The following is a 144,179-nucleotide window of genomic DNA, read 5'->3' as shown; positions in this document are numbered from 1 at the left end:
GGTCGAAGGATTTTTTTCTAAGTGTTCGATCTTTGTATTAATAATTATAACCATAGATATTATAAAAAACTAGTGGAGTAATTTCATAAAAGATAATTGAATATCATGGCAGTAGAACAATGTGACATACAATAAAAGTTAATTACCTACAAGCAACATATATATACTATCAAAGTTCAAAGCCTTCCTGCGTAGTTTATCCGGAATCGTTATTTATTAATACACGTTTGATATCAATCTTATGTCGTAGTTAAAACGGTTTTAATTTGCAATGTCATAAATTATATTTATAACTTTTTAACTGGACAGTGTAAAGACAATTCACAAAATCTGCTAGTTCGTTTCTTAACACGGTTGGAAGAGCGTCAAGCACGGTATGACGAGGTCGCTGGTTCGAGTCCAGACGGATCGAAGGCATTTTTCTTTGTATTACTAATTATAACTAACTAGCTGGTGCCCGCGACTTTATCTGCGTAGAATAACGCCACTAACAAATTGACTGCATGTTTGCAGTTAATACGTGAAGTAGATAACGAGTGAAGTGAAGTCGGTTCCAACTTCACGCAGTCCAGGTCGCCGGAAAACTACTTCACGCAATAATTGCAAGAAGTCGAAACTGACTTCATGCAGTTAATGCGTGAAGTCGTTATCAAATGCGTGAAGTCGTTATCAAATGCGTGAAATCGTTATCAAGTTGACGTCTCGACTCAGTCTGTTAGCAGCCTAAGTATTTCGAGCCTACTGTACCGTAGTAATTTTCATAGTTTTAATGGTTCTCCATAAAAACTTTCATCCCCTATTTCACCCTATTTAAGATTTATTTTTGTGATAAAAATTGGCTTATGTTCTTTTTCTAGGTCCCATCTGTCTTAACACCAAAATTCATCAAAATTGGTTCTGCAGTATATATTTCATTGGTAACAGTTACTTTCGCATTTATAATATTTTTTGTTTTTTTTTTTAATAATATCAAATAACAGGACCGACAACTCGTGCGCCTGGTGGTAAGCGACACGCGTGACCATAATAGTTGCAGTCCCACTCAGACCTTTAAATCGCAAAGATATGATGGATTCTGCCGCTGCGCCTGTCATCCTTAGACATAAGTTCAAAAATTACATAGGTAAGGGTACTGGTGAAATTACAGGCACATGGGACTTGCTAACTTATATCTTAGCGTGACGGGCGCAGTGGCAATGCCCATTTAAAGATCTTTGCGATTTAAAGCTCTGAATGACACTGTAACTGTTATGGATAGGCGTGTCGCTTACCATCAGGCGCACGACTTGTTCATCCCGCCACTTGGTATCTTTAAAAAAATGTCCTTGTAATTTCACCAGCCCCTTCACGCTTCAAAACCGGAACGCAGTAATGCTGACGTTACTGTTTGGCGGCAGAAATAGGTAAGGTGGCAGTACTACCCTGGACGAACTCTTTCACAAGGAGCTCTACTGATACTAATTATTATTGTTTTATTTATTATTATTTTTATTATTACGAATCATTGTTATATTAACTGCTATGTATAGTTTGGACTAGTGGAGTAATTTCACAAATATAATTGAAAGTCAAGGTAGTAAAACATTTTGATATTCATTAAACTGAATTATTACAATGTAAAGATAGTTATTTTTATAACACTACGTGATCAATCTCGATCTTATCGTGTTCTTGTTAATAATTCCATCCAAAATATACGAGTACATAAAATATCCAAAATATACACGTTTATCTATAGTTCTACATAGGCCAAACTTCATTAACTGTCTGCCATCATCATCATCCACAGCCCGACTTCACCCACTGCTGGGTATAGGCCTCCCGTAGTTTTTGCTGTCCACCACGATCCTGTGCTAATCTCACCCATCTACTGCCCGCAACTTTGACAATGACCATCTCGCTACAGGACATCGCACGTTTCTACATCCATTTCTTGGGCGCCATTCGGTTATCGCCTTACTCCACCTGTGTTCACCACGTCTCGCCCTGATCCATTTTAAACTCGTTGTCCGCTCTCCTATGTACTGGACCTTAGTTCGTCTACGGGTTTTGGAATTCGGAGCTTGATCTATAAGTATGATACCGAGTATGATTCGCTCCATGGCTCTTTGTGCGACTCTCATTCTGTACACAGCATTCTGTGTGAGCGTCCACGTCTCGGCACTGTAAGTCATAGTGGGCAAGACACATTGGTTAAATAAGCGGCCGTCACCTTGAGACATAAGTTGACAAGTCCCATGTGCCTGTAATTTCACCAGTGCCCTTACCCTTCAAAACCGGAACACAGTAATGAACATTACTGCTTGGCGGCAGAAATAGGTAAGGTGGCAGTATTTCCCTGGACGAACTCTTTCACAAGCTCTGCTGCAGCTAGAACGCCTACCGAATGTAGTCCATCCCAGTTGTATGCTTTTTGAGATTTCATTTTGCTGATGCTCTTTATACGGATAGAATATGGCAAACATACTGTTCAACTATCTCCAGCCTCTCATTTCTTACTACAACTTTCTACCAAAGAGCATAAATTTATAATTACGTTACAATTTCACTTGCACCTTTGTGTTGATAATTTCAAGGCCTATTAAAGTACATTGGAAATACATTAAAAATATGTCAAAACAAATATTAATTAATGTTGGTAAATTTTAATTAAGATCGCAAGTACTAGAGAAGAGTTTTGCGCAGAGTTATGGAAATTTTGTCGATGTTTACGAGCAAATTATTAAATAGATGTATGATGAATGTACCTACCCTCGTATGATACAGTACCGTTAAGAACAGTTCAGTTTATTAACCGACTTAAAAAAAAAGAGGAGGCTCGTAATTCGAGGCTTGTTTTGTATGTATGTTACTCGATAACTCCGCCCTTTGTGAACCGATTTTGATGATTCTTTTTTTGTTGGAAAGAAGGTACCTCAGTATTGATCTCATTTAAATTTGAAGAAAATATTCCACCTCTAAGTACGGCAAACTCAGGGATGAATCCAGTTTCGCGCAATCTCCGATAACCGATTGCAAGAAAACTACGCAATTAGATGTAATTCCACGAACTTTTGAGGTCGGTTTTTTATACTCTCTACTGAAATTAAATTGATTGACATTTTCCAAAGGCAAAATGATTGTCATGAAAAAAATTTTATAGTTAGGCACCCAATGATAGTGAAGTAGAGCGAAAATGACCTTCCCTAAATTCGATCTTCCTCCTTAACAATAACTTAACAATACAACGTTATTGAATAATGGACTGCTCTCTACGAGGGATCAGAAGGACCTTTGAACTGTTATATATAACGTAGTATTAAAATATTACCTGATTCATTTCAAATCCTGGCATGGGTTCAACTATGGGACACGCACCCAAATGGTAAGTATGCGAAAATGCACCCCCACATAACAATAACACACCAATAACAGAGAAATACATTTTTAAAAGTATTTTTGTTACACTCGTCTTGCCTGTATAACGGTTAAACGCCGACTGACGAGTTGACCGCTTCACGATCTTTATAAAAGCGTGTTTGAACTGTTGAACTTCAAAATCACGTAAGTGGATATTCTGAGAAGTATGTTGTTTTTAATAGTCATTATCACAAACTTTGTACCAACTTCAATAAATCAACAATTTTCCTAGTAAGTTTTATTTTGTTTCTTATTCGAAGATTGTTTGTGTGTCATTAACCTTTAACACGTTAAGCATTCTAGAGACATACGGTGTCCTTAATGATTTTGGTATTGCAACGTTCTATGGCCACACGGTGTCACTAAAGCGCAGCTGTGTATCCACCGTTTCTAAAAAAAACAGGATGCCCTATAATTGGCAAAAGTCGCTGTTTCGATTTCTAACAGACCGAAGAAATTTTTCTTCGTGTTCGACCTTTATATTACTAACTATATTTTATAAAAATTTAAAATAAATTTTACCGTTAGAGACACAGTGTGTCTTTAAGACTCGTGACGGGTTAAGGCGCTCCTTCACCGGAAACCTTCGCTTGCAATGTAGTAGTCCAAGATTGAATTTAGAGCATTACGCTACAATACTGCCTCATTGAGTAACGAACATTCGCCTGTAGTCAAATCAGCTACATTTAGTAGCACTAGAGCCCCTTGTGAAAGAGTTCGTCCAGGGAAGTGCTGCCACCTAACCTATTTCTACCGCCAAACAGTACCTACATAGGTAATGCTCCCATTACTGCTTTCCGACTGACTGCATTCCGCTTTTGAAGGATACGGATGTTGGTGAAATTGCAGGCACATAGAAGTTGTCATTACATGTCTCTGTCAGTGATAACACCTCTCAGGTATTTGAGATTTAAAGCTCCACAGACATGTCGCTTACCACCATATGTTTGTCCCGTCACAAAAGATTGTTTGTGTGATGCCAACTGTTGTGCTGCTGTATGTCATAACAAAATATGTTCATGCTTTTTTGTATAGGGTGACCCAATTAGCTGATTTATGAATAATACAGAATCGATTTAGTCTCAAACCTGCGGTATATTGAACGCTACTCGTAGAATGAGTCAGATAACTTATTTCAAGGAAATGTACACACTGTGTTTTGCCTCAGACGAGTCAATATGTGTAAATGTCGGATACCACTGATCACTCAAATACCCTTTGGAGTTGAAACCCTTGATCCCGGTGCCCTTCATCTGTACAAAATTTTATACAAAGAATTAATAAATTGAGTAAGCCAACGGTCGGGTGGGAATATAAAGGGGGAACGCTGCCAGCATCTTAGGCACCTTGCCGCGTGGACTCAATTTTATTCGTATAATTTTACCCTAGTTTTAGTATTTAAGTCTTTATTTTGCCCTACCTGCATATCGCACTGTTAATACAATAGTGTATTAACTCAAAAAGTGTATTTTCTCAGAAACGATGAGAAACGAATCATTCACTTCCCGTGAAAGACCATTAAAATTTATGTATGGGTTATAGTTTATTACAGACACTTAAACAACTTTCTACTTGCCGAATATAACTAAAAATAAAATGGAAAAGAATATTTAAAACTTTTTAATTAGCCTGAATTAGTTCACATAAAGTGTAACTCATTAGGTGTTAAGTAGATATCTTTTAATTATTTCCTACAATATTCTAAATGTGGTTTTATTGACGTGTAGAGAATGAAATTTTACGTTCAGTAATGATATAATATTGTATATCACATATTTTGAGTTACAACACGATTGTAATAGCAGTGCGATATTTTAACTTATTGTTGCTCATTCTATAATAAATATTTTAATAACAAATGTTAAATTCATATGTGTGATGAATAGCGGCAGCAGAGTTCCTTGTAATAAAATTCGTCCATGGTAGTACTGCCACCTTACCTATATCTGCCGTCAAGCAGTAATGTCAGCATTATTGTGTTCCGGTTTTGAAGGGTAAGGGTGCTGGTGAAATTACAGGCACATGGGACTTGTCAACTTATGTGTCAGGATGACGGGCGCAGTGGCAGTGCCCTTCAGATCTTTTGCGATTTAAAGCTCTGAATGGCACTGCAACTGTGTTATTTACAAAAGAACACTTTCCGATTTTTTTTCAGCTAACTTACATTAAAAAATTGTTAGATACATATTTATAGTTATGTTAGTTATATCAATATTATATCTATAAAACTTTTGAATAATACTAACAACTCTATTACCGTATCCCGATGCCATTCACAATCACACAGCAGTGATTCATGAACGGACAGTCCAGCCTATTGGAGATTATTTTTATGACACTGTTGTTGCTACCTCTCACCGCGCACCAATGTGAAGCAGTGAAGCATTACACATTTAAGTTTCAAAGATCGATCTGAAATTTTGTAATCAAACCTGGTTGTTAAGTAACTAATTTCAATCGTAACACAAAGACAGATTGTTGCTTTATCCTCCTAAGGTCCATCCAAATCATAATGTACATCAAAATATACATACTTAGTGAAGTGAATTAGACCAAGACAATATTAATGATCACGTAAACACTCAGTGTATATTATAATGATAATATCGCATTCAGATTCTATGTATATGACCATAGGGTTACCATATATACATTTTTCATACAAAATTGAGGACATACTTGCTTTAGCCTGAAGGGCTAAACGCCCAATGCACATTAAAATTTACTATACATAATTATATTTAGCACAAAATATTTTTTTTTTATATATTATTTACTAAACATTATTATTCTAAATATAATTATATTTAGTACAAAAATATCCAAAATATAAATATATTTTTTGCATTTGAATCAAACTTAGTACGTTCATTGAGCGTTTAGCGCTTTTCCTGTTATAGTTTTCTGGGTCCAGGCGGATAATATCATGTAAAACCCACTTGCATATTATCTGTATGTAAATAACAAGGTAAATGACAAGAGAAATCGTTTTATATATAAAGTATTTTCCTTAATAGAGCTTCAAACAAGAATAATTTTGTTGTATCATTATTATTAGTAGACGATCTTATCTTTACCTCACGGATGAAATAAATAATGTCCAATTTGAGAAACATAATTAATATTATTATTGAAAATGCAGCCACAGGGAATATGAAGTGTTACTAAAAGATATAGTAATACTTTGACGACGACGGTGGATTAAAATTATAATATCGTCTCCTTACTTTCTCAAACCAGCACAAAATTACTGAAATGCAAATAACAGATTGTTTTGTTGATTTTTTTTTATTTTGCAGATTTCTCATCACATTTCCTTTATATTCACACACTGGCTTTTACCAATTCTTAAAGTCATCCATCCAAATTAACACCATTGATAAGAAATTTAAAATAAATAGAAAGTTTTGCCATCTGATGAATAATCACTCTTTATAAGATACGAGTTTGAAAAAGTAACACATCGTTAAGTAACAAATTTTCAAAAAGATTAAGTTTCTGGTTTGACATTATTAGGTTCTGTTTAATTGAGCTACAAGTATGTAGAAAAGAGTAAATATACCAAGCTGCCTATTTACATATCTAATACATAGTGGTATTTGCATAAGCTCGCAAATTTGAACATGTCTAGTTTCCTTGTCATAAATTCGTACAATTTTGGTTGAATTATACTATTAATTTGAATATAATGTTCACTTTTTGTCTTTAAATAAAAATAAACTCGAAAATGGAATACGTTTTTTAATGGTATGCAAATTTCAACCTTTCGTTGTCCTGACGACAAACGCAAAGTTTTTGTAGGGAATAAAGCTTTTTCATGTTTTAATGATATTGATAACACAGAAACAAAATTTTTTTCACCTCACCAGCTCGGAAAGGCTTTCTTTTTCATTAAAAATATGCGCGCAAAAGCGTTTTTTGCACGCTAGCGTGGAAAAGGGTACTCTACTGCTAGAAAACTAAAAATATCTCTATTATTAAGGTTTTTACTATAGAAATTTTATATTTATTTGTGACTCATCACCCCTTTTTGGATGATATCATAACGGGATGAACAAGTGTTACCTATATGCCTGGTGGTTAGCGAGATCAGAGATCAGAGTTTTAAGTCGCGAATATCTAAGGGGCGCTGCACCGCGCGCCCTGAGACATAGAGTCCCATGCGCCTGTAATTTTGCCAGCAACCATACCCTTCAAAACCGGAACGTAGTAATGCCAACATTACTGCTTGGCGGCAGAAATAGGTAAGGTGGTAATACTTGCCTGGACGAACATTTCTGCAAGGAGCTCTACTGCTACCTAAAATTTGTACACACAAGGGGTGTTACTATACTTTATTGTTACACTCTGTATTGTGTTATTACGTAGATATTCAGAAAAACAATCTACCCTCTATTAGTGGTGTAGCTAGTTATGTGGTGGTTCTAAAGGAAGTAGAATCGATTACGACGCATTCAATGCCACAACCAACACTCGTGTATCAAAACAAATCTTCACGGAAGTCTCAGAACAGTGGTGTGGGAGAGAATCTTTGTGAAAAACAAATAAGTACTTTTATTTGTGATGTACTCCTCCGTGTAACGCTCGGATGATACATTATGTAGGCCACTGCATAGAATGCTGTTGTCACGCATTTTGTGTTTACGATTATCCCATCGTCACATATCATTACTCATAGGTACAATACAATGTGATAATAATATCTATTTACTTTGTCATTCATTCATTCATACCATTCATTCGTATTTATATCATCGTCAAATTCCTAAGCGAAAATGAGTCATTTGGGCATATTAAAAACAAATTGTGTGGATTTTTGTCTGTACTAACATGCCAGATTTGAGGGCAATCCACACACCGTTTTGGTGCTTCAGAATGCCAATAGTGCTATAATGGTACAATAATATATAATATAATAGTACAATAATAATAGTACTATATTACATCCTATTACGAATGCATTATGACGCTTTAGCTTCTTATCTTTTTACTGACGACGTACAATACTTTGTGATTGGTAATACCAGTGTCGAATTTCGATGTTTAACAGCTTGAAATGTTATTAATCTTAGAAGCTATTTATATTGTTTGAATACGTATTTAACAAACGATTATTTTTTTTATAATATCAAGCGACACGCCTGTCCATAACAGTTGCAGTACCACTTCAAAACCGAAACACAGTAATGCTGACATTACTGCTTGGCGGCAGAAACAGGTAAGATGGCAATACTCCCCAGGACGAAATATTTCACAAGGAGCACTACTGCTATCAAATTCATTCCCATTACTATTTTTATTCCATAGAATGCAAATTTATTTAAAACGTAGACATAAATAAAATCTTTTTTCACAAAAATATTATTTTCAAACTGAACCACCACATTACATAACACAACGGTGCGGTATGTTATATTCAGGTATTTTAATACAAATTTACTTTGGTGTACAAATTCTTTATCGGTTATGTTTTGAATGCAATGTACTAAAATTTTTAACCTAGCGTTTCTATTGCCACAGACATTGACCTTATTTGGTAGGTAGGCCACACAGAAAACATTTTTTTTTATCAACTTAAGATTTTAGTGATGTACGTAGTTTTAGTGTAACTTACAAAGTTATAGTAAAGCTAGCTTTTTTCGTTATGAAAATTTACCTGTTTGCTTTCCTACTGATATACGAGTGACATATTTTATTTCACAATATTTTAGGAGGTGACCCAAAGCCGTGAAAAAAGAAAAGAAAAGGCCCTGAACAAACTATGGAATAAAATTCTAGATAAATCCACCAGCAGGGCAAATACGTTGGCATTGCACGTACGTGCAGCCAATTGGCTCAAATCTCTACCATCCGGTGATATAATTCTCATTGTTGTATGACTCACTGTATTCGATAACATTAGCAATATTGGATATGTAGTATATGAGTAAATTTGTATACAGGCTGTTAACAAACTACTTTTAAAATTTCGTGTGACCCAATCAATAATACTGGAAATTCATACTTTCTTCCCATACAATGTAAACGTAATAGATAGTTATTATAATAAATAGGTTACACCGAGGTATTATAGAAGCTTTGCAAAGCTACAAGCTGTCTAATTTAATATTATACAATACAAATTATGTGAATGTATAGTAACTACCTTTCAATTATTGTCACGCCCTACTGGGCCCATAAATGTACTTAAAATGATTATAACATCTATTTCTACTCATGGATGGCAATAAAAGTATTGAGTATTGAGTACAAAACATAACCAACTGATGAGACAGTTTGTATTGAAAGATGAAAACTTTTATCTCGTACTTGGATATAGATTTCTTAGGGAACGTTGTTCTATAATTATGTTGTCAAATAATTCATTGAAATTTGAAGCGTCTTTTTTTTAACAACCTATATAAAATTATTCATTACTTTATTCTCGTTATTCTCGTGAATGGAAGTAATGTATTACTTATTTTCTTAGTCATTGACTGTCTGAACTCGTAATTCGAGACGACGCGGATTTAAGTGACTCATTTTATCGACACCACATATATATTTAGAAAAGATATTTCTTTGAATCACAATTTGTTTTCGACGTTTGTTTTCAATGTGTTGTTGACGTTCCTAAATGAAACAAGAAAATTTCAAAAGACTTCATTTTCGTACATTTCACGTCGGCTTCAACAGTATCATAAATCAAAAATCACATTTTTGTTATAGTCACGCGTGAAAAATCGTCCTCGCTTTTAGTTGAAAATTGAAAAAATGATTACACATAACTTTTGACAACTACCTAAAGTGTTTATTAAAAAAAAAAGCCGTAACATTTTTATTTCACACTTTTGCTATTTTTTTGGGTTATGCACATTGGTTATGCATATTATATCGCACTACTATTACAATAGTGTCGTAATTCTAAATTGTGGAAATTCTACACGATTTGAAAGAAAAACATACTGATATAAACCAATATGTATATTCTAATTTATAAATGGATAATTAAGTATTATGTATGAATAAAAATAATTATGTTATTCGCAATAAGTTCCATTCAGCATTCTTTTTAATTTTCATATCGTGTTTTTTCAAAGCACAATTTTCAGTTACGTCACTATTGCAATGGCAGTACGATATGTAGGCGATGAAGTCGGTGTGCTATGTGACCCAAATACGTACAATTTTTCAAACATTTGCAGTATAAAAACCTTAAGTAGTTAAGAAACTGTATAATAAAATGAAAACACGACTTACTTACTTAAAAGACTCGGAAAACAAAATTAATTAATCAATGAAGTGCATTGGAAATGAAACTATTTTTTTCGGATCTAAATACGTAGGTACCTATATTTGACAGTGACAGTACTAATATGTAACTTGAAAAAAAAAACCAATTTTTTTTACATTTTTGAAAAAAAAACGTGAAAAAAACAGCGCCTTGGTTTTTTTTTCTAAATTTGGTTTTTTTTTTTCAGAAAAAGTAAAATGGAATAATGAAATCAAATAAGACACTAACTGTTGTTTTAAGAATATATATATATATATAACATGTTTATAAAAATCAATTACCATGACCATTGTAATAAAAATGTAATCTTCATTTGTGGTGTTACTAGTGTTACTACTGTTACAGGTGTTACCCACACTTGTAATGTCATCAACATTTTCTGTGTCTTCGTTTCCTTCATTCAAATCCTACCGAATAATTTTATATAAGCAGCTTGCTAATAATTCTATGTAAATGTTGGCATATAAGGGATATGTGCTATATGGAAAAAAATATTGATATCGCTCTTAGATAAATAAGTAGTGTTTTTATCAGTAATCATCAAAGTAGCGATGCAACAGCAATCGATAGATTTAAAATAAAATGTAAAATGTTAGAATCCCCGCATTTTCCCCACATAGCGTCAATCCCGCAAAATGCCCAATCGAGTTGATATTCCCCGCAATTTGGGGAATTCGCCACAAATTGACAACAGTATGAGTGTTGCCCATTTATTTTGAGCAATTTATCTATGAAGAATAATATTAACAACAAAAGAGGAAATGTAGTAAAAAAATTCAATTGACTTTTAGAAAATAAACGTACTCCAGAAAAAGGAGGTTTCTTTTCATGTTTTTCTTCACCTCAGAAAATAACGGTTTTTTAACAATACTAACAGTATAGTCAGCCGTGGCCATAGAACCGGAAAAAGGGCTCTAAACGTTGGTTTCGTTAAAAAAAATAGATAAATCCAAACAAACGTCAATTTGTAACAATCGCAATAACCTAAGAACTTAAAAATACATTTCAGGGTGTTCAATTTGATACACTCATACCTGAGTAAGACACAATTATGTAAAAAACATAATCGCTGCAATTTAAATTATCTAAAAAGCGTAGTTAAAAAAAGAACAAAACGTTACCTTGAACCACGATGAATCATATCAAACAAAAGGTATAACTCGAAAACCTAATTCTGGTAGAACGTTTTCCCACTACTCCTACTTCCGATGATTGTCGATCTAGCATTGAAACGAGTATATTTACTAAATTCTACATGACCGGCAATAAGAGGATGTGAGACCGGAAATATAGGGACCAGCCCATATAAGATGTACCTGTTACCTACTTGGGTATTTCAGAGTGGGAACACGAAAAAAAAACACGAATAATATCAAAGGATTTTATAGTTCAATTACAATATAACAACACAAAAAAGGCACAACTGAATACAATTGTGCCCCTTAGTGTAAGGCCAGACTAGCGTAATTTTGTGAGTTGTGAGTCGCGTAGTTTGAGTTGCGTAGTTTGCGCTGCATTCGGTTTCATATAAAAGTAGAAGTAAGTTTGTTTCACACGACGCACGACGTAAAATGAGTTATTTGCCGACTCAGGGCACGTTCCCACTATGTCGTCACGTTTTATTATCGTTAGACGATTGTCGTGTCTAGCCTGTTCCCATATCACGACTATCTGTCGTGGACGATTTTTTATCGGTTTACGACTGTCGTGACTGGCTGTTCCTACTAGATCGTGACGACAATTTATCGTTTCACGACAGCCTCCTTGTCGTTTACACGACAGATTCGTTTGATACACTGCAGTCGCTTGTATATTCTTTTAGAAGCCGGTAGTGTGTGTTCGCTCGAAATGGATGACGACGAAATAGTTTATTACTTTTAAAAATGCGGAAGAAGAAGCAAACAAAGAAAAGAAAATATAACGTGACGCATAAAATAAAACGTGACGACAATAGGAGCTGCGACAATCTGTCGTCACGTTTTTATCGTGACTTTTTTTATGGTCAGACGACTGTCGTTCTAGCTGTTCCCACTGTGATGACAGTTTGTCGTTGTAACGATAAAAAATCGTGAACGACAGTTAATCGTGTACTGCTATATGTGAACAACTTCATTTAAATATACAAGCCACGACACTGTAAACTGCACGACTATCTGTCGTCACGACATAGTGGGAACGCGCCCTCACGGGCGTAATGACGACTGACTTTCGGTCGCATCGTGTGACGGTCTGGCGCGAGTGGAGGTAGGGGTGAGGGAAGAGAGTCATTTTGGTATAGGATGCGCATGAGTATACGACGTTTTTTGCGAAAATATTCGATACGGAGATTAAAATATAAATAATTGAACAACTGGCTTGATTGTTATTATTATTCTTTCCTCTGGACTGATGGCTTGTCTCATATTTGTATGTGACTTAGGTGTAATGCAAGGTTTTACTAGGCTTAATAATTCTTGAAAAACATTTATTACCATGTACTTACATAACAAATTGATCTGGATGTTCCAAAAAATTGTATGTAATATTTGAAACTGCCCACACTTTAATCGTTTCGTATTGAGTGGATGTAACGAGCTTCTTTTTCGTTTTTAGGTGTTACAGTCATCAATCAGTTAGACTGTTAGATGTGGAAAAATAGTTTCATTTCCTATGTGTAACAATTGCGAAAACCTAAGAACTCGATATAGTCACATTTAAATTAGTTATGCCTACTATACGCAGTTATAATAAGTATGTTTATATATTTTTCTACTAAGTTAAAAGAGAAAATTAAGGTATTATTAAAAACGACTGATTAAAATACAATAATAGTTTCTGTATAAAACATTTATTATATTATATATTATTTATGTATTTATAATATAAATGAATTACTCTTTTAAATAAAACTAGAAATATTCAAAATTTTAACGTAGGTATGCCATATACCACCCATTTAATATGACATTAATTACAGAGAGGCGTATTTTTTCATACGAAAGTAATATCTGTCAAATTATAAAAAAAAATTGTTATTGAATCTGCAACATAAGCTTCGTCTGGAAGACACAAATATAAATCAGCAGCAGGCTTCGTCAGACTATTCTTTGAAATTCTTAAATAAATTCTTTTTATCAGAAAAACCTAAAATATATTAAAATACGTTTATTTACGAATTTAGAATTTGCTGCTTGCGCCTTTCTTTCTTCCGAAGGCAGTATTATGTGTGTTATTACCAGCAAGTCAAGCTAAAAGTAAACAAACAAAACTGAACCAAAGCCAACATAATAGACCTAAAAGAAACATGACGTTCGCTTTTTTACACGCGCAGTAAACCAGCTTCGTAAGAAAGGCTCAATAAGCCATTTAGTGAGTCATGTAGGTACAGCTAGAAGCCGTATCTGAGCGCAGTAGGACAACCACACAAGAGAGCCGACTGAGTCATTTAAGTGAAACTAATTTGTGTTAAAAGATTGTTCGAGTTTTAAGTTGTTTTGTACATGCATATTATACAGGGTGTACCACGGCTATGTGACACGGAGGGGAAGTAGTTTAAATATTTTGGTCTCCTTAACACAACTAATGCATATGCATTTTGGTAATTTTCGTAATATTGGCACCTAAAGTTTATTTTTTTAACCGACTTCAAAAAAAGGAGGAGGTTGTACGTTCGGCTGTGTGTATGTTTTCAGATTTCTCCTTCAATTGTAGACCGCTTTTGAAATTTTTTTTGTTTGTAATGAGAGTGCACTCGTGGTGGTCCCATTGTCACCAAGTCAGAATCTGATGATCCATGGAAATCGAGAAAAATCCTCAAATTTTAAAGACATGTACCGATGACAAACCGATTTCTCCATGAATTATGGACCGATTTAGAAAATTCTTTTTTTGTTTGAATGGGTATACTCTCGAGGTGGTCCCCGGTGCCAACGATGCTGTTCCGGGTTCGTTTCAGCTATCACAAATTAAAAAAATATTTTGCTCAAGTAAACGTCTTTTTTTTGGCATAATGCCATACAGCCTATTCTTCATTTTCTTTTCTTCATTTTGGTTTCACGTTGTAAATTATTATGTTTCTGTAAATATGGCCGCCACAAAGAGGATAGGCAATTTGAGGCGGCGTGCTTGGATTGACTCGGGATTTCTTAAAACGGGCCGATACGGGTATTCTAGTTTGAGATTCGTATAATTTCGCGTTTTAATCTTCGATTAAGGCACAATAGCACTATCCTATTCCACTTTAAACTAGATTTCACAAAATAATTGAAAGTCAAAATAAAAACGACACTTTTCCCTCCAAAAGGTCCAGAGCGAATCCAAGTAAACGTCGACTTTTCAGTTGACTCTATACATATACTCTATACTCTATACCCCTCAAGGGTTTTAGTGTCTTAACTACATGTTACTTAAGTTGTAAATTAAATGAAGAATAAATAAAATAAATAAATAAAATGTAATCAACAAATCACCGTCACCATGACAACCAGAAAAAAAGTATAAAATGTACAAAGGAGTCCGTCACTAAGAAGTCCGAATCTGATCAGGGGATCCCATGGAAATCGGAAAAAGCCGATTAGCAAACGTTTGAGGTTGGTTTTTTACTATGAAAAGTTACAATTTAAAAAAAAAATGTCAATTACCGCTGATTTTGCTTAACAATAAAACTGAAACTAAATAAATTATAAAAACCGCTTACATAGGGAGTTTTAGATGTCGTTTCGTTGATTCCAGATAATGTTAATAAGTCAATTTCACTAAAAGTGATAGTCATGTTAGTTATGATAAGAGCAGTCCCATATAAATAATATTTGAGTATAAGTAAGTAAGTAAGTTTTGTTTATAGTGTTTATCCCTATCAAGCTCTTGGTGATGCGGAAAGGGCACCTAATAACCTGTGCGAACGAACCATCTAAGTAAGGTCCTAACCACAAATCAACCCGTTTGCACGGAATTCATCGGGTTCTCTGTAAGGCTAGTGCCTTAGGTGCGCTGCCCCGGGTGCACGTACAGCACCCTCCCTATTTTCCAGGTAGATACCGGAGCTCTAGGCACGCTCACTTCCCGTCGCGCTCCGCACGGCTAACGGTTGCCACCGCTGAACCGCCGACTCTAAGGGTCGTATTCTAGAACTCTACTCAATGCTCAAGTCAGGATTACACTGGAAACACAAGCACTGGAAATACGACCCTAATGGCAGGGACTTGAGTATGATTTCGAGTGCTTTAAACCATACTCAAATCCTGACTTGAGCATTGAATAGAGTTCTAGAATACGACCCTAAGTCGACTACCAAATCTCCTCATAGGTAGCGGAGCTGTAAGACACGCTCACTTCCTAACGCCGAATGAACGGCGTCTCTCCAGTTCCCAAATTCCTGCTCGGCCGGAGGTACCGGAAGATGTCTAGCTTACGATGAGGGCAGTAAAAAAACCTGTGTTATATGTCAATTATAAGGACTAATTCCTATTAAATAACATGTTATCTTCATGTAAAAGAACAAGGACTTACCTACATTTAAATTAAGGAAAATGAAACGTTTTACTGTCCATTTTCTTACTTCAAGATTGGATTCGAGCTCATAACAGTCGAAGAACAACGGAGCTTCTTGATGATTGTTTTTCTTCCTGTATTGGTACACATGAACCGGTTAGGTGAGCGGCGGCAATCTCCAGTATATTACTAATTTATGAAAATAAAACAATGTTTCCAGGAAGCAAACATATATCCTATTTACAATAATTAAACTACTTTATCTTTTATTTTTTTTCCATCCTCTAAGTTTTATTACGATACAAAATGGCGGGACGGCACTGCCACTGTGCCCGTCACCCTGAGACATAAGTAGACAAGTCCCATGTGCCTGTTATTTCACCATGGGGCCTACTATGTCTCTTAGAGCAATCCTATTTATGCCTGTAAGTTGGATTGCCTGTCAAATTCGTACTATGACCTTACAAAAACAATTAACTGTCCATACAGCTTATATTTCCCATTCGAAATCCGTTCACCTTTTCTTTCATAGAAAATCGTATTATGTCATCTGTAAAAAATAGCAATTCAAAAGAAGTTACTCCGTGATTAGTTTTTTTAGATTTTGTTACATTTTTAAGAAACTTCGTTTAAGTTTTATTATATTTCCAGTTTCATAATTATTCGTTATCTTTTTATGCTATATAGCCAATTGTCAATAAATAAATACTATTAACTATTGAGCGTTTTTTGAAAATTTTAGTTCGAGTTCCCAAACTTTAAAGTAGTGTTAATAAATTATTGGCATTAATGTTATTGCAATTTTGAAATAGAATTTTAATAATTTTATTGACCGAAAATCGTAAAATAACTGTTATATAATGCCAAATTTGACTTTAATGCAATTAATGAAAATGTACTAATACAAGATACGTTTCAATTACAAACTCACCTTATTAATTTCAATGATAATGACTAGACACGGCATGTAATTTTGTCGTACGACAAATTGTAATGTATGATTGAAAAATTGCCGATATTATAAAACAACGTAGTAATTATAATCAACAATAAAATTTATAAAAAAATGTAATTACTCTCATTTTGAACACAATCGGTTAATTGTGCTTGAACGGTCCCAGGATAGTACACCTGTCTATTTCTTTCATATGATTTAACATGTAGTTCCATCTTGCTCTTGTTAGATGTCAGCTAGCCAGCCAGAGACAATAATTAACGTTTAAAACGTAAAACTCAATATCCTGACATGACATTCCCGTTCAACTTTGGGTAGGTCATGATACGAATTTAAACAATTCAGTGTTACCACGTCAAGTGTATTGCATGGAACATGGCTGACTGCTTATAAGCTCATAGTAGGCCCCCAGCACCCTTACCCTCCAAAACCGGAACGCAATAATGCTCACATTGGTGGCACTACTTCCCTGGACGAACATTTTCACAAGGAGCTCCACTGCTACGAAATTGTACTTTCCGACCGTCACACATCTGTGGGACACCCTGTATATATGCATACATAATAGATGAGTAGGTCAGCGACTTTGAAAACATTTTTGAGAATTGGTGCAACAGTTACTTGACTGTATAATATTGCCAAGGGATCATTATTATTAACATCGAACAAACATAAATAAAAATTTCTTCGATCCGATTGGACTCAGACCCTGTTGCCTCAACGTGGCTACCGTGGCGAGTTTTATATGTCTGTTACACTCTGATGTATTAAACGCAATTAAATGTTAAAATTCAATAAAGTAAATATTCGCCAGTTGAATTGTATTAGTATAGAACATAGTCCAAAGTGGTCCCTACCGCCCCCCAGTGAGTGCTGAAGAGTCCTAGGGCGGTAGGGGCCTCGAAAACCATTGACGTTGATGCTGTCCAGTTTTGGAGGGAGATAGGGAGAGACAGGAATATCAGAAACCGAACTAAAATACGTCTAATTCGCACTCTTGTCTACTCCAGCTCTCTGTATACTGCACAGACATGGACACTGAAAGCCGCCGGCAGGAAAAGAATTGGCGCCTTTGAAATGTGGTGCTGGCCCGGAATGTTAAGGGTACCGTGGACAGCCCGCCGTACCATTGTCTCTGTACTTGAGGAACTCAAGATGAAGAATGCTCAGCGTCTGTCTTCAACTTGCATGCAGCGTGTGATACGCTGTTTTGGTCACGTGACACGTAAGATGCTCATAACCTGGAACTTTTGATGAGGAAGAGACCTAGGGGCAGGAGTCCCAAAAGGTGGTCGGATCAGATCTCCGATTTCCTTGTGATTTTTTGTGTTAAGTTTTTTGTGGTAGGCGTCGAAGCTTTTTTATCTTGCCTAAGTGGGCAGTGAGCCAATAATTTTGGAAACCTATGGTATAGAAGGACATTGTGTATGTGATACAACTGTGTTAAAAAACGATCGAGGAAAATGAGGAAGGGGATATCATTATCTGGGTAACGGTGAGGGAAAACCGGTAAAACATGGATAGGAAACTTGCTGTGTCAAAGATTCGGAACTATACGAAGTCAGGCAAAGTGCGTTGGCCTATAGGTAAAACTCGAGGACACTATTGGTATACAATCGGATCTGTAGTACTCGCATATTAAATAATGCATAGTTTTTCTCAATACCTCGAACACTTTTTTTTTTTTGTTAATCCGGGGGAATCTGCTTACAGATACCCCGGCCCCGCGGGGGCAGAGCCGGGGTTATGTGGGACTGGGCTGAACCCTGAAACGTCAACTTAATTTTTTGGTCATCTCTGTTTTTATTTTGCTTTTTTTATTTACAAAATTAATAATAATTTACGCTCCGGGGAGCGTAAATTATTATTTATTTGCTAATTTGAATTTTTATTTTATTAATTGTAAATGTGAGTTATTTTAAATTTTTACTTTTGACTAAATTATTATTATTTCAGTGAATTTTATATTATGTTATTACACCTCGATTTTGAAAATTTTAATGTACACTTCATATATATATTCGAATTTTCGAATCCGGCCGGATCGAAGGAATTTTTTCTGAGTGTTCAATCTTTGTATTAATAATTATAACAAGCTAGTGGAGTAATTTCACTAAAATAATTGAATTGAAGTGAATCAATTGAATAAAAATTTAAAATAAAGGATTTTAATTTATTTTTTTATAAATTAAAATCGAAAACAGAAAATGACCAAAAAATTATGTGGGCGTCGTGTTCATTGGAGGTATCATTCTATCGAGTGGATTTAAAAAAGTTGAATCGAGTCTTTGTAGCTGCAGGGCTCTTTATAAAAGAATTCGCCCAGGGAAGTACTGCCACTTTATCTATATTTAAACTGCCCCAGTGGCCGAACGGTTACCATGGTAGATTGCCACACAGAGGTCCCGGGTTCGATTCCCGGGCCGATAGAAATATTTGTATGGCCTACATTTATTTCTCTCATGAGTTTTGGTGTAATTTATGGTTGTCTATGTATGTGTCCATGGCACCCGCGATACAGTGTTTCCCTAGGGCTATGAGTGTGTGCGCGTGATTTATTATTTATATCTGCCGTCAAGCAGCAATGTGACCAATACTGCGTTTCGGTTTTAGAGGGTAAGGGTGCTAGTGACATTACAGCCACATGGTGTGTAAGCCATTCGACCACAGACGTCGTCATTGTAATATATTATTACATTTTATTAGAACTTTACTATAAAAAATACTCTGTTACTTACTCTGTTTACTTACTGTTACTGTTTTATATACACCAAATTCTTTTTCCCTTTAATCCGTGGTGATAATTTATGTAAATATATGTTTTTCTTTACATTTTTTTATTTATTTAAATATTTTGTTTATTTTATTAGTGTAAGTACAATACGTGTGTTAAATTCGTGTTCAGTGAGCATTCGTTGCGCCCTCAATTAATTATTATCTTTAATTGTATCACGTAACCCGGATGTTGACTGCAAGAGATTGTTATCTGGGGATAAGGCCACCCGTTGTATCTGTGTTTTGTTTATGTAGGCATGTTGTTTACTAAAACGAATATTTGTATTGTATTGTATTATTATTTTTTATCATGTTCACCCTACACGAAATGGCTTTGACCATCAACGTCGTTTTACAATGGACCGTTTGAGGGGCTTTGTCCTGTTGTCAATAGACTGAATTCCTTTATATATTTGGTACATGTAGACTGGACTACATTTTACGCTTGTGTTATATTATGAGTTCTAAATTTCTTTGAAGAACCTTCCATACGATGTTTTGTAGCCGAGTCCATTGATGTTGAATTTCTGCTCTAGAGAGTAAAGACGTAACGAGGCATTTCGCTCTGAGTCTCAGTGCATATTAATTTAAACCATTTATACAGAACATAATAATATAACAATATTGTGGGAACAACAACAGTGCGTGGAAGGAAGAGGCTCAGTATAATCCTTGTGGCTGTATGCCTCGCGGTACTGATTTTCAACCTGACCTTGTCGACACATCGTTTTTCAAAACATAAACCAATTCAACGATACCATCGCCACGATAAACATCTAATACTAATAATTATATAGGTTGAATTTATTAATAACATTTAACAGATTAATTAATTAATTTAGACCTTATTTCAATTGTAATATCATAAAATCAATTCAATTGTAAAATCTCTTATATTACCGTTCTTAAACTATGCAGATTCCTGCTATTTAGATGCTACTGAAGAACTGCTAAATAAGCTTGAACTGTTGCAAAATCTATGTATATTCATCTTTGGCCTTCGTAAATATGATCGAATCTCACACTATCGCAATCAGCTCAAATGGCTTCCCATTCGTCTCCGCAGGAATTTGCATGTCGTCTCTCTTCTTTACAACATTCTACATAATCCTTTGTCTCCCAGGTATCCGAAAGAGCGTTTCAGTTTTCTCAGGTCCCAGGATAAGCCTTGTCGCTCTCTCGTTAGATTCCAATTATCTTTTCTATTATTCAATTCCGGTTTTTATTCTCACTCTTTTACTGTTCATGCGATCAGACTTTGGAACGCACTTCCCATTACTGCACATGACAGTAAATCCTTAGTTACCTTTAAAATGAGAGTGAAGGAACACTATTTATCCTCTGTTCCATCCATTTTATAGATATTATAATATGAAATGTGTATTTATCTATGTATTTATGCAATCTGTAGTAATTTCATATTTTTGCTGTTTTTTTATTATTATTTTATTACATAATTTAATTATGTTTTGTTGTGCACGTAAATCCGTTATCTTACTATAACGGGTTTACGTGCCGAGTCCTGTATTTTGGTCTGCAGGAAGAAATTTCTTATAGAAATAAGCAGTACCTTTTATTTGTATTTTCCGTTTAACCAAATGTGATTTGTGTTTTCCTGTACAATAAATAATTAAATAAATAAATAAAATATAACATTGATAAGTCTTGCTGTCCGCGTGCTTCCATTAGCCCTTAAGGACATAATCGGCCACACAGTCCCAATGAGACTTAAGTAGAGTATGTGGAAGAGTTATGTGAAATTTTTAACATACATTTATGTTGAATTTAGTACATTTTATATTACAAAAATAAATCTACAATCAATCAAATCTAGGTCGATAGCAATTTAAATCGAGCTAAGATTGACAGGTTAACACTTTGTAATATTATTAATACTGGTAACATTGTGTTGTTTATCTTCTTCCTTTCCAAAAATTTTTCATTGCAGACATTGTTGCTATATTGCTTTCAAATGTTATATGAATGAAAAGGATCATTTTAAACTTTAAAATAACCAACATTATTTATTTTATTTCGCGCTAACCTCCTAAAACTGATTCGAAAATTATTTCATTGTACAGGCTCCTCCATGGAATCTAGCTCAGGACTATATAGGAGGCAAGCATTTTCCCCACTATAAGCAATAATTAATGTGGTATAATTCGTCAAAACTTAATGTTTTACAAGTAAAAAAAAAGGACCTGGAATACACATAATTGTACTAAAATAAACCATTTTTATTTCTCATTTACACAACTGTCTTTCCCGCCAAAACCTTAACAAGTAAAAACTATTTTTGAACAGCAGTGACATCCAGCGGTGTAATTTGGAACAACAACATTAAAAAGTCTGTGAAATGAGTGAATACATTTGCTTTTAATTACAACATACAACTACAGTATTTATATATCATTACATATTTTCAGTATATAATAATTGACTAATTAAATGACTATAATTGAATCATATGGCTAATCTAATTAATAGAATGTGATAAAGTTCCGGTAAGAACAACTCGCGGCCTCAAGCGGTATACGAGACAAACACAAAGTTAAAATCGGTAGTATGAGTAAAACAATTAAAATTATAATCTTACGCACAGCACATTATAATAAATTTAATATTTAAATAATTATAATAAAGTCTGTTGGCTATTTATAGGATGTGGTCTGGCTTTGGGAAGAACTTTTACCATAATATATCTCCGTCCGACATCCGTCCGAAACAATTACTACCAAATAAGCAATACTTGACCTAGTGAAAAGACGCGTGATGCGAATGAAGCTTCAAACTGGATACTTGTCTTTTAATTTTGTCGAATATTACTTATTTGACAGTAATTGTTTCGGACGGATGTCTGACAGAGATCGAGAGTAGACCCCTTTTTTTTTGTTTTTGACGGGGGGGAAATCTTTATGGATACAATATGGACATAATAATATGGATATAATCTTTATGTGGGGACTCTCCCTCCACACTGGAAGGCCTACCCCACTAAAACCCCCCGGGTTTCCCTCTCGCCGGTTGAGTCGGCGGCGCCGTGGGATCAGTGACCATTCACCACGACGAGAGTAGACCCTCTGGTGCGGGACACTTCTGTTCGTGAACTACCTTTCGAGCACTGTAGAGTGGGTAAGCATACTGTGCGCAGTGTTTTTCAATTTCATTTTGTAATGTTGTTTTTCTTAATTTTATTTTTTTTAATATCTAATTTTTTATTTTATTGTATTTTTGTTTTTAAATTCAATCAGCTTGACTTGTAGGCGTTTTGGTAGTGTTAAATACTGTAAGCAAGTGTTTTCAATAAATAAATTAAAAAATGAAAGTCATAAAAATGTTACGAAGTACATGAAACAAATTATGTATATTAGGTGAAATTTTATAACACTCTAATTTAAGAACAAAACCGTGACCACGAATATAAACAATCACAGGACGAGGCACCATACGGCGAACCGTCCGCATGTTATGTGCCTTACCCAAATCTATAGCAGGAAGCCGCCTCCTCGAGGAGGGGCAGTATGTTAACGCCTCTTTGGACGCTGTGGCTGCTGGCTACGATGGATGCTTTCTTCCGTTTGTAAATGGAACTATTTTTCGGATTATTTTTTACATATTATGTAACAATCGCGATAATCTCGATATAAAAATAGTTATCGACAATTTCGTTCGTAGAATCTTTAATCTCCTCTTCCGAAAAATTGTTATTTTGTATCCTTATTACAACACTCAAAATTCATATATTTAGGTTTTGCATGTTGATATTTGTTGTTCTTTGCTACCGAATTGCAATTATAACGAAGAAAATGAAACAAAAAATATATTCGCAACTTTATTTCAATCAGTACTTTGGAAATTCTATAGTAGTGATAGAGCGAGCTGGGAGGTCTAAGTTGGCTTGTTCTTTGCCCACACGCACTGCCACATGACGTATCTTGCTGCGACTGAAAAAAAAAACCAATTTTCTTTCTTAATCCTAAACAGTAAAATTTTTCGCCCGGGACAGGCTATGGCGTCTAATTGGCCATACTGCCAGACGTTAGATTTTAATTTTTGTTCACTAATTTCATTTTCAGACATTTTTTCGCAAGAAATTGTTAATAAATTGGCCATCAGCTCAAAAAGGTAACATATAATTAGGAAACTCATAGCATAAACTTAAACTAATAATCTTAGTACAGAGTTCTTAAAAAACCGACCTCAAAATTTGGTGGAATTACATCCATTTGCCAAGTTATATTGAAATCGGTTACAGAGTTCGTCCCCTAGTTTGCCACCCTTAAGGTAGAATATTTTCTTCAAATTTAAATGGGACCAATACTGAGGTATCCTCTTCCCAACAAATACTTTAAAATCTACCTTCTAATAATGATCTATGTAAACAGGCAAAAAAAAAACTCTTATAGCCAAGTGTCCAGTGTTCATAGTTGCGAGAATTAAAAATGCCTAGCTGTACCGCTTACTTAAAAAAATGTAAATGGCGATAACATTTAAACTAAAGGGTTTTGGTATTCTTTTGTTTTTTCGTCTTTTTTGTATTTTGGTCGCGAAAATGAGTGCCTGAGGAAGCGAAGGGAACTAAGATCAAAAATAGATTCATAATAGACGCAAAACAACTTTGCTGCCGCTCGAAACACACAACTTTTTACCTCACTGTAGCGAGGAAAATGGTAGAAGAAAGAAAAACAGTTGAACTATAAAACAACACTTTTTTTTTAATTAAAAGAAAAAGTTTATCTTCGGATGCGTACTGAATTTACACCTCATTAATATTTAGGTATTCTTGCTTGTACTTCTATTTTGTGTGATTAAGTGATTATTGAAATTATTTTAGTTCTCCGACGAATTAAAATAATTTAATAAACACGATTAGTTATCATTGTCAATTTAATGATCAACATTAACAAGAATAATAATAGATGTATATATATTTATATTACTTAAATAAGTAATGTACGACAAGTCGCCTATTTGATCATGTCATTTTTTTTTTCATCGAACGAAAAAGTTAGGTGCCCCACAGTCCATCGTCAAGTTCCAATTTTCTGTTCTTTTGCGAGCAGATTTCTTAAGAGAAAGAAAGCCTTTCCGAGCTAGTGAGGTGAAAAAGTAATTAACATTATATATAATAATATTATTGATGCAAAGACCGAACAAACACAAAGAAAAATTCTCTCGATCTGACTGGATTCAAATCGGTATCTGTATGCCTAACCGGGGCTACCGTATTCTTCCAGCCCCGTTATTTGTGTCAATAACGTTACCAAGCAACGATATCTATGATACTAAGGTAGTAAAAACATATTGATATAACCATTAAAATAACTAGTAATAACTAATACTATGTTCCTAACTCCAAAGTATTTCATTAACTTACCTGTTATGAAGAATAACAACATAAGTATCATCCGGAGTGACGAATGCCACGTTTTCAATGGTATGCCTTAAAATAGGTTTGTTCTCAGTGACTTTGATTCTCACGGAACCTCGAGGGACGAATTTAGAGAAATGTCCCAAGGCGTAAAACATTGGTTGTTTGATGAATTCTCTGTTTTCAGGGAAAACAATGATAGGGGAGTCAACAAAGTTGCTCGCCCAGTTAGGACCGCCTCTTTTGTCAAGACAGAGATTCCAGTCAAGCCAGCCTACTACGTCATAATTTAAGTCCTGCAAAATAACAAAATGAGTTACCAGATATACAGGGTGTCTATTACGCCTGCAAAAAAACCCATGGTGCCATGGTAATATTGCCAATGGTTTTTTTCAAATTAAAGATTTTATTCACATAACGGGGCATGTATGAAGATATTGATGGGAGTGGAGGAGGCGAAGGAGGTTTGTCCGTTTTGTTAAAACAACCTGCTTTTTAATGAGCTAAGTTTTTTATTTATTATATTTTCTCTTTCTTTTTTTTTATATATATTTTCTTACTAAAATTTATTTAAAAAGTATCGAGAAGTATGAAATAAGAAAACAATTTTTTTCAATTACTTGAATGGATGTGTTGAAAAAATTGAAAATGTATGACACCGCATGTATGCATCTGCACTTAATTATAAAAACTTGCCTACTTGTTCATCTAATTACTAAAAAAATACGTACCTATCTACATTAGTTATGGTTTTTTCAAAATTTCATCAAACAGGTCTACACTACAGCAATTTTTTTTAAACAAAATCTAAATAATACCTATTTACTCTCGCCTTGAAAAGGCCTAAGTTATAGCGTTCAGGGAATAAGTCTGCAATCAGGGAATTTTACTCCATGGCCGTTCGCCATACGTACTTACCGTGATTATATCCGAAATGTAATTATTCGCACGATTCCATAAACCCAACGCTACTTTCTCTGTATCCCACGGGTAACTGCCTGAAAAAATATAAAATAGTGAGACTTGATAAGTTTTTGGTAGTTTAGAGTCATATCGACTTCTTAGGTTTTCGCGATTGTTACACATGGTCACGATAACCTACCTAACAGGTAAGGACCTGTAAAGGGCCCGAAACGCCGGTTTGTTTGAAAAAAAAAACAAATATACGCGATTGAAATCCGGAAAAATAGTTTCATTTCCTAAGTTTAGAGTCAACTACAACTCCACTAACTCAAGGTCTTAGACTAAGTTTTGATATTCGATGACTGTAACAAATTGCCACGTTAGACAGAAAATGCTTAAATTAGAGTATTGAAACTAATTAGTCATTAAGCATTTATACAATTCACCTTGTATGTCGAGAAAAAATAAATAAATGAATAGTAGTTTATGTGACTATTATATAATGAAAGGCATTAAAATACGAGTGTGGGACAGGCGAGTTTCATAAAAACTTCACAGGAGTGTTTCAATGCTTAATTATGTACAGTTACATACACTACTTTATCTACACACATATTATAAGCTCTCTGTGATGTGTTCAGGAACCGCATGTTACGACTGGCGAAATGGCGGCAACTAAAAACTTTTCTCCCGCATGTCACACAACCGTTGTTTTTATTTTTAATTCATAGACAAACTAGAATCGGCCCCAACTATCATATCGGTCGATATCAAGTAACGTGTGAAATGGTCAAAATTGTTTGCTATTGACTTAGAGCATGTAGGACGGGAGGCGCTATTAGCGTTATTTCTCGAACGTAACTTTTTGCCACTTTTTGATCGGCGGGGGGGTAGTACTACAAGCAAACAGGTGCACTCAAATGCAATATTGAGGTGTGTCACTATGGTCTCACACAAACAAAAATCGACAACACTAGCTTATTTTTACAAATACACAGATGAAACACACATTCATGTCATGTCCATATACAGAACAGGCCTATAAAAATAAATCGATTCTCATAAATATACTAGAGACGGAAAGTTATCGACGTGACGATATCGATATGTATTACATACCGGTTAATCACGTGTATGAAAAACGTTTTTATAAAAAATATTTTTGCAATTTTGTGAGTAGTGTAACAGTGGTATTGTTTTACTAGTATTTGCCAGAGGAGATTGCCCAATGACTTACCAATAAATGGATGACAATAAATACAATCCAAAGTCTAATCCGAAAACCGCGAAAAAATGTCCGGAATTTTTCCGGCTTTTCGCTTTCACACAAAAAAACCGCTTAGATATCAGTCCTTCGGTTTGGGAGCTACGATGCCAGAGACAGGCATACAGAAATACACAGATAAAAGCTTCAAATCTATAACTACCCTCTTTTTGCATCAGTGGTTAATTTTTTTTATAGTTTAAAGGTTTAGGCAATTAACTTCAACTGTCACATGGTTAACCGGTAAAATACAATATTTAATAGTGAGTTTTATTTTATTTTTTCCATCCTCTAAGGTTTTATACGTTATATTACTGCTGACTCTTTAATCTTTAAAAATTTGACTTTAGGTTGTTATTCGTAGGACTGTTGTGATACGTGTTATTAAACATGTTATTAAACACATTATATAAATATCATATATAAATATATGATATTTATATAATGTGTTGATTTGCATTCTCACCATATTTACAGAGGTCATTCTATATCCGAAACAGAACCCAAATGAAAATGTTCTAAATTGTATTTTTTTTATTTAATTGCGGTAAACATTGATTCGCAATCGATCCTATTTGATCCAAAGGTGAATAACTTGCACAACACGTCTAATATAAAGAATTGCTGTCCCTTTCTCAAACGCATCAAGGGCACGCGCGTTTTATGCGCTCACACACAAGGATAAAGGCGGAAAAGCCGAGCTCGCCCCTATTCTAGTGATCTACCTAGTCTCTCACGAAATATCATTTGATTTGGTATGTAAACAAGAGTTACTGCAAAAAAGAACCGCTACAAGTTCACCAGAACCTGCATTACCATCAAGTGCAAGTGCGTGACTATTGTTATGGCATAATGTGAAACGTTTAGTTTATGCGGAGGAGATTACGAGTGTCTAAGAATTGCGCCCAAAAATCGTCTCTGCTTTCAAAGTTGTGAAGTCAAGTGTGCTACGTTGAAACGAAACTCACGTGCGAATCTCTCACTTGCGAGCTAGGTACTTCTAGCAATACTTTCATGTAATCTAAAGTTGGTAAGTACCAAATCTAAGTCACAAAAAAACTTTTTTCAGTCAACTTTTCTAATTAATGTATATAATTAGTAAATTATAACTAAAGGACATAATTTAAAAAATAGGTAAATACGCGATCGAGAAAGATTACGTACCGCTCGGTGAAGCTAGTGGCGTCACTACCCTCGCGCGGTGCATACAATTTAGGGACAATTTTGCAAAGCTTTACTAGATACAAATAGCCAGAATATTTTTTAAATATTATTAGATAATTTAACATTATTTCTATTATTAATTTCTTAAATATGGCGAGAATGCAAATCAACACACTGTATATTTAACACTATCTTAAATAAGTGGTTCGATGTTGTCTATTACTTGAAAATAATATCATATTTTTAGAAACGTTTTCAAAAAGTTCATTATAATTTTACAATAAGTCATAAATACTTCATTACGGTTTGTTTACATTTAGTTAATTACATAAACCTTTGTAGTATAGGTGTAATTTTCTAGCGTTCAAAAGTGATTTTTATAGTTTTATATCTCTCCGCGATAAGTTTTGAACTATACCAAATACCTTTGAATGTAAAAGAATACTTTGAATTATTTTGCTTGGTCTGATATTGTTACCTTCGCAAGCTTCCGAAGCAAGTACAAATTTTCCAGGATACTTCTCCGGGATTTGAGACAGCAGCCACGGCGGAGTGATTATGTCGCCGTAGTAATGCACCGCTACACCATCTAAATATTCCAGAGCTTTAGGGTGTCGATTCACCATCTGAAATTCATAAAATGCCACGACATTGTTTCTTCGCAATAACAGTGGTTTAAAAGGGTTTAAATATGCAATTGCCGATTTATCGTACTGGGGCCTTACCATGAACTCTTATTACAGTTAAGTATGGGTTCGTAACGACAAAAAAGCGGGATGGTGATATACACTTCATGTAGCGCTGTCTCACAAAGATTCATTTTAGGTCCTCAACTGAATCGTAAGAAGAGTTCATGGTAAGGCCCCTGGCCAGTTTGAATGAAAATGAAACCTGCATGGCGTTAAAAAACATGATATTCGATTGTTCGACTCTCAATTGTTTTTACATTCAGCCTTTAACGTGAACATAGATACAGCGAAAATCACAGTGATTTTCGAATACGAGTTCCCACGTAATGTTAATTCTGTGTTTGGAGAGGATACGGCTAACGAACGCACCGCGCGTTTGTTTGTTCAATTTTCGAAGTTTCATTTTGAAGAATGAACCACGAGGAAAACCAGTCACTAAGATAAACCATGAATTGAAGGTCATTATGGAAGCCGATCCATATCAAACCACCAAGGAACTAGCGGCATGGTTTAATGTTAGCCTACCCACAATATGACATAATATGGCATATTATGACATTGAACAATGACGGCGAAAATCGCAGCAAAACAGCTTCACCATTATTGCTCCATGATAACGCAACACCGCACACTGCTCCAGAAACAGTTTAACACTACAAGACCTGCAGTTAGAAACCATCCGTCATCCTACATACTCGCTCCAACCGACTACAATTTTTTCCGCGATTTGGACTATTTTTTTGCATGGAAATATATGTCTTCCTAGCAATACAAAATGCCTTCACACAGTTTGTGGAGTCCACGTCACCAGAGTTCCATTGATAAGGTATAAATGACCTTCCGATTAGATGGCTGAAATATAGACAACAAGGGTACATACTTTGATTAAAAGATAAAATATATTTATATTTTACGTATTTTACCTTACAAAAAAAAATTGTTTTAATTTTCCAATACGAAACGCCAATTTCATACTAATTTAACCCGTAATATAAGGACCGAGGTTTAAATAACTGTCACTTTTTGCTCATGAGTAAGGAATTTCTAATAGTTACGGTACGGTTTTATCGTACCATTTGGTATGATAAAGCCACATGGTCATACGCAACGCCGAGGCTAACCCGTGTAGATCGCCCGGGTACAATCAATATCCTGAATTCTCAGTAGGCACGCGATCAAAATGGAATAGTTAAGAATAGTGGATATTGTTTGCATACATTGATGGGCCATGGCCATTTTAATAACTATCCTATTTAAGCAAAAAAATCATCGAATTATTTCGTTCGTAGAATCTTATTAAGCTTCTCTCCTGAACTGTTGTAATTTTGCAGATGGGACCTTGTTACGCCAAGGGTGCGAAATGAAGTAAGTATATATGAGGACCACATTGTAGAATAAAGAAACTTTGTTCAAACCCATCGAATAATGTTAATCTTTACTTTTACAATATGTGCTTAAAATTTCTTTTCTGAATGTAAATGAAATCTGTTCATAATTTTGCATTTTAAAAGTGTGCTTTTAAGTAAGAACTCATTTAAATGTTGATTTCTACAAATGGTTCGAACATTGCTTTTACCAAAGGGGAAACTACACATTGATATACCGAACTGCCTTGTTCGATTGTAGTGGGTTCATCAAAGTATTTGAGTTCTTTAGTTTATCATTGTAATGTACATTGTTAACTGAATATATATATTATATAAAATAATGTATTCGAAACAAGCTTACCACATCGAACCAAATTGGGATAGTGTATCGCTGATCGTCGAGTCCTAGAATTTTCACGTTTTTAAATGTAGAATTACGTATTGTCGGTCCCAAGTTGTTTGATATCCAATCACCCTGTAATATGCAACATTTCCTTATTCCGATAGTTTTTTGTTTATAGTAGCTATTAAATATGTCCGCGCCGATGCTGAAAAATTTTATCCACGCCTCAGCCGCTGTTAAACTTGACAAGCGTGAAATCAACGTGGCGGAAATTTGTTTCATTTAATTAAGTACCAGATTCTTTGCTAATCATTCAATACAATATTTCCGTACAATTAAAATTAATTACGCACATACTAGCTAAAGTACAAGTTAAAGTGTAATAAACTTTACAAATAAATACAATGATTGATTTAAACAATGTTTTAGAGTTGTTTTAATACCTGAAAAATATATGCCACGCTGATTTCAGGACGATCACGAAACAGACGCCGCCGCTGGCGATTTTACGATCGGTGCACCTCTCCAATAGGTGTACTATTACAGATATCTCTGTACTTTTACCTATATTTATTTACAATCCTTACCATATGATTAGGACTCCAACCAAGGGAATTGAATCGAGCTAATGGAACTACTCCATTAATTGGTTCGTTTGTTGTCGTTATCGCCCAGACTTTCACTCCTTGAGCTTCGTATTCCTGCAGAAACCTGAAACAGATTTTGTTGAACTCTATAAAGCTTTCGACTTCGTTTTCTAGATTTTAAGAACTTTTTCTTGCGTAATTATATTGATTTGTTAACTTAGGTGACGGGCGTTCGAATGAATTTATTACACGGAGTGAAAAAATTAGTAAGATGCAATAGACAATTAAGAGTTCTACAGAGATAGAGAGATAGAGAAAGATGGCTCCGGTGGACAAAGGCATCAAGGATAACTACTTGAGCAGATTAAAAGAAAAGTGGATGCCACTTAACATCCAAAACAGAATGGCGTTTGACAAAATGAAAAATGAGATAATGACGACAACGAAGAGTGCTTCAAGGAGTCCTCCTTAGCCCAAAGTATTTCAATTCACTTACTTCATATGATAGTCAGCGTATGTCTGATAGTATTCAGTCTTTAAGCTGCTAAATCCAATCCATGCATTGTTGGTTTTCATCCATTTAGGAGGAGACCAGGTGGTAGCAACTATTTCTACCGGAGTACTTGAAGTTGCCATAATTTTTTTGATCATAGGTATCTGTTACAATAATTAGGATATATTTCTCATGATATTTTTTACTTCACATTAATAATTCGTCAAACAAAAGCAATTGAATTTTTAATAAAGGCGTAATTCATATGGTAAACAATCACACTAATGCCTGGTTAGAAACAAAAAAAAAACCTGTACTATAAGCAAAATTAATTTTGGAAGCAATATCCTGAACACGGAGACCAAACCTAATTTAAAAAGTTTGTACCGTTAGTTGGTCCTAGCAGGATTCGAACCTGGCAACTCGTCATCAAGCGTACTGAGTGCTAACCGTTGAAATATCGAAGTCGTAAAAATCATACAGGCAAAATTAAATCATACAGGTAAGGCTGAATGATATGGATTTTGACTCAGATAATGATAATTATACCTCATCATCTCGTCTCTCGTCTCGTCTACCGGTACGCGGTCGCCACTCGAGAACTCTTCGGCCTCATCGTTCATCTGTTCTGCGAGCAATGTGCCCTGCCCATTGCCACTTAAATTTTGCATTCTTAGGGCTATGTCGGTTACTCTGGTTCCTTGCGGATATCCTCATTACTGATTAGATCTCAGTAAAATTACTTATAATAAAAAAAGGATAATTTAAGCCCAAAGAACCAGAGTAACTGCTCTTCTCAGCTTTAGGTGGTTCATTCTTGTCCCTATACCAAAATTTTACCTCTTCATAACCTTTTTACTTCTCGTTTACCTTGTAATCAAAATCCTCAGGTGCAAGCGAGAAGTTGGCCAATTTCGTATCATTTTCGGGCAGCTCATTGTAAGCATAGGCATGAGTGGAGAAGTCACAACCTCCGATTGGAGTTCGGAGCATGTTATATTGGATTCCTGTGTCACCGTAGTAGGAACTGTAAGTAGTAATTATAATGTGATAGTGACATTTGTGATTTTAAAATTTAATGCGCCAGACAACAACACCTGGGCTCAAATTAAAGTACTATGAGTATCAGAGCAACGGAATTCGGTCTGGGGCACTATATTCAGATCAAAACTAATTTAGAAAAAATTGTTATCGCCCACAGTGCAAACCGTTTGGTTACAGAGGTTGTCAAAATGATTAGAATGTGGATTTAGTGTATTGGTCAATAGGCGTAGGGATGGACTAAATATTATTATTATTTCCTTAATGGCGGCCACTAGAATTGGGCCAGTGTCAGTTTCGAGGAATGCGGTCAGTTAACTATCGATCAACAGTTACGAAGAGGAAGGTAATATTGGTCAAAAACGCCAACGTTATGGCAGCAGCGAGGCATATGTTTTTGGAAGAGCCTTTTCGACGAACTACTGTTGTGGAGGGAATACCTGAGGTGAAAAAGAACAATCATGGACAAACAACAAAGTAGAGCGTAATATTATTAGAGCGGATAAAATCGCACAAAATGTTGATAAAAAGAAGAACTACATAAAGAGGAAGGGACTGTAGGGCGGGGAATACAGGGAGGAAGTCAACTTAGGACATTCAAAGAAAATGTGATCAAGGGAACCCTCACCCAAACCACATTCACACAAAGAGCTGTATGTGATACGAATTTTGTAAAGGAACACGTGAGAGCTGAAGTGACCTAATCTCAGTGTGCAGATCGTACAAGTGACTGCTTCTAACTTCCCGAACTTCAAAAACCAAGGTTTCACTGGGATACCATTTTGGACATCGACATAATGCGAGCCCTTCTCTTGGATAGTCCTAAGCCAAAGGGCCTGCACGTCCAGATCCAAACGATCCTTAGCTAAGGAAGTCTGGTCATGAGCATGACACCTGAAAAAGGAAAGACAACCTGTGCACAGGTTGTTTTAGAACCTTGGCTAAGTGATCTACTGTCTCGTTCCCTCGGATACCAACGTGACTGGATATCCAAGGCAACGCCACCTTGATATCTTTAACAAATAGTGCAGCACCTGTTTTATTTTTAAGATGACCGGAAATTTAACTTTGCTACGAAGTTCTCTCCAGGCTAATACTATAGCCTTGAGAGAAGACTTTTAATCTGAGAAAATAACACAATTATTAAGATTATAAGACTATAAGAGTTCATTTAATTCAGAGCATTCAAGATGGCCAACCCTCATCCGTGAAGACAGAAAAGAAGGGTGGCAACTTAAAACTAAGAATAACTTTAAACTTGGGATCCACACAGCCGCTCCAGCGCAACTTTGATCAGAAATGAATGTAGTAATGAATCAAGCTTCAATATTCGAACTGTCATAATTTTCTTATTTTTGAGGGACTTCCACAAGGGAGGAGATTAATTAATAGATTCAGGTTTTACTTTGCCTAAGTCCATGTTAATAAAAATGGAAGTAAATTAATTTGCTACTCCGCAAACTCAGTGAAGGTTAAATCGTGCAAAACAGCTGCGCTTGTGTTGAATATTTTTTCATGCAGTTAATTATCCCACCCTCCCTCCGCATAAAATTAATAACACAAGCGCAACTACAGTCACAAACCACCACCAAAAACATACCCGAACGAGCTCACACTTCGGCCGAGGGTCGAACAGTCAACATCCCCTTAGGATGCCTCGTGGAGAAACACGTGTCTGCGTTCGCGGAGTAACAAATTTATTTACTTCCATTTTTATTAAGGAGGAGATTCTCCATTCGACTGTACTTTTTTATGTATGGTACGGGATTACTCCGGCATTTATGAACCGATTTTGATGATTCTTTATTATGTTGGAAATAAGGTACTGAGGTATTGGTCTCATTTAAATTTGAAGAAGATATTTCAATTCTAAAGGTGGCAAAGTAGGGAATTAATCCGGTTTCGCGCACTTTACCTTAACCGATTTCAATAAATCTTGGCATATATGCCAAGATTGACAATTGACAACAAGATTGACATGTAGTTCCAATTAACCTTAGACTTTTTTCCATCCTCTAAGCAATTAACAGACCGATAAGCAAACTATTGAGGTCGGTTTTTTAATAAAAAAGTTATAATTTTTTACTTTTTTGTGTATGTTACTAGATTATTCCGGCTATTGTGAACCGCTTTTGATGATTCTTTTTTATTGGAAAGAGGGTATTAAATTATTAAATTTGAAGAAGATATACCACCTCTAAGGGTGGCAAAATAGGGGATGACTCCGGTTTCGCGCACTTTACGTTAACCAATTTCAATAAAGCTTGGCAAATAATTAAATATTTAGTAAATACACAAAGTAACGTAAATTATATAAACATTTTTATTATTTATTTTTATTTTTACATGTAATTCAACAAACTTTTCAGATCAGTTTTTTTTATAAAAAAGTTATCATCACACGGCATTGCTAAAATTAAATCGAATCAAATAAATAGTCATATAACAAAACCCCCTCTCCATTCCGGTTCGACTACATGCAATGTTCCCACCTCAATTTATTGAACGTGCAAACTGTTCAGGACTTCGATGAAAATATCTTTTATCTAAATACCAACAAATTTTGCAATATCTCGACCCCAATAATGGCGACGATAAATATATCTTACATCGTAGAGTATCTTACGACACCAATGTTGAGAATTATATTAAATTATACACGAAAAATCGCACACCGCAGTTATTAATTTCGTTATCTGTGATAGGCTTAAAACAAGATAAAATTGCTAAAATGGGCTGATATATTTGAGCAACCCCATTACATTCCAAAACCGCTGATCCTGGTCTTGAATTACCTTTGTATTCCTATAGTCCTAGAGGTCATCAATCAGAATCCCGATACATATTGAGGGATACACAATTACGCAATTGTGCCCTATGATTCGAATACAATATAGTCCAAGCTATCTCTGACATAAACTTTTCGCTCTACTTAGGAGTTATACGTCGGTAGTAAATGTAGTAACGTCGCCACAATCTTGGAAGAGGGCTTGCCTTTTATGAAGAGGGTCCTCAATTCCCACAGGGTGGTCGGCATTACTAAACCTTTTCTAATCAAGGAGTTCAGTTCTCTAATTACCTCTTACTTTAACAATGATCGTCTTATGGCACCAACTGTCTCCTTAAAGGAAAATGCCCAGCTGAGGGCGGCATTTTGATGTTCATTCTATTGTACTTTTACTGACCGATGTTCGGGAATTTAATGATGGTAGTCATTTTTTCCAAACTCAGTCTTGGGCGATAAACAAGATATGAGCATTTAAATATTTTTTGATTATCATATCACTTTTGACACTCTGTACCAAAAACACCAGCATACTACCTGTTACTTTCAGTTTATTTACGTAGAGGTTGTTCATAATTTCCTGATATTCAGATACAGCAAAAACTAGTTCGCAAAATATTTGATCATAATTATCGCAACCCTCAATTCACACATTCACCAACTGTATGGTTTGTTCATTCTTCTAAATAAAGCTGATACTTGTGTTTGACACATTAAAACTTATAATATAACCATAAATATTAACTCACTTGATGAGATAATCTTGCAAAGTGGTAGAGAGATTCTTCCAGTTTATTCCAGCTGCGTCGGTAACAGCTCCACCGAAGCCTTCGATTGTTTGGTATTTGGTGTCAGGGTCTACTACAAAATTGGTATGGCAGCACCCGTCTGAAATCATCATGAAATATTTTTATAGATAGTGTATTCATTATTCGTTTTTTTTTCGATATTCGTTATTTTAAATATGCCTGATGGCCATCCGGGTCAAGTAGTTGTAGATGTACATTGCTTGGTGAGTTGTTAATGAGTCGACAAGTCTACAAGTGAAGAATATATGTATTCCTTATTGATCCATAGACGTCATTCTAGCGTTTACTAGTGATAATTAGAATAGTCATTACTAAAGCTGTCACGTTCTATATAAACATTATTAATGTCATAATGTGGCTTAACTCTGGATATTCATGAAGTTAGATGATCTACTTGTACTGATTTATTTAATTACTGAATTACTTACTTGATAAAATTTCTTCTAATTTTGCTGTTCTTTTATGAAATCGTAATCCTCCCTTTAACAATATACTGTCGATTAACAATAATAAGTATACCAGGTATATCTGATAGCTACTTACCATCCGTTCTCAATATGTGAAATTACAGACACATGGGAGTTGTAACCTTATGTCTCAGGGTGACGGGCGCAGTGGCAGTGCCTCTCAGATCTTTGCGAACTCTGAGTGGCAATAAAACTGTTACGGACAGGCGTGTAGCCTACCTACAGGCACACGACTTGTTCGTCCCGTTACTTGATATTATAAAAAAAAGTTAGTTCTATTCTTATGTACCTTCTGTAGGTCATTCATAATTCTAATTTGTATTATATTTCAAATAAGATATACAAATTCTTTGACGACAATAAAGAAGCGCAAATGACTTTCAGAATTGCTTATTCAAAAACATTGTGTCACCTCTGAAGACGTATATGCTACATAGCTCCCCGAGACTGGTTTCTCCCTGATGATTTCATCACAGTAGGTATCGTTGCATACACAAACCGGTGATCGACCCTTGATTGCTCTTGCTGCACATGGTTTATCTGGTCAGATCACAAAAAAATATAAACTCTCACGATGTATGGTAACGGTACAATAAAATACAGCAGCTAGTCTCATATCTGGGAAAATAAAGTTTAATATTCTTTTCACTAATATCATTTAAAAATTCGTAGTAATTGTTAAATCAAAAAATTGTTTTCACGAAACCTGCTTCGTCTCATAGGTGAATTTCGCAATGTCACATGTGGTTAAACCGTGAATGCGAATTACAACACATATCCTTCAAAATGGTTTGAAATTATTTAGTTTAAGTACGCATAACTTATTTTACAGCTTTTATGAAAAAATGTAAATACTTTAAATTTTGTCGATGATATAGACAGACTGGAAAATGATACACATTCTGAAACCGACGATTGAGCGACTAGAATAAGGCAACTTTTTCTGCTAAAATAAGAATTCGGTTAATAGCGCACCCCACCAAGCTATTTAATGCGAAAACTAAAGCTTAATTGGTTTATTTCAGTATGATAACAAAAGGAATGAAGGCAAGTGTAAGTAAGACGAAAGGGATGATAATAGAGATAGATAAAAGTGGAAAAATGGGGACAAGATTGGCAGCGAACGGGTACAAAAAGTGAAATAATTTGTATAGCTCGCTGGGTAGTACATTGATAAGAGATTGTTAGTGTGAAGATGATATTGAACGGACTAAAATCGTATATGGTACTTATTAATTTAAGATAATGATTATGTTTTGCGGAAATCAAAATGTTTGGTAAAAGTTTTAAGCGAATCGACATATAAGAATTATTTAAATAAGAAGACTACCACCTTGGCAAGCATTCTCCGTGCCACCAGTTTGGGATCACGAAGTTTGGAGTCACGAAGTTCTACGTCTACCTCCGTATCATTGCGAGTTAAGCCCCATTGAGCTTATATGGAGTTTAGCTAAAAGAAAGAAGTGGCAAAGAAGAACATAAACTCAAACAATCTATCTGCACCTGACACAGAAAAGCTTATTAGTGAATGCTTTGCGAGCATAACGGCTGAAGACTGGAAAAAGATGACAGACCACGTTTTTCGCATAGAAAATAAATACAAAGAAAGGAACCACATAACAGAAAATGAGATGGAAAGAACCACAGACCATATAGAAGTATTATAATAAATGTGGGAGAAAGTGAAACGAGTATGTATCTGATGTCAAACATCGTCGCGCAAACAAGTCTGCAGTCAGGTGGATAAACCTACAAATTCAATGAAGTTTGACAAACCCCAGGTCCTTGCAAAAGGAGTCCGCTATCTCCCCAGGATGCTGCGAGAGTCGATTGAAATTAAAAAACGTCCTAATTTCAACAGGGAAGATGGTTTTTCCGTACCACCAGTTCGGGAAACAGTATTTCCTCTGATGAAAAATCTCAAACTGACATAAGACTGCAGTAATCACAATAGATCATTTAATGGTAGCAGTGATGAGGGGCCTCATAGGCCCCAAATGAAGCCACCCTAAGACTGCAGTACTAATTGATATGTTTTAATTTCCATTATTAATTAATAATAAATTTAACATAATAAAAATTCATATTGTTAACATAAAATAATTTGTAAAACATAATGTAGCATAAATTGGAATGTTCTTTGGAAAATTAAAAATAAGGTATTTAATTAACAACTTTTGTAACTATAGTGAAAACATAGGGTGGTTTGCATTAATATTAGACATAACTGTTTGATAAGTTTACCACCTCAGTCAACCGTGAAAAGGGCTAAAAACTTCGGTTTGTTTGAAAAACAAATATGCGCGAGTTGAATCCGGAAAAATAGTCTCGAAGTGGAACCCCTAATTTCTGAAGAATCGTTTCTGGCTGAATTTTTGGACAGTGACTTGGATTATGATTCTTAAACAAAATTAATGTTTCTTCACACATTTCTTTTAATTATATGCATAGATATATCTCAGGGTTATTTTCACACGCGTGGGTTTATAATTTTACTAGAGGTATTGTAATTGCACGGATATAAATGAATTGTCTCCATTTTATACAAAATCATGGGACATTGCAATTTCACTAAGCACATTCAGTGACATTGTAACTACCCTAATTAAATTATCAACTTAGCCAGGGTAATTGTAATGCATCGAGTACATAAACGTTAATAGAGGCCAAATACGGGCCATCCATCTCCGGCAACTCATCAGGTAAATGGGCCTTATATCACTTTTAAATATCAACTCTTGTTTGCGGTGAAATCACTAATTCGAAAAATTTAATAGTACAGCACCAACAACTGATGTGTGTACGTCTCCGTATATTCCAAAAATATTCTGTATTTATTATTATAAAGTGTTTATTATAAAGATAATATCTCTAACAATGGGGGCTGATCCATTCAGTGGTGTGGGAAAAACAGCAAAACATCTAATTACAAAACAAACGGAAACACATTTCATTGGTAATTAAATATTAAATACGTAATTTTGCAATTTTCGTCCACTAAAGCAAAGCTCATTGTTTCGAATGCGGGATGGCCAATCGGAGGACAGTTGTCACAGTAATGATTTGGCAGAATAGTTATCAAACAAATTAAATGACATTTCGTCTCTATTTCTGTTTACAAAGTCGATGTTATAATGTCACTAAGTATTACCTTTTCAATTCTTTCAACTTTAACGTTTTAAAAATAAACGGCCTTATGGTTTAGTAAAATTTGTTAAACCTCATTTATTCACAATGTCACTGAATACATCTAGGGAAATTATGGTTTACCTAAGATTGTCCCGTGACAGTATGAAAGGGAGACGATTGATAAAAGTCCGTGCAATTAAAAAATCACTAGTGAAATTACAATATCGAGGCTTTTACAATGTACTACTAGATTAATAGTATCAATTTATGAAAATATAAATTCCATCGATAAGTACCATCGATGATTCCGCTTGTATAGTTAATAATAATAATAATAATAACGCACACATTCAACATAGCCCCGCACTAGGGAAACCCTTTTTTTTTATTAAGGCTTTGGCTAAGCCATCAGCCTAAATATGAAGTTTAATTATGTTTCTGTAAATATGGCCGCCACAAAGAGGATAGGCAATTTGAGGCGGCGTGCTTGGATTGACTCGGGATTCCTCAAAACGGGCCGATACGGGTATTTTAGTTCGAGATTCGTATAATTTCGCGTTTTAATCTTTTATTAAAGCACAATAGCACTATCCTATTCCACTTTAAACTAGATTTCACAAAATAATTGAAAGTCAAAATAAAAACGACACTTTTACCTCCAAAAGGTCCAGAGCGAATCCTAGGGAAACCCTGTGTCGCGGGTGCCATGGACGCACCCATAGACAACCACAAATTACACCCAAACTCACGAGAGAAACAAATTTAGGCCATACAAATATTTCTCCCGACCCGGGAATCGAACCTGGGCCCTGTGCGTGACAGTGCGGCATGGTAACCGTTTGGCCAAGGAGGCAGTTCAGTTAGTTTCTGTCCGCGTTTTCATTTTGGCAAAAAAATGTTACGTACCACTGGAAGCATCCATGCATGTTCGTTCTAAATAATATACAATAAAAAACTGTTCAAGTATCAAGTGAGTTTTTTCGCAGTTCAAACAGAGTTTCAACACGCAAATATTTTGCATTTGCCGTTATGTCTCAGTCTCAACCTTCGTTTGCCAGACTCTATTTAATTAATAAATTTTCTGATAATTGTGCAAAATAGGGTGGTTCGCATTAAAATTAGACATAACTGGTTCACGACTTTATCATCTCAGTCAGCCGTGACCGAAAAAAACCGATCTCAAAAGTTCGTGGAAATACATCTATTTGCCAAGTTTTATAGAAATCGGTTACACCGGATTCATCCCCTAGTTTGCCAACCTTAGAGATGGAATATTTTCTTCAACTTTCAATGGGACCACTACTGAGATGCCCTCTTACCAACAAAAAGATAGTCATCAAAATCGGTTGACAAATATAATTAATATACATATATACACACAATAACCAATACAGTCGAATTGAGAACCTCCTTTTTTTAAGTCAGTAAAAATATAAATATATGCAATTTAGATCCGAAAAAATAGTTTCATTTCACATATATTGAAAAAGAAATAATTGACAACAAATAATTAAAATTTCATCTCGTCGTACTTAGTTTATTGCTGTGGGTGTTGGTGACATGTAGTGTAATTGTCCTACGATTAAACGTACCTGTGACATTTGGTATGGTAGTAAACAGGAAAACATAATCGTAGTCTTTGCTCTGTTGACTAATAATCCAATGACCATGGAACTAATACGCGCTTGTTTGATCCAGTTGTATCTTTAAGTGTTTAGTTTGAAATTGAAATTGCTATTTTTTGTAGTCTTATCTCTTATGACATAAAAATACAATTAGCAATCACAACGAGCTACGGTGCTAGATTTCGTTATTTTTAAAATGCGCTGATATTTTTTTACGTTACATTTATTATTTAACCAGAAATTTCATTAACATTAACTTGTTTCTATTTTCAACTTTAAATTAAAAACCGCTTTAACAAAAACATGCTTACCGGCACTTGTTAAACCAAGAAACATGACGGCTGATATACTAAAAACAACAAAAGATCTTGCATCGAACTTCATGATTGCAATTATCAAAATTTTAGCACAAAAATAACTTTGTTCTTTATTATTTAGACCATTATCTTTTCGCGAGGTATTGACCTCTTCAAAGATAGATTACGACTGGCTAACAAACTAAACTTCGGAATGTTATATGACTAAAGTACCTTATGGAGAGCCGTAGGGCTGACACCACATCAAAATAACGTCATATGACAAATTTATTGACTCATTCAACGTGTCATCATCGGTAGTCATTGTTATTTTGCTGCCAGACTCATGCAGTTATAAAAAAATACTATATGTATTGTTTAAGAAACTAGGTTGTTGGGATTTTCTAACCCAATATGATAGGCGTAGTTTTTCGTATAAATCGAGATACCGTCGGCCTAATTCTATTTATCATTTTGAAATGTCATTTTGAATGAATATGATCGTGCTGTCTGCGCTCTGTTCAATAATGATGTGCTTAATATTTTGTTACAATAACAATCATATTACTCTCAAACCTCGACGTGTCAATAGTTGCGATCAAGCTACCCATTGGAAAATAAATTGGCTACAGTGAATTTCTTGAGATTTTATAAAATAATATTAAATCCCTTAAGGTTAATAACAAAACATAATTATATGTTTACGTCTAAGCTTGTTTGTTATGTTAAAGTGTCTATGTTAAAGTCTTTTGTATTGTCTAAAAGGTCGTTTTTTTTCTTTGAAACTATTCAGTATCAACCCTAAGATTGGGTCAATTTGCTTATCGCCTTGCATCTATCTGTTCTTTGTTATGTAGAGTTGTTTGTAGCGGGAAGAATTCACGGTCCGGTTACATTAATGACTTTTTTGATCTGAAATTACTCACGAGACATCAAAAAGCAAAAAATCAAAAGTTTAAGTGAATTATTAAGCACTCTTCATGCAGATGCGATGCAGAGAATAAGACAGGTTACTATAAGGGGCCCTGAGGGACATCACGTAAAAGAAACCTCCTTGATACCATTACAAATTCGAATGAGTTTCTATTGCAATTTTAATTTTGTAGGTGGTATAATTTTGTGTTACAACTTATGTCTCCTTGGTTTGCGAAAACTAATTAATCTACTATCTGAAACAATGCCACAAAACGTACTATGTTATCATGAAGAACGATAAGTTATACACATACCGGCAAATTTAGCGGAACACAAACTAAATTTCCAAAATAAGGCAGTGTTTTTTAAAAGTGTGGTCGGTTAGGTGATTTACTTTTTTTTATTTTTTCGATTGTCTTTTTTCACTCATTTGTTTTAATTTGCAACTAATGCGTTCTTGTGAATTTCGTATACTTTAGTAGAAAAAAATTATATATTTATTCTGTTTCTGATTTGACACAAAATACAAAAATCCATTTTGTTTAATTAAAAACTTTACTAAAGCTGTACTGTCTATGTAAAAAGATTAGGATCTTAGGAAATTAGGATTCAAATTTCTACTTTACATCTAATTCTTACTTATTTATTTCTATATGTCTTATTTTCATTTATTTATTTACTGCGTTGGCTTGGTTGGAAGAGATCTCTTTTAGAGATAAGTCGTCCTTTGCTTACCTTTTGTACGTTCAATATTTCTTTTATATTTATTTTATGCTTTGAAAAAAATATGTATATTTAAAGGTAAAAAACCTATTTCATATTTTCACTTTTTTGTCCCGCTAAATGTGCCGGTGTGTGTTTACATTGTCGAAAAAAGATAATTGCTACCCCGTTCAAGATAAACTTCATTTCATTATTTTCTAAATTAAACAATATTAAGTAGGTAAGCACGATTGTCAATTATTATTTACGAAACAGATTCTGCGTTGTAAATTTTTCAAAAATAAATTTCAATTGTCAAATGCCTATCAATAGGAAAACAAAATAACAGGTAACAATTCAATTTTGTTTTATTTATATAAAAAACATACAAAAAGTTAAATTATTAAATCTTAACAAAGCATTAAATTTCAAAATACATTTTTACAATATCACTCTCATGATAAAACTTTCAGCATTTAAGAATGATGATGAATGATGAATGTCGTCTAAGAATCATTATACCAATAATAATACATTTTTTATTATTAATACATGTTCTATGGTTCTCTATAACATACCATTTTACACTTATAAGACACATTTTCTTTCATAGGTTCATGAGACAATATAACCGCATTATCTTGTGATGCAGATTTTACCATATCGTTCGTAAGTTGAGAACCTTCATTTCTAAGTTTAGGGCTAGATAGTTTATTAGGTTTTAAAGATTCTCTCAATTTGGTTATGAGGGGACTTTCAGTAGGTTTCGATAATGTGAACGCTGACTTCTTCAGTTCAGGTAACTTTTCTGATGACATTTCTTTAGCTCTTAAATTTTTAAAGTTAGGCAAACTTACAGTTTTGTCAGTTGAAGTTCTCGCACTTGATGCTTGCAATGTACTAGATCGTAATTGAGTGCTGTCTAGATCTGAAAGAATGTGTTTTGCTCGAGTATCAGGCTTTACTCTAGAAGGTTTCACTTCACTTGCAAAGCCTGATGTATCTCCGAAGTTAAATCTAGATTGTGATTTTACTTTTGACATTTTTGAGACAGATCCTTCATTTCCTTGAGTAGAAAGGCGTCTTAAGGATGAAATCGGGAGTGTTGACTTGGAATTAGATAATGTAGATGATGATACTGGACGGGAGTTAGTCAAACTTGCACTTTGACCAATTTTTGGTAATTTTATCAAAGCTCTTTCATTTTGGTCAAATCCTGCTGGTTCTTTAACAGCCGTGAGCTTACTTTTCCTCAATTTAACATTCGAATGCCGCTCTAAGGGCTTTGCGAATGGTGGCTTCACAGAAGTTACTATTAACTTGGGCACTTCTACAGATTTGGGTGTGAGGGAACTTGCTGCTTTGGACATCTTAAAGGGTTTTAAGTTGGCTTGCTGGTTGACGGGTTTCTCCTGTCCAGTTTGAGAAGGCTTGTGCACTCGAAAACCAGGTTTCCTTTGTGATTTTGTGAACTTAGTTGGTTGTGATGCTCTCAAATTACTTGATATAGTTGTTTCACTGAAAGGTGACTCTAATTTTAAAAGATTTGGAAGTCTTGGCATTGTCAGCGTTGGCAAGTTAGTTTGCTCTGTTATATGATCTTGAAACGTTTCCAGTCTATCTTTCAAGTCAGTGTGAATACCGTGTAATTTGTCTTTCATGTCTTCATGTGCATTTGATACCATTTCAAGTAAGTCAACTCTAGGTTTTGCTAACTTTTCACCAGCATTGTTTATTCTAGCCTCATTTAGAGTTGACGCCAAGCTTTGCTGTAGATTTCTGACAGTGTTTTCAGTGTGTGATCTTATATTATCACCCAATGTTTTAGTGGCTTTTAATGTCTCAAGTGGATTTATTCTTGGGATTTTCAGTGGATTTAACAGAGTCTCATCATTGCTTTTCAGTTCTCCTATGTTAGGTAGATTTCCCAGTGGGTTTCCTAATGTCACTGATGGTTTGAGATTTAGTAGGCTAGACCTAAACATTGGCTTTCTAGCATTTAGTGCTCCTAATTTAGAAGGTCCAAAAGTAAGAGTTGCACCAAACAAACTGCCATCTTTACCTAAAGAAGATTGTAGCTTAACAGGCCTGATATCTAACATTTTTGGAACCGCCAATTTAGTTTTAAATGAATTTAAATTGAGGCTCGGTATTTTGGATGCTGTCGGAGTTGACTGAGACAGTGGGCTGAGTTGAAATATATCTAAGTTTAGATTCTCGAAAGGATTTTGCAACCCACTCATAGTTGACTTTGAATTAATAGTACTAGCATCTGCAGACATGATGGGATTGTCGTCTGTACAATCAGTATTTGGATCAAATTCAGAGGATGACAGCTCTTCGTCGTTGGCGGCTTCTTTATTACCTTTAAAAAGATTTGAAATACTAGATGTAATGTCATCCAAGGATGGTACAGGTGGCAGTTGTGAATTTCCATTTAAAAGGTCTCCTAAACTGGGAAGAACTGGTGGATTTAGCATGGAATTGTCAAACAAGGACGATGGTTCTAGAACCTGTTGCGTAAGTGTTGGAAGGATGCTAGCTCGGTGTTCACTGGCCTCTACTGCCATTTCTTGTGGCTTAGTTTCTCTGGCCAACTTTTCTATAGCCTCATCTGACGTAGCACTTTTAAAAGAATCTACATGAGCTTGGCAAGTGGATTCTTTATTTAAATTTTCGTCGACACCTTGATTAAAATCTGTATTCGCTACATCGTCATTAGCATTTGTTTGGATATGCTCAAATGGTGCTTTCGATACAATACCTGTTTCAAAGATTTCGGTGTGGTGAGTTGAATCTAAAGTTTCTGAATCAGAAATATGTGCGTCTTCATTAGAATTTTCACCAAGTGTTTCATTCTCATCATGTAATTGTGTTGGATTTTTGGGGTTTAGTATCCTGTCTGCTTTACATTCAAAGTTATTTGACACACGAACATCTTGATCAGTATAACTTTGATGCAACAATGAGTTTGGCACATCTTGCAAATCTTTGGTACTTATTCCATTGTCAGTACCGCGCGCTGATTTTTCGATTATTTTGGTAGGCCCTCTCTCCGCGTCAGAAATTCCATCCACTGCTGAGCGTTCTTTATTTTCTATTGTATTTTGACCGTCTTGTTTTGCAAGTCTTGATAAACTAATAATCTCGCCATTGGGTTTTTGTAGGTTATGTAGCCTCAAAACAATACTTTCCTTCAAATCTGATAACTTGTTCCTTTTTGGTAATGCTTCTTGCTTTAATGTTTCTGCATTACGATTTTCATCCATGAACTGGTTTTCTTTACCAGGTATATTTTTTGCTGGACAGCTACAATTTTCTGTACCACCGAAATCTGCTGGGGCTTCTTTTTCTACTTCTTTTTCTAAAATTATTGACTCAGGATCTATTATATGATCATCAGTGATAATTTCTTTATCTCCTTTTACAATTCCACTAAAACCAGGACCTTCAGATAAAAGCGATTCGTCAATATCCTGTCCAGCAACATCGAAGTCTTCGTTGACTTCTTCTCCGTCAGGAATACTTGCTTCGATTATGTTAATTTCGCTATTTGATGGTTCGTTTTCAATGTTAAAAATTATTTGATCAGTGCCAGGAGCTCCGTTTTCGTCAATTATTAACTCAAAACTATCATTAGAAGAGTCAAACTCTTGCTCTCCACCTTCAGGAACTTTACTAAGCTGTTGTGTAGGTGTTTGCTCAATATTCTGATTTGATTCTGCGTCATGTTCTTCGTTACTAGTTGTAAGTACTTCAGAATTATCACTAAATTGTTGACCAATACCTGGAAAGAAATTTCCATTCGAGTTTTGAACCAAACTATCTTGTTGTTCTAGTGAATTTTCATGGGTAGTGATAACTTGATTATTTTCTGGTGCATTCGATGAACTATCTTGTTGTAGTGAGCTTTCATTGGCAGTGATTAATTGATTATTTTCTGATGCACTTGGTAAAGCGTCTAGTATTTCAGTTTTAGCTTTTTTTCCTCTAGGAATTAACTGATCGTTGCTCTGTGTAGAGGTTTGTTCTACATCGCAATCTTTATTCACTGCAGAGCTAATCAATTTGTCATTGAATCTAGCTGCAGGTTTAAAAACAGGTATCTCAATCTTCACTTTGGTTGTTTTTGGTGACATCAATTCTACGTCTTTTAACTTCAATAAGTTCTTCAAAACAAATGGGGCTCTTCTTGTTGCACTTAAGTCAAGAGGTAACAAAGAAGGTAATCCAAGTCTAGGAACCTTACTGCCCTTCGTAACTTCTACGAACTGCTCATCTACGTTACTGGGTGATGTCTGGCTGTCATTCGTAATACTTATTTGTTTCCTAGATTTATTCACGCTCCACTTTGGTACTGTAAGATCTAGTGGTTTCAGTGACTTTGAGCCACTGAACTTTTTTAGAGTGGGGCTCAGTTTAAATTCAGGGATTTTCTGAAACGCTGGTGCTATACTCAACCTTTTTGGACTGTTATCAGTACTATGTAATTTTATGTTACTTTCACGCAGTTTGAATAAATTCTTCAAAGACCCACTTTCGATTGATTTAGGTTTAGGGAACAATTTTAAGATGGAAGGATCAGTTTTCAGTGTAAAGTCTTTCAAGGCTCTATTCATTGCTACATTTTCCTTTACATTACTGGCACCTTCTTCCATATCTTCTATTTTCCTATGCATGAGCTTAGGGTCGATTTTAAAAACACCCCGTAAAGGTTCTTTTCTTACCTTACCTAAACAAGATCGGCTAAGAGGATAAGCGAAGCGAACTTCTTGAGTATTTGAAGCTTCGGGTAACGCGTCATTATCTCTGTCAGAAGAATTAACAACTATAACCACATTTTTAGCAGCTTCAGATGTTGTATCGCCGTGGGCTGGGTCATTATTGATAGCATTCCTCGCGGCATCTCTTGCCAAGGCATCATTATACTCTTCATCTGTTGCTTCTCGCAGCGTTTCTAATACGGATGAAGCTAGGTCGACTTCTGGGTGTAGCAGTGGTTTTGTATCTTCTTTTGTGTCGACAGGCCTGAAAGTGTTTTAATTGTACAATAAAAAAATCTTTATGATTTAAAGTGTCATTGAACATACAAGTAATTAAAATTTAATTTAATTTTTATTTAAGAAAAGGCTGGTGCAAAAGCACATACGTATAAATGTAGAGTACAGCCGCTAAATGAAATATAATTATCTGAGTTTCTGCCAGCAGCTATAGTAGGGAAGTACAAATTTATTAGAACGCCATGCCATGATTAGATGAGGATGCCATAATGAATTAATGCTGCAAGTGTTACTAGTATATGTATTAATATATAATAGGTACAATATTTCGTTTAATATATCGTATAAACATTATTAACTTTTTCTAATAATAAATTTGTCTTAAAACATGTTCGAAAACGCAAACAAATTCACTCCAGGCAATCGCTGGTCGCTACCGCAGCACAATCGCTACGCTCACTCAGCTCGTGCTGCTTTTTCATATGCTATCCTAACCTACTAAAGGAGGTGCACATTACAAGTACATTTAATGCAAGTTTTACTTTCTAGTATTTAAGCTTTTATTGTACCGTACCATTTTAATTTGAATATAAATTTTTATTTACAAAGCTACTTAACTAGGAATTCTTCGGAAGGGCGTAGAAAAATTATCTCAATTAACAATACATTAAATGATTGTTATGTAAAACATTGTTGAAATGTTTATTGCATATTAAAAACATCTAATTTAATATCTAATATATATCTAATCTTAAATCTGAACAAGGGGCAGTTTCAGTTCTATAAATAAAATTAATTTTAAATTTAGGCTCTCGCTCGTCGCACCTGAGTTTGACCCTTGGATTATATTTATAATACATTATACTCAACGAATGTTATATCTGAAATATTTATATAAAACGTACATTATTTCATTGGAACTTATATAGATTGAAAGTTGTGATATCTATCATTTACTATATCCAATAACACTTTGTATTTTTTGATTTTACAGGTTTACACGATGTACAGATGAAATTAAGGTAACGCTTTTTATAGCATATTGCCAATATTTTTACACGTGCAGCCTGTGGGGTCAGCTACACACGGCGGACATACGGTGCACTGCGCATCTAATGCGTTCAGAATGCTGTTCCGACTTCCACCTTTCTGTAGTGCGTCAGCAATGTTTGCTGAGAAATATGTAGACGATGTCTACGCTATCATGCGAACGCGTAGCGCATCGCTACGCTTACACGGACGGCATCCTGAGCACAAGACATTAGCGGAAAGATGGGAGTCCTCAATACTGGGGCGGTAGTGCGGAGCCAGATATCCTGTAATTGGTTGGGTACGTTGTGCTCCCATACACATATAAACATAGGAATAATTCTGTTTTGTTTTGATTATTATTTTAAACCTAACACTAGCTTAAGTACTTTTCTTTACTAACAAATATTATGGACGAATAAATGAACCTGAAATAAATGGTTATTATTATTATATCACACAAGAATAATATTCTCAAATGATAACCACAAATATGTTGAGCTTAATGCGCAGGCCACCGCGAACGAAGCTAAGCTAACTTAGTTTAGCTCTAAGCTAAGCTAAAGTTCTCCGCTCCAGTCAGAATATTGTTCATACTTCGGTTCACACCGCGAACAAAAGAAACCGAGCTAACTAAACTAAACCAACGATCCCGCTATCTACGTAAAATATGTCGCCCTTCTGCCGTCCTTCACCCCCGCACTAGTCACCATCGACTATGTATTTTTTAGCTTAACTTTGCATGAAACTACGTGAGCTTAATCTATATTAAGTTAGTTTAGCTGGCATTGTTAGTTGCATGCAACTAAGTGGACTAAGCTAAATCAGCTAGCTTCGTTCGCGATTCGGCCAGGGCTTTATTTGGACCAAAAATATGTCATTTGTTATTATACCGAATGTATCGTACCCGGTAACCTATCACAAACTCGATTTTTTTTTCCGAAATAACGTTTGTTCGAATTTTCATTACACCGAAAACCGAATTATAACGAAACCGTTGTTCTTTCAGGATATGTTGGATGTTTATCGTAAAGACACGATTAGGTTAAGTTAGGTTTAAAAGAAAAAACATTTTCCTCTCAAAATTACTTTCGAGGTTATGAAAATTCGAGCAAACGTTACTTCTGGAAAATGTCATTTCGGACTACTGATATGTAATCATCGTACCCGTGCGGCTTTATTACACTTATGGTGAAAATTTGACTTACAACTTTAATTCCTAACTTAAGTACGTTTGTAGCATCTCGCTAACGATAAAAAAAAACTTTTGTAGAACGTGTTAAGTCACTGCATTGCATAGGCTAGGGGGTATTGGCAAGAGTTTACTCTTTCATTAAAGGATATCTCGCTCGATACTTCCAATGAACACTAGGCCAGTTTAATTTTTTGGTCATCTCCATTTTTGTGTTGTCATTTGTCCATTTATTTCACAAAATTCGTTTTTCTGTTTTATTTTCAAATTTTGTTATTTGTTTCTTAATTTCACAAAATTCGTTTATCTGTTTTATTTTCGAATTTTTTTTTAAATGCTGAAGACGGTGGTTGATGGTTGGATCGGTGGCGAATTTAGAAAAGTTCGTGGCCTAATTACCTTACAGGGAATCGAACCCAAGACCTCCTCATTCAACGGTGTAAACCGCTGGGCTACCGAGGTCGTCTGTATTATACAATATTTTTAAAATCCAGCCCTTTACAAATAAAAATGTAAGAGAGTATATATTTAGTTAGTAGACTTACTTTATGAGAGCCCGAACAGGATGCACTGCTCGCGGAATGAATATCGATGGCGATCCCTCGGAGTCAGCTCCTCGAAACCGACACGGGCAGTCGTCCACACCAACTTCCCGAGGATTAGAAGCCGCAACCAATGTATCTGCGACCAACTGATTACCAGCAGCAGAACTGGAGCCAGGACATGGGCAACATTCAATGCCCAATGGGTGTGGCGGTTCGACATTACCCGGCTCTTCTGACACTGGTAGGGATGTTATCTAGAATTTAAATTATAAGAAATGTTTTAATTAATTTTTTCATGACAATAGTTTTGACATAGTATAATAAAGCATGAGTAGTGTCACTTCCGCTTGTTCGCCGCGTTTGTATCTACACGTTCCGTCGCAGCGTAAGGTTATTGTACAATAGTCTCCTCTTGCTTAAAGTTATGAAAGTTTGTAGCGAATGCAAAAGAATTTTTATAACTTAATTTAATGTAATTGTCTAAGAAGGATCAAAACCCTCGTCAAGGGCACATTATTCAGACCGGGACGTTCAATTGCACCAATCAGCTAACACCACATAAATTTTGGAGTAGCAATAGATCTCCTTGTGAAAGAGTTTGTCCAGGGAAGTACTGCCACCTATTTTTGCCGCCAAGCCGTAATGTAAGCATTACTGCGTTCCGGCCTTGAAAAGTAAGGGTGCTGGTGAAATTACAGGGACATGAGACTTGTCAACTTATGTCTCAGAGTGACGGGCGCAGTGGCAGTGCCCCTCAAATCTTTGTGATTTAAAGCTCTTGTTCGTCCCGTCAATTCGTATCATAAAAAAAACTATATCCCTATCAAAGATTTAACGACTTTTTTGTACAAACTCAAAAAGACATTCACTTTTGAATTGTTCTTCCAAAGGAAAACATCACTGTTTAATGATTAATGACACTACTTCTGTAAAATAGTTACCTATTGACAATAATTGGACAGACTTGGGTCTGCGGGTATAAAGTTATTAGAATCTGAAAGAAGTGTATATTTTATTTATGAAACTATTGTAACTACTAAATAACGGGACGAACAAGTCGTGCGCCTAGTGATAGATTCAGACAATGATACTATATGTTGTGAGGTAACGTTCAGATGCAGACTGAAGAATCTTTTATTGACAAAATCCCTTTACACAGTAACAGAGTACACTCAAAGTACTTAATAAATAATTAAATTATTATTTTTATTAATGAATTTGACATTCACCGTATTTTTATGCTATAATTTGCATTTATTAGTTATTAAGAATCCATATTGACATTTCCTATATACACTTGACATTGTTAGTTTAAATCGAGTTCTTAGGTTTTCGCGATTGTTACACATAAGAAGTGAAAGTATTTTTCCGGTTTTCAATCGTAGTCAACCGTGACCATGGGACCTGTAAAGGGCCCGAACTTAGAGCATTATATGATTTATGGGCCCGAAACGTCGGTATGGTTGAAAAAACAAATATACGCGATTTAAATCCGGAAAAATAGTTTCGTTTCCTATGGTTAGTACACTATTGTGCACTTATGACTCACTATTATATAATTATTTCTTCATTATTTTGTAAACTTACACTCACTTTTCGAAGAGTAGTATAAAATAACATGTAATTGTATTTGTATGAAATTTGTAATGTTGCGAGAAATAAATCAAACTAAACTGTAATTGACTCAGAGCTTTAATCGCGAATATCTATGGGGCACTGCCACTGCACCCGTCGTCCTAAGACATGAGTTGACACGTCTCATGTGCCTGTAATATACTCTTGCGGCTAAAACAGGTGAGATGGCAATACTACCCTGTAGGGCTAACACGATCTCTATGCGAGAACAGCAATATCTCGCGCTTTATTTCGCTCTCGCCCAAGTCGCGCCCTGTCCTACTGGACGAACTCTTTCATAAAAAACTCTGCTGCTTCCAAATTTTACCTTGTTTTACAACACATTTTTACAACGTAGAGCGGTTACATATATACACATAAAAAACGCGACTGAGCCAGCGTAGCAGCGGACTAACCTAAACCTTCGCTAGAAGAGATCCTTGTTAAACATTGGGCCGTATAATGAGTAAATTATGTTGGTATTCTTCCTATATTATAATCAGTGCCGACTTTACCGATGGTGCAGGATGTGCGGCGCAGGGTCTTAAGGCGGCTTCCCACGTTCGCCAACGCAACGCGAACGGCGAATCCAAAAACAAAAGATCTCGGGCGTGCTCGGGCGGCACTCGGGGTGTACTCCTGTCAGCCATCCGACATCCGTCCGAAACAATTGCAGTCAAATAAGTACTTCTCGGCCAAATTACATGACCACATCTAGTATGAAGCTTATTTCGCATCATGTCTCTTTAAATTTAGTCAAGTATTACTTATTTGACAGTAATTGTTTCGGATGGATGTCGGCCGGAGGACGGGAGTAGACCCCGGAAGCCGCCCGAGTGCGCCCGAGGTCTCTTGTTTTTGAATCCGCCGTCTGGCGGTACCTTCAAAGGCGCGAGCTCGTGCTACGCACCGTAGGAAGGGACCGCCCGAGCGCGCCCTTGGTCACCCGTGGCTGTCTGTAGGCGGCTTCTCATGGCCCGTTTTCCAAAGGCAAACAGCGCATTGGCGCGAGTTCCAAAGAGCTTGCATCCTTCGCAGCGCAAGCGAAGTAAACATTTGCACCCGAATTTCCAATCATTGGGGAAAATATAACTGCAACCTCTTGAGGTCGGTTTTTTTTATAAAAAGTTACAGTTATCAGATCAGTTAATCCATATAATGATTGCGCGGGGGCACTGCATGAGCTAGCGCGGGTGCTGATTATGACACTTTCTAAACTGATGTTTAACACTATCAGCGCCATGTGGGCCGCCGCGCCGGCTGCTCACAAAAATTTGACTACAGCAGGCCACTTTGTATCTTCGAATGTTAATCAGCAAGCCATGTGGGCCGCCGGCCGCTCACATAAAGCCAAGTACAGCAGACCACCATGTATTTTCGAATTTTATCTGGCAGACCATGTGGTCCGCCGGCGTACCACAATTACGAATAAAATTTTTTTTTGATTTTCTGCAGGCCAACAATATAAGTTGTGCGTTCGCCGAACACAGCCAATTGTTTGGCACTTCTGTTACAACTGATCCAGAGCGTAATCAAGTATCGATCTCGTCCCTAGTGCAGCATCCGTCTGTTTTTGGTAGAATCACGGCGTAACCCGCGGCCTGCTGGTATAGCTTGAAGATGTCCTGCTGGCAACCTTCATGGCTTGCTACATAAGTTACTTGATACCAGGCGTGGCATGCTATGAAAAAAAAACGCATGTCCCGCCGAAAGTCCACATGGCCTGCTACAAAAGTTACTCATAATCAAGCGTGGCGTGCTATGAAAACAAAACGGATGCCCCGCCGGCAGCCCACATGGCCTGTTGTTTCAAAAAAATTGTTTGTTCTATGGCGCTGAGAGTGTTGAACATGATGTTTGTCTAAACACATCTTTACAAAAGGATCTATATAAAATAAATTAATAAAAGTTTATTTACAAATAAATATTTTTATCGTAAACACACTGTATTTGCCCAAACTATACACTCGGATTAATCGTACTATATTTGCGCGTAAGTGAAAATAAATTTATGTTTAAATACATGTGTATTAAAGTGCGTAAAAATATTTATTTCTAAATAAACTTTTCTCTATTTAATTTTGTACACATGCAATTAAAAGTTATGAATGAAAAACCACCTACAACAAGCAAAACAAAAAAAAAATTAAACTTACTGTGTTCCAAAGCACCAAAGCCGAAACCACCCACCGCCACATGATTCCACATTGACCCAACTGCAAAAGCCACCATTCTATCCCTTATATCTATCCTCTCCGCTATCTTCATATCTTCCAATTATCATCAAAGCTACATGATCAGATAACCAGTTGGAATATTCACACGCACTAATAGACTGTGTCGATGTACGACACGTACGTGACATGGTGGCGTAAGCACATTTTTATGATTAGGTGGGTAAGTAGGTATATGTATATAGATTACTAAGACTTATTGTCTTAATGCTTAATGGCCTAATTCGGTCGGCCCTGGTGTATAATAAGGCCATATCTGCAAGATGACAACTTTTCAGGAAAGAAGTTTCAAGATTCTTTGATCGAAATTAGTCGATATTTTTTTATTCTGAAATATGACGGTTATTAAATATCGCACATACATTTGTTAAAAATATTAAATAATAATCTCAGAACAGAGTACTAAAAAAACCGACCTCAAAAGTTATTCATCCCCTCGTTTGCCACCCTTAGAGGTGGAATTGGACCACTACTGAGTCATCCTTTTTCCAACGAAAAAGAATCATCCGAACCGGTTTTCAAAATTATCCGGCCGGAGTTATCGCGTAATATATATACAATATAAAACATACAGTCGAATTGAGAACCTCCTCCTTTTTTTGGAGTCGGTTAAAAAAGGATATAATATTTATATTTAAGTTAAAAAGCAAACTTTGCTACTTTGACCTACAACAACTTACGTGGTAGGTATCAGTATTCTTTACCGCTTAAAGCTAATACAAAAGCAGAGTGGTGTATTTAGAAGATTACATTAATATGGCCATTACAACATTTAAAAATTAAATAATATTTTTAAAGAAATGCCAAGTCAAGAGTACGCTTAACCTACGAGCATGTATATAAGTGTTGATGAGGACAATGAGTGTATCAGGAACGTTGTAGGTGGAGGGCTGTTCTCTGCCCCGATGCGAAAAATGTAAAATATTTTTTCGTTCATTGATTATTCTTATTTTAATTTTGAATAAATTTTGACTAAAATCACATTTATTTTTATTTTATTTTTTATTTATTTTTTTTTTTTTTGATTTATTGATTATTTACTTTATATTCTTAAATTTAGTTTTATTATTTGCATTCTGTTTTTTAATCATGTTAACATCTATTATAACAAGCATGATTTTTTTTAGACGATTTTATTATTTTGGGGCTCAAACAGAGATGGGCAGTAAGTAAGTAAAAAATGCAATGCAAAATTCAACCCTCTCGTGTTTTAACCGGGATTTTACTCGGCTGTTAACCCAAATCGGCAGAAACGGACAACATGGAATTTGGTATAATTCCATACTTATCGTTGTGAAAAAATCATTTTTAAACGAAAAAGAGGCAACCCCACACAGTACCCACATTTCAATCCCGTGGACTCTCACCGTACAAAGTACTCTGTTTTTTTTATTAATAATTTTGGCTTGGATACAAGTCCTTTGAGCCATGTCTTCGTTTAATTATGTTTCTGTAAATATGGCCGCCACAAAGAGGATAGACAATTTGAGGCGGCGTGTTTGAATTGACTCGGGATTCCTTAGAACGACCGATACGGGTATTTTAGTTCGAGATTCGTATAATTTCGCGTTTTAATCTTCGATTAAGGCACAATAGCACTATCCTATTCCACTTTAACCTACATTTCACAAAATAATTGAAAGTCAAAATAAAAACGACACTTTTCCCCCCAAAAGGCCCAGAGCGAATCAAAGTACTCTGTGACTCTCACTTACTACTAGAGATACATATTACGATTCGGTTTTTATGAAAATCGATTCAAATGTTTTTTTTTATGATTAAGTGACGACACGACCAAGTTGTGCACCTGATAGTAAGCGACACGCCTGTACGTAACAGTTGCAGTGCCGCTCAGAGCTTTAAATCGTAAAAATCTAAGGGGCACTGCCACTCTTAGAGGATGGAAAAAACAAGTAATCTAAGCTGCCACTGCGCCCGTCACCCTGAGACATAAGTTGACAAGTCCCATGTGCCTGTAATTTCAGTTTAATTTCAGTCAGTGAAAACATCATAATAAAGTTTCACGTAAATATTTGGCAGTGCAACACTAGTCATTTTTTAAAATTTAGTATAAAGTTAAATTTAATTGATATTTAATAATTTTTTAACAATTTCAATATTGTGTATTGAGAAAAAATAATTATTGTTAAGAAACGATTACGTTATAATAATAATCACATTTTTTGCTTCATGTGACAACCCTTGCTCATCTGCATAAAAGGGGGCATTCATTATCCTGCATTGCAGTCCGCCTTGCCTTCCGCCGCATAATGCAGGATTATTAATGTAGTAGCAGTGTGCATGCCTTCCTGCAAACCTGCAATGCGTCCTACGAGACTCCATACATGGGCAATATGCAGGATAGAGTGTGAGCAGTTTCCTGCCTACGCGGCAGACTGCCATGCAGGTAGTGAATCGGCCGCGCGGCAGCCACGCGGTCGTGCTGCGGAGTCCGCATTGCCGCCACGCAGCGACTAAGTGCATCTAACTGTGTCATGGCAAAATACGCTCTATTTATTTAGCTTTTACGTTTTAACTTATATGAGGGTCCTGGCCACGCGGGCGAGTCTGGCTTGAATTTAGTCTACGAGGCGGTTTGCGCGGCGACCGCGCATTAGTATTATTCAGAGGATTTTAAATGTTGTTGCCTAATGAATAGAATTCAGATTCGCCATTAATGTATGTACGGAAAACGGCACATCGGACTACACATTTTTGTTCGAAAATCGCCTCTAGTCCAACGGAACAAGATACGTCAATGTGTAGCTTAATATGCTAGCGTGTGTACAAGTTTCGCCTCGTGTAAGCGTCCAGTTACATATTTGGTGATTGTTTTCTCCTAAACTACTAAAAAAATCTATTTACGTTATGCACTACAATAATTATTAACGGACTTTAGCAATGTTGGTCGTGTCAACATGTTCCTAATAAACGCTTAGGTTAGCGGACATGTCAAACGACGTGTTGATAATTTAAAGTCTAACAGTCGTATAATATGTCACAAGCCTTACCATTTACGGCGAATGCCTTAAAGGGGGTATTCATTAGCCTGCATTGCAGTCCACCTAGTCGTCCGCCGCGTAATGCAGGATTATGAATGTAGTCGCAGCGTGAAAGCCATCCTGCAATCCAGTAATGCATCCAGCGAGATTCCATACGTGGGCCATGTGCAGGATAGTATATGAGCAGTCTTCTACCTGCGTAGCGGACTGCCATACACGTAGTGAATGGGCCGTTTCAACTAGCACAAGACTAACAGACAGCCAACCCGGCCGATTGATCGCCAATTAATGTTGACCTTTTGTATGTATGATAAAATATATTATAATGCTCAATTAGTTTTGATTTTACTTGTTGATTAAAAGATTTAACAATTTAGACCGTGCTATTTTTTGTGTAATCTTCGTTTTTTTTTTGTTGCATTATCTTGCGAACTTCAAGTCATGATTGCTGGCTTAGCATTTAATGTACCCAGAGCCGTAAAAGTTAATAATAAAAAAAAAGTTTATTTAAAAAGTTCTCGTTTGAAAAGTCGTTGAAAATCTGAGATTTGGTGTAACGATTTTTATGACTTTCTATAATTAAAGATTCAGAAATTCTTTACATCTATTCAATAGACCGTTGTGAGAAATAACTAGCTCTTTGTCATCCATGTATCTGTAATTTTGGAAGAACCACACGCGGTGAACCCGCGTAGTTTTCGTCTCGCGTTTTGTGTATAAACTTTCAAGATTCCTCACTACAAGATGGAAGATTTCTTGAAAATCGAGAAGATAGGGGAAGGTACCTATGGGGTGGTGTACAAGGGAAAGAATAAAGTGACTGGCCAGCTGGTCGCTATGAAGAAAATCAGATTAGAGTCGGAAGACGAAGGAATACCATCCACTGCAATTAGGTATGGTTTCATTGAGTATTTCGGGCTTAATAACTTCTATTAAATAACAAACAACAAGGAAATATTACCCAGAAGCTATATTATCTTCCATTTGAAGTATATAAATTCATTATTTACATTCCTAATAACCTAAAACATCGACATTAATGTCACACATTCTGATGCAATTGCAGAGAAATCTCCTTACTGAAAGAGCTTTGCCACCCAAATATAGTGAAACTAGAAGATGTACTCATGGAGGAGTCCCGCCTGTATCTCATATTTGAGTTTCTTTCCATGGATCTTAAGAAATACATGGATTCTCTTGGACAGGGCAAGGTTAGTAATAACTATATCTTTTTGCACATGATTTACCCACAGACCTGACAAGTGTTACAAACGACGAAACTTTTAATACCCGACAAAAACTCCTTTTATTGTATATTGGATTCTACAGTGTCGATGAGTCTTTTGAAACAATTGTTATTATGTTTTACTTGACTTCGTTGTATTTAGACAAGCCGTGGTTATATACTACTGTATTTTATATTCATTGTCATTGTTTGTGTTAGTGATGATCATGTTATCCCTTGGCATAGTATTTTTTATTGTAATTGTTGGCGAGACACTTGCCTGGTGGTTTTAGAGAGAGAGAGAGAGAGAGAAGGGCAAAAGTCTTAAAAATCCTTTGGGATCTTAGGAACGTATATTCGCAATTTGTATGACAACTGACCAATTGAATATCAAAAATATAACATCAAAAAGAACAAAATTGAAAGGAATGAAACCTATAAAATCTACCAAAAAGTATGTGTTTTGCACACAGTAATTGTGACATTGATAATATGAAATTCATGCCTATACTATTCATGTAACTATCAGATAAGGATTTTTAGCTGTCCATTTTTTATTTATTTCTGTTTACCACTGTAAATAGTATTTATAATAACCCATTTGTGGACAGTACATAAATAGTACAATAATAATAATAATTGCCTTTATTGCTGATAGGTACATTGTTCTACAAATGTTACCATATTGCACACAAAACTTACATAGTATTGCACACAAAAATGTTACTGCTTTTCATGCCTTATAATGATTGAATATGAAATGTTGAATGTAAATAATCTCAGAAAAGAGTACTAAAAAACTGACCTTAAATGTTTGTGTAATTCGAATTAAATTAAATAAGACTTTATTCATCAAACAGACCCACACATACATAGAACATCACATAATACTATGTACTAATAAATTAAGAGCTATGAGTGATGAAAAGGTCGAAGTATAGTGCTGTTTTTCAGTCTCCGCCTGTGATCTCTGTCGGAACTTGTTGGAACATAATTTCGAACAAAAAGACTACAACAAAACAAACATTAATCTAACTTAAATTTGACTATTTATTTACTAGTTACAAATGATGATAATACACACATCAAGCAAAAATAAACTAATCAGTATGACAAAGGGTACAAATGACTGTTATGTTGCAAAATAAGCCGTTCCTTGCACTTTCGTTTGAATGTATAATAAGACTCAGCCGTCTTCCCTGGTGGTGGAAGGTCATTCCAACATTTAGAGGCGGCAAAGCAGAAGCTGTCTCTGTATGACGTCAGATGTGGGCGAATCCGCATTTGTAACATTGGATATATAATTTATCGAGTGTTGCTCTTCCCCCTATCATTCCAATTCAATTTATCAGCCAAATACTGAGGCGCACTACTCACTCGTAAGTTGAATATGAGCCCATAAAATTTTTCAATTAAAAGTATTTCTTAGAAATGGAGTAATTTGAGAACAACACCTAATTGCCAAGTTTTATAGAAATAGGTCACTGGAAAGTGCGCGAAACCCGATTCATCCCCTAGTTTTCCACCCTTAGAGGTAAAATATTTTCTTCAAATTTAAATGGGACTAATAATTAGGTACTGTAACTGGGGCGTAGCTTGGGATGCGTAGCGAGAGGCACCTTTACGAATTCAAACTGGAACAATCCTCAAAATTTCTTTATTGCACATTTTTACATGCTTATAGCGTTGGGTTACATTTCGATCTATCAAGATCTCCATTCTTTTCTTACTTCATTTTTCAACACACATTCTAATTACAAAACTATTTATTCAGCCAGTGATTCTACTCATAGAGTAGAGCCTAGACTACAGTACCTTCTTTCCAACAATAGTATAGAATCATCAAAATCGGTTCACAAATGCTGGAGTTATTGTGTAACATGCATACAAAATAAAATACAATAGAATTGAGGACCTCATCCCTTTTTGAAGTCAGTTAATTATTGAATTTTGTCAGTATGTTGTTGATACTTCTCTACCGAAAAGCAGTAGACAGCAACTACTCAGAAAACACTTGAAAATCGCATTGTAAAGCCTGTAGTTGGTTTTTGAGATGTTTAATTTTGCAGTAAATGCACTGTTCGTGAATAGACTAAAGTTATGATCTAAAATTTTGAATTAAAGTCTGTATTGTACCAAATTCCAACCGATAGCTGTACTGCCTCTGTGGCCAAACAGTGGCCATGCAGAGGTCCCGGGTTCTGTATGTGTTGTCTTTTGAGCTTAAGGAGTTTTGGGGATAAGCAGACAACCTGTTAGTATATTAAATCAAATTAACAATATTTTACTTTATTTTCAGTTCATGGACCCAGCTGTGGTGAAGAGCTACTTGTATCAGATAAACTCTGCAATTCTTTACTGCCACCAGCGACGCATCCTGCATAGGGATTTGAAACCGCAAAACCTTCTAATTGACAAGACTGGCATCATCAAGGTAACATGAACGACCTCGGTGACTCAACAGTTTATATTGTGGACGCTAAGATTTGTAAGGTCCCGGGTTCGATTCCCGGTAGGACTAAATTGGAAAATGAAATTTTCTAAATTGGTTCTGATCTGTGTGCCCTGGGGTATTGCCCAGAGGAGAATAGAAAACAGATTTCCTGAATCCCGAATATATCCACTTTCTGTTTCTGTTCCTCATAGAACCCTCTACCTATTCTGATCACTGAAAATCATAAATCTTTATTTTTCTTCACAAAGATGTAAATTACACTCCCGAACTCATAATTCGAGCCACCTTGCATTTTTATCCTTAAAGGCTAGAATATAAAAACATAGTTATCGTTGAAGAAAAAGATTTTCAAGTTTTTTAAATTTAAATTTTCATCAAAATTAAAATAAAAAATAAATTAGATTAAGTGAAGTGTAACTTATTTATTAGTCTTGTATTTGGCTAGATTGTAATGTATTTACGATGTACTTTATTGGTGCTTATAAACAAATGAAAAAGAAAGTCAATAAGGATTTAAGGAAATGATATTTAGTATACCAGTTTCAAAGTTGCACAATAGTTCTTGATCAATCAAACTTGGTAATCGACGCGCTTATCCATAACAGTTGCAGTTCCACTCAGAGCTTTAAATCGCAAAGGTCTTTGTCACAAAGACCTGAGGTGCACGGCCACTGCGCCCGTTACCTTATGACATTGACAAGTCCCATGTGCATGTAATTTCACTAGCACCCTTATCCTTCAAAACCGGAACGTTGTAACGGTCACACTACTGCTTAGCAGCAGATACAGGCACAATGGCAATTATTACCTGAACGAAATTTTTCACAAAAAACTCTACTGCTTACTCTCAGATTGGTTTTTATCATGTTTTTATTAACAAACGAAAATCACATATTTCGGATATAGGACCTTTTCGTAAATTATGAAGAATCTTGTAATGTGTAATGGACTGGTCTGTATGGCTGTATCTATTTCCAGGTGGCGGATTTCGGGCTGGGTCGCACGTTTGGCGTACCAGTTAGGGTGTACACGCATGAAGTGGTTACTCTTTGGTACAGAGCACCCGAAGTTCTGCTGGGCTCACAACGGTAATATTCAACTTCAATATTTTGTATATGGAATGTAAGGAAGAATTTCTTTTCTGTTAAGAATAGCAGAGCCGTGCCCAATCGTGAGGCCTATAATAATGATGATGACCATACTGCTACAGGTATGCGTGCCCCATTGATTTGTGGTCCCTGGGATGTATATTCTCCGAGATGTCATCAAAGAAACCTCTCTTCCAAGGAGACTCCGAGATCGATCAGCTATTCCGTATTTTCAGGTAATAAAATTTGTTTCAAAATTCTGTAAAACAGTCTTCTCATACAAAATGTTCCGATGATATCGCACGTTTTGTCTGTTAAATAAAAAATAATACGGGATTTTTTTTATTACATTTAGGCCAATAAAAAATTAAGAATTTTTGCCGTTGCAGTGAAAAGTCGTTGACACAACAGACGCAATTGATTTTGTTTTTCTTTCGAAATATCATTACCAGCATGAATAGTCAACAAATCCATACAATAAAATTATATTACGACGTAATCAGAGCGGTGGTAGTCCAGTGGTAGAATGTTGCTTCTCAATTCAGAGGTCAACGGTTCGCACCCCTTTGCGGACATGTATTTATTGACTTTAAATTCTAAGTTACTTTTTTGAATGTTAAAAGTCGATACTGCCTCAGCCTCGAATTAAAAATTTTCCTTAACTGAATCGGTTCTATTGCGCGTGTCGTACGGCAGGATTTAAAAAAAAAAAATCGTTGGTATACGTACTTACTGAATACAGCGGTTCTCCAGTAAAATTTCGAGGTAAGTTTGTGTTGTTTTTCTGTTGTGAAAATTTTCAGGAATCGTGTTTTCACACCATATACTAATCAGTGTGTATATCCTCAATTGCTAAATTTTTTCCAAAGTGTTTCTTTTTTTTTTGTAACTTTAAAGTGTAAACTAAATGGTGAATAGCAAAGCCGTGCCGGTTAATGGTAAAAAATGGTTTTTGTTACACCGTTAGCAGCACAAATTTTTGTATTTTTTCTGTATCTATTTCTTAATTAATAATAATAACAAAAATAATAATTGCACACTTTCACTGTCATGCGGAATCAACCAAAGCCATTTGAGGTTGTATCAACTGTTGTAGCGATTCCTAAGACTGCGCGAGAATTCTCTGGAAAACGCGCGATCGATTCTAGTTCTACGTTGCACACTTAACATAAGTTCATTATGCTATGGTTACAAAAAGACGCTTTTAGTCAAGTAAATTTAACCCTATAACTACCTTTAGAGGAGACCCGTGCTCAACCGTGAGACGAATAATGAATTTATGATGTAACATATGTTGCAGAATGCTCCGTACGCCGACAGAGGACATCTGGCCCGGCGTAACACAGCTACCCGACTACAAATCCACCTTCCCCAATTGGAACACTTATAGCTTGCACAATCACGTAAGTTCACACAAATGCATTGCTTGCTTGAACTCTGAATTATAAGCGATGGTCGGAAAAAGATGTTTCACATATATGTATAAATATAGCTGCAAAGAGTTATATACAGTTGGTAAAACTTTACAGGATGAAGAATAAAATTGTTTGCGTCAACTGGTTTATTAAATAAAAATACGTAGTTTTTAAATACTATTATTACACATTTATGTATGTACACTACGTATTTTATTTAATAAACCAGATGCTATATAAATGATTTTGTCTTCATCCTGTAAAGGTGTCAACATTGAGATAGTACCAGTTGCCAGTTCACAGTCGACATTTTAGTTCATTACTTTGTTCGAATTCCGTGTTTCCAGAATTATTTTTATAATCAAACTTTGACTTGCAACATCGTAGGACAAAACTACTAGGTATATAGTATAGGTAATAGCTTTGTCATACGATGCAGTAAAACCATACCCGAATTCGAAAAAAAGTAATGAATTCAAATTTTGTAGTTTTAACGACTCTTTGTCACTCCTTGTAGCTGTACGATAAGGTAATTGTCGTGACGCGTTTTGAAGACCACACGTGCAAGTATTATAATCAATAGGCAATCGGATAATAATCAGAAAATATCTAAAAGGCAGTTAGAAAAAACGGTTGTGTTTCATTTTCTTCTTAACGTATTGAACACTATAATCTGGATGAAGGGATCTGCCAATCGGCGTAAGACACTGGCTGGTTGTTGCTCACGGTGCACATCATTCTTTAGATTAGCTAATTTAAGTCTCTCAATTTCAATCACTGGTCATAATCTTGTTTGTAATGTACTGTGATTCCGCAACTAAACGACTTATTTATCTATCTATATCTTCATTAACAGGTGCAAAACCTAGACGAAGATGGTATGGATCTCCTTCAAAAGATGTTAGTCTACGATCCGGTGAAACGCATCTCGGCAAAGGAAGCTAGACGCCACCGCTACTTCCGCAACGTGAAGCTGCCAGGAGGGCTCGCCATACAGCCGTCTTATATTCACTACAGCTCGGATTCCGACGACAGTCCGCACTACCGACGCGCATGATTCAGGTTGTACTATTGGTGACTAATGACCAACGATCTGCATAAGGTGTTCCAGATGAGTAGATAAATGTCTACGTATAGATACAAGGAGCAACATAGACTGGTTAAACCCACCAATTATCAATTAATTACTTGTTTCGAATTTCGGATTTTCGGAAATAAATTTACTTCATCGTAAGATAGAATTACTCACTTATGAAGCTGAAGTTATATTTTAAAGCAATGCTTGGGGAGCCATGTAAAGAAATGTAGTAGGTAAGTAATTACGTTATTAATAATAATATACACATCAAAAATGTCGAGGGATCAAATACGTTTTTGCCAATTACTGAAAATTTGGTTTGTTAATTATTTTTTGAACACCAATGGTTTTTTTTTTCAATTTTAAAATTTAAAAAATGAGTAACTTAATAAATAATTTAATCCATTTATGTAGATATTTATGTTTAACTTTAATAGGGTAATAAAATATTACAAAAATTACCTTAATCCTTGATGTACACTTGATGTGTGCAATTTCATAAGGAAATCTGTAATTCAAAATTCAATTAATTACTAATTGGTGGTTTTACCACGCCATGTCACTCCTTGTATGTATATGTAGATATTTATCTACTCATTTGGAATACCCTATTTCGACTACTACTAATGACCGACGCTTTAAGCGCATTAATTATTTTAATAATCGGCGATGTTGTTTTCCCTTCTATATTTTGTCTATTAAAGGTTGAACCACACATGGAACTGCACAGCACTCAGTAATCGTGTTTTTTTATATGGTATCGGGCTTCCCCGTGCGCAAACGGTCAAATATGTTATAGCAAAAAATTTAGCACAAAATTCTCTTTTAAAAACAATTAAAATTTGTTCTCATGTTCGACATATCGGTACTTACTCTAACGATGCATAGCTGATATCGAAGCCTTACTTTCTCAAACTCGAGGGTGATTTTGCAGGAGATGGCAAAACTTTATATTTATTTTAAATTTCTTATCAAGGGTGTTAATTTGAATGCATTACTTCAAGAATAGTGCCAGTGTGTGAATATGAAGGAAATATGATGTGAAATCAGTGAGACGAGTTTTGAGAAAGTAAGGCGACTAAATATCATTAAACAATTTCAATATTCTAAAACTGGGTTGTGGTTTTTTATGATATCTCAAAAAAATATTTTGTCACTTATTCTCATTGACTTACAAATAAATGGACGACGGGTCTAATACAAAAACCACGAAAAAAATGTCCCAAGTCAACCTATTCGAAATTTAAATTGTAATGTCATCGCAGTATCGCGCTGTCAGTAGAACAAATGAAGACTAAAGCGGAGTGTCGCGCTCTGTATACGATTTTAGCGCCTTACAAGTGCGGACACTTTTTAGCGCGGACCCAACGTCCATATAATTGTAAGTCAATGCTTATTCTTCTTGTAGTTAGCGGAAAGCAGAATATGAGACGTATCACATAAAAAACATGCTTTTATTATCTGTAGATAATAGGTAAAGAAGTAAGTGAACCTTAGTAAATGTTTTAAAGATAATAAACCTTTTAATTGGTCATTTAAAGGCAATCTTAAGGTCAAATAAAATATTCTAAATAAAAAATAAACGGCTATAGGACTTAATATCTTTTCTAAAGCCATGTCTGTGAAAGCATCTAAACTGAAAAATATGGACTAAGGTCCTTTACCTCTCTCTCACCTATATATATATGCGCTGTGCAGTTTCGGGCTCAATAGGATCCAACCCTAAAGTGTACTGTATGGAGCTATCGACTTGCGCAAATAATTCTTATGCTTTTAATATACAGAGCAACTTGAAAAGCAAATGTTTTATGTTTTCAAAAACCATATCACACCCTCAATAATACAGTGGCGTATTTCAAAAATTTACGTTTTTGGGAAATAGTTAAAATATATATATTTTAAATAACGCTCGATCTAACATTAATATATTGAGCAATGTTTGTTGGCTTCGTTTAATTTACATGTTTTTCGATATCTTTTACTGAAAAACTTGCAAAAGTTTATTGTGGCAGTGCTGTTTTATAGATTTACAACTTGTCCCGTCTAAAAATATAGTTATTTGTGAGAAATCATGGATTGATGTACGAGACGTTAGACACATCGAAACGCAATCCATCAGTATCGCTGTAACACAGATAAAGTTTTTTTTCTGCCCGGCTCTAACCTATTCAGTTGCAATGAGTGTGACTCCCTATCTCGTGATATTTGTTTTCTATATATAATTGACCGATGTTTATTGTAAAATAAACGTCAATGCCGTGACTACGACGACATCATATCATATGTCGCGGATACCGTACATACATACTCTCAAAAGTTCGTCATGTCATTAAACTTTGAACTGGCAAAATTCTCTCATCTGGATTGGCAAAACTTGCCATAAGAAGAAAAAAAAACTAATATGTCGTTTATAATATATAATTTTATTCATGTCGTTAAACTCGTAACTGGCAAAATTCGCTCATCTGGAGTAGATAAATTTGCTACAAGAAAAAAATTGATGTATCGTTTTTTTTATACCAAATATACTTTTATCATATTTATTATTTGGTTGGTGCCAACCAAATGGTCAGACATGTCTGGTGTCAAGTACGAAGTTTTTATCTCTGTTGTCAGTTCTTAAAAAAATACTTTTTTTAATTAGCCACTTTATTATTGATCCCACCCTATACTGAATTTTTACATTACAAACCCAAATAATGAGTATCGTAAATAATAAGAAAAATTCACTATGAAATTCAGCGTACACTTTTAAATTGCATTGTTAGGCGGCTTGTAATACCAAACTAATTCAATGCATGTCAATTGAATGAAGTGTGGCAATAGTTTTGTGTATAATAGACATTACAAAAGTCACACCGTGACATCGCTACGCCCCTATCTCCGTTACGTTTAAATTTTGACCAAAACATTCAAAAGTAGGGGTCGACTATAGCTCCATAAAGTATTCTAAGGAAAGACAAAATATACAAAGAAAAACGACGAGCTGTCGCCACACTGCCCGTTTAAACTTTTTGTATTGTAAAGTATACTGAACGATAGAAGACTAAAGGTCATTTTTGAACGTTTCATTTCGAACCGAGGCAGTCAAACAGTATTTTTTATGATAATGACGGGACGTCATTAAACTCAAAACGGGCAAAATTCTCCCTCAATCTGGCGTTGATAAAGTTGCCATAAGAAGAACAAAAAAACGAATGTATCGTATTTCAACGGAGACCAATATGGCTGGTTCACTCGTATTAAGTCACGAAGTAATTAACTAAATTTTAACATAATTTATGAGTGTAAACAATCACTTAACAACCTATTTTTTGACAAAATAACTGACCCTCTCTCACCCCACCATTCCCCGGTAGACGTGGCTTGAAGTTTGAATCATTTGGTGAGCTAACGTTTTGTTTGCAAAATGTCAAAGCACTTATAAGTTCACTAAAACGCGTGTAAACTTTAGACTACTTAAAACTGAGTCAAAACTTACTTAATTACTTAGTCACTTAATAAGTGTAAACCAGGTCCCCCAAGTCTGCTAATTTTCTTGAAACCAATTATCATTGTAATTCTGTTGAGACACACTGAGATTATATTGTAATATGATAATATTTGTTATTCTATTAAAACCTAGTTGCAATGGCAGTTGAGCCTGAATATGTGTCATTTGAAATGAGTTCAATCAATGACGATCGATGTTGCCTTACTAAAACTATCACGGAAATTACTATTCATTTCTTCATTTTTATCTCGTTTAATCAGACAATTAGTCCTCATATTAAATATATTTTATATTAGTCGAATATCAAAAAAATGCAATGGCAGTTGAATAGTAACTCCATGGTTAGCCACAGACAAACCACTACTCTTCACTTTTAACCAAATACTAAGTGTACAAAATCCGGCCATTGGCACTATCGACACACAGCTGATCCTCTTTTTCCCGTGGTCCTACTGCGTAGTTCTACTGGTAGTACCAAGGGCAACGTTTTTTATAGGTGGCTGTTTAAACGAAAAGCACTTTAAAAAGTTTGCTTTTTGAGATAAGCATGGAAGCAAGCTTTTCAATTTAAGCGTAAGCGTTGGTCAGTTCAATACTCAACAATTTGATTTTTTACAACGTTCATTATGTTTCAAGTCCCGCCATCAATGTTTCCTAAACAAATTAATTCGTCAGTGTGAATTTTATAAATAAAAATAAAAGTCGTGTTTTACAAATAAACTTACTTGTTTTAAAACCTTTAGTGGTCTACTCTTGCTTTTCGCTATCAACACAACGTTGCAAGCTTTTTATAACATAAAAGACTATGCGGTTAAACTTTATTCTAAACGATTTTGTAAGCTTCAAACACTTAAAAGCTTTTTAACTTTTAAGTGTTTGAAGAATTTAGAAAAGTACGCTTTCTTAAAAAGGCAACGCTTTAACGTTTTAAAAAAGTGTTTTTCCATTTATAACGTTTTTTGTCCTTAGTTCTACCAGTGTGACTAACAGGAAAATTTTTATACTGTATGGGCATTTGCTGGTCGTCAATATTATTAATGTTACTGGTTCTAAACTACTGGTAATACTTGATATGATTAAAAATTAGCAGACTTGTCGCCATTAGACTCGGAAACCAGAATGACAATTTTCTATACTGATCACCACTGTAGCTTTGTATTCGACGAGGTAATACATATATGTGACATGTCTTTATAAAATTTGACATCAATGTTAAGGAGATATTTTAGACGAATATATGTTTGATAGGTGTTTTTGAAAGTCTGACTGTGTACCAGTGGCGAAAGGTCCATTAACCCCTGACCCATCTGCTTGCATTAGAAAGTTATTCTACTATCATGTCAAACCTATACACTATAACAAAAACAGCGTTTTGAGAAAAAGGTACAATAAGGATTTTTCATTTGTAATTTTAAAAAAATGTAGTTGATAACATAAAAAGATACATTTAACGTATTTATTGCATTAGACTTACATTGTACTAGATTGTAATTGACGTTCTAAATAAGCCATTCGTATTGAAAAACTACTAAATTTCTTTTGCTTTGATAACAGCCGCAAGACCCTTGTAATGAATTTCAATGTTCTCATACACATAATACACAAGATAAGTTCTGTTTATAGTAATCAACGTTTGAAATCTGTCGCACAACCTATAGAAACTGCAAATATTTACACAATTAGGATAATGAGCAGTACGAAAAAATAGGAAAAGAATGGTAAAAGTGATCAATCTTTTAGAGTGGTTACAAGGCGACTTTTAGTAGAATTGCATCGCTACACTTGCGATTTATAAGCGATTGCATCAATACAATATAAATCCCAAGTGTGTCGGTGCAATCGCGCGTTTGTGTCGGTGCAATCGCGCGTTTGCATGTGTAATCGCTCTTAAAGGTAGCTCGTGAAGAACTCTTGTGGAACAGAATGAACATTTAAATAATATTTTTGCAAACTTACGCGTGGATTACTTGTGTTTTATTTACCATAACACGGTAATTAATGCAATTTCTAAATACACAGTCGGCATTGTCATTGAAATTTGAATAAAGACACACCATCCGCAAACGTCACGTTCAACCCTTTGCTCGGCGCAGACTGATTGTAAAAAGTTACAATTGTATTATTTGCGTATTTTATAAACAAAATTACAAAACACTGTGTTGGGACTTGCAGTGTTTTGGTTTGACACGAATGAGTAGCAGATATTGTACGGGAAATTGTTGCGCACTTTCTTCATCGGCTTACCTTCAAATATCCAACTTTCGCCACTGATGCGTACATACCATTCGTGGCATTTGAGGGACACAATATAGCACATTTTTTTTTATAACAGACAGTCCTCGGGTGGTTAGTGTTTATATACATTTATTGATACTTAGAAATATTCTGTAATATCGTAACTACATGTGTGAACCACGGATTTATACATTTCATAAACTGGATCGCGCACTTCGATATACCAATATTACAAACTTACACCTTATTGGGTTACGTTAAGGTTTATTTTAAGTAAAAGTAAAAAACCGAGTCACGTGAGATAGCTCGATGTAGTGCTGTGTCCTTGTCTAACAAGTTGCCAACGCTAAATAAAATCATCTTAGGTAGTGTCTAGTCTACTAACTTTTTTAAATTTTGGTTAAATAAAATTAGCTTTTACTGTAATAATACAAAAAAAATATCAACAATAAAACTTCTATTATGAAGTAGCATATCAAATAACCATACTAATTTGTATTATGAAATAACATTAGTAGTTTTGGTCATCCATAATTAAAAAGTTAAAAACAATATGGCTGGCTGAAACATGAATGAACACCCTATTAGAAAGAGACGCATTACTACTTTGAAGCCTCTCACTCGACTCGTTTTATTAACTTAGTGCGCGGTCCAGTTTAATATACGAGTCCGTGGTGTGATCAGGGGGTCTATTCCCGTCCTCCGTCCCACATCCTTCGGAAACAATTACTGCCATATAAGTTATACTCGACCAAAATAAACCACGCATGATGTCAATGAAGCTACATATTCGATAGTAATTGTTTTGGATGGGTATCGGACGGAGAACGACACGTCCCCAGGTGTGAAATCTCCATTGCCTGTTCTACCCTTTGCTTACAGCGCTAAAAATAGGCAGAAGATCGAACTAGACAGGTTTAATTTTACTGTTTTGTGTGATTAGAGAGCGTGGAGGCGTGAAAGAAGATGTAGTGACAGAGATAGAGAAAGGGATGCTTAGATGGTTCGGACATGTAGAGAGAATGAATGAAAGAAGAGTGACGAAACAGATTTATAAGGCGAGTGTGAGCGAGCAAGTAGATATGGGCCGACCAATGCGAACTTACCATAACCAAATTGAGGCCATCCTAAAGAAGAGTTCCCTTAACTGACGAGCATTTATGAAAGCACTGATGCGTGTTGATGAGGCGAAAGATGTGTGTCAGGACCGTAACAAGTGGAAGACTGTTGTCTCTGCCTACCTCGATGGGGAAAAGGCGTGAGGTATATGTATGTATGTTTATGTATTGTGTTTGGGGGCTTTTACATGATGCAGTTAAAACTGAAAAAAAGATCAAAGCTACTGTCGTCATTGAATTCATTAAATAAAGTTATTTTAGTAAAAAAAACTTTAGTAAACTATTTTAGAAAAAAATAACGACAGAGAACTAGTGTTAATTTAATTTTAAAAGTTTAAAATTTAATAATAAAATGATTTGCATTTGACGTGTCGTGTCGTGTCGTGTCGCGTCAGAACCAAAATCATCAAATCACCAAATCTAACCATATTAAATATATGAAACCAATACCGTACCGACACGACACGTTAGACAACTGTAAATCCTGCGTTACTATAAAAATAGCTTTCTTGAAGTCCCTCATTGGCCTCGAACGTAACCATAGACTTAAAAGTTAATTCACTGCCACTATGGACTATCTATTACATTCGTATAACAACACTATAGAAAAAAAAAACTAGTCGACAACACATTACATATTTTTTACAAAAAAAAATTATGAGCGGTAAAGAGTTCAAGCAACCAAAAAGTATTTAATTATTTTAACATTTGTCCTATTTGGTTATTAATCCACGTTTACGCTTCACGATGCCGTGTCACCTAGTTTAGACTTGTTAATGTGATACCAGCAATCATGATACGCTTAAATGACGTTCTAGGGTTATGGACCACTCTTATTTAAAAGTAAATATATTAAATATATAATAATGAGACAGCCGGACGCTGCTTTATAAGCGCATTAGCTCACTGCATCCACTTCGTATTCGTACCGAATGTAGAAAACTTGGACCCACTAAGGATGTCGTTAGACGTTGTTACTAGTCATGTGTCGTTATGGCTTCAAATAACCTAACAAAACGGTTTTGCGTTTTTAGATAACGTTGAGATAACTATCTATTTTTGACAAGTATCTACTTCGACTACGGTGTAAGTGACGAAGCGTTGTAAAACGGTTACAATTGTTAACGTAACATTACTAAAATAAGAAAGCTGCAGTTTGTTTCGTTGTCTTTTTGTTGTTTAAATCGCTAATATTTGGAACTACCACTTGATAGTCCAAATCTTGTCTATATAACATCACGCTATAACCCAAAAGTTTTATAAATATTATATAAAAAATTACAGGTTTATTTATTTACAATTAAACACTATAAAGTCTCATTTAAAATAAAACTAATTTGCTCAATCCGCTACGATTAGTAAAAAAATAATTAGTATACGTATCACGACGCGCGATTACAAGCAAACTAATTCATTACTATCTAATTTAAAAACTACAATCACAAAGAAATGCAACCCTGCTGTTACACGTGTCCAAGTCAAAAGTTCAAAAATTTTAAATTTCCGTAAGTTATTCTAATAACGACTTTCATTCATAACACAAAAGTCTCATTATGCAACAACGAAACGGCATCAATTTCTTATTTATATAATAAATTCAATCATCCAACCTCGTACTTGTGCAAACGGGACACGCGTCCTATCCTATATCTTACTCGCTCTTACCGTTGCGATGCTGTTACGTCGCCAACCACAACGACATCTACTGCGTGATTGTATAGAGCATTGCGAGATAGCAAAAATCTACAATCACTACAAAACAAGCGATGGTCGAGTGGCTTACATACCGATTTTCATGGTGTCGCCATCTATGAAGTCCCGGGTTCGATCCCCGGCCAGGTCAATTCTATATTGTCTCTGGTCTGAGTGTGTATGGTACCATCGTTGTTTCCGATTCGTCGCTCTTATCTCGAAATACTATAAGGTCATAATCATTCCTCGTCAAAAAGGCATGATCGTCGTTACATTCTTACACAAAAATAAAGCGTTCGTGTTGGTGAATCAAGGCTCATTATTCGCTAAAACGGGAAGACTTTAAGGGATAATACTTAAAGAGTGTTTTGGTTTGCACAAAACAAAATTAACCTGCAGTGTTGATGAGAACATTTTGACAATAATAATGAACCTACCTAAAACGCTTTTGTTGCCTTTACATTTGACTGATTCGTATAGGAGAGACGAGCGGAAGCGATTAAATATAGTGTGAATTGAGTGTTTGTGTGGTGCTGTTTGTTTATTAACTTTTCAAATGCAACGCCAATTCGGGCGTTGGAGTTTGTTATTTTCGCTTTATAGAAGAATTTAGCCTTTTGCCCAAGCTCAAGTGTTTAATCGGATTCCACATTTGTATACTTAAAATGGAGATGCGAGTATATGCGTGTGTCTAAAGAAGCAATATAATTCTGTTATAGTATTAAACTATGGAAATGTCAAAATAATGATATATCATTATATTCCAAAGGATAGCCGAGAAGACATGTGTTCCAGCAACTTGTTATTTTGTCACCACTGAGATTGGTTGTTGAAACACACTTTTCTCTCTGTTTTTCCGACTCATTTATTATAAATCCCCAGTTCAGTTTCTTTCAAAATAGCTATCCAATCATGTCGCTAACAACGTTGTTTCAAAAACGAATAATACAAGTGTGGACCAGAATAAGATTATTTTTGCTTTACTCATAATTGCGTTTTGACTATACTACATAATAATATTATTACGATACGATAATAACGTCTGCTTAAAGGTAAAACCACATAAGCGATATTTTCACAAAAAGTCTTAAATTTATATAGCCATGGTAAGAAAATCACTCTTTCTGCACGTGAAACTCAATATAAACATGTTTGCTGTTACAGTATAAATAACATAGATGTCGCTAATGAAGACCTCGGTGGTCAAACGGTTTTCATTGTGGGCACTGGATGGATAGTATTCCAGAGGGAATTCCGTTGCTCTGGTACTCATAGTACAGGGAATTTTCCAGCATGAGACCAGGCAAGGGGTATGGATATCTGGCACATTACTATTATTTAAAAAATGTTAATTCGTCCTCGTATGGCCCCATTATTGAAATCAGCTCCATCTATATTATTACTATTGTACTATCTAAACATTTCACAATACTAGTGCACTCCGGTACTATCTCAATTTTGACAACTTTATATTGATTTCACAGGTGAAGAAAAAAATTGTTTGCGTCATATATAGCACCTGATTTATTATTAAAAATACGTAGTTTTTAAATATTTATGTTACACATACACTACGTATTTTTATTTAATTAACCAGATGGTATATAAATGACGCAAACAATTTTTTTCTTCAGCTGTAAAGTCAATGTAAAGCTGTCAAAATTGAGATAACTACCGGTTGCCAGTTCACTGTCGATATGTCATTATCATATGGTAATAATATTATCGTGTAGTAAAGAGAAAATTGCTCGATGCGATCGAAATTATCTTAAGCTTTATAATAACCAGGCAGTATAAGCTAACTTAATTTAAACTTTTTTAAAGCCGTTGTGCGATGAACCCATATCTACTCATAATTTTAATAATTGTATTGTCAGAACTATGACACTAAATAAATGACGAAATTCTTGTATTTAGTGAAACGTGTGGCCTTTGGACGTATTAGTAGTGTAAATAATGAAAATGACTCGACTCCTACTTATTTTCGGTACTGTGGAATTTGTGTCTGTTATCTGGTTTCTATTTCACTGTTTTTTTGTATTTGTATTGTTTAGACTGTACACCGCAATTAAAAGAGTACTTATGACTTAAAGCAGTATAATTATGACGCGATCTATAGGTACTACACTTTTTTTTATAATAAAGAAATTCGAAAAGTAATACTTTTGCAAATATGACACAATAGATTTTTTTCAAATAACGTCCTTGCACTGACCAAATATGTCATTTGACTGGTGCTAAATGACTACACTGTATTTGATATGAAAAAAATATATTTTTTTATTTCTTACGTTATTTAAATCTGCTTTTTTTTTTTATTTTTTTAAATTAAAAATATTTGTTTAAATTAAACTGTTACTTTTTTAATTTCTTTACTTTCTTTTTTTTTAAACGGGTACACTCATAGTCCTTCACCCTGAAACCCTGTGTCGTGGGTGCCATGGACACACACACATAGACAACCACAAATTACACCCAAACTCAGGAGAGAAATAAATGTATGCCATACAAATATTTCTCCCGACCCGGAAATCAAAGTCGAGACCTCTGCGTGTCAGACCAGGATCGCCACCGTTCGGCCATGGAGGCAGTTAATATTAATACAATATCTGCCAAGAATGCGGTGCTTTTGAACTTGAGTATTCTGACGTCAAATCTCGACCCATATTCATTTCCTAATGCATAAGCAAAACAGGTCAAAAATTTTTGATTTTTTAAATATTAATTATTGGTCAGATCTTATTGTCTACTAGCTAATGTCACTGTCATGGTCGATATTATGGAATTCGTTTTCTTTCTTAATGATAACTCACGTACGTTCCACTGTACCTATAGATTTAAATGCCTTTGCGCTTAAAATAAAACTTGAATTAGTTTTTTAAGACTATTTATAGGATGGTTTGTTTATTAGTTACAATTTTATATGTACTTTTAATAGCTACGAATATCGCGCGGGCCTCGCGATTTTGGTGGTCATAAATATGTATAATATAATTATAGCACTTTATAATCAACTGTAAGAACAAGTTTGCAACTCCAAAATGGCGTCCATAAAATTGTTGAAACCATCTTGGGGGTCGAATAAAAACGAATTTATACGAAGTAGGTAATTAAAACATTTTTTAATTAAGTGCTATATGTGTCATTACGAACGATTGATCAATCGCAGTGGTCTATACGTAATTTTATATCCAAATTTGATTTATTTGTATATTACAAGAGCACACCAAGCTTTTGACACTTGTCGTCAGCGGCATACAGTTAAATCTAGTCAAGCTTGACGTGCCCTAGTAGTTCAAAATAGGCGGAGGATTTAATGATATCCTTTATAGGCTGACAATTTATATCTTACCTTTGCCCAATTAGAAGAATTGTAAAGATTTTATATTCTATTTTTACACTTTCCAAGCGTACTTTGACTATCTAAAGTCGATCCTGTTGCGAACACTTCAAGGTCGAAAATAATTTGCCAGCCTTTACCGCCAGACTTTTATGTGCCAAAAAGTATCCATTGAATGATGATTCCCAAAAAATCTACATCGAAAAATGACTGTTGCGTTATTCTTAGTTTTTAATTTAAATAATGAATTGATTTGCATTTAATTGATATTATTCATTTTAAATTTAATTCTCATTAAGGTATTGATTTCATTTGTACAATATATGAGGAATATTTTTAATAAAACTGTAGTTTTATTTCTTATTTCCATGTTTCGTACTACCGACACGACGCGGCTGTTACGCAAGCGTACCTTATTGGGATCAATTTACGTTGCCGCGGACAAGAATGGAAGTAATTTTTTTTGTAACCATAACATAATGAAATTTATGTGAAATGTGTAACGTAGAAAACTAGATATGAGCCAAAAACAGGTCGCGTGTCTTCCGAAGAATTCTCGCATTCTCGGCAATTCCAGCAGTTACCCGCAGCACGAAAATTATACTAGTTTTCTCAATCTAATTTCGGTGACAATTTTTATTATTAAGTAAGTATTCGAGTATATTATCGTGAAATATTATAGTTATTTTTCGTACAAGTGCGGAAGTTAGTCATTATTCACGAGGTTCGAGGCTTCCTGGCCCGAGCCAGAGTGAGAATCAAAACTCGAGACAAGTGAAAATGAAAAATCCGCACGTGTATTAATCGACATTTTTTAATACATTTGCGAAAAAACTACATTGAAAGTAAAATAAAACAGTATATTTTATTTCTTTGACTGATAAAAATTCAGAGTACAATGGCAACTGTTGCCAATGTTCAGCCACAGTAAAATTACTATTTTAGTGGCGCGGCGCGCAGCGGTCTCGCGTAGTACTCACCTCCGGTCATTGTTAATACTCAACCAGCCATCTTTATGGAAAATATTTTGGTATTTTTAAATGTAACCCGTTGTTTTATAAAACACCTATGCAATTTAAATAAATAAGATGTTTGTAAATAAATATAAGTTTTAATGACGAATGACTTACGTCACAAAGCACATAAATATTAAATAAATATACAACCTCTTTAGTTCTATGTTTAAGACTTGAAACAACAGTAAATTTAAAAAAAATGTAAAAGCGTATTACGAAAAATCCAACTTTCGGCACGATTTGTAGTACGAAAAATACTACGTTTTGAGCAACTGTATATACATATAATAAAATAATATTTTGGGATATTACACTCGGATATTAAACAATAATTCATGATAATATTCTAGAACATTTAACATTCCGTTCCGCAGTAATGTAAATTGAGCCTTAAGCATGAAACACAGAGAGCGGGTGTGAGTCGGGCGCGGATCGGGTTGGGGCCGTGGCGGGTCTAATTCCGCGTTTTTATATGGACGACAACGCGAGCGTTGTTGTTGCTGTGTTTCACGCTTTATCGTGTCAACCGAGATCGAATTTTTGAAATTTCTGTAGTCTGGTAAACTATCATAGTCCAGCCTGTTCTAATCGCAGAAGAGTATTTTAAGCGACCCATTGTTTTGAAGTTACAATAGTTTTTTACTGTCGACGCTGGGATAAGCTTCTCACAATTCTTCAATATAATATGCGTTCAAAAAAGTAACTACATGGTGGTTCTACCCGCAAAACAGGACGTTTATAGTAGCGGTAGAGTTCCGTGTGAGAGTTCGCCCAGGGAAGTACTGCCAGAAATAGGTAAGGCCTATTTCTGTCGCCAAGCGGTAATGTGGATGCGGCATTTAGTTTTGGGGTAATGCCGCCGATATCAATAGAATCTTTGTCCTGCAGAAACGTGCAGTTAGGGCAATTTATAATCTGCGCCCCAAAGTATCTTTGAGAGATAAGTTTAAGGAAATTAACATTCTTACACTAGCCTCACAGTACATTTATGAAAATGTAATTTATGTTAAAAGGAATAGTAATTTGTTTATGAAAAATAGTGACAGACAACATTAATACGAGGAATAAAAATAAACTAGCTTTTCTTGATAGTCGTCTTCACAAAGTCAAAAAATCATTTAAGGGGCAATGTATATTCTAGAACAAGATTCCGGTTGATATACAAAATTTGCCTTTCTCGAGGTTTAAAACTATAGTGAAACAAAAACTTTATACTAAAGGTTATTATACAACTCCTGCGTACTTGGATGACAAAAATCCGTGGTAGTAACCCGTTTAGCTCATGGAGGTAGTCTCGATCTCCGATGTTTCAAATAAAAAAAAAAATGTAAATGTTGAATGTGTACAAATGTTATTAACAAAGAGCAACCCCTAGAGTTTCTTGCTCATTCTTCTCGGGCGAATCTGCCTTACGAATGAGCGGTAGAGTTTAACCATTGTGACGATTTCAAATGTAATAATGTTTACCTATAATAAAGATTATTTTGAATTTGAATTTGAACATTATTGTGTTCCGTTTTTGAAGGGACTTGTCAACTTATGTCTCAGGGTGACGGGCAGTAGCAATGCCCCTCAAATCTTTGCGATTTTAAGTGGTGCTCGGAGTGGCACTGTAACTGTTATGGGCAGGCGTGTCGCTTACCACCAGACGCACTAATTGTTCATCCCGTCTGGTATCATGAAAAAAATGTTCAGTCGATACGCCATTTTAAGGTTACGAGGATGTTCTATGGCTGGAGTAACATTAGTTCGGTGGCATCATTGACTAATACAATTTATCTGAAATCACTCAGAAAAAGTCATGAATTTGTTTGTTCTGGTCCCAAAATTATAGGATGAGTCATCCCTTCGTAGTAGAATGGCGTATTTATTACAACTGGCAAAAATCATGTTGTCCCTCAGTCCATACACACATTTCAGAATTTGGGGCTAGGGAAAGCCACTTCCCGTTTATTCTTTGTGGTATCGCTTATGCCTTTGATTTTGCAAAAAATGTTTGGAAAAAATACCAACCCTTTTTCTTTAAACTTAGCTTATAGCTTACATACTGTAACTAAAAGTCTAAGAATAATAACGCATAGAATGATAGTTTCATATCAAACAGATTGTCACAAGTGAGACAAAAATCAAATTCATGTAGGCTAGTTTTAGTAGTAGGTTAATTTTCGGTTTTAGTGAATACTTATATAAAAATACAAGTTGAAACACGTTACTTCCTTGTAGAATGTGAGTTAGTATCTATTTTATGTTTGTCTGACGTATTTTTACACTCATTTACCGCACATTTCGTCATTTTCAGCTGAAATTCTTGAGCTGTTCGCGGTACAAGTCGACCTTGAGCACTGAAGGCCCGCCCGCTCGTGTAGGCCCTTTTGGAGCGCTTCAATTTGCCTCACTTAGCGTGTACGGACTAGGTTTCTATGCGTTATTATTCTAAGCTAAAAGTTATGTAATCTTTTATATTGGCTATAGGTACCATTGAAAGAGGTTTTGTCTAACAGCCTCATGTCAGCGTACACTGAAAATGTTTACACAAAGGGTAGTTGTGTGCGTACGTAGGTAAGTAAAACAAAAACCTAACATTTTTTAATTTCTTTAATGGCAAAATGTTCAATTAAACAGCAAAAAACAATATGGCTACCGTGAACACAAATATTAATTTACTGTGTTAATATAAACAAAAATGTACAACTTATACTTAAGTTAAAAGTGTTTAATGTATTCATTCTATTACAATGTTATGTTAACGTGCCTGCAATACTATATAAGTAAATATATTTCTTAGCTTTTTTTCTTAGTTGTGACAGAAGCACGTTTGTTATATTATTAGTTCGTCTCTCTTATACGCACATAAGATTAGTAGGGTAGGAAGGTCGACAGTGAACCAGGTGTACACTATGAACCGCGCCGATAACTCCGAAACGCGGTATTGGAATTAGGTGCAAATCGCACTAAATGAGCTCCTACTATAGGCACCTCTCTCTTCCCAGTCGACAGCGAGCTAGTGGCACAGATGCCCGTGGCGTCGATGTTTTTTATTTATTTACCAAAAAAAAACACGGCGAGAAGAATTTCGTTTCGTTTTACTTGTTTATACAAGCAGTAGCTGTATATTAATAGATTAGCCATTAATGCGCTTTTTATAGAAGTAGTTAAAATAAGCGACGGGTTTTTAGGCACGTAGCTACATAATCTCAAATTTTTACAAGTGTGGGGTTGGTAAAGAATGAACCACTTTAAAGGTGTACATAATGAACCTATGATAATTTAGTAATAAATTAAACATGGAAATGTTGACTGCTAGTTAATTTAAAACAATTCCGTACAAGCGATCTAAATTTTTACACACAAAGTACGTTCACGACTGAATTACAAACCTTCTATTTTGAAGTTGTGACACTTGGTTGTTTTTTTTTCTTTATATTTCATGATTATGTTTTTAGAAGCTTGGTTTCTGTTGGATGCCCAAAAACTTATTGTTTTCAATAATTTAAACAAAAACCGCGTTGTATTTCACAAAACTACAACATTTTGCTGATGATTGCAATAATCATGTCCATTGTGTGCACCTTTGGTTCATTTTGTACCAGTCCCTGGTTCAATGAGTACATGGGGTGTGCACAGTGAACCATTTAAATAAAAAAAAAATGTTTTCAGAAGGACTGACTGTATTTGGATAAAAATGAAGTACTACTTTATCATGCCCAGTAAAATTATCTATAATTTTAAGTAAAAAGTATATAATTTAGCCCCAGAGATCCAGAGTTACAGCTTCTGAAAATTTAAGTGGTTCATTGACGACCATCCTACCCACTACATACGTAGTAACGCACAAGAGTAATATACTCTTAGGTTCGTATTCCAGAACTCAACTCAATGCTCAAGTCAGGATTTGAGCAGACTTGAGTATGATTCCAAGCACTGGAAATACGACCCTAATGGCAAAGACTTGAGTATGATTTTCAGTGCTCACTGCAATCCAGAACTCTACTCAATGAGTATTGAGTAGAGTTCTGGAATACGACCCTTAAATTAGCCCAAAAGCGCCTGTAAGCGAAAACAAACTGGAGAATATTTATGGATGATATTTCACTTTACCTGTCTATTATTTTTTCTCTTCAAGTCAGTTCACTATTATATCAATCACAACATAATAACAGAATGCATCTTTCAGGAAGTAATATGTAGAGTCAAGCTAGACACTGGACTTCCGATTATTCAGTGAAGCTTGCCGTGTCATGTACTCATTTTTATTAATAGCCATAATGGTGATGTACAGACCGGGCGAATGCGCTGCACGAGTGCAATAAGTGCGCATCGGTAATGACATCTCATAATGCACGTGACCGGCACGCGAATAGATCGCACTACGTAATATGTATACGTGCATAACTCGCGAACTTTTCGCCAGATTTGTACGCACCGTAAGGAATATTACAGCTAATGTGCACACAATTGACTTCAGCGAGAATTTGTATGTAGTGCTGTTTTTAGTCCACGCTAACTATTACTGTTTACAGCATAGTTTCCCAAAGTGGTCCCTACCCAGTGGGCGCTGAAGAGTCCTAGCGGGGCCGGTAGGGACTTCGGAAGTAACTGAGGCACATTGATGCTGTCCAGAGGGTGCTACCGCATTTGAAAACAAAATCTGAGTTATCTATAAAAACTACAACAATATATTTATTTTTCCTTGTGATTTTTTGTGTTATGTTAGTATAAAAAATACGTGTTTTTTTTGTCTTTCTTAAGGAGGCGGTGAGCCAAAAACTTTGGGCACCTATTGGATCACTGGAAGTAGAAATTGCTTAAATGTCCTTCTGAAGTAATACTTGACATGATTTTCTCTCAAATCAGTTCACTACTACTATTAAAAATCTACCTTACCTATTCAGATGTAAGGTTTATTATATTCAGTTAACGCTACGCAGTGACATTCTTTGTTTGAATTATAATTTTTTTTAAGACAGGAACAGTCAAGAACTTTTTAACGGCTTTGACGTAAAGCCATACCAATCAACAGTCAAGAGCGCATAAAGCTTAACACTTTATCGTTAGCGGCATTGAGTTGAATTTAAATCTAAAGTATCAAACTTAACGTGCCCTTGACTCGACTTGATTAAAGAGATTCTTAATAATATTCGCCTGTTTTCCGAAAGACTCGAATGGTTACGATGACTTTAAATAACTGTTAATACCAGGGGGCTTACTATGAACTCTTAGAGCGCGTTCCCATTATGTCGTAATGTTTTATTTATCGTTGGACGACTGTCGTCTCTAGCCAGTTCTTATATCACGACTATCTGTCGTGACTGTGTAGTGAACGTTTATTTTATCGTTAAACGACTGTCGTGTCTAGCCTGTTCTTATGTCACGACTATCTGTTGTGACTGTGTAGTAGACGTTTATTTTATCGTTCTACGACTGTCGTATCTAGCTGTTCCCACAAGATCGTGACGACAATTTATCGGTTCACGGCAGCCGCCTTGTCGTTTGCACGACAGAATCGTTGGAAGCTGCAATTATCTGTCGTCACATGACTGATGACTGTCGTTCTAGCTGTACCATACATTAATATATCGTCTGTTTAAAGCTAAAACCACATAAGTGACATTTTCCACAAGTCTTTAATTTATATAGCTATGGTAAGAAAATCACTATCTTTCTGCACGTGAAACTCAATAACAAAAAAGCTATAAACTTAATAAGAGTTTTCATCTCAATCTGCAGAAAGATGGTGATTTTTTACAACTGGTACATTTGGAGATTTTTTGTGGAAAATTTCACTTATGTGGTTTTACCTTTAAGCAGACGATATACATTTTCAATACCTCTCTCGTATATTTATTACTGGCAGTTATTTATTTACCGCATTTTTTTTTAAATGTAAAATTGGCCATTGAGCCATTGACTTACAATTCATTGAGCACACTGGTTTATAAGAAACGGACTCGTGTAAGCACACTGGTTGGTGGTTGCTAAGAGACTTTTGTTTCTGGTCTCTATCATTTAATTCCTTACTGTAGGTACTACGAATAGCATAAAACAACATTTGCCATGAAACTATCAACATAATGGAACGACGGCATAACAAAAATGCCTCTGTACCATCAACGGAACTGTCTAATGGTACTACGGTAAAGAAAGGGGCGTGGCTATATAGCATGACACATCAATAGTTGTTAAACTTTATATACTTAAGCCATGATACAAATTTAAACAATTCTATCATGTAAACTGAATTGCATGGAATCTGACTGGTTCCGTATAAAGTCATAATAGACCCCCTGAAGCTCTGGCAATGTAGCCCCTCGTCTCCTTCTTGTCCTTTTACGAATGATGTATAGTATAAACAGCTGGGTGCCCGCCGGCGGTCTGCGGCTGTAGTATAATACGATGCGCCACTCCTCCCAAGTCTTGCTGGCTCAAAGTAGGCACTGCCACTGTAGCCGGTTGAAGCTATAAACAACAAATGGTTGTATTAAAAACGTGACAATAATAATATTTAGTAGCAGTTGAGCTCCTTGTGAAAGAGCTCATCCAGGGAAGTACTGCCTTACCTATTTCTGCGGCCAAGCAGTAATGTCAGCTTTACTGTGTTCCGGTTTTGAAGGGTATATAAGCTGGTGAAATTACAGGCACATGGGACTTGTCAACTTATGTCTCTGGGTGACGGGCGCGGCGGCAGTGCCTCTCAGATCTTTGCGATTTAAAGCTCTGAGTGGCACTGTAATTGTTATGGACAGGCGTGTAGCTTACCATCAGGCGCACGACTTGTTCGTCCATAAACTTAGGCTCCAGCTAAAAACCAGCGCTGAAGCTCTGCCCAGCTTAAAGCTGAACTGGCTAACCTTTTCGGCTAATATTGTGTACTTTAGTTTTTAATCTTTTTTTTTAACAGATCCTGTGTTAGTCAATATGTTCTAATATGAATAGCCGAATAAAATTTTCTTTCTTTCTTTCTTTTTTCTTTCTTACTAGCGTTATGTATGAAATAAAAGACGACCATGGATATTTTTTCTTCATTATGAAAATACATAAGAAATGTAAATTAAAAATTAGAAAGGATTAAAAAAAATTGTTGCCATTTTTAAACATTTTGCTTTTTTCTTCCGCCATTTTGTTCGTGCAAAGCGAAGCGTAATAAACAAAAGAGTGTCACTAATTTTGAAAAAAGAATAAACAAGGAATGAGTCACGATAATGGCCAGTACTAATTTTGAATTGGTAATAGTCATAAGAGATTACTTTTCAGCCGGCCCTCGTACCTACCTACCAGTTAGAACACTGACGAAAAATTAAGAGATACGAGAGCTATAAAATCGATATTTTGATTGTTATAAACCGTTACTCAAGAATAACAACTTACCTGCAAAATGTTCGGCAACATGGTCTGACAACTGGAAGTGGCTACGTGGAGCTGCTGTTGCTGTACTTGCTGCACACCCACCGCCTGAAGTGAGAAGAACATTACATAAAAATGTTTATTATGTACTAAAAATGAATGATTATGTACTTTATGTAGAAAATAGATGTATATTTTTGAACCAAAATGTCAAAGTAAAATAATCATTTATTCCATAGGTAAATTTTTTACACTTCACAAATGTGAATATATACTGTACATATGTGTGTATATGTAGTACAAATGAGTAATATATGTGTGTATATTTTACAAAAATGTAACCATACTCTATTCTATACCCTAGAGTTGCCTTAAAGAGATTGTTACTTAACAATAAAGCCGTCTATTGCAAAAAAAAAATAAAATAATTTTTATTTCACACCATCAGTGTTCTGTATCTTATTTATTTTTACGTTTTAGTTGTTTTTATTAATGGTTCTTTAATTATGAATGTGTTATATCGTGTAAATGCGAATGTCTTCATTTCTTAACAATTTTTGTTGTTGTGACGTCATGCGTTGGTGCAATCGACAAATGTTTATTTTGTTGCTTTCTTAACTCAGCATATTGTGTGCCAGCCCTGAAGGCAACTTGCGGACCAAGACCTCATTTTTAATTAATTAATTTAATTTGTAATTTCCTTCATTTATTAAATTACTTTGAATTTCAATTACTTTGTGGCCTATGTAATTAGCATATTGTAAAAATGAAACATAAGCAAAACAATAAATAAAAGCAAGAATAACTTACATGGATTTGTATAGGCTGATGATGTGGATGAATTTGTATTGTCTGTACCTGCAGCTGCTGGGGTTGTTGCTGCAAATAAAATTATAATAATTAAACAATTATCGTTTTTATTTAAGTAGATTCAAGAGAGAACTCAGCGATTTTAATTGGGTAATAGAGATCCCATTTATACTCGAGTACCTCCCATGAAGGGGTCAAAAATCTTTACGTACAATACAATTAGACTGAAGCGTTCTTTAAACAATTTAAAGCGCGCTGGAGGTTTTAGTTTAAGACATTAACATAACTGGTAAAACTCCTTTGTTCAAGATTAGTAATGAAATCGAACAAAGTATTAATATTTTATATATTAGGTACTATATACTACTATGTGTTTTATGAGACACCCTGTATAAGCAACAATTACTCGATTTTAACTCCATCTCGCTATGGTTGACCAAAAGAGCAGTCAATAAGAATGCATCAATCCTATTGTACCAAATAATCTCCAAAATCTTTTATTTAATAAAATATTTTATGTTTTCAAGTAATATTTCTCATGAAACACGAATTTTAATTTTAACCAACTTCAGAAAAGGAAGAGGTTCTCAATTCGATCGAATTTTTGTGTGTGTTTCTGAACTAATTGCGATGATTCTCAGTTGGTGGTGGCCCCATTCAAATTTGAAGAAAACATTCCACCCTTAGAGGGTGACGAATTAGGGGATGAATCCTGTTTATAGGATTTCATCTGCTTTCCGTTAAACGATTTCAATCAAACTTGGCAAATAGATGTAATTCCACTTTTCACACAATTAACTTTTAAAGTCGGTTTTTTAATAAAAAAGTTATATAAAAAAAGTACGAAACAGATTGCAGGTACGTAAAAATTTTTGATGAAGGGGTGGGGGGCAACTAGTTACCGTGTTAACCTGCTGCTGGGTTTGCTGCAATTGCAACGATTGCACTGACGATATTACAGGGTAGGAATGTTGTCCGCCCTGTAAACCATAAACATTTCCAATAACTGTAGATGCCATCATCTACGAAGTTCCAAAACTTCTGTTTTTAAATTTTTCATACACTTCCCAAGGCGACGTTGCCAGAATTCACCTACATGACTGTCTACATTTAAGGGCGCGATTAATTTATAAAGATCTTAGCCAACAAGTCCGCCAAAAAAAGGTGAAGTTAGACGAAATGTCATCCGATTAACTGATATACAATTAAAGTTGGGTAATTTTCTGAAAAAATTCAAATATTAGTGGACATTTTTCTGGAAAAATTGGAGAAATTTCGAAAAGGCTCATATTAGGTTCTATGTTTAGAAATATCTATTGAAGTCTTATGTAGCGTGAATTATAAAATAAACTTGTACAGCTAAAACTCACTTAGAGACGAGGTTTAAATTAATGTTTTCACAACAGCGAAAACAAAACCTTTTTAATAGCTCCATCGTTTTCGTTCGGTAACTTCAACTTTTGACAGGTGTCAACGTCAAATTTGGAAAAATATCGGGAAAAATAAAATGATTTTTTCAAAATGGAAATTTTTCCATGAGCCAATACTAGACAATGTTAATATATCGGTTTAAATGTCAAGTAACTATTTATTGAAAATGACCATGGTACTTTATAGCTACAACATCCATTGTCACGTAACAGTTTGATTATTTATCTGCAGTAACGATCCTCACCAGCACATTGTAAAGGTTGAAACGTTACTAAAGAACCCCGAAATGGTGATAATAGGTTGGGGAAAAAGTTCTTTCGTATTTCATTGGTGTAAAGTTGTATTAAAATCTCTTTGGCTGCACAGTATGTATCTGGCTGTTTTTGATACCATCACAAGGATTAGTTACATTTTAAAAAATAAAATTAAAAAAATAAAACCCGATTCCCGCCATTTTTCTTTTGTTTTTCTGCCTGCCATGATGAGTGAATTTAAAGAAGAAATTCGATACATTCTGAAGTTTTATTTCATGAAAGGGAAAAATGCGACACAAGCCGCGAAAAAAATTTGTGACGTTTATAGACTTAACGCAGTGTCAGTAAGAGTAGCACAAAATTGGTTCAAGCGTTTTCAGTCCGGGAACTTTGATGTCAAAGATGAAGCTCGTTCTGGCCGCCCTGTCACGGATAAAGTTGATGCCATTTTTGAAAAAGTGGAGCAAGATCGACATATTAGTAGTTACAACCTTGCTGAAGAGCTAAATGTTGACCATAAAACGGTTTTAGCCCATTTGAAAAAGTCTGGGTATACAAAAAAGCTCGATGTTTGGGTACCGCACGAACTGACTGAAAGAAACCTAATAAATCGAATACACATTTGCGATTCTCTACTAAAGCGTAATGAAATAGAGCCGTTCCTAAAAAGATTGATCACTGGTGATGAAAAGTGGATTACCTATGACAAGAACGTGCGAAAAAGATCATGGTCAAAGGTTGGTCAAGCTCCACAGACCGTAGCAAAACCCGGATTAACTCGCAATAAGGTAATGCTTTGTGTCTGGTGGGATTGGAAGGGTATAGTTCATTATGAGCTTTTACCGCCAGGCAAAACTATCGATTCCAATCTCTACTGCCAAGAGCTTATGAGACTCGAGCAAGAAATACAGAAAAAACGGCCGGAATTGATCAACAGAAAGGGTGTGCTTTTTCATCACGATAACGCCAAACCACACAAATCTTTAACCACTCAGCAAAAATTGAGAGAGCTTGGTTGGGAAGTGTTAATGCATCCGCCATATAGTCCTGACCTTGCACCCTCAGATTTCCACCTGTTTCGGTCTCTTCAGAATTCTTTGGGTAGTACTAAGTTAACATCACGAGAGGACTGTCAAAACTACTTGTCGCAGTTTTTTGACCAGAAACCCGAAAATTTCTACAGCAATGGGATAATGTCACTACCTACAAAATGGCGACAAGTTGTCGAACAAAATGGCACATATATATTATAACTAAATGTAAATAAATAATTTAAAATGTAAATTAATAAAAAATGTATTGAATTTCTATTTAAAATACGAAAATACTTTTTCCCCAACCTAATATTAACATTCGTATTTTTATTATTATTGATACAAAGGTCGAACAAGCACAAAGACAAATTCCTTCAATCGGGCTGGATTCGAACCAATGACCTTGCCATGTCGGGGCTATTGCTCTCCTAACTGAGCTACGGACCAAGTCAGCAGACCTTACTAGTTTCTCTATGTGCTTGTTGCAGATCTTTGTTTTTTTTTGTCTTAACGACTTTTTTGTCGTAGCACAAATATAATAAACTAGTGGAATCACAAAAAATACATGAATACTATGTGAGCCGATAGCTAATTTTGAATTATTTAAATAGAAAAGTATGGCTTGATACTGTTGAAAAACAGACACTAGTATATTTCAAGTCCAGAGTATGTCCCGGGACGTAGGAAACCATGGTTTATGGAATGGCACACACAATACAGATTTGAGGCCTCTTGTTTGAGAAAACTTGACAGTTTTTTCTAATTTTTTGTAAATTTTTCACCTTTGCGTACGCGCGTCTTTTCGAGATTGATTGAAGACAGTGGCGCCACGTAGTCGTACCGTGGCGACCATGGCGGCGCACGCAAGTTTTACTCTGTAGGCGGGCCTCAGACGATGAAGCGGGTGTTTTCAAATCAAGCCATAGATTAATAAAAAATCCAACTAATATCTTGACAGTAAAAAAACATGATATTCAATAAAATAAATATTCGTGTTGTTATTCGAATAACTTAGAAATTCCGCAATATTAATTCAAATGTATCTTGTTAGTCTCCACAAGTTCTCTTCCATTCTCTTTATTGTCTGTTCTCGTTTGTATCCTTTTGACGTGTATCATGGTCGTTAGTTTATTATCGTACCTGAACAATTCCCTGTTGAACATGTTGATGTATCGGCACGGCTAGCTGCTGCACGCTGCCGACCTGCAGCACGGCCTGCTGCTGTACCTGCTGCTGCTGCAGTTGTTGCACCTGCACTTGCTGCTGCTGCAGTTGCTGCACTTGCACTTGTTGTTGTTGAGGCTGTTGTTGTTGTTGCTGTTGTTGCTGTTGCTGTTGCTGTTGTTGTTGCTGCAGTTGGGAGAAAAAAGTAGATTAAGATTCAATTTATTTATTTAATACACTTCTTTGCTTTAAAATGTATGTTTTCTTAAATTAAATCAAAGGACAAACAAATAGACGGACAATACAATGATAATTGATCATCGTTGTTCAGCACGAGAGGAGCTATCAGTTCATACATGAACTGTTCAATGAATTGACTAAAATGAACTTCTGTCTAAAAAAGCATGCATTTGTATTATAAAGAAAAATACTTTTCTCTCCACAAAAATATCAACAGTAGAAATTTTTGGTTTATTGGTGATCAATTTAGAGGTATACCTGAACATGGGTCATCATATGTTTCTTCAAGCTGTGCAAGTACATGTAAGTCTTGACACAGACCCCGCACTTATACCTTCTCTGCTGCGGGGTCGTGGTCACATTCTCCTGATTCTGACCTTGACTTTGATTTTGACTTTGGGCCATTTGACTTTGAGTATAAATTTGTATTTGAACCTGTAATTAAAAAAAATACCATAAACTAAAGAATTTATGTACTGTATTGCATTTCAATAAGACGTAAACTGACAAGTCCGCTGTAATTTCACCAGCACCCTTATCCTTCCAAAACCGAAACGCAGTAATGTTCACGTTACTGCTTGGCGGCAGAATAGGTAAAGTGGCAATAGTTCCCTGGACGAACTCTTTCACAAGAAATTTTGACACCGTTTGATTATTAATATAAAATAAAGAGACAAAAAAAAAATATATATATATATATATATATATAATATATATATAATATATAAATAAAATTAATAAATATAAATGAAATTAAAGTATTTATAATTCGTTATTAATTAAAAAGACGACATTCAAGGCCCCGGAATAATAAATATCGGGGGAGTGGAAGAAGGTACTAATAAAAGAAAACTTTCACAAGGAGCTCTACTACTTCTACATAGTACTCTCATAGTAGCAGTAGAGCTATTTACATAAATGGCTCTACTGCTACTGGTTTAAATAAAATTGAAACAGAAATTTACAATTCACAACTCCTTAAACAATTCCTAACCAATGTCGACAAGAGAATCCAAACCTAGATTTTACATAAAGTACTGAAAACTGAAAACCAGCATCACAACCTTCTCTCTGCGGCGGCAAATGTCTGAGCTTGAACTTGAACAGCTCATAGCTGAGTGGATCACATATATGACGTTTAAATTGTGTTGATTCTTGAAAATTTGATGTGTTTCATTTGTTTCCTTCGTTGTTTTTTTTTTAAATTTTGCTTTGTTTTTTTTGTGTATTTTTGCGTTATGGCATTATAATAAATGGTTTCCATTCCATTCTAAAAAGTAACTCGACTCAGTCATTACCTGGTTGTCTTCATTATCATTGGTCTTGTTTTCCAGCGCGTCGGTGTCTTGCTTGGCGTCGTTACCGTTCCCACTGCTTTGTGTCTCACTTGTGTTTTCATTAGATGACTCGTTTTCAGGCTTGGATTCGTGTGTTTTCAGATGCTTCTTATATGAACTTGACTCTATATAGCCTGTCGAAATAAAGAGTAAGTCGTAGGCCTCGAGTATATAACCAGAAACAGAGACGAAATAAGAGCCATATATTCCTGGTAACACATTAGCGATACAGCTTTTATAAATATCAACTGCCGTTTGCACTGAAATATATACAGGCCAACTACTGGCCTGTGTGTACGTCTCCGTATATTCCAAAAAATTTTCCATATTTATTGTAATAAAGATAATATCTCTAACTATGCCGTGCTGTTCTATTCGGTGGTGTGGGAAAAACAGCAAAACATCTAATTACAAAACAAACGGAATCACATTTCATCGGTAAATTAAATATTAAATATGTAATTTGGCAATTTTCGTCCATTATAGCAAAGCTCAAGTTAACTGGTCGTTTTGACGTGAAATAATTAACACCCTTATCTTGCTTATCTATGCAATAAACATGATTATTAAATTTGAGTTTAATCTAAAAATTTAAAAAGTTTAACTGCCTCAGTGGCCAAACGGTTACCATGCCGGACTGCCGGACGCAGAGGTCCCAGGTTCGATTCCCGGGCCGGGAGACATATTTGTATGGCCTACATTTATTTCTCTCGTGAGTTTGGGTGTAATTTGTGGTTGTCTATGTGTGTGTCCATGGCACCCGCGACACAGGGTTTTCCCTAATGCGGGGCTATGTTGAGTGTGTGCGTTATTATTATTATAGTTTTAATTTTGATGATTACATAAACCATGTAGTCAACAAAAATATGGTACAATATTAGATTTTCCCTTTTGGCATAAATATTGTCAGATAATTTTCCGAAAAATTTCAAATAGTGGAAATTTTACCGGAAAAATTGGAAAAATATAATTTCAAAGGCTCATATTATGTTCTACGTTTAGAAATATCTTTTTGAAATTTTATTTTGCGCACATTATAAAATAAACTTGTATAGCCAAAAGCCACTTTTAAAAAACACGAGATTTAAAATTATTTCCCCCCCGGCATCGAAAAAATACCTTTTGGCACCATCGTTTTCGTTCAGTAACTTCAACCTTTGACAGATGTCAATGTCAAATGTGGAAAATTAAAGGAAAAATATCAGGAAAATATTTACTTTTCTGAAAAATATGCTCTTTTCAAAATGGATATTTTTCCATGACCCAACACTAAGCGTAAACAATTATAGTTTTACTACATAGATATCGCTGGTTTTTCTTGTTTTTGTTCCAATTTTTTCTAAACTGCCCTTTATAGGAGGAATAATGGAACTAACCTTTCCCACAAATATTGCAGTTGTACTTCCTCTCCCCAGTATGGTGTCTGCGATGCACAGCGAGATACGAAGCAGAGCTGAACCGCTGTGAGCAAACTTCACAGCCAAACAGCTTCTCTCCTGTATGCTTCGATGAGTGAACGCGAAGTTCCGTGCGTGATGTGCAGCCTTTGAAGCAGACTGGGCAGACGAATCTACGGAATAAGAATATCGCTCGTTGAAATCAATACTGTCACTAGACGAAAGAGTCCACTTTTGGAAAATGGCGTTTATATTAATATAGATTTTAATTATTATTTTTTAAGTGACAGCACGAACAAGTCGTGCGCCTGGTGTTAAGCGACACGCCTATCTATAACCAGTTGCAGTGCCACTTAGAGATACTCGCTCACACTCACCCTGAGACATAAGTTGATAATTCCCACGTGCCTGTAATTTCACCAATACCCTTACCCTTCAAAACCGGAACGCAGTAATGCTAACATTACAGCTTGGCGGCAGAAACAGGTAAGGTGGCAGTACTTCACTAGACGAACTCTTACACAACGAGCTCTATTGCTACTTTATATCATAAAAATACTTACTTCTTGTTCCCTGTATGAGTGATCATGTGATTATTCCGGGCAGACGAGGTGGTGAAGCGAGCAGAACACAGCTTGCAGCAGTAGGGTTTCTCGCCTGTATGGGTGCGCCGATGGTAAATCAGAGCCGATTGCTGGGCGAACTTGCGATCGCAATACGTACATTCGAACGGACGTTCCCCTGAAATCGTATTAAAACTTTTTTAAATTAAAATTAAAACTCGTCAAGTTCTGGATTAAGGCTGATTTGTTTAAAGGAAATTGTTAATATAATACATTTTTTTATGATACCAAAGAGACGCGACGTGTAAGTTGTGCGTCTGGTGGTAAGCGTCACGCATGTCTATAACAGCTGCAATGCCGCTCAATCACAGAGATCTAAGGGGCACTGCCACCGCACCCATCGTGTTGAGACATAAGTTGACAAGTCCCATGTGTCTGTAATTTCACCAGCACCTCTAACCCTTTGAAACCGCAACACAGTAATAATGCTCACATTACTACTTGGCGGCAGAAATAGGTGGCAGTACTTCCATGAACTTTTATTGCAAGTTACGACGTTTTGATTTTATATTGAAATTATTCAACGGGCTGCCATCTTGCGACCAGTAGCTGGTCTACGACGAACGATTAACATCTGAATCAATTCGACAAACAGAAAACTGATAATTTATTAAAACAAGACTTTTCGATGGTACGAAATACCACCACGGGTAATAGTTTTCGTGCAGCTATCATTTTTGCACTCCAAAACAGCACAATAAGGTATTTTTCTTAGATTTTAGAGAATTTGCACGAAAGAATTACACAACCATACCATACAAAGCGGAAATGGCGGACTGAGCTCATATAGGTCTTTCGAGACCTATAGTTGACACGCGGCTGACGCTAACTAACCACTTTCATTGTATTTATTGTTCTGTGGTAGGGACTTACCTGGAATCTGCATTGATAGTAATACATACAAAAGTGCATATGCATTATACACCACAAGGGAAGATACAATGTGAGTAGGCGCAAATGTACATACGATCTTACGATATGGGGTCCTTCAAACAAGGCGTGAAGACACATCTTGTAAGTGGCTAGGGCAGTGATTGTATCAACATTGCACTAGGTTCCTTCACATTTGGATTCCACTTTCCACTGTACGTCAGCTGGAATGGAGTCATCTGCCTGTCACGTATATAAAAAAAAAGTAGTAGTGTGTAAACTCACCTGTATGGACTCTCATATGGGCGTTAAGCTTGGAAACCTCGTAGAACCCTTTGAAGCAAACATTGCAGACGTGATTGCGAATGCCGCGATGCTTCTTCATGTGTTGGCAAAGCGTCGAGTGGCGGCGGAAGGATTTATTGCATTCTGAACATTTGAGGGGCTTTTCACCGGTATGCAAGCGGAAGTGTACCTAGTGGGGAAATTAATAAAGGTAGTTTTGAATCTCACACAAATTATCGAGTTCTTAGGTTTTCACGATTATTGTGATGAGACCAACAGCTTGATTTTGATTGTCTATCCCGATCGGAAACTGCGTCTTTTCCGAGTCGAGGCGCATAATTGCGATTCACAACTGGCCGATTGGAAACTTTTGACATTTCTAATCGGAACAATAGTTGATTTAACTCACAAATTAGAAAGATATAGTAGGTATCAGGTTCATCTTCTCGCTCAGAAACCCATCTCTTTCCGAGACTACCCGATTTGATCGATTCCAATTTCTATCAATATTCAAAAGGGCACGAAACTTTGCTTTGTTTGAAAATAACGCGATTTAGATCCGAAAAAATATTTTCTTTTCTAGTGGTGCCAACCGCGAACGAAGCTAGCTAACTTTTAGGTACCTAAAGTTCATCATGCTATGGTTACAAAATTCGCATAGATTCCGTTCCGCACCAACGTAAATTGAATTTTATAGGAAAGCAGCAGATGGGCTGACAATTCTAACAAATTTGGGATTTTTGGAACTTTGTTAACCGGTTGCCGGGTTTAAGTAGTTTAACGCCCGAGATCGAAGGCAAAACATATTTACAAATAAATGTTTGTTGTGTAAATCGAGTGTCGTTCAGATTTAATAATTACAAAATATTTGTTGCTTTCTGATCTAGACGATCGCACTAAAATATTTCGATGCAAAAAATCGTTAGATCGTATGCACTTGAATCGATCTTCATAAGAATCGGATCGTAGTGTCCATCCTTAGTAGTGAAAATCCACAGGATTGCAAAATTGAATTGAGTTGAAGAAAATTGAGTGAAGTTGCCCCTTTTTCTTCTGAAAAAAAGATTTGTACATAGAAATTTGTATAAAAAATAAGTATAAAATTATACCAAATTCCGTATTAGCTGTTTCTGCCCATGATTTTGGTCAGAAATGGGTTAAAACCGAGCTTTGGATAAAACCCCGGTTAAAACCGGGGCGGGTTGATTGAGTTTTAACCCGCTGCCCACCTCAGACGTATAACTAATTTCGTAAATATTTATCGAATCCTTAACAACACCTTGAGTGACACCGTTAGTCAATTTTAAAGCCTGCGCTTCTAAGGCAAAGCTGCAAAGAGTACCTACAACTGTTTTTTTTATATAAATAATAGACATTCGCTTGGCCACAATCTCTCCATGTTAAGCGACGATGTGACCGACGATGGTACGCGTTTGCCTAAAAAATACCTATTCACTCTAGCCTTGAATAGCCCCAGATTGTACTTTTCGGGAAACGATAGAATAGAACCGGTAGAGTATTCCATTCCTTTGCCGTACGCATCAGAAAGGAGAAAGTAAAGCGCTTTATTGCGAATGGGTGGTATGTCAACGACATAAGGATGGAGTGCTCCGGACCTTCCAGTCGACCAAAGGAGGAACGGTGAGGCTGGAACCAAATTGAAAAGTTCCTGCGCACACTCCACAAACCAAACCAAAAACACAAACAAAACAGCACAAACCAAAAAGCAAGCTACTTTTCTGCGATGGTCGAGATTTTGTAGCTTCGACTCCACAAGATAATTGTTGTTAACAAATCTGTTTGCTCTTTGATTTTGCCAATGTCAGAATTAAAAATGACCATGCACGGTAGTTTTGTAAAATTAATATAACAATTATGGTGAACGACGCCAATGTCCAGTTGAAGAAAAAACTACGGGATCACTTTAGTTAATAGTCTATTAGCTAAAGTGAAACCTACCAACAAAACCAACCAGACGCTTAACCCCTCTGCGCCTATGATTGCGCTGGTTAATTATATCCAATCCTATTCTGTTTGTAAAAGCAAACAACCCCTTTAAAGATTCAACACTACCAAGTAACCAATGGTCTTAAATACTATAAGATCACTGATACCTAAGTATCTCTGACCGACTCCTTGCTGTGACTCAACGTTTACAACCTTTATATGGTCAATGCTTTATAATGTGTTCCATAATGTCATCTAAAGTCAGTCAAAGTTGACAAATAAAGTTTTATAGTGAGAATTTTATCGAAGAAAATATAGAATTTAAAGATTTCTTGATCAATATTAACTGACAACATACATCGAAATTGAAATAATCATAAATATACAATTCTGTTCTAGTTAACACTTCTTAAAATACCACAAGATGGGTTTCGATTATTATGGTATTTTGGGCGTGAAACGCAATTGCAATCAGTTGGAAATAAAAAAAGCGTATAGACGTCTCGCGCTCAAGTACAACCCAGAAAGACACGATAACGATGAAAATATGAAACGGATCTTCGCGCTCATAGGCGAAGCTTATGAGGTCCTAGTCGATCATAAAAGACGAGCAGTGTTCGATCAATATGGAGAAGAAGGTCTTAAGAGAGGTGTTCCTGGTCCGACAGAATACATCCAACCTTATTCTTACCATGGTGAACCTCTGAGAACATTCCACGAATTCTTCGGCACCACAAACCCTTACGCCGACCTACTAGACTATTACGAAAATCCGCCTCCAATGTTCGACTCTCCATTAGGCAAAGGGTATAAAGAAAAGGATCCAACGATAGTCAGACCGCTAGCTTTGGCACTAGAAGAGATATACAAAGGTGGTTTAAAGAAAATGAAGATACAACGCCTGGTGTTCACCGACGAAACTTGCTCGGAATTGAAATTGCGTGAGAAAGTCTTGTCCATACCGATTAAGCCAGGCATTTATCCAAATACAGAAATAAGATTCAAGGAAGAAGGCGATCAAGGTCCGACTAGAATTCCTGCCGACGTTATTTTCATAACGGAAGATAGACCGCACGAAACTTACGTGCGATCAGGGTTGAGTGATCTGTTGACGGTGCAATCTGTCTCCTTAAAAGACGCTTTGTGTGGTTACATGATAACCTTGAAAACTTTGGATGATCGAACGTTGAGGGTCATCATTGATGACGTAATAACGCCGACCTATGAGAAAATCGTTGAGGATGAAGGACTACCTATCCCAGTTTGCCCTAAAAGGGCTAAAGGGAATCTGATAATTCGCTTCCAAATCACGTTCCCTGTTTATTTATCGAAACATACCAAAAAATCGTTTGAAGAATCATTTAAAGTTATGGAAGTAGAGGAAGAGAAATATGAAAAACTGCCTTGTGGGACGCTTTCGACGCCGTCTATTTATAAAATGAATTAAATTTATACATTACTATAGTTTATTAGAAATATATTTATAGTACTAAAAAAATAAAAATAAATTTTAACAGCTAACAAAGTTCCGATTTATTACTAAACATTTTAATGAAGTAAATATGTCACATTAGAGCTATTTTCTCACTTGTGCTTGATCGGTCAGAGGGAGCGATCGTAATTAGTTGAATCATCAACTGAACTAGGTCGGTCTTCTAGTTCATCTAGTTCCCGAGTTCGTTAGTTCGTCTTGTCCTTGCTTGGACAAGTCACTTAAAATAGTAGAAAAATTCTGCTTAACCAACACAAATTTTTTATTCAGATTACATGGTCATCACAACACTACTGTAGAGTGGAGCTTATCTATTATGTGGAAATTAAAAAAAGATTGTAATAAATTAGGTCCGCTGTATCTAAACTAAAATAACGTTAAATGCTAACGCAATTTAAAAAGAATCCTAAATATTTTTTTAATTCAAAAATTTGAGTTAATAAAGAACTAGATTAAAATCTCATGTTGTGACTGCCTAAACACCTAGCCTATAAATATGGAAAACTACTTTAACAAAATAGTCTCGATTTTCTCGGGACTTTCGGGACCGCACCGCGCGACCGCTTTTCGATTTTTTCTCGAGACGCGCATACGCAACGGGAATGAAAACCATAACGAGGTAAACAACGCATTTATAATAAGTCTTTATAATAAATCCAGAGTTTTAGCTGGATAATTTTCAGGTAAGCCTCTCTACTTAAGTCTGGTGGCAATTTTTATTATTATAAAATATTTTTTTTATTATTATAAAATATTTTATTCAAGAACATGTATCATCGTAAAATATTAAAAATTTCAAGATACTACACTCGAATATTAAACAATACTTCGTGATAATATTCTAGAATATTTAAATAATAAAACTTGCCACGGAAATTAGGCAGAGAAAAACAAACGTGAAAATTACCCCACTTACCTTCAAATCAGTAGGATTGTAGAAGCTCTTCGAGCACATGGAACAGATATAGGGTCTTTCTCCTCTATGCCTGGCCATGTGCGATCTTAAAGCATATCCACTGAAAAATCTCTTTTCACAGAACGTGCACTGATGAGTCTTCTGCTCGAAGTGGGTTTGACGATGTCGGTACAGCAACGTCTTGGTCGGGAATGTCCTTTGGCAAACGGAGCACGTTGGCTGCTTTGGAGGACGTTGTTCGTGTGTTCTCATGTGCATTTTTAACATACCTGGACCCTGTTAAATTTACTTTTGTCTATAGTTGTTTTATTATAATACTAAATGTCGGGACAAACAGAGCAACTGGTGGTAAGCGACGAGCCTATCCACAGCAGTTGCTAGAGCTTTAAATCGCAAACATCTGAGGAGTACTGCCAAGTCTCATGTGCCTGTAATTTCACCAGCACCCTTACCATTCAAATCCGGAATGCAGTAATGCTCACATTACTGCTTGGTGGCAGAAAAAGGTAAATTGGCAGTATTTTGCTGGACGAACTCTTTCACAAGGAGCTCTATCTACTGCTATGTATCTCTAGTACTATTGGAGTTCTAAAACTTTCTTACCTTAAAAGTCCTTTCACAAATCGGGCACATAGGTGGTTTCTTGCAATTAGCTTTGATCCAATTCGAATGGGACCTCATATGCTGCTTCAGCCAACGCGCATGCTTAAACTCCTTATGGCACAAATTGCAGACGTGTCTCCCCGGTGACACGGTTGAGGTGGCTTGGTACACAACCATTTGGAGATAGTTCTCTTCGTCAGAGTTGAGGACTTCGTCTTCTTTTGAAGTCGATGGGGCTGGTTGGATTTGGTTATGAACCTGAACATGGGAGATACATTTTAGTTTATATAGAGATTAATTTTTTTTATTAATATCGTAATAATAGTACCCTTGGTATAATCATGGACGAATCGTAACTCTGAAAAAGGTCAAATTCCGTCTTAGATCTAGAAGGCGCTAATAGCCTGGAAGTAATTTATATTATGTAAATGGCCGTGGGTATCAATTAATTTCTCCTTAATACAAAATATAAGAATAATATTATTCAAATATTGATCATGAGCTAAGATTATTTTCTAAACTTTCACAAATTAGACATGTCAATAGATGGCATTATATGTTACAAACTAATTTATAAATTAACGCTTCCTAACATGGATAGGTGACGCTAATACTAAACAAAATAAAAGAATAGCCGGCACTATCTATAAAAATATGTGCAATAAGCGCCATCTAGCTGATTTGTGAAATTACAGGCACGTGAGACTTGTCAACTCATGTCTCAGGGTGACGGCTGTCTGGTCTGCAGCCGTCACCCTGCAGTGCCCCTCAGATCTTAGCGATTTAAAACTCTGAGTGGTACTGAAACTGTTATGGACAGGCGTGTAGATTACCATCAGGCGCACGACTTGTTTGTCCCATTACTTGACTTTATAAATACATAAAAATAACAAATTTTTATTTTTGTTACTTAACAAACAAATTAGACTAGAATTTGATAAATTGATAAATTGCAGCTTGTCAATGATTTTTTTTTAATATAAATTATAAGTGTGCATTTGACCTCCATCTTACCTGTAGAAAGTGACGATGAGGTCGACGATGGAGCATACACACCTAAATAATACATATTCACTTTCGCCTTGAAAAGGCCCAAGTTATAAAGTTCAGGGAACAAGTCTGCAGGCAGGGAATTCCACTCCATAGATGTTCGCCATATAAATGTGGAAGCATAACGCTTCGTGCGAATCTTTGGAATATCCACAACATAAAGGTGGAACCCAAGCCTACGCCTAGTCCCCCGGTGATGGAAAGGGGAAAGCGTTTAGGAGAAAGGGAGTAGTTACAAAAATAGCTATTTGGTACTCGTCGCGACATCTGGTGTACCAATAGCAGAGAACAAAAAAGTAACGAGAACGGACACCCTCTGCCCCTCCCTAGCTTTAGATACCGCATCACACCCCGGTCACATTGACTGAACGGCAATATGGCTGTCGGCGAGCCGTTTTTGCGCTAAGAGGGCTTTGATATTTGAATATAGTTTTCATTTATTCATTACGAAAATTAAATGTTTTAAACGTTAATTATATAACATCATTTCACGTTACTATATACAATGGTTGTTAATAGTGCTGTGTGCGGCTGTTTATTATCATTTAAACGAGATAAAGAGACGAGTTTCTTTCGTTATCCGAAAGATGAAACGAAGCAAGTAAAAAAGACTTATCTGAGACTCATTCACTTATTGTTTTCTTCGTTTATTTAGTGCAGAGTAACACATAATACAGATTTATTATATCAATATAATGAGACGCCATAACTTCGAGAGCTAGACAAAGTTTCTCGAATTTTCAATTTGTATTGCCGATAAATATTAAATAGTGAATATACCTAATTTTTACTACGAAATGATAAACTTGGACACACCATTTCAAATACCTTGGTTATTTAAAAGCGCCTGTCCAAAATATAACATATTAAGGGCTTTTAATATATTTTTTATATAAATCTTCAATATTATTCTAGTTCGTGAATTAATAAAAATATAATATTATATCGATATAAATACCTAATGAACATGTGTAATTATTACGATTCTATTAATAGAATTACAGATAACAGATTCGCGTTAGAATTTTCGCTGTTGCCGCTCTGACCACTTAACGTAATAGTACGAGATAGTGACGGGTACCTATGCCCTGCCACTTCACGCACACATTTGCGCGTATGCAGATAGCGCCTTGCTGTATGTAGTAATAGTAAGTAACTAACTTTCGACTGTTGTACGGAGTGTCCGAGATATGCCAATAGCTACTAAATTCCCGACTATACTGTCTTGTACCGCGATTAGCAGTCCTTTTGAATTATTGGTCTATGGCATAGTGAGAGTACGCCAAAAGTGCTTTTATCACATGAAAGTCGTAAAAACAATGTCTATATGAAATTTTGTGACTCCTATTTAAGCGTAAAGAGGTTGTCGCATAATTTCGTTCATAGAATCGTTAAACCTCTCCTGAAGAATTGTAATTTTGCAGATGTGGCCTTATTACAGCAAGAGTGCAATTTGTACGTCTATAAATAGATAAACAATTTAGTGTTAGAAACAAAACACTAATATCAAGTTCTCAGGTTTTCGCCAATGCTAGGCATTAGTAATGAAAATATGCTCTCCGATCTAATAAATAAGCCCTCGAACCGCGTTTATATTTTATAAGTAAATCTTACAACAAAACAAAGTATCAAAAACTTTTGCAAAACTAATGTCATGTTGGTTGACACGTTATTGCTTATTAGCATCCTCGTTAGTGTATAATTATTTGTTTTTTTTTTTTTCAAACAAACCAACATGTCGAGCTCTTTACACGTCTGACTAACCGTTCTGTCTGGTAACCGTTCGGCCAGGACTGCCTCCATGGCCGAATGGTTACCATGCCGGACTGCCACTCAGAGGTCCCAGGTTCGATTCCCAGACCGATAGAAATATTTGTATGGCCTACATTTGCTTTTCTCGTGAGTTGGGGTGTAATTTGTGGTTGTCTATGTGTGTCCGTGGCACCTGGGACAGAGGGTTTCCCTAGTGCAGGGTTATGTTGAGTGTGTGCGTTATTAAAAAAAAATTGAAAAATGTCTTTTCCAAAATTGGTTTATCCCAGGACTCGCCAAAAAAAAAAAAAAAAAAAGGGCCCAACCGCCCAACCCGAGCGAAACAAACTTCCTCAAAGACTTGTAATCCTCAGAAGTCACCAATTAAAAATGTGAAGAAATCATTATTACTTAGAACTACGATTAAATTACATGAATAAAATTAGGTCGACTCGGCAAGGTGCCCAAGATTAGCAGCGGTCCCACTTTGTATGTGTATGCTAATGCGTTGGGCAAGGTAGCTGCCGGCCCTTGGGTGTCTCAGACAATTTATTAATTTTTTGGATAAACTTCGGCACCGGGATCCCACAAGCCAGGTTTCGACTCCAAATGCTGTAAATAGGTAGTCGGAGCCGAGATCCTGGTACTTATTACTTTTTATTCTTTTCGACAGCTCCGCTGCGGAGGTAGCTCTCTTGCTGGTGTGTTGGAGATGGGATGGGCGAGTGTGTCGACACACGTGGCATCCCACACCAGTGTCCGGCCCACACTCCAAGGCACAACTTCCCAAACATTTCGGGTCACCGCCCACTTAGGCACCACAAAAAAATATTTGAAAACACGTATTTTTTATATTAACTTAACAAAGAAAAACAATTATATATGTGTTAGACCGTGAATGGTACCCTTTAGATTATATCTATGGTTAAAAAGCTCTAACTTAAAAAGTCACTCTGTTCGCTCTCTTTTTCTTCTCTCTGCCGCTCTGCCATGTTCAACACTCGTACGTTATACAATTTAATTTTCCTATATTTTACACAGTGATCAATTCTAAGATGATATATTAACTGACTGTATTTGGTGAGCATTTGTATGGAACAAATGGTAATAAACAAATTAGCATCAAAGACGCTATTTGATTTCAGCCGCACCACTAACATTAACAACATTAACAACACAAAACAACATTGTTCTCTGCACGGTCACACCTCGTAACTTCCACAGTTCCAGGCGTAGCACATCCTGGACAGCATCAACGCCCCCCCAATTGCTTCCCCTACCCTAGGACTCTTGAGCGCCCACTACTGGGAGGTAGGAACCACTTTGGAAACTATGCTCCAAGGGATGAGTCATTCCATCCGAGCATTTGATGACAAACACCCGAATTGAATGACTCATGACATGCCGCTTGACTCGAGTATAGCGGGCACGTCAACCGTAGCTAAAGCTAGTTTTAGTTTCTAGCTTTTATTGTACATACGTTACCTGTACATTTTAACTTATATTGTCTAATAAAAAATATTTATTATTACTCACAACATTATTATCAATTGCAAAGTCTTTGGCAGGTTGTAGCTCCTGTACAGTGACTGGCTGTTCAAAGAATCCTTCCAGCAGTTGAGAGTTGTTGTTGAGAGGTAGCTCCATATACTGGATGTAAGGAGGATCCATTGTAAGAACTTTCTCTTTCTGTAACAAAGTGTCATATAGACACATAGTGTTATTTTTTAATGGGACAGTATGGGGAAATCCGAAACCATAGAAGATACGAGGAAAAGGAACAACCAAGTCTCTTTTTGTGAAAACTATTTTGGCATAGTCAATTTTTTGGTCAAGCGTGAGTTGTTCATAAAAATTAATAAAATTGATCAAAATTTTTTTAGTGCTTATTGATTTAGTTTTACGTAAGGATCATTTCATTGTATGGGACGAAAAAATCGAGACAGCAGAAGTTGGTCAAATTTCATAAAATATTTTTCATACAAAATAAATTAAATTAATCAATTTCTTTTATGCTGATGATAAGACTCAACTTGTTCTAAGGATGATTTCATTGCAAAAAATCGGGTCAGCAGAAGTTGGTCAAATTTAATAAGGCTACATTTACTAAGTCAAAAAAGTGTAGCCTTATCGCGTAGAAGATAAAGTTTATAATTATCGTTATGAAAACGAAGATGTAGCAAGCGGTCGCGGGCGACGAGCTTCGCCGAGCTGCGATGGGCCAGGCTGTGTGGCGCAGCACTGCTATACTCTTTTATTAGAAAAAATGTATACTTTGTTCAGAAGAAATATATTATACGTTTTATAATATATTGTATTCTATAAAGTGCGGCCGGCGCAGCTCGACGCCGCCCGAAGACACCCACCGCCGCCCGCAGCCGCATTGCAGCTGCATTTTTATTTTAATTATTTGTTTAAAGAAAACCTTATTATGTAGATTTTTTTTATAATCTCAAAGATATAAGGGCACTACCACTGCACCTGTCACCCTGAGACATAAGTTGACAATTCCCATGTGCCAACACCCTTAGCCTTCAAAACCGAAACCCAGGAATGCTTACATTATCGCTTGGCAGTAGAAATAGATAAGGCGGCAGTACTTCCCTGGACGATCTCTTTCACAGCGAACTCTACTGCTACTAGAGTACTACTTACTCTATTGTGAGAAGAAATGTGTACTTTATTTAGTAGAAATTATGTTTTATAGTATATTGCATTTTATAAATTCCCCAGCGCAGTTCGACACCTACCGCCGCTGTCCGCGTACCTTCCCTTCTTACCCTTCAAAAACAAAAAAATCCAGTATAACGTAAACTTAATTAAGTTTTTCTCAGTTCTCTATGAGCTTGTTGCAGATCTTCGTTTTTGTTTTAACGGTTTTTTCGTGTTTGTTCGATGTTGTATCAATAATATTAACATACTCACCTCATTCTTCAAAGCGTCTGCAGCGAGAAACTTGGCTTGTTCCCGTAAAGTTATATCATTGCGTTCCACCATCTCTTTGAATGCGTGACACCGCGAGATCTGATGCACGCATTGAAGGCACAGCTGGGATGGCAGGCCATCGCCTACCGCCACCTATACACCAATTTTTTTAATAAAAAATATAAGTTAATTAATAATATAAAATAAAATTAAAACATATAAAATTGTTTAATAAAAAAAATTGTGATATCCAGTGACGGAGGCGTGAGGAGGGTAGCAGGTGGCGGTCCATTGTCTCTGCCTACCCCGGCGGGAGACAGGCGTGATGATATCTACGCTGGAAAGCAATCTTATCATATCTCGAAAAATTGAGAAAACGTCTTTTTTACGAGTAGGTACATAATTAAAAAAAAGGCTACCTTTCGTACAATCACACATGAATCTTACAATTTGTCACTTTCAAATTAGACATTTAAACGTTGTATTTAATAACATAGGTACCTGTATATACTTTACTTACTTATTTTATCATTATTTTAATATTTTTATTTAACCCCACCCAGAGCCGGATTTATATTTTTTATGAGTGTAGGCCACTTTATTTCCGCCGCCCCATGTACATACCTTTCTAAAATAATAATATTCCAATTGTAGTAAAGAAGGAAAAAGGAATGAATTAGTCATTAACAGTGAGCGTAAAAAAGAAACAAGATATACAATTTTTACGGGACTTTTTAATAGGAAAATCATCTATAATATCATCATAGTTAATGGTGTTCATTATGTCTGGTTTTCGTCGTGTTAGGTTTCGATGGAATAAATCCCTATAGAAATATAGGGATTTATTTAAGGTATAAAAAACCGTGAGAAACCCAGTGAACATGTTTGACTTTTGTCTCCACTGAAATCTGCCGCCCCTAGGACGCTGCCGCCCCTAGACCGCGGCCTATACGGCCTATTTATAAATCCAGGACTGACCCCACCTCCTTCTAAATTATTTTTCTTTTCCATTATTTTCCGTGAACAAGTTTTCCCGTTTAGGAACTCACAAACATAAACTGCAAAGTGCCCTGAACAAACAAAAGATTAAGTACCGGATTTTTTTAAATAAATTATTTTAACAGTTCGTACTTTAATATCTTTTACAACCTTACGTAAATAACACTTCTGGTGTCGTCCGTGCCTGTCCTACTAAATAAAACATAATACATCGAAAATTTTGGTTTAAATAATTGTATTTAATAAAAACACGTTGCTTTGTTTAAATTAAATTGATAAATAAAAAATATAAATACGTGTGTAATGTAGCGTCGTAAATAGTTCTCCATTTGAGGAAGATGCGAAGAGAAAAAGTTTTCAATTTCGCGCCAACACGTACGATAAAGGATAACATTACCAAATCACTGTAATTTCAGTATCCGTCTCAGTCATTCATTATACTTTTACAATCGCTATCTCTTCTACTCCTTCAGTTATATCATTTGGAAGACAGAGATAGCAAGCGATTTCTCAATCGAATTTCGAGACACACGCATTCGAGAAATCTTGAAATTCAATGACTTTTCTAAATAAAGTGATGCGATGGGACATTTTCTGTCGACGCATCACACGCACGTATGCATAAGTGCGATAGAGACAAGGCTAGTGTCCAAAATATTTCAATAATTCGTCATCTCACCTCCACCTTCGAAATCCCCATCAGCATTGTTGCCGTCAGTTGCTCGAACAGTGGTCTCATGTCCTTTTTCACTAGCAAACAAGCTCGACATATCTTGTCGAACTTGAGATTTTGCTGCAATCTGTTTGGAGCAGCCATTTTGATCTGTTTTCGTCCTTGTTTACTAAACGAGTACACTGTTATGAAATTAAACTTTACATATTTCACTACTAAAACTTATTTTTGTGCGAAATATCACATTTTTAACTACTAATTGTTGGATCTTTATGAAGGAAATAATTCACAAAATCGCGAAATCTAACAGCTGCTTTGAACTAGAAAAGAAAGAGCGAGCTAAATGCAATGAACGAGTGACAGATTGCGGCGAGTGGGGATGTTGTAGGGTATGCGAGAACGTGATAGACATATTTTTTAATGCCAATTATACCATGCGTAGGAAAAGGATAGGTGATAGACGTGAGTGACGATGCGTCGCGGTCAATAATTTGTCTTGTGGAAATATTGTGTATTCTTTTGAGGTAAAAGTTTATAAACTTTCGTAAGCATAACACTAAAAATAACATTATTTTCATCAATTAAGGCAAACTAGCACTAATCAAAACTTTCATTAAACGTTAAAGATTTATATCGCATTTATTGTTGTCTCTTTTTTCACCTCGTTATCCTGCTATGATAGACAGAGACATCAATATTTATGAAGCTTAATTAAAAGTTCTTCATATTATTATTTTAAAATAAACATAGCCATATGCCAATGCTCCAAGAAGATAGCGATGCAAAAAATTTAGCTTTAATTTCAAGGTATTGTAAAGTAAGTATTGTAAATTATTTTTGTTACACCAATTAACAGTAAACTAACTGGATGGCGGCGCGGCAGTGGGAAGGATATAAATTACTTATGTGGTACTTTATACTCCTATTTTATCTATAATAAGTTCTTATTTTTAATTAAAATAACATTATTATTATTACACACGCAGTATCTCGTAGTTTGTGAATGTACAAAAACAACATTGTTAAAAATTAAATATATTTCATGATCAAATACACTAAAAAATCACTTGCTGATTTTTAGAAAAAATAACGTCAGTGAGTTGCATTTTTTGAAAAAAATTGTTGTTCATAGCTTTCTGTTTAGTAAAGATGTATAAAGTAACAATGCATTAAAATTACATAGAATTGGGAAAAAAACGGCAGGCTTTTCTCGCTACAGTTTTAACAAATCTAATTTTTAGTTTCGGTATATTGCTTTTTTTACATAAGAATTATGGCGGGTTTTTGTAGCTACATATACTTTCATATTCTCATTTTATATTGCTTTTTTTACATATACATATATGAATTCATCTATGTTTCTTAATTTTTTAAATCTGATTGCCCCGTAGCATGGCTATGCAAGATAGCCGCGTCGCGCTCAATAAAATCGGATAAGCGCGCGCTATTGGCTGTTTCAATCAGATCTAATTTAGGTAGCCAATAGCGCGTGTTTATTTCAATTTTATCGCGCGTGTCGCGACTATCATGCGTAGCCATACTACGACAGCTTTATTGTCTTTATTGCTCAATAAATAAAAAGTAGACAATGCATGTATGTATCCGAACGTGATTTTTTGGCTGCTGTCATAAAGTCGTATCCAAATATAGTGTATGATCTATGGTCGTATCTTTTTAATTTGTGGCTGTCATGTCAGCTGCTTGGTAATAACAAATTGTTTTGTTAAATTTCGGCAGGTAAAAACCGTGTAATTTTACAGTGGGTGTGTTAAAACAAGCACAATGTCAGTATTAACAAGCTCCTCATGGGAAGGTACGTTTAATTTTCGCCAATTAGCTATAATTACACCGGTTAGCGATGTAGTCTCAAGTGACGTGTTGCATTTATGAACTTGCATTATGATAAAAGCCACTAGGGCGTGGAAAACTAAGATTGCGTTACTATTTCATACGTATTTACAGTTTAATTCCATATATGGAAATAATTTCGTGTACCCATATTGTTATGGAATCACAAAAGAGAAACATCAACGACATGTTGCCCTTGTCTAATGCTTATTGATGACGAGAAAGGCGCGTTAGTTGTCATAGTATTGCTTTAAATACGAAATACACAATACAAATACTTTTTTCTAAAAGAAAGAAAATAACATGAGCTCTCAAATTATATTTTTGTAATGTCATTAAAATATATATATAACCGTCATTGTGAATAAAAACCGCCGAAGTATTTTAATAACTGGCAATCTATCTCACCACCGCTCCACATGTCTTTCAACCCTGACATTGGCAAAATCGTTGCGCAAAACGACGGAGCCATAGACACAAAACTTGAAGTTGATATAGGTCTTTTATAACTTTTATAAATTAAGGGCTAGCTAACGAAGGAGTCTCCATGATATTAACGGGGGATCAGGTTCTGACCAATCAGAAAAAACTATGTTCTTGAAAATGAAGAGCTATTATAGTCATCACCAAATAAGAGGCCAAATTTAACACTTGTCATGTGATGCGAATAGGGATGTGGACGAATCATATCGGAAAATTCCTCTTATTTTCGTAAAATTGTCCCACATTCCGATGAATAGTATAAAAAAAAAATTATTTTGATTTTGTAATATTCATGGTTTATTACGAGAATTTAGTGTAAATAAGTATGTTCGTCAATAAAACAACTACATAAGTCAATATTTTTTCCGAGAAATTGAAGTGACTCGGTGAAATTCAGCGATTAATTGCTTACAACACTATTATATATTATATAATTTAAGAAAAAATGACGTAACTGTTTTCAGAACATTTCGGAGTGACTCAAAATACATTTTATTTCGGAATTCGTGCAAAAACTGTACTTCAAATATGTGTTATATTATATAATGTTTCAATAAAATTTATGCATTATTTTTTAACTCAATTGAAAAAATCAAAAAAATGCTAATAATTGTTTGTTTATTGTTTCGTTGATCCCATTCAAAGTTACATATATCACCTTATTTAGCTGTCAAATTTGGCCTCTTATTTGGTGACGAATATAGCGGGTCAACAAGCAATGGAGCGTCGCATGCTTGGCGTGAGAAAAATTCATAAAGTCAGGAATGACAGAATGGCAGTATAATAACAACCAAACCAAGCTAAGTAACATGCTTTCAAAAGTAGATCAAGCAAAATGGAGATGGAATTGGGCATCTGTTATGTAGGCCGGAAAAATGGAGCAAAATAGTCATAGTCATGGGTGTCACCATCAAAGATGGGAAAATGAAAATGTTTATGCACTAAGTCTGATTTGTATTATTTCCGAATTTGAGGAATGACAGTCTGAAATACCATAAGTGTCCGAAGTGTAATTTTATCTTTAAAGATTTCCCACCCGTCAAAAAAAAAAAAAAAAAAGGTGTACGAGTGATATTCGTATTTTCTCAGATTCCAAAAAGACTTGGTGCACAAACAATATCTTACATTTGTGTGAGTTTTCTTACATTTGTATAGTCGCAAATTTGGAACAAATATGAATTGGATGCAGTGCGCTAACATGCTGAGCTGACAACAGGTCCTTGGTGCTCGGTGAAGAATAGTCTTGATAGAGCTCACTGGAAAGATGTGGAGGAGGCCTAGACCCAAAATCGTAATATTGCTTAATAAATAAAGCTTTGGGAAATGAAACTATTTTTCTGGATTTAAATCGCGTACATTTGTTTTTTCAAACAAACCTTTTTTTGGTTTGTTGATAAAGCTTTTTTGACCCACTTGAAAGAGATTTCAAGTTATTAATTGTGGTGACTGCCTTAATCATTGACTACAGTAACTGGATATAAAAAAGTGTCCATGATGTTTAAAACCCTCAGCTATGAGTTACTGAAACATAGCTAGGAATAAAACCTTTCGTTTTTGGGGGCAAACACATTAATTTGCAAAGTACAAATAAGCACAGAGGGTAAAGACGATTGCGTATTTTAACATTTGAAAAAAGAAAAAGATAATTCATTGTAGTCAGCTACTACCAATTACCGGTAAAGAGCCCAAAACATTGATTTGATTGACATAACATATATGATATATTTGTTTTAGATCTAAAAAGTAGTTACATTTTCAACAAAAATGCAAACCACACAAAAACTCAATTGTTAATTCACCTTCGCCCCTACAATGGGACTGTACTTTACGGTACAGGCAGTCTAAATTAACCATAATGTTGATTATATTTGGATAGAAACTGTACAATGAGAAATAGTATCAAAAATAACAAAGCTATGGCTTAGTTTATCTGTTCCATTTAGTATATGTATAGTTGCAAATAGGTCAACAGTCGTGCTGTTGTTTATTGGCATGAAGTAAGACTAATGTGACAATATATTTAAAGAAATCTTTATACGGCCCTGAAGATTCATATAATATGGCATATACATTAAATATTTGCGAAAGCCACTCCTTTTCCTTGTCACTAAGATAACCTATCTGATTATGCTTAAGACTATTATTATAATATTATTATTATTAGGGTGGCTTCATTTGGGGCATATGTAGCCCCTCATCACTGCGACCATCAGTTGATCTATTGTGATCACCACTAATTACAGTTCGGAGCCAAGGCCGACAGCATTGAAGAACTGAAGGACTATCCTGGCTCCGACAGATTTAATATCCTCTGGTTGTGGCTTGTGCCTTCCCAGTATGGAGCCTCGTACGCCCATCAGGAGGCAACATTGGGTGAGAAGATGAGCAGAAGTTTCATCCGCCTCATGGCAGACTCTACACTCTCTATTCTCTCTCTGCCCAATATTTGACATGTGCTTTGTGTTCAAGCCACAATGTCCTGTTAAGACTCTAGTGAGCACTCGGATGGCATTCCTGTCTAATGACAGAGCTTCTCTACAGTGTTTAGCACTGTAGGCAGTTATCAGGGCTTTTGAATGCTCAAGACCCTTACTCTGTAGCCACACTTCTCGGGATACGTGTGTGCTCTCGTTCAGCAGAGTGAGCTTTGCAAGGCTGTATGCTATCCCTATAAAGGGTTCGAGTCCAATAAAGGTTTCCCTAGCACCAGCCTTTGCCAGTTCGTCTGCTGGCTCATTTCCCCGTGACGTCAGAGTGACTTGGAACCCAGCGCAGGACCTCTTTATTCCTTTCCCTGAGAACATTCAGTATAGTCACACAGTTCTGTACAATCCTCGATGTTTGGGTGACAGAGGTTAGTGCATGTAGAGCGGCTTGACTATCTGAGTTTATGTAAGTATACTTGTTAACGTAGCCTCTCTTCAGGTTCAAATCCGCACAAGCAATTATGACGTACATTTCGGCCTGAAAGCTAGAGGAGTGTCGTCTCAAATTCAGATTACAGTTGAGCCTGGGTCCACGCCGTGTATACCTTTACGTTACTTTATACGTTGGGTCCCATCTCAGACCCATCGGTATACCAAAGAAGGTTACCGTCCTTCCAGGTAAGACTGTTGGTTTTCCAGTCTTCCCTAGTTGGAAATTCTACCTGGTAGAGTTTTTTAAAGTTTTGCTTGGGAAGCATGACATCAGAAGTCATTCCCAGAACAGAATGTTTCAGAATTGAGTCCTGAGTTAATCTCAATGTCTGGGTAAGCCATCTGGACCTCAACATGGTGGTGGGCCTGTACATGCTGGTACCGACCTTGACCGGGGAGTCAGATTCAACAATGCATTTAGGGCCGCCCCCGGAGTAGTGGACATGGCTCCCGTTACTAGCAAGCACGCGATGCGCTGTAGACTGCTCAAAGTGGCAATAGTGGTTGTTTGGCTGACTTTAGCACTCCAAACAGCAGAGGCATATGTTACTATAGGCCTCACTATTGCCTTGTATAACCAGAGTCATCTTTGGTTTTAGACCCCAACGCTGTCCCGCCATACGACTACAGATATCTAAGGCCATCTTGGCCTTGTTAACCGTGTTAGCTACATGGCAGTTTCACCTTAGGGTTTGATCTAAGGTTATCCCAAGATATTTAACTTTTGCGGAAAAACTCACAATCCTGCCACCAAGGATCGGTTCCACTAGTTTATCTAGTTTCCGCTTCCTAGTGAAGGGGACTATGGATGTCTTTTCCGCGTTTATAGATAATTCGTTATCTTGACACCACGCGGAATTGGTGTCAAGAGCTCCTTGCATAAGTGATGATATGGTGCTTTGGCAGTGCCCTCAAATTGTCTGCCTCGAATTGCCTGTTAGTCTTAGGCATTTAGCGGGGATTAAAGCCCCGGTAAATGCCTAAGACTAACAGGTGCCAATAAATAATAATAAAAAAACCTGTTAAAGGTTTTTTTACATTATATTAATATTGTCTATTTATCTTAATAGTACAATAACAAAATTAAATTAAATTAAATGAACGAAATGAAATGAAACTTTTTTTATTTATTTAATTATTTTATTTCAGACAATAGGTACAGTTACACGTCCATGTGGTGTTAGTAGGTACTTACAACTATGTTAGTCGAAAGCAAAGTGTTCATTTTTGATTTGGGCTGGATTGGGCTGTCCATCTTCTCTGCTACCACCTTATGAAGACTGTTGGTGCTGCCTCACACTCAGGCCAACAGGGATGCCACTCTCTTGCAAATGATTGCCTGAAAACTATCAATTCTAGCTTCTGCGAAAATCCCTGAGGCACTACAGTGTCAAGGCAGCCCCAGCATTCCCCTGAGGGCATTGTTGAAATGTACATACAATGCACCATAGGATTATTAGTGTAATTGCTCCAAATGTTGCACATGTATAGGATCTGGCAATGTTTTGAAAAGGGTATATAATCAATATAATAATATTTGTGAAAATTTTAATTTTCAGATCTAAGAAAACAAGCACGTCTCCTAGAGAACGACATAGACGTGAAACTAGTTGGGTTCAGCAAACTTGGCGTGAGTTCCACAGCTGGCTTGAGCGCAGAGAGTGTACCACTCATCAACAGCGATGACATGTTTGATACAATGTCTATGGAGCTGCAACAACTGCTCAATAAGGTATTGAAGGCCTATATCAATTTATATACTGAGCCAAGAAAGTCCTGCAATTGCAATCCCCGTAAATCGATTGCTGGTCACAATGATGAAGGATTGCACAAATCCAGAATAAGCTACTCTAATATTATTTAAAAAATATTAATGCTGAAAATTGATGAATAAGATATTGTAGATCACAAGCCCCAAACAAAAGAAGTAAAGTCACTGGTTTCTAAGAAATTAGTGTAGTTCTGCAATGGTCTTAACTCAAAACTGTAATGATGCTGGGACAGAAAACCCAATAAACCTTAAATAATTTCTTTATTATTATAAAGCCATGAAACTGAAAGATTTTAGTAAGATTTCTGACACCCCACATAATTAACTCTGAGACGGTTATTATTTTCATATCTATTGGGAATCACGTGACAAGTCAATAAAGCAAATAATTATATTGGTCATCTTTTTCGATTTAGTAAACCATGCTATTCCATTTGAATCTCTATGTAGCCTCTTCCTTCCGTCATGCGGTTGCTTTGACCCTTTACATAACAAACTGAAGGAAAAAGGTAACACTAAACGTTGCCTTAAAAGGTTTTATCACTTTTCAAAGTAGTAAAAATTGTCATAACAAGGAATTGTACCTTCAAAAAGGCATAGGAATTAATCTTCACACTAAATAATGTATTATGTAAATAATTTTTTAATTTCAGCTGTCGGCAATTAATGATAAAATGGCAGAACTGGCACCAGGGGGAGCTGCAACGATGCACACTATAAAGAGGCACAGAGAAATACTAATGGTAGGTTCTAAAATATATTAGAGATTAATGTACAAAATTCTGTGCAATACAAGGGTCACCTGTATAAAAACTGTGTAAAAAGGATCAGACCATAAAATCAAAAGGAAAATAAGATTCCTTTCTCCACATTGCACTCATTTCCCTTTCCATAGGCATGCTAGACTCAAGAATAAATTCTATGTAGAACTTTATGAGTTAAGATTCTAATTCGGCAGCAATTCTGAACTAAACTAGGTGTGTAGTACGTCGTATGAATGGACCCCCTACTATATTGTTAATGCGAATGGGCTATATTGTAACCATTATGTTAATGCGAATGGGCTATATTGTAACCCTTGTTTGTACATTTCTTATCAGGACTACCAACAAGAATTCTCAAAGACATCTGCGCGCGTAAACGCGCGCCGGGAGCGCGAGGAACTGCTGCGGGGGGGCAGCCCTCCCCCCTCTGCCTCCGCCGGCCTCAGCCGCCGCGACCAATACGCCAAAGAAGCTAACCATTTGCATAGGTCTATAGTCTACTTCATTTAACCATTTCACTCCGAAATTGACACAAACTTACTTTATAGCGTGTCCGCCATTTACGGAATACCGGAAATATCCAATCAGTCTACAGTCTTGCGGACTTGGGGACGCAACAAACTTGTTTGGTTGAGCGCTGTCCACTCTCGCGTCCTGCAGACTATGGGACGTCCGAGCTTATGTGGATCAAACTACAGCTCGGCCTGCTTAGGTAGATTCTGGGAGCGAGAACGGTGCTAGGCAAATTACATGCACATAGGACTTGTCGACTTATGTGTTGGGGCGACAGGTGCAGCGGCAGAGTTCTTCAGATCTTTGCGGTTTAAAACTTTGAGTGGCTTTGCAATTGCTATGGACAGGCGTGTTGCTTAACACCAGGCGCTCACGACTTGTTCGTCCTGTCCCGTAGTATCATAAAAAATCTAAAAAGAAACCAATGATAAGAGGTATAATAGTTTAAACTATATTTGGCAGGAAAGCGACTACTCAAAGCCCATAGTAGAAGAAATGTACAGTTCTGTCAAATTGTAAAGATTCAACACAAAAATTTAATTGCGCTCATTGACTTACAATTATATGGACGTCGGGTCCACGCTAAAAAGTGTCCGAACTTATAGGGCGTTAAAATCGTATACAGAGCGTCATTCACGCTTTAGTCTTCGTTTGTTCGACTGACAGCGAAGCAAGCAAAATTAGACAGTACTGCGATGACATTACAGTTTAAATTCAACGTTTTAGCTTTTTCATATTCCTTTACATGTCACTACGTTTAAATAGGTTGACTTGGGACATTTTTTTCGTGGTTTTTGTATTAGACCCGTCGTCCATTTATTTGTAAGTCAATGATTGCGCTAGACAAATCTCCATACTCAATGTTGCCAACAGACACCACTTTTTTAAATTGTTCTTCCACAGTTCACACATAATGGTGGATGAACAGATCAACATTGCAATGGAAGCGCGGGAGCACCTCACCACGCAGCGGCAAACGTTCAAGCGTATGCAGACGCGATTCAATGATATCACCAACAGGTAAAGCTAACAGCTGTTTCAAACCATTATACAGGAAAGGTATACAAACCAGTTTGGTTAAAATTCTAAAGCAATCACTCAATAAATGCACTAAGTAACACTTTCATGTATATATATTGAAGATTGCGACTTGATATCACATTTTTGTATTTTAAAAATGGTGTCCAAAAATGAGGTTATTTTTCAAATGTACAAGTGTGGATACTCTATATAAAATATAGTGAATAATGTCAGTACAGAGTACTATAAAAACCGACCTCAAAAGTTCGTGGAATGACAGATATTTGCGTAGTTTTATTGTAATTGGTTACCGGAAAATACGCAAAACCAGAAACCATTTTCTTCAAATTTAAAGAGGACCACCGTTGAGCTGTTTTCCAACCAAAAAGAGTCATCAAGATCAGTTCACAAATTATCCGTAGTTATCGCGTAACATACATACAAAACAAAATACGTCTCTTAGTTTTTGAAGTCGGTTAATAAATATTAAAAGACATACTTGTACAAAACATCTTCCAAATAGTCACCATATATTGCAAAAGCGAAATAAGAGCTCGTTTGGTTGGACGGCTCAATGCTTACCATGGAGACCACAATACACATCAATGACAACTTTGATAAGATTTATTTTACTTTACTATATTTTACGTGACGTTATATCAGAAATAGTAATACAATGATAATATTCTTTTGCTTCAGGTTCCCAATGTTAAACAGTTTGATCTACCGGATAAACGCTCGTAAACGACGCGATTCCTTGATAGTTGGTCTCGTTGTTGCAGTGTGCACCTTCCTACTACTGTTGTATGCATTCCACTGAAGTGATAAGTGTCCAGTGTTAGTGTGACTGTCAGATAGTGATTTGTGTGATGGACATTGGGTTGTACTTAAACAGGTCGTGTTATAGGCAGTGGTGCATCGAATATATTAAAAGAGAAAGCAGGGCACAGACAGTATATGTTTCCAACTAAGCAGAGAGATGTGAAAATAACAATCCTGTTGGTGATTTACCCATGTCTTCTTTTGCTCTATTTGAGTGGAAAATATATTCTGTTGTCCTTATATCTAAAATAACCAGTACAAATAGAGTCCAAGGAAGGATTTGCAAAAAAAATTTCTCTTAAGTAAGCGAGAATAGACACCAAACTATGTGTGAGAAAAAAAATATTTTTCTTTGCAGTGACTATCATAGTTACAATCTTTAATTACTGGCCCATTGTGTTTGGATTATTATTATATTGTTTTGTCTCACATACCCATGTAAGTAACAGATGCAGAACCGGATTTGTTTGCATTTCCGAACATGATTTAGGTCAAATTTATTTCAGTTTAATAATTTATTTAGCTATGTAAACCGAAGTTTATAACTTATAATTGTTATTAAAAATGAGTGCTAGGGTTAAAATTCTCTTAAAATATGATTTTTTTGTTCTCTCTGGCTGATCAGATCAGACACAGAGAGTTGATTCAGAACCTTACGATAACCCTGTAGTCGACCAATTCGATTTGATTCTTTTAATTTTCAGTCTTATTCGAAACCGAACCGAAATGACTTCACACCCGTACGATTACTCGAACTTCTCGACCGTTATTCAGAACAGTTATCGAATAAAAGTTACTGAATGTCCGATTGTTTACAAAGCAAGAATGTAATATGGAAATATCTTTTTCTTTTAAATAAACTGGATTTTGTTCAATTTTATTAATTTATTTTAATGCAAGACTAATGCAATCCTATATTTCAGGCCTTTAAAGTCTTAAAAATGCATATAAAAGGATTTTAATATTTCTTTTAATCTATTTCACCGACTAACTCCGTAAACGCTGTTGGGTAACGATATCGTATCCGAATCCGAATTGAATGTTTAACTCGGAATGCTCTGAATAACTCTGAAAGCGCCCTTCGATTCGAGAATGATATCCAATCGAATGATTCAGTTAAAATGTCGAAAAGTTCTGAATCGGGGTCAGGACCTGAATTTGGAAGGTCCGTCCCTGTGCTTGTACAACTTATACTGCCCTTCCCGCATAACTAAGAGGTTAGTAGGAAGGGTCACTATAATCAAAACTTGAATAGAAAGATATGGAAATGTTCTCGCTAGCTCTTGTTATTGTGACCCGTTGCTTATAAATAGAGTTTTAATGGTGGCATGAACTGAATTTGGGGATGAATACTGAAGAAATTGATATTGAAGGGACTGAATTTGAATTAGGAATTATACTTGTGGTCCATTTAGAACTCTACATGATCAACACACACTATAAATTGACGTGTATGTTTCATAGGTATAACAAATTACGTTTGATATCGTCATAGCTCATTTGCAAAGCATAATATAACTTTGGGAAGAACAAGAGAGACACTGAATGTATCTTTTGAGTGTCAAGATACCCAAACAATTTTGTCACTTCACCTGCTATACAAATATTTGGTTCCGCACGCGTATGTATTTTGTTTTATTTGTGATGCTTATCATGATAACCTGGCAAATGCTACCCTCGTCCTGATACTATGAAAATCTAACAAGCTGATATGCATCCGGAATCGATACACGTGCGAATCAATTTAGAGCGCGATTGTAGAAAGACTCGCATAGGTTTCCTTGCAATTTTAATATCAATGTCCGAGCTCTATGTTGTACATTATATGTTATATGATTGTCTACACTTACAACAAAGCTATATAATGGGAATTACTAATGAAGGAGTAATTTTAATACGTCCTTTTTCCCCACACAGAATTATTTTCATGTTAAAAGTTTTGTATTGATTCAATAAATGGTCCAAACTGAACATATTTTTATTGCATTTTTAACTGTATGTACAATACAATACCGTACATTGTGTCTATGAGAGGACTTGTTATTGTAATTTATATTAGTTCTATATAAGATCATTGGCAGCGCACTAATTTTACACCTATCAAATGTATCATTATTAGTTATAAATCAAAAGTAATAAACTGCTTACAGCCAATTATTATGAATACAGATGCACTGCAGTTTAAACATTTGAAAAACCGCGCGTGCATGTAATAATTGTATTTTAGACTGTCAAATTAACACAATTAGATAGTGTAAATATAATTACGACGGTCTAATTATATTTAGTCTGTCTAATTAAGAGTGACCTCTGTGCATGTCATGCTCCCTCATTATTTAAAAGTTTTTTAAAAGTAACAGTGTTACTAATTATTGTTGGGCGGCATTTTAGGGCTTCTGTGACCCCAAAAGTGACCAGTAATTTGTTTGCGATCACAACTAATTACATCTTGGAGCCAAGAGACGTGATTGGAGAACTATAAGATTACTGACCTCAAAATTAAAACATAAGAAACGAAAATTAACAAAATTGACCTTTTAAATAGTGGCATTTTTGACTTCAACAGTTCCCATTAATATATGACATTAGTTCGTAAAAATACATTGTCAGTCATTTACATAAGTATAAAACAATATAATATGTATTTTAACGTAGATAGAGTAATATATAATGTTTTCTATCTTCCCATAGGCCTAACTAAAATGTAATGTAGGAAACTGTAAATAATGAATCATCTAAATAAAAGATGTTTATTTTAAAAAATCTTTTATTTAACAACTCAACATTGTATTTTTAAGTTATTATTGGTACCATGGTCCAATGCATAACAGTTCCAATTCCACGTAACCTCAGGACAGGCATTTGGAATATGCTAAAGGGGTGGACCAAAAAATATCTTCATAAATACACTAAATAATAAGAACTAATAAATACATAATATATAAAGTATGTGTATGTAGATAAGGCCACATCTGCAAAACGACAACTTGTATAAGTTTTTAATACTACGAAAAGTGAAAAGTGTAATCTTATTATTTCATTAATTATTTCAACTATTTCATGACAACGTTTTTTACTCTTCATACAAAATTAAAATTGCTGCCCCCTGACCCCAAGTGTTTGTCGCTTCATAAAATACGAAATGTCACATTAATAAGGTGCATGTTTTTGTATTACAGACCTTGATTGAATATAGTTTCTGTATTAGTGTGATTTGATATGTGGTTTCGTAGTAAAAATTTAAGTAATGTGCCAAAAATAAAATGAGTCATACCGATTTACTTTCTTTCGTTACGCTTAATTTCCACTATCACTTAATTTCCGAACTCATCCGTTAGACGTTATTTCGTTATTTAAACTTTCACGATTTTTACACATCATTTGATTTTTAATTCGGGACTTAATGACGAATAAAAATTAAAAATCAAATAACCATTCGTTAGATTTTTGCGTGGGCACCCTAGAATCGTCGTCATTGGCTGTTCGTTCGGCGTCCTCGGCTATATTTTTCATGATAATCAGTCCAAACGTGATGGTCAATATTTTCGTGACGTTAATAGTAAAGAACTTTTTCATGATAAGGTGAGTCTTGATTTATTTATCCCTTCGTAATACACGTAAATCAAAAGTTTAATAGGCGTATTACATTTGTAATATCAGGTTATAACAAACCATTGGCATTTAAAAACTCTGTTATGATCATGTTTGTACTAGTATTTCGTAAGATTTTTGTGCATTTCGTTACATAACGGGATAAAGTTGAATGTACACAGTTATTACCCGACTTCGACAATGCAAAAAAGAATGAGTTTGTCAGTAGGCAGATATGCCAATACTATATTTTGCCAATGTATAATAAGCTTAATGTTAAATTTGTTGTAGTATTTCGTAACGTGCTTTTCGTTACGTACAATTTCATATCAAGTGTGTGTCAGTTCCATGACAGTTGCAGTACCGCTCAGAGCTTTAAATCGCAAAGATCTAAGGGGCACTGCCACTGCGCCCATCACTTTGAATCAAGCGGACAAGTCCGGCACGCACTATGTTCACATTACTTCTTAGCGGCAGAAATAGGTCCAAGCGATTTCTATTCATTGTCGATCTAATTCTGACTTCAAAATCTTGATTGCTTTTGAGATTAACTACAAATTATAATAAAATAGATTTACTAAGTGCTAAGTGACATTTCTTCGATAACACAGCAACCAAATAACTTTTACCACTCTAAAGGCCCATTTAGATGGGGAGAGTTTCTCGCACGCTTCGAGACGAAAACTCGTAGGCGATTCTCGTAAGCAATAATCGCCATAAGATTATCGTATCATAATGTTTACATTCAGGCAAGAACTAAAATCTCGCCTACGATTATGTCATACGAGACTCGTAAGCAACTTAATCGCCTCCTCGACTGTTTACACGGAGAAATATGTAGTAAGGAGATTCTTGCTTACGAGTTTTCGACTTGTCTAAACACGATCTCGTATGACATTTTTTCAAGTTCATACGATTATCGTACAAATCGGGTCGAACCGTTTTGAGTGCGAGAATTGCCATTCGAGTTCAGTGATTACTGCGGTATTGACTATGGATATATCGAAATGACGCAAAAATCATTCAAATTTGGAACTGCTGATAATATTAAGTTCATTGCACTGTATAGAAATATAATTTTGATTTATCATTTTTTTTTAAATTATATAACTACTGACACAAACAAAACTGACAATTATGATAAATTTATAGGGCGAGTGAGTGCGTGTGTGAGTGCGTGAGTGACTGAGTGAGTGAGTGAGTGAGTGCGTGCGTGCGTGCGTGCGCGCGGGCGTGCGTGCGTGCGTGCGTGAGTGGTGAGTGAGTGAGTGAGTGATGAGTGAGTGAGTGAGGGGTGAGTGAGTCAGTGAGTGGTAAGTGAGTGAGTGTGTGAGTGGTTAGTGAGTGAGTGAGTTGTGAGTGAGTGGGTGAGTGAGTGAATGAGTGAGTGAGTGAGTGAGTGAGTGCGTGAGTGAGTGAGTGGTGAGTGAGTGAGTGAGTGAGTGAGTGAGTGAGTGGTGAGTTAGTGAGTGAGTGAGTAGGGAGTGAGTGGGGAGTTAGTGAGGAGTGTTTATTGAAAAGTACATTTACTTGAAAAGTCGTGTCGGCCATCTTGGATTTAGAAATAAATGCTATGTTCGTAATGAGCACCCCCAAATACCTCAAAAACGATACCCAACTTGCCATTATTTGAAAAGTGCGGGCACGACTTTTCATCCTGGATTTAGAAAGGAGTGCCATATTCGTTACGAGAGCACCCTAAATACTATATTGCCCACGCTATATTCGACCACAGAGGCACTCACTCACTCACCGTTATTTGAAATTTTTTTTTCGCTCTTGTTCCATTAATTCTTGTCTTAGAAAAGCAGTGATAATCAAAACACCCTCGCGCGCTGCACTCGTGGTAGAAACGGCTGGCATAGAAACTCGAAATACGATTTTTGCTTTCGAGTTCTGTTTACACGGAGACGTTCAATATTGAAAGGCGAGGAGATTATCGCTCACGTGGACGGTCGATAATCGCAAATGTTTAGACGAGGAAAGTTTTTTTATATTCTTTCGATAATCGTATCTTCGAGACGAGAAACTCTCTCCATCTAAATGGGCCTTAATACTGAACTTCGACACACGCGACTCCGACAACATGTTACATCGACATGATATTACTCAAACATTACGTTACTCCGACAATACGTTACTTCGACATTATTTTACTCAGACACTACGCTTCTCCGACATCATGTTACATCGACATGATTTTACTCAGACACTACGCTACATCGACAACACAGACGAGGTGTTTATTAAAAGAAATCTTTATACTCTGATAAGAAAAATAATCATTATCAAACCAAACCCATCTAGGAAATGGTTTCTTATTATATATATCGATCAATATAACAAAAAAAAAAACAAAATCATCGTCAACACCTCGTCTGTGTCCCTAGAAAAACTCAAAAAAAAGTTCGTATCATTTTTATGACTTTGACGCATTGACCTATTTCAAGTGATAAATAAAAGCACTTTTGACGTATCATCACATGTGGCTTTATTATACCAAAGGTACGATATGGGTAATGTTAATAAATAACAATCAATAATAATATTAAGTATTTAACCACCCGCCCAGGTTTTAACCCAAAGCGGTAGGTTTTAATCCATTTCCGCCCAAACCGTGGACACAATCGAGAGAGTGGAATACGGAATATTCCACACTTACTTGGTACTTGGTGCAACGGGCTGGTATCCGCAACTCGACGACAAAGCGCCTATTTTGCCTATTCCACACTTATTACAAACGATTCGGTTTTTACGAAAATCGATTCAAGTGCATACGTAGGTCGATTTTTTGTATCCAATTATTTCAATGAGATTTTCAAGCGAACCGAGGCAAGTCGAATCGTCTAGATCAGAAAGCAATAAGTATTTTGTAATAATACCATTAAATTTGAACAAAACTCGATTCACAACAAATATTTAGTTAAGTTTTTGCCCTCGATGTTTAGGCGGTAACGGGCCCATCTCTGCTTCCAACGCAAATACTTTATACGGTGCAATAGCGTATATTGTGTTTATGCAACATTTTATGTATTCATGCGACATTTAGTTATAATTTATATGTAGAACACAATCAGCCATCGCGCAGTGTACTCATTTCACACCTTTCAAATGTATCATTATTAGTTGCAAATCAAAACTAATAAACATTTTTAAACAGTAATCATACAATCATTTATATACCGTACATACTTAGTGTAGTACGTGTAGCAGATTCGTTTATCAAACAAAAAAAGTTGTGGCTCTGTAGAAAAGGGGTACAAGTCAAAACAGCGTACTTTACAAGGAGACGCGAAAGGTTAAAGTTTAATATGACATTAAGCGTTAAGCTTTTATCGCGTTTCCGTGTAAAGTTGGCTTTTTTTACTTGTACCCCTTTTCACTACAGCCACAGAAATATTGCCATAATTCAATACTTAATAATCAAGATTCGTTGATTGAGTATACAAATGTATTGATATAGTCCATAAAGACATTGATTTAGGACGTGTAGACGCGTCTTATGTGATGCTTTATGGTAGAATCTGTCTCTGCATTCAATTAGCTTCAGGCACTGCTTGTAGCACAATGAACTGCCTCTTTGTGAGCCTTCAGTGTACCTTGCTGCGCAAAACTTTTCTCGCATATCTGAAAAAGAAATACAACTCATGACAATAACTATGTTAATAAACATGTTAAATAATTAATTTATTAACATGTAAATAAAGAATATCTTTACCATAGAAAATGAAATTTTAATAGCAGTATAACTCTTCGTGAAAGAGTTCGTCCAGGGAAATACTGTCACCTTACCTATTTCTGCCACCAAACAGTAACGTCAGCATTATTGTGTTCCGGTTTTGAAGGGTGCTGGTGCTGGTGAAGTTACAGGCACATGGGACTTGTCAACTTATGTCTCAGGGTGACGGGCGCACCCGGGTGAGTGGCAGTGCGCCTCAGATATTTGCGATTTAAAGCTCTGAGTGGCACTACAACTGTTATGGACAGGCGTGTAGCTTACCATCAGGCGCACGACTTTTCGTCCCTTCAAAAAAAATGTTCTTTCCGGATCTAAGGGCGCCTTCAAATTAGACGCTTGTCTGTAGCACGTCAGTAATTTTTAATGCGCTAATTGTGACTGCAAGCAGCGCGTGCGTGCAACAACTGTGCCGTTGCAGCGTTGTAACTACGCTTTCTAAATATTGTATGAAAATTAGTAGTGGCTCCACTGCACCGTTTCTACAATCTGTGACTCTAGTAAAAAGAGAAAAAACAACTTTACAAGGAGACGCGAAAAACAGATATGATAGGTGTTTTTTTTGTGTGTTGGCTTTTTTGACTTGTACCCCTTTTCATTAGAACCACAGAATATAAGCGTGTAACTTGAAGGCGCCCTAAATTGCGTATATTTGTTTTTTCAAACAAACCAACGTGTCGGGCGCTTTACAAGTAAAAGACATATCATTTTGTTAACTGTGTGAATACATATTTAAGTATTTCGCAACATATTACTGCATTTATACAATAACGCAGTATTGCAAAATGCCGTGGATCTATGACTTAAGACGACTGCTAATCTCCATATTACAGATGGTAGCTTTGTAAAGGCGAAAATTCCTAGAAAGTACCTAGTTCATATTATGTAAATGGCCGAGGATATGAATTAATTCCTCTTTAATATAAAATAGAAGTCAGTTTTTTCCTTCTGAACTTTGACAAATATGCGTGTCAATAGATGGCGTTGTGTGTTACAAACGAATTTATAAATTAACGCTTCCTAATATGGGTAGATGGCGCTACTCCTAAATAAAATTAAAAAAAGCCGGTACCATCTATAAAAACCTGTGCAGTAAGCGTCATCTAGTTAGTTTGTTTGTTATTGCTAGAAATTAGAGTAGTTTTGATAAATTGCAGCTTGTCAGTGTGAAACAAATTAGTTTCAAAAATAGCTAAGTGGTACTCGTCGCGACATCTGGTGTACCAAAAGGTACTAAATACCCGACTACGCTGTCTTGTATCGCGATTAACAGTCTTCTTGAGTTGTTGGTCTATTGACTTGCGTGCACGTGCACACGTACTTTATTCAAAAAGTTTCACATGCTGTGCTCGTCGCTGTATGCTTGGTTCAGAATCTATATCACAAAATACAGTGCATCGCTGTTTTTGTCTAATTAGTATAAAGGCAACGATACACTCGTGTATAAGCATTTGAATAAATGCTTATAAAAATGAAAAAATATTTGAAGAAACATACAAAGAAAAATTTCTTCAGAACACTAAAAACATATTTTATTCATAACTAACACAGAAAACGCTTTATTTGAATGTTTTCTGTTGAAAAGTAACCATAAACAATGTTAACTCTTTTATACACAATCAATGAATTATATATACATTAACGTTAACATTTGCATAACACATAATGTTTATGTATGAGTACACATTTTGTTGCCCTTGAATGTATATTACATTCTGCCAAGTTGGATACATGTTTACATTGCGTATAATAATATAACCAGAAATAGAGACGAAATAAGGGCCATATATCCCTGGCAACTAGTGGAAACTCATCAGGCATATGGACCTTATATCACTTTTAAATACCAACTCTCGTTTGCGCTGAAATCACAAATTAGAAAGCTGAAATAGTACAGAGCCAACAACCGATCCGTATGTACGTCTCTGTATATTCCAAAAATATTCTGTATTTATTGTAATAAATATAATATCTCTAACAATGGGTGGCTGTTCCATTCGGTGGTGTGGGAAAAACAGCAAAACATTTAATTACAAAACAAACGGAATCACATTTCATTGGTAATTAAAGATGTATTTTTTCCATTATCGTCCATTATAGCAAAGCTCAAGTTAAACTGGTCGATTTCAAGTGAAACAATTGACGACACTGGTCAATCGGAGCGCAGTTGTCACCGTAAAGATTTAGCAGAATAGTTTTCAAAACAAATGAAATGACATTTCGTCTCTATTTCTGGTTATGTACTCGATGCATGTTTATGACGATCCTGGCATAGTATAATACTTTTCTACAAAAAACTCCGTCTTGCTGACTGTTATCCACACGATACGCGTGTCGCTTTGTTTAACTTGAATACTATAGTATGCAACTCACATCACAATTATATGGTTTTTCTCCAGTATGAGTCCTTTTATGCCTTTCCAGATCGTTCTTGATAGCAAACTTTTTCCCGCAAACGTCCAGAGGGCATATAAAAGACTTGTTGTGTTGTCGTTGGTGCATGTACAATTTCTTGCGCGTTTGTAATGTTTTTTTACACACCTGTCAAATGGAGAAATATTTACTACTCACTCTATATCCTTTAATTATAATTTTATGAATTATTCTTTAAGTACATAGGACAAGCAAACAAACAAAAACTTAAATCCTAATACCTTGGACAGATGCATGTTTTTCTTTATAGACTAATCTAAGATGAATGATCATAAATGGTCGGAAAAAGATCTATTATATGATCGACACATTCTGCACAATGGTCCATTCTGTGAAACATTGTTTTTTGTAAGAGGTACACTAAACAACTGCGGAGTACGCATAGAACGAGTAGGTACCCTAAAACACAGGTGTTCGATCAGCTGAGAATCCATGGCAGAATTAACAATTTTGTGCAAAGTACATAAGTCTGACACTTGCCTACGATCCTCAAGACTGATCATGCCAAATTTGCACAAGCGATCACTGTAATTCGGCAGCTTACGTCGCAGTTCAAACTTTGCACTAAGACATCTCTAGAATCGTCGTTTTGTATAAAAAGAAGTATTAAAATAATCCAGTGTGAACATTTTCCTTTTAAAATACGACATTTCTGCTAGTGGTACGAATTTATGAACATGTATTATACTGTATTTTTAATTTATAATATATTTTAGAACGCGACCACGATTCTCATGCAATATAAAATGTTAATAAATGTAAATTTAATTTTTTTTCTAAGTTCTACTAGCAAATGTCGCCGTTCCGCCAATGTGACCGTCAATATGCGGTATCTAAAGCTCGGGGGCGGAGAGTCACCATTCTCGTTACTTTTTTATTCTCTGTTTTGGTAAATCTACTGCATTTTTTACACGACACAATTAAAATTATTTTAAAATCCGACCTTGACTTCCCAGGTCAGTAGTTTTGTCCTACGATGCACTAAACCATTTTCCGCAAATCCGGGATATGAAACAGTAATTAATAAATAGTTGGTGGTTTTAACAACTCTATGTCGCTTCATGTAGCTATATCTATACATGTATCTATATATTTCTTTCAAAAGAAAATGCAAGCTTTGGCTACTTTCGAGGTAAAAATTGGCAAGTAATTAGATGTAGCTTACATTCTTATATTTTTATTTTTAGGTACTATTTATCCCTGCCTAAACTTCAAATTGGAGTATTGAAATGGAATGTTTTATTTAGCTCTGGTACTACTGTGACAATAGGATTATAACTTTAAGCGATATATGTGTATATTTATAGTTAAGAGATAACTTTTTTGGAGTTACTCGAGACGAGCCATACAACTACTGACATTGGAATATAGCGAGTTTCTTCACAAAGGTAGGGTCTGAAAAACAGCTTAAGCTGAGACTCATTCCTTTTTATCTACACAATATTATGTAACTATAGATGATGTTATTTAAGACTAAATTGTTATGAAAATGTAGATAAATAAAGCTCTTTATTATTAAATAACGCGCACACTCAACATAGCCCCGCACTAGGTAAACCCTGTGTCGCGGGTGCCATGGACACACATATAGACAACCACAAATTACACCCAAACTCACGAGAGAAATAATTGTAGGCCATACAAACATTTCTCCCGGCCCGGGAATCGAACCTGGGACCTCTGCGTGGCAGTCCGGCATGGTAACCGTTCGGCCACTGAGGCAGTTAATTATTATTATTTACTTTAGTCTGAAAGGGTTGTAACCCTAACTAGCCGTGAACAGGTTCACGGCAATGAAACGGAAAACTTCCGGTCCACAAAGTTTATTAAATAAGTAAAGTTTAAAGAAAGGGCTGTAACAAAAAAAAGGTAAATGTAAAAAAACAGGTAGAACAGTATAAAACACTCCCTACACTTTATTATTAAGGCACTTACCCCTAAATGGGAAGAGTAATATATATGAATTACAGATATAGGTACACGAAGGCTGTAGACTTATAAATTATTACACATGATTTAGCTTATTTAATGATTATAAACGTAGTAAAGAACCAAAATTAGCGATTATTTGCGATGGAATTTGAAACAGCTCCGACTGTTGTGGCGGTCGAGCTGGGAGTGACCGTGGTACGAAAACAAAATGAGAAAGTGAAGGAAGATGGAACAATTCAAATTTAAAATTTAAATACATGTAAAATAAAAAAAAAATATAGGACACCAGCGGAGAGAGGCGATACAAAGAGGTGAGATGACGGTGTAAGGAGGTCACACCGTCACAAGTATTTTCAGCTTGTTAACTGGTTCGAATCACATTTACGGACCTAATTCAAGTAAATGCAGTATCTACGAGTATGTGGTGGGTGTGTAATAAGATCCTACTTCGTCCTTATTATTATTATATTTGGAATATCTTTTTCTGACCATTGACGATCATACACAACCTTTAAGGCGCCTTCAAATTAGACGCTAATAGAAGCGCTGCTAGAAATACTGTTTTATTATATTGTACATATGTTAGTTTATAAGGTATGTATGTATTTATGGGTCTTTGTAACCTGAACACAAATAAATAAAGTAATAAAATAAAAAAGAAAATCAAAAGATAATGTCAAGTATGAAGCTTTATTCGCATCATGTGTCTTTTATTAGATCGAGTATCACTTATTAACAGTACAATTTAACAGTAATTGTTTCGGACGGATATCCGGACGGAGAACGAGACTAGACCCCCAGACAATATCTATTGTATGGTACTGCAGCGCTTTTAAAAGCGCCAAAAGGAGCTTTAAACTACTAACGTCAGACAGAGATCTGTATAATTATGGTAGCCATTGACCTACCAACAAATGGACGTCGGGTCTAATACAAAAACCACAAAAAAGATGTCCCAAGTCAACCTATTCGAAATTTAAATTGTAATGTCATCGCAGTATCGCGCTGTCAGTAGAACAAATGAAGACTAAAGCGGAGTGTCGCGCTCTGTATACGATTTTAGCGCCTTAAAAGTGCGGACACTTTTTAGCGCGGACCCGACGTCCATATAATTGTAAGTCAATGATGGTAGCCTTATAAATTCATTTACCATCTTAGTAGTAGGTATTGGCAAATGGAAAATCTCTTACATTGCGTTTACTGTGTATTTTATCGATTTACCTTATTTGACTATCTACTGTTTTCGAGTAGCAAATTTTGCGGGATTGCTACACTTTGGAAATGAAACTATTAATTCGGATCCAGATCGCATATATTGCATATTTTTTATAGACAGACGGCCGTAACCACAGGAAAGTAAATTTACGCGATTCAAACGTAGGCCACACCGCGAACGAAGCTAAGCTAACGCTAAAGCTACGAAAATACGCGCGCGAGAAACTCTTACAACTCTATGAATACGGGCGGGAGTGAAGGGGCAGATGTGCGACATATTTTAAACAGCTTAGCGGAATCGTTGGGCAAGTAGCAGAAAAGCTCCTTACCTATTTCTGTCGCCAAGCAGTAATGTCAGCATTGCTGTGTTCCGGTTTTGAAAGGTAAGGGTGCTGGTGAAATTACAGGCACATGAGACTTGTCAACTTATGTCTCAGGGTGACGGTAGCAGTGGTAGTACCCCTCAGCGTCCTGATTTTTATTCAAATAGGAATCGATTAGATCGGGTAGTCTCGAAATGAGATGGGTTTCTGACCGAGAAAATGAACCTGATTTAGGAATCAGGTTCATCTTCTCGAAAAGATATAGTAGGCTATTATCTTTGTAATTTGTTAGTTTAATCAACTATTGTTCAGATTTGAAATGTCAAGAGTTTCCGATCGGCCAGTTGTGAATCGCAATTATGCGCCTCGATTCGGAAAAGACGCAGTTTCCAATCGGGAGAGGCAATTAAAATCAAGCTGCTGACCTTTGCAATTTAAAGTCTGAGTGGCACTGTAACTCTTATATACAGGCGTGTAGCTTAACTTCAGGCGCACTACTTGTTCGTCCCGTCAATTGATGTTATAAAAAAAAGTTTAGTTAGCTTACTTCGCGGTGTGAACCGAAGTATGAATAGACGCCCCGGCTACGTGAGTAAGCTACGTTAGCTTATAGTCTGTCTTTTTTGAAGACGGAGTAAAATGACATTTGTAGGGTTGCATAAAATTTTAAATAGTTATGTAGGTTTATCGATAGATTGTAAAAGAAGATAAAATTTTGCCAAGAGTGACTGAATTGTGAATGTTACGACGTTCTAATGATTACTAATTGCGTTTATGCCTTCTTTTTTGCTCAGCAATTGGATGATTAATGGGTCAAGGATAATTGAAATGAAACAAGTTCGCCTATTTATTCCATGAGCGTGACCAATATTCAGTGGATAGTTGATAGAATATTTATCTACTGCTCACAAGCGGCAACACTTTTGCGCAATAAACTGTAATTTTACTCCGTCTTCGTCGACTTTAACTTCGTTCGCGGTGTGGCTACGCTTTAGATCCGACAAAACATCTTGAATATCCCTTTATCAGTAATAATCACCATAATTTTAACATTTGTACTTACCTCACAAATGAAAATTTCTTCACCTTGTTCATTACTGATCCTCTTTTTAGGTACTGCTGTTTCCGTTTCTTTTCTAACCGTATCCGGTTTCAGTGATGAACTCTGAAATTGTATTTATAGCATTTGTATATCACAGGGTTATTTGTAAAACACTAACAACCTCGCAAGACTATATTACTAACATCTTAAACAATAATTTTTGTTCCTATACTTTCAATAATTCTCTAATTTCACTTTCGTGCAAAATAATAACACACATACTCAACATAACCCCGCACTAGGAAAACAATGTGTCGCGGGTGCCATGGACACACACAAAGACAATCACAAATTACACCGAAACTCACGAGATAATTAATTAATGTAGGCCATACAAATATTTCCCGTCCTGGGAATCGAACCTGGCATGGTAACCTTCGGCCACAGAAGCAGTTACAAAAATATCAATTTCACAAGAGAAAGTAGGGGTCGGTCGAGAAGGACGCTTGCACGTTTTAACTTACTGCCAAATACAGTAAAAAAATGTCAAATGACTTTTGTCAATACAACAAAAACTTAAAAGTATATTTATAGTAAATCTATTGTTTTGTAAAGTCATGGAACAAAAGTTGTTTATAATGTTTATAATAATAGTCCTGTGAGGTAGCCCTGATAGCTGCCACAGTTCCAGACACTGTAGGAAAGCTCTGTCACTTGACAGGAATGGCATCAGAAGCTGTCTAGAGCCTTAACAGAGCATTTTGGCTTAAACAAGCACATGTCAAACATTGGTCAGAGAGATAACAGAGAATTTAGATTCTGCCACGATGCGGATGAAACTCCTGTTCATCTCCTCGCCCAGTGCTGTCCCAGAGGACATAAAAACTGTCGGAGCCAGGAAAGTCCTTCAGTTCTTTAATGCTGTTGGCCTTGGCTCCGAACTGTAATTAGTGGTCAAAGTCAAATAATAATTTATTCCATGGTAAATTTTTTACACTTGAAAACGTTTTTTAAGCTACTGCACGTTCACTACGCTGACCTCCCTGAGAAAAACGGGCAAGAAACTTTAGGGATTGCTCTTTTCAAATAAGCTTTAATGCTATAGAATACATTTTGAATCACATTTGTGTGGAATCTAGACTCACGTTGTCTTTCCATACATCTTTATCTAATACATAGTCTACATTTCTGTAATACGACTTTTCAATTAAAATACTCTTAATGTAAGTTTTAAACTTAGGAAATGGTAATCTTAATATATGCTCCGGAATCTTATTTTAAAAACGTATACAGTTCCCCATAAAATAATCATTTACCTTAGTTAAACGAAATCGTGGTACCATGAGTTTGGACTTAGTTCTAAGGTTAATATTATGGATATCTTCTTTCTTAACGAAATTATGTATATTTTTACGGGCATACAAAATATTTGAGTAAATGTACTATGATGCCACAATCATGATGCCAATCTCGTTAAACTTGGTCGCAGTGGTCGCAGTGACGAGGGCCCGCTTAGACCCCGACTGAAGCCACCTTAATAATAATAATAATAGTCCTGAAAGGTTGTTAGTATTTTACAACTACCCCTGTACCCAACTAAAAATCTCTTTCTCGACTAACATAAAACATCATTATATATTAAGTACCCACCACTTGACTAGGCGAAGGTTCAAATAGATCTTTTCTCACTTTTAGTCCTAAATGTTGACTTGGCTGGGTTGGTTTACACTGAAATGAAAAATTTTAATAGGTTAATATACAATGAACTTATACACAATCACCAATATAATTTTATAACACACATTAGGATAGCTCCATTTATAAACAGGCTATGTTCAGTTGACCCAATAGGGCAGCAGCGTAAGCATGAGACGCCCGAGACAACACCGAAAAGATCCAGTGTAAACGAGAGGCGATGCATTTTCACCCGGTTGAACCTGAGCCTAAAAGCGGCTTCCGACTGGGGAGACGCGAACAGGGTCAGGTATAATGCGGCTAAAATACAGGCGTGTCTTTTCTCCTCAAGCCGGAGTCCCCTACACCTTACTCCGACTTTCCGAAATGTATCCGTGCCGATAAGTGACCACCTTGAGCTACTTGGTTCCTTAGCTACTTATCATCCAACCTCAACTTTGGGCGATACATCGAGTGCTTGGCATAAACTGCTGCCAAAAAACTAGGCATACTTTACAAGGGAACAACTTTCAAAAATCTGTATAAAGCACAGGTTCGATTATGTATGGAGTACTGGTGCCACCTTTGAGACGTCGCTGCCCATTACCAGTTAGCTTATAATAATATAATATTCTTTATTGTACAAAGAAAAGACACATGAAACACACGTTACAATGGACATATACAAAGGTGAGCTTATCTCTATAAGAGATCTCTTCCAGCCAACCCTAGCCGTGGTGCAAAAATGAAGTCTGCGGGACTAATTAATGTACAACAAAATTTAAATTTAAATGTGAATAAAATATAAATGATAATAATATACATACATATGCACATACACGAACTTTATATACATAAATACATACATAAGCAGAATATATATTATAATAACAGATCATTTGTTTACAAATATGTTACCTATAAACTATCTAACGCGTTCGACAGGAAGTGCTCTTTTAATTTGTGTTTGAAAGATGCCACCGATGGACTATCACGAATGTTAGCAGGTAGTTTATTCCACATACGAGCTGCACTTACGGTAAAAGAATTGTGAAAGAATTTGGAGTTGGATTGGGGATATAAAAGTGTTCTAGTGTCACAGGTACGTTTTGGGCGGGAATTGGGGGATAAGGGGGAAAAACGGGAACACAGATAATGAGGAAGCTGGGGGTAATTTATAATTTTATAAAGAAGACAAAGAACGTGCATATCTCGGCGAAGTCGGATTGGGAGCCATTTCAATTTAGTCCGAAATTCAGAGATATGGTCATATTTACGTAAACCGAATATGAAACGGATTGCCAGATTTTGTAGGCGCTCTAGTTTGTTAAGCAGCTCCTCAGTAACATCCAAATAACAAACATCGGCATAGTCGAGAAGAGGGAGTAGTAGGGACTGAGCAAGCATAACCTTGGTGTTGAACGGTAAGAAGAATTGAAGCCGCTTGAGAGAATGATAGGAAAAGTGCATGCGTCGACTAACCTCATTTACCTGTGGTCTCCAGGACAGTGTACGGTCGATTATCAGACCCAGGTTCTTTGTATTTTCAGCATATGTAAGACTCACTCCATCATACGAGACCTTGGGGAGATTATTAATGTCCAACCTGCAGTAAAGTCTGTTGCTACCTACAATTATTGCCTGTGATTTCCTAGGGTTTACAAGCAAACCAAACGCATCAGCCCAAGACTTCACCACAAGAAGATCCTTATTAATAGATTCAATGGCAGATTGGGTATTGGCTCCATCAAAATGTCTATAAATTTGCAGGTCATCTGCGTATAAGTGGAATGGAGGAGAAATTAATTTAGTGAGCTCGTTTATGAACAGCGAGAAGAGAAGAGGTGAAAGTACACCACCCTGTGGCACCCCTGAAGTCAAAGGAGACCAATCAGAATAAATGTCATCATTCCTGATCCTTTGATAGCGATTGCGGAGGTAATCCGAAAACCAAGCAATTGCAGCAGGGGAGATGTTAAGAGAGCAGAGAATGGCAAGGAGGATGTCATAGTCGACAGAGTTGAAAGCACAGCTGAAGTCCAGCAAAACAATAATGGTAAACAACCTGTTGTCCATGGCGTGGCGAATATCATCGGTGACGTTAAGCAAAGCAGTTACAGTACTGTGACCAGGACGAAAACCAGATTGATACGGACTTATAAGTTCATGACGAGAGACATATGAGTGAAGTTGTTTATGAACTGTGCTTTCAAGGACCTTGGACAGGAATGGTAGGATGGAGATAGGACGAAATTGGGAGAAAGCCGTGGGAGTAGCGGATTTAGGGATGGGAATGACATGAGCTAATTTCCAATCGCTAGGAAAGACGCTAGTTGCAAGAGAAGTATTCAAAATGTGTGTGATAATTGAAGCAACGTCATCCAGGATAGGTATCAGCATGTCGCGGCAAATACCATCTTCACCCACAGCCTTGGAAGTTATGGATAGGATACTCTTCTTAACTTCCCCCTCAGTGATTTCGCGAAAAGAAAAAGGTACACAATCAGGATGAGTAGCAGTGCCCAGTGAGGTGAGCGTGTCCGCTTTGATAGAGTCAGCAACAGTAAATGGTGAGTTGGTGAAGTATTTGTTGAGTGAGTTAAGGTCAGGCAAGTCAACAGTACAGTCACGATCTTTACCCACACCAAGTGACCTCAGGAACCTCCAAGTTTGACCCATAGACAAGCCTTCCATCGACGAGTGGAAGTAACGCCGCTTTGCGTCACGACACAGTCTATTGCAGAGATTGCGCAGCCTTTTATAAGAAAACAAATTGTCTTCACTTGGAAACCTCTTGAGAATCGACTTGGCCTTGTCCCTACGTTTCATGGTTTTCTTTATTGCTGGTGTAAGCCAAGGCGCAGGCAGATGCTTAACACGTACTGGTCTGAGTGGGGCATGAGAATCATACAACTTTATTAAGTGTTTGTTAAAAATTTTGATCTTCTCATTTACTGTGCTAGCTTCAATCAAAGCAGACCAATCAATATTAGAAAATTCCTCTCTCAAGCGATCCACAGAAATGTTACCAAAGCTACGCTGAAAAATGACTTTAATTTTGGGTTTGGGAGTGCGTACTCGATAAGACAAATATATGAGGTCATGGTATGAGAACGGGGCAGTGGTTTGTCCATGCAGGAGAACCGATTGAGGTTTAGAGACTATCTGAACATCTAAAAGTGAAGGTTGACAGTTAGGAGAATGATGGGTGGCAGTAAGTGGGAGCAATACAAAGTTCACAGCAGATACCATGGAGTTAAGACGTGAAGACCGAAAGTTATTCTTTAATAAACAAGTATTAAGATCACCCATCAATATTACATGTTCGTAAGAGGCACTCAAGGATTCAAGGGTAGTCTCAAATAAGTCAAAATAATTTACATTAACACTAGGGCTATAAGTAACACCAACTAAGATATTGGTGTGATGTAAGTTGAGATCTAGAAATAGATACTCTAAAGATCCAGTATAAGTGCTAGGAGACTGGCTGACGACGGAGCACGGTATGTGGCTCTTGATGTAAATACATACACCTCCACCACCAGTTCCAACTCTATCGTTTCGATATAATTTATACCCATTAAGTGTAAAAAGGGGGGATGGTAGAGAGGGTTTGAGCCAAGATTCTGAGATTAAGATTCCATCAACTATGCCGTTGTTGAATGACATATTTAATTCAGTAATGTGTGCAGGAACACTCTGCGCGTTAATGTGCACCAGGTTAAGGAAATTGGATTTTCCATAAAAAATTGACTGCAGCTTAACATCTAGTGAAGGGCCATCAGAGTCAGAAGAAATAGAAATATCACTACAAGCACTTTCAAACTCATCAGATGAGCTATCAGTAAAATAATTAGAGTTTACAGACATAAATATAAATGAATAAATATGTAATTTATAAATAATAAAACAATATGAGTATAGACTAAAATACTTCCTACAAATAAAATAAATAAGCAAAACTAAAGACAAAAAAACAAAAACGAAACCACCAGCGAGTGTTGGCAACACAATAATAGTAAAAGCAATATAAAAATGTACAAAACAATGATATTACATTGAATACAAAATCAACAAAGCCATGAAGTGACAATTAAGGAATAAATATCCTTAATATTTCGACTGAATGACTTGAGTCCATAGTTACAAAAAAAAAAAAAAAAAATTTGCATGTTGAAATTTTAAGTACAGGACAGTCTACAAAAAAAAAAAAAAATTATGATTGGTATAGGTACATAAAAAACTTCATTCACATTGATATTTAGACTGAAAGACTCAAATCCAAAGTTACGAAAACAAAAAGAAGAAACAAAAAAAAGGCTTAAATAAATACCTAACGTTAAAAAAATTTTTGAACGAAAAGTCATATTGACAGCTAACATTAAACGAGCAAATGAAAAATACAATTTTAATTTTGACTTAATAATGAAATACCTTAAAATTTTGTAATGGAAAATTGTTTAAAGTGGAGGTACCTCACAATAATCACGATGGTCGATAAATTAGCTGCCTGCCGTGGATGGAAAACTGGCCTGGAGCTTTTGCAATTCACCAAACTCAGTAATTTTTCTTCTGGTCTTGTCCGGCAATATCACAACTATGGTACCATCAGATGACCAACAGTTTTTAATGCCGAAATGCTTACGGGCTATAGCAAATATGTTCTGCCTAGACTTTGTCAGGAACTCCGACATGGAAATTCTCGTGCCCTTTAACGCCGTCTTGGCCTTCCATACGACGGATCTACTTTTATACGTCGCAAAACGGACTAGCACAGGGCGAGTACGCTCTTTTTTAGCAGTCCCTAGTCGGTGACAGGTCTCTATGCAGTCCGTTTCAATTTGCTTCAGCTTCATTCTACCGCTCAGCACCTCAAGCACCCTAGCAGTAACATTCTCCTTGTTGTCCTCTTGCAAGCCATGAAACAACAAAACTTTACGCCTAGAATGGGTTTCCAGGCGATCCATTCCTGTGTGGAGACAATCCAGCTGCATTTTCAAAGTCTTGACTGCATTCACAATAAAAGTTTTGAACTGCTGGTAGTCTGCAGATAAAGCCTTAACTGTTTGTAACTGGGCAGCAGGAACTGATGAGATAGTGTGCTGTTGAAGGGCCTTTTCGAAGTCCTCCATGCGAGAGTGAAAGAAGGAAGTGAGGTCCTGAAGTGTATCATTGACTTCAACAGCATCCATGGCCGATAAACAAGTTTTCCAGGACCCAGATGATGTGATGCAAAGTGGTAGTTCTAAGGTTGTGATTGTGGTGATATGGAGAAAAGTGCAGTTGAAAATTTGTTATAGCCAACACTCACTGGCATATATACTAACACATTTATATACAATTAGAACTGTAAGTAGACTTAAACTATTTAAATAAATTAAAATATACAGAGCAATTTCTAAGAGGTCTTATTCTTTCGAAGTACCCGCGATTTTTTTCACTCACTGGACTCAGCTTACCTTGCAGCAGCTTACCTTGGACTCAGTTGATCGAAAAGAAAAGAGACTTATTTTATCTTGTGGAGTCGAAGCTACAAAATCTCGACTATCGCAGAAAAGTAGCCTGCTTGTCGGTTTTCCATCGGATACATTTCGGGGAGTGTGTGCAGGAACTTTTCAATTTAGTTCCACTTTCACCGTGCTTTGGTCCACTAGCTCTGGAACACTCCATCCTTATGTCGTTGATATACCACCTATTTGCACTCCTTGATGCATACGGCAAAGGAATGGAATTCTCTACTGTATCTATTGCGTGTGTTTCCCGAAAAGTACAATTTGGGGCTATTCAAGGCTAGAGTGAATACTAATACTATATATTTTAGGCAAACGCGTCCCCATCGTCGCTTAACATCAGGTGAGATTGTGGCCAAGCATGTGTCTATTATACATTTAAAAATCTGCAGAATGTTTTTTTAAAATCTTGATTAAAATCAAAATGTAATGTTGGGTATCAATGTCGGCGTTGCAACTCCTGTAGATTCTACTCCATCTGGAAGTGTCGCCTCGTAGTGAGAGGCCAGACCTCACACATGAGTACAGTTTGAGCCCTCTTTGTCAACAAGTTACTTTGCAACATTTAACTCCCCAACCTGCCATATGTTTCCTAATTGAAATTAGCTTTTTATAGCCATACAATGGCCACATTCCATCAAATGTAGCATATTTTCGAGTTTGTTACATAATTGACATAGCGACAGGATTCAAAATTACCAAGATTTTTATTTTCTTTGATAATGATCTGTTACATAACAGATTAATTATCCTTGCTGATTCATGGTTTTGTCTCTTTAATTTATATTATATAAAATATATTTTGAATTACTAAATATTTGTCATTATTCATTATTTTATTGTTTGAAAATTACAAACTAATCAACATCAAAATATTTTTTGAAACATGCAGTAACAAACATTATAAATAAAGAAGAAAAATCTTTGAGTAATTGATTTGGTTGTTGGCACATGCCACGTCATTCCTAGCGGTGACATATTCTGGTTCCAATTAATTTTAACCGGCTTCAAAAAAAGGAGGAGGTTCTCAATTCGGTTGTATTTTTTGTATGTAATTTACACAATTACTCCAGCATTTATGAAATGATTTTGACGATTCTTTTTTGGTAAGAGGGTACCTCAGTATTGATCCTGTTTAAATTTGAAGAAAATATTCCACCTCTAAGAGTGGCAAACTAGGGGATAAATCCGCTTTCGCACACTTTCCGGTAACCAATTTCAATAAAACTTGGCAAATAGATGTAATTCCATCAACTTTTGAGGTCAGTTTTTTTATTTTGGGGTCTTGAGGTCAGTATCGGGAAAATATGAGGTATCACATCCAGCCTCCGTGGATGACCAGCGGACTGACAGACCACAAAGGCAGACACACTAGACTGACAAAAATCCAAAATTAGACTGACTTTCTTTTGAACAAAAATGACAACTGACTTTCTTTTGACAGAGGATAACGAGGGCAGTCCTGAATAAACAGTATGTAGTGGTTATATCTTCTTTGGACTAAACGTCCGATGCAAGCATACAACTTATGCCGGCTTAATTTGTACAGGCAGACCGTATGGTCTCATAGCATTATGAGGACTGTTTTACTATGTTTGTATTATACCACCTTTTCAAATAAATATTATTAATTCATTCATTCTTTAGTATTAACATTTTACAATAATCACCAACTGTGCTAATTTAGTAATTGATAATAAAATTCAAACATAACAGAGGGCATAAAGATGGGAGGACGAGTTGAAGCTAATGCACACTTACATTAGAATTTAAAAAAAGCTAACTGCAGGCCCATGTCGGAGAAAAGTAGATCTTGATAGAGCGCACTATAAAGATCTGGAGGCCTGTGCAAAGAGGCACGCTGAGTTAAGAAATATAATGTAAAAATTTTAAATGCAACGTAAAATTGTAATGTAAAAAGTATGTGTAACTCAGCTTAAAAGGCTTAGTAAATAAAAATAAAATTTAATAACTCATCTTGTACTTACATTTTCATCATTCGTTACATCATTATTAGATTTCTTGTTTGTATTGATTTTTTGTTTATGATTTTGCTTATCAATATTTTTATGACTGATGAGAATGTTCTGGTCAATGTTTTGTGGGTCCTTTTCATTTCCTTTTTTACTTTGGTCATTCGTATTTTTATTGCTTGAATTTTCTACAATAATTTCAAGAAAATCTGTAGCGTTTAATGTTGTGTTCGGAGAGGTTTTTTCCGTAATATTCTCATAGTCGTCGAGAAGAAGATTTCTGAGGGCGGCATCGTTCGCTGTAGCTAACAATCTCAAACTCTTCGCTTGTTTCACTATTTCATAGCATTGGATACATATTTTCTGTGGCAAATTGTCCATAAGTGACACCTGAAGAGTTTCATAATCAAAAGCGACGGTTTAAAATGAATTTATAATGAGATACTTTTACCGTATTTTGAATAGAAACCAATTTACCTTGACACGTGTACAGGCGTAGATATCCTGTGGTAGGTCTTGCACTTCGAAAATATTAGCTGAACCAGGTTTATCTAAACATAATCTACATTTTTCAAAAAACAAAACTGTTCTTGGCCGTTCCATTATTTCGAAAAACTTACTTGAAGTCTTGAATTACAAAATGTATATGGTCAACCATTGATAAATTTGTATAAAAACAAATATAAACGTAACAGATAACATACGCTCAAACCAAAACAACAGTAGAGCAAAACAAAGAGAATTTAAGCACTACGCGCACTACTGGAGCAAAATTCTATTTATGTTATTTATTATAGAGTTGTTGTTGTTGCCAAACTTATAACCACTCACAAGGAGCATAAAACCGGCAAAATGATAGTGACGGAGTGAAGATATTTGTGTTTTCCATCCGTTACTCTCATCTCTGGACTGTATTCGCACAGTCACAAACACAGACTACTTAGTGAACTACGGTCACAAACTAATAAGAGATACTACGCACAGTATAGTGTTCTGTGATTCGCACTTTCCATCAGGCGCGGTGCAGTCATTTTACCGAGTCACAATAAAAAAAAAAAACACAGCTGACATTGACAACTCAACTGACAGCTGAAATTGTAGCGTGTCCGTCAGAACCTCGGATTCTCAGAGGAATAGTCGTATTCTAGAACGCGTCAACGCTCAAGTCAGGATTTGAGCAGACTTGAGTATGATTTGAAGCACTGGAAATACGACCCTAATGGCAAGGACTTGAGTATGATTTTCAGCGCTCACTGCAATACTCATGTCCTGACTTGAGTATTGAGTAGAGTTCTGGAATACGACCCTAAGGTCGGGATGGCTGGACCAAACGAGATATATAGAAATCAAACTACTTATTTTCTACTGTTTTGTACCTTTATTGACGTATTTTCTACCTTTGCGCTAACGGAAATATTAAAGAAATAAAGTAGCCAGCCATTGAAGATGATTGATGACGTCAGGTTGGCTGGACCACTTTACGTTTTTCATGATTCTAGCAGTATGTTATTTACTTTTTTTAAATAACTATTTACTACCTAATTTCTAACTAAACATACTTTTTTGCTATTTTAGGAAGCTTCTATAAAAAGTTATTTAAAAAATAATAACAAAACACCTTTGCAAAATGTATCTTCTAAAAAGACAGTTTATCTTCTCCGTGTAATTGCTAACAATACCTTTGCAGGCGCTTAGAATATGCCAGCAATGGTTTCTGGATTATCTTTGCAAGCAATATTTTATAACAATTACTAAATTAATTACTAGTTGAATTCACTATTACAAATGTTAATTTCATTTGTAGGTAAGAAATGCGAACGAATTATAATCAGTTATCTAAAGCAATTACGCGGAGAAGAAAAATCTTTTTAAAAGATACGATTGGCAAAGGCGTTGCGTTTATTATTTTTATTTCATAATGTGACTTTTGTGATATGAATATAAATGAAAGTCGTTATAATGGAATTAATAACTATAGTTTCTCATAAAAAAAAATTTTTGACCATGACACGTTCGCTGCAGTTGTCTCATATCTCTTGTTGTTTTTTTAATGAATTAGTTTGTTTGTAATCGCGCGTGGTTGTAGGTATTATAATATGTATAATACATCAATATTTTTTCAATTCTGACTGGTAGTACCAGGGTTAGCGCGTTTAAACAAAAAAAAAGAAACAAACTTCAGCTTTAAAAATAAAAATTATGCTAATATGATGATATCAATAAAATTGTAACCGCAGCGCAATACTCAAAGGTAGCGCATCTCATGTTTTACAGCGCTTCGTTACTTGCGTCGTAGGTAGTTGAATGAAATACTTGAAATGATAGTTGTATTATAAAATATACATATAGTTTTCTCAACGTTATTTAAAAGCGCAAAACGGTTTCGTTACGTTATTTAAAAAGCCATAACGACCTATGTCTATTCTGACAACCTTCTTGGTAAAGTACTTTTGCAAAAAAATGGCGGGAAAAAATGGCGGGTTATTGAAGTTAGAAGCACAGTTTTTACAAAGATTGTTTTTATTTTAAGAATATTATGAAGAAAATACGAAGAACGAAATAGTGATGAAGAAAGTTAAAACTATATTCCTTATTTTAAACCAAATTACAAGAAACTTTATCGGGAATATTCCACTAATTACGAATTCAAAGTTTTTGTTCAAAGTGAAAATATAAATATTGACTCCCGCCGCTTTAGACTATTTAAAAAACCTAAGAAATTGAAGTTATTTAAGTGAAAGTGAAAATAATAATTATTTTAAAACCACAATGGAAAATATTTATTGGGGATCCCGATAATTAAACGAAGACATGGCTCAAAGAACTTGCGTCCAAGCAAAATTCTAAACAAAAATGGCGAGCATTTGAAGCTTAAA

At 35.8% G+C, this 144,179-nt stretch overlaps 7 protein-coding genes across 10 annotated transcripts in view; 3 read left to right on the top strand and 4 right to left on the bottom strand.

Moving 5' to 3' along the window:
• LOC113240132 (apolipoprotein D-like) overlaps positions 1-3,439 on the bottom strand; it is a 13,666-nt gene extending 10,227 nt beyond the window's left edge. Inside the window, exon 1 of the mRNA XM_026477359.1 lies at positions 3,311-3,439. Coding sequence (XP_026333144.1) covers positions 3,311-3,424 — 114 coding nt within the window. The 5' untranslated portion in view covers positions 3,425-3,439. The remainder of the gene's footprint in view (positions 1-3,310) is intronic.
• A 20,255-nt stretch (positions 3,440-23,694) lies between these two features.
• On the bottom strand, positions 23,695-42,385 carry LOC113240128 (glucosylceramidase-like). The gene is made up of 12 exons (XM_026477353.1): positions 42,220-42,385; positions 37,567-37,694; positions 37,116-37,167; positions 36,628-36,766; positions 32,923-33,079; positions 32,056-32,216; positions 31,560-31,683; positions 30,991-31,104; positions 29,052-29,199; positions 26,161-26,240; positions 25,249-25,538; positions 23,695-23,815 (listed from the first exon to the last, which is right to left on the bottom strand). The coding sequence occupies exons 1-12, from the start codon at positions 42,290-42,292 to the stop codon at positions 23,713-23,715; spliced, it is 1,569 nt and encodes a 522-aa protein (XP_026333138.1). The 5' UTR covers positions 42,293-42,385; the 3' UTR covers positions 23,695-23,712.
• A 16,740-nt stretch (positions 42,386-59,125) lies between these two features.
• Positions 59,126-103,956, top strand: LOC113240155 (cyclin-dependent kinase 1). Of its 3 annotated transcripts, none has more exons than XM_026477388.1 (8): positions 59,126-59,330; positions 59,504-59,648; positions 61,962-62,096; positions 63,096-63,205; positions 63,328-63,441; positions 64,506-64,608; positions 65,477-65,682; positions 103,812-103,956. In XM_026477388.1, exons 1-7 carry the CDS (start codon positions 59,182-59,184, stop codon positions 65,675-65,677), a joined length of 957 nt encoding a protein of 318 aa, XP_026333173.1. In that variant the 5' UTR covers positions 59,126-59,181; the 3' UTR covers positions 65,678-65,682; positions 103,812-103,956. The 3 variants fall into 3 exon arrangements, with proteins under 3 accessions (XP_026333173.1, XP_026333172.1, XP_026333171.1); XM_026477387.1 differs by lacking the exon at positions 103,812-103,956 and adding an exon at positions 66,287-66,438 and having other exon boundaries at positions 65,477-65,711; XM_026477386.1 differs by lacking the exon at positions 103,812-103,956 and having other exon boundaries at positions 65,477-66,041.
• LOC113240153 (oocyte zinc finger protein XlCOF6-like) lies at positions 84,517-108,070 on the bottom strand. Of its 2 annotated transcripts, XM_026477383.1 has the most exons (15): positions 107,742-108,070; positions 106,064-106,216; positions 104,675-104,827; positions 100,337-100,594; positions 99,734-100,009; positions 95,379-95,568; positions 94,164-94,341; positions 93,580-93,773; positions 92,165-92,337; positions 91,125-91,301; positions 90,603-90,812; positions 87,646-87,723; positions 86,744-86,812; positions 85,958-86,041; positions 84,517-85,048 (listed from the first exon to the last, which is right to left on the bottom strand). In XM_026477383.1, the coding sequence occupies exons 1-15, from the start codon at positions 107,877-107,879 to the stop codon at positions 84,920-84,922; spliced, it is 2,460 nt and encodes an 819-aa protein (XP_026333168.1). In that variant the 5' UTR covers positions 107,880-108,070; the 3' UTR covers positions 84,517-84,919. The 2 variants fall into 2 exon arrangements, with proteins under 2 accessions (XP_026333168.1, XP_026333169.1); XM_026477384.1 differs by lacking the exon at positions 87,646-87,723 and having other exon boundaries at positions 107,742-108,069.
• LOC113240154 (dnaJ homolog subfamily B member 13-like) lies at positions 97,572-98,811 on the top strand. Its single transcript, XM_026477385.1, has one exon. The coding sequence runs from the start codon at positions 97,750-97,752 to the stop codon at positions 98,770-98,772; it is 1,023 nt and encodes a 340-aa protein (XP_026333170.1). The 5' UTR covers positions 97,572-97,749; the 3' UTR covers positions 98,773-98,811.
• Positions 108,071-109,478: 1,408 nt separating the features above from the next.
• Positions 109,479-118,991, top strand: LOC113240095 (Golgi SNAP receptor complex member 1). Its single transcript, XM_026477313.1, has 6 exons — positions 109,479-109,548; positions 114,544-114,716; positions 115,409-115,498; positions 115,856-116,007; positions 116,936-117,052; positions 117,752-118,991. Exons 1-6 carry the CDS (start codon positions 109,518-109,520, stop codon positions 117,870-117,872), a joined length of 684 nt encoding a protein of 227 aa, XP_026333098.1. The 5' UTR covers positions 109,479-109,517; the 3' UTR covers positions 117,873-118,991.
• A 5,875-nt stretch (positions 118,992-124,866) lies between these two features.
• On the bottom strand, positions 124,867-142,321 carry LOC113240117 (myoneurin-like). Its single transcript, XM_026477339.1, has 6 exons — positions 141,781-142,321; positions 141,319-141,693; positions 133,797-133,874; positions 132,168-132,269; positions 127,575-127,742; positions 124,867-125,092 (listed from the first exon to the last, which is right to left on the bottom strand). Exons 1-6 carry the CDS (start codon positions 141,904-141,906, stop codon positions 125,012-125,014), a joined length of 930 nt encoding a protein of 309 aa, XP_026333124.1. The 5' UTR covers positions 141,907-142,321; the 3' UTR covers positions 124,867-125,011.
• Positions 142,322-144,179: the final 1,858 nt, after the last annotated feature.

This window comes from Hyposmocoma kahamanoa, unplaced genomic scaffold (genome assembly GCF_003589595.1).
Source record: "Hyposmocoma kahamanoa isolate Upper Pololo Valley unplaced genomic scaffold, ASM358959v1 120, whole genome shotgun sequence".
Classification (NCBI taxonomy): domain Eukaryota; kingdom Metazoa; phylum Arthropoda; class Insecta; order Lepidoptera; family Cosmopterigidae; genus Hyposmocoma; species Hyposmocoma kahamanoa.
Note: the sequence above shows the minus strand (reverse complement) of the source record. Positions and strands in the feature narration are given on the sequence as shown.

What these genes read in the sequence shown, in the direction of transcription:
- LOC113240128 (XM_026477353.1), bottom strand. Translation starts at nt 42,292, where the DNA reads ATGAAGTTCGATGCAAGATCTTTTGTTGTTTTTAGTATATCAGCCGTC. An exon ending in CTGAGGATTTTGATTACAAG is followed by an intron (nt 32,217 to 32,922) that starts GTAAACGAGAAG and finishes TTATTGTAACAG; the next exon opens with ATACCTATGATCAAAAAAAT. An exon ending in TCCCAATTTGGTTCGATGTG is followed by an intron (nt 29,200 to 30,990) that starts GTAAGCTTGTTT and finishes TATGAATTTCAG; the next exon opens with ATGGTGAATCGACACCCTAA.
- LOC113240155 (XM_026477388.1), top strand. Translation starts at nt 59,182, where the DNA reads ATGGAAGATTTCTTGAAAATCGAGAAGATAGGGGAAGGTACCTATGGG. An exon ending in ACAAGACTGGCATCATCAAG is followed by an intron (nt 62,097 to 63,095) that starts GTAACATGAACG and finishes ATCTATTTCCAG; the next exon opens with GTGGCGGATTTCGGGCTGGG. An exon ending in CAGCTATTCCGTATTTTCAG is followed by an intron (nt 63,442 to 64,505) that starts GTAATAAAATTT and finishes CATATGTTGCAG; the next exon opens with AATGCTCCGTACGCCGACAG.
- LOC113240154 (XM_026477385.1), top strand. Translation starts at nt 97,750, where the DNA reads ATGGGTTTCGATTATTATGGTATTTTGGGCGTGAAACGCAATTGCAAT.
- LOC113240153 (XM_026477383.1), bottom strand. Translation starts at nt 107,879, where the DNA reads ATGGCTGCTCCAAACAGATTGCAGCAAAATCTCAAGTTCGACAAGATA. An exon ending in TGGGGATTTCGAAGGTGGAG is followed by an intron (nt 106,217 to 107,741) that starts GTGAGATGACGA and finishes ATTGGTGTATAG; the next exon opens with GTGGCGGTAGGCGATGGCCT. An exon ending in ATGATAATGAAGACAACCAG is followed by an intron (nt 91,302 to 92,164) that starts GTAATGACTGAG and finishes TTTTAATTACAG; the next exon opens with GTTCAAATACAAATTTATAC.
- LOC113240095 (XM_026477313.1), top strand. Translation starts at nt 109,518, where the DNA reads ATGTCAGTATTAACAAGCTCCTCATGGGAAG. An exon ending in AACAAGCTCCTCATGGGAAG is followed by an intron (nt 109,549 to 114,543) that starts GTACGTTTAATT and finishes TTTAATTTTCAG; the next exon opens with ATCTAAGAAAACAAGCACGT. An exon ending in TGCAACAACTGCTCAATAAG is followed by an intron (nt 114,717 to 115,408) that starts GTATTGAAGGCC and finishes TTTTAATTTCAG; the next exon opens with CTGTCGGCAATTAATGATAA.
- LOC113240117 (XM_026477339.1), bottom strand. Translation starts at nt 141,906, where the DNA reads ATGGAACGGCCAAGAACAGTTTTGTTTTTTGAAAAATGTAGATTATGT. An exon ending in ATGTAACGAATGATGAAAAT is followed by an intron (nt 133,875 to 141,318) that starts GTAAGTACAAGA and finishes TTTTCATTTCAG; the next exon opens with TGTAAACCAACCCAGCCAAG. An exon ending in AACCTTCGCCTAGTCAAGTG is followed by an intron (nt 132,270 to 133,796) that starts GTGGGTACTTAA and finishes ATACAATTTCAG; the next exon opens with AGTTCATCACTGAAACCGGA.